This window comes from Bos indicus x Bos taurus, chromosome 18 (genome assembly GCF_003369695.1).
Source record: "Bos indicus x Bos taurus breed Angus x Brahman F1 hybrid chromosome 18, Bos_hybrid_MaternalHap_v2.0, whole genome shotgun sequence".
Classification (NCBI taxonomy): Eukaryota; Metazoa; Chordata; class Mammalia; order Artiodactyla; family Bovidae; genus Bos; species Bos indicus x Bos taurus.
In genome coordinates, this window is record NC_040093.1 from 12,400,290 (window position 1) to 12,535,714 (window position 135,425).

The 135,425-nt window shown below is 54.2% G+C and overlaps 10 protein-coding genes and 1 long non-coding RNA gene across 29 annotated transcripts in view; 8 read left to right on the forward strand and 3 right to left on the reverse strand.

Annotated features, from left to right (window-relative positions):
- Positions 1-4,805: 4,805 nt before the first annotated feature.
- On the forward strand, positions 4,806-7,816 carry NANOS2 (nanos C2HC-type zinc finger 2). The gene has a single exon (XM_027514457.1). It carries the CDS (start codon positions 6,357-6,359, stop codon positions 6,771-6,773), a length of 417 nt encoding a protein of 138 aa, XP_027370258.1. The 5' UTR covers positions 4,806-6,356; the 3' UTR covers positions 6,774-7,816.
- A 7,484-nt stretch (positions 7,817-15,300) lies between these two features.
- Positions 15,301-22,610, forward strand: MYPOP (Myb related transcription factor, partner of profilin). Its single transcript, XM_027515407.1, has 2 exons — positions 15,301-15,860; positions 21,293-22,610. Exons 1-2 carry the CDS (start codon positions 15,362-15,364, stop codon positions 22,000-22,002), a joined length of 1,209 nt encoding a protein of 402 aa, XP_027371208.1. The 5' UTR covers positions 15,301-15,361; the 3' UTR covers positions 22,003-22,610.
- Positions 22,611-25,287: 2,677 nt separating this feature from the next.
- On the forward strand, positions 25,288-32,591 carry IRF2BP1 (interferon regulatory factor 2 binding protein 1). The gene has a single exon (XM_027515405.1). It carries the CDS (start codon positions 25,624-25,626, stop codon positions 27,376-27,378), a length of 1,755 nt encoding a protein of 584 aa, XP_027371206.1. The 5' UTR covers positions 25,288-25,623; the 3' UTR covers positions 27,379-32,591.
- A 2,637-nt stretch (positions 32,592-35,228) lies between these two features.
- FOXA3 (forkhead box A3) lies at positions 35,229-41,871 on the reverse strand. Its single transcript, XM_027515408.1, has 2 exons — positions 41,661-41,871; positions 35,229-36,921 (listed from the first exon to the last, which is right to left on the reverse strand). The coding sequence occupies exons 1-2, from the start codon at positions 41,727-41,729 to the stop codon at positions 35,935-35,937; spliced, it is 1,056 nt and encodes a 351-aa protein (XP_027371209.1). The 5' UTR covers positions 41,730-41,871; the 3' UTR covers positions 35,229-35,934.
- Positions 41,872-42,605: 734 nt separating this feature from the next.
- Positions 42,606-75,919, forward strand: SYMPK (symplekin). Of its 7 annotated transcripts, none has more exons than XM_027515409.1 (28): positions 42,606-42,779; positions 46,377-46,534; positions 46,670-46,793; positions 46,918-46,983; positions 48,250-48,303; positions 48,403-48,476; positions 50,340-50,466; positions 51,074-51,323; positions 52,643-52,813; positions 54,004-54,243; positions 55,970-56,124; positions 58,448-58,598; positions 59,764-59,968; positions 60,808-60,958; positions 61,891-62,126; positions 63,185-63,266; positions 63,417-63,530; positions 64,739-64,886; positions 65,951-66,111; positions 67,595-67,703; positions 68,031-68,131; positions 68,746-68,836; positions 69,886-69,987; positions 73,414-73,601; positions 74,512-74,688; positions 74,893-74,988; positions 75,174-75,500; positions 75,668-75,919. In XM_027515409.1, the coding sequence occupies exons 3-28, from the start codon at positions 46,689-46,691 to the stop codon at positions 75,803-75,805; spliced, it is 3,819 nt and encodes a 1,272-aa protein (XP_027371210.1). In that variant the 5' UTR covers positions 42,606-42,779; positions 46,377-46,534; positions 46,670-46,688; the 3' UTR covers positions 75,806-75,919. The 7 variants fall into 7 exon arrangements, with proteins under 7 accessions (XP_027371210.1, XP_027371213.1, XP_027371216.1 ...); XM_027515412.1 differs by having other exon boundaries at positions 42,622-42,838; XM_027515415.1 differs by having other exon boundaries at positions 42,622-42,838; positions 46,673-46,793.
- A 199-nt stretch (positions 75,920-76,118) lies between these two features.
- On the forward strand, positions 76,119-96,544 carry RSPH6A (radial spoke head 6 homolog A). Its single transcript, XM_027515417.1, has 6 exons — positions 76,119-76,884; positions 83,788-84,022; positions 89,313-90,077; positions 91,524-91,668; positions 92,437-92,554; positions 96,157-96,544. Exons 1-6 carry the CDS (start codon positions 76,238-76,240, stop codon positions 96,392-96,394), a joined length of 2,148 nt encoding a protein of 715 aa, XP_027371218.1. The 5' UTR covers positions 76,119-76,237; the 3' UTR covers positions 96,395-96,544.
- A 1,846-nt stretch (positions 96,545-98,390) lies between these two features.
- DMWD (DM1 locus, WD repeat containing) lies at positions 98,391-105,414 on the forward strand. 3 transcript variants are annotated; one of them, XM_027515419.1, is made up of 5 exons: positions 98,391-98,905; positions 100,154-100,336; positions 102,353-103,621; positions 104,408-104,482; positions 104,843-105,414. In XM_027515419.1, exons 1-5 carry the CDS (start codon positions 98,465-98,467, stop codon positions 104,888-104,890), a joined length of 2,016 nt encoding a protein of 671 aa, XP_027371220.1. In that variant the 5' UTR covers positions 98,391-98,464; the 3' UTR covers positions 104,891-105,414. The 3 variants fall into 3 exon arrangements, with proteins under 3 accessions (XP_027371220.1, XP_027371221.1, XP_027371222.1); XM_027515421.1 differs by having other exon boundaries at positions 98,825-98,905; positions 100,115-100,336; XM_027515420.1 differs by lacking the exon at positions 104,408-104,482.
- Positions 105,415-105,769: 355 nt separating this feature from the next.
- Positions 105,770-116,322, forward strand: DMPK (DM1 protein kinase). Of its 11 annotated transcripts, none has more exons than XM_027515424.1 (15): positions 105,770-106,901; positions 109,003-109,127; positions 109,381-109,464; positions 109,555-109,650; positions 109,944-110,092; positions 110,220-110,313; positions 110,611-110,817; positions 110,899-111,162; positions 111,855-111,940; positions 113,260-113,368; positions 114,113-114,270; positions 114,371-114,468; positions 114,629-114,675; positions 114,994-115,083; positions 115,421-116,322. In XM_027515424.1, exons 1-15 carry the CDS (start codon positions 106,742-106,744, stop codon positions 115,541-115,543), a joined length of 1,890 nt encoding a protein of 629 aa, XP_027371225.1. In that variant the 5' UTR covers positions 105,770-106,741; the 3' UTR covers positions 115,544-116,322. The 11 variants fall into 11 exon arrangements, with proteins under 11 accessions (XP_027371225.1, XP_027371223.1, XP_027371224.1 ...); XM_027515422.1 differs by having other exon boundaries at positions 114,998-115,083; XM_027515423.1 differs by having other exon boundaries at positions 110,899-111,147; positions 114,998-115,083; positions 115,421-116,164.
- LOC113876330 lies at positions 116,231-117,312 on the reverse strand. The gene is made up of 2 exons (XR_003506456.1): positions 117,220-117,312; positions 116,231-116,954 (listed from the first exon to the last, which is right to left on the reverse strand). It is a non-coding gene; the product is annotated as an uncharacterized LOC113876330 (long non-coding RNA).
- Positions 117,176-121,297, forward strand: SIX5 (SIX homeobox 5). Its single transcript, XM_027515418.1, has 3 exons — positions 117,176-118,014; positions 118,976-119,772; positions 120,031-121,297. The coding sequence occupies exons 1-3, from the start codon at positions 117,212-117,214 to the stop codon at positions 120,645-120,647; spliced, it is 2,217 nt and encodes a 738-aa protein (XP_027371219.1). The 5' UTR covers positions 117,176-117,211; the 3' UTR covers positions 120,648-121,297.
- A 619-nt stretch (positions 121,298-121,916) lies between these two features.
- BHMG1 (basic helix-loop-helix and HMG-box containing 1) overlaps positions 121,917-135,425 on the reverse strand; it is a 21,216-nt gene continuing 7,707 nt past the window's right edge. Inside the window, exons 4-14 of the mRNA XM_027513636.1 lie at positions 131,752-131,863; positions 130,385-130,519; positions 129,116-129,361; positions 127,358-127,466; positions 126,399-126,499; positions 125,537-125,692; positions 125,054-125,127; positions 123,961-124,125; positions 123,627-123,868; positions 122,687-122,776; positions 121,917-122,082 (exon numbers count right to left, since the gene is read on the reverse strand). Of these exons, the coding sequence (XP_027369437.1) occupies positions 121,917-122,082; positions 122,687-122,776; positions 123,627-123,868; positions 123,961-124,125; positions 125,054-125,127; positions 125,537-125,692; positions 126,399-126,499; positions 127,358-127,466; positions 129,116-129,361; positions 130,385-130,519; positions 131,752-131,863 (1,596 nt within the window). The remainder of the gene's footprint in view (positions 122,083-122,686; positions 122,777-123,626; positions 123,869-123,960; positions 124,126-125,053; positions 125,128-125,536; positions 125,693-126,398; positions 126,500-127,357; positions 127,467-129,115; positions 129,362-130,384; positions 130,520-131,751; positions 131,864-135,425) is intronic.

Here is a 135,425-nt window from a genome sequence, read left to right on the forward strand (position 1 = left end):
GAGAGGGAGTGTACACAGAGGTGAGATCTAGGACATCACCAGTGACAGACACCCTGATGTCCTGTGTCCCCCCCCCCCCATGTGACAGCCCTCCTAGCACAGAAGGACAGGCTAGCACTATGTACTATGATTGCTCCAAATGCCTATATATAATTATGAGGAAGTTATCAGACAAACCCAAATTAAACGACATTCTACCAACTACTTAGCTGTCTTAAAAAAAAAAATCATGAAAGAAAAAAAGGGGAATTGTTGTCAATTAAAAGAGACTGAAGAGATACAACTAAATGAATTCTAAATTGGATCCTGGATATAAAGGAAAAAATCAAACATTGCTATAAGACATTATTGGAAAGTTGGGATGATTAGGACATTTTAAACATGTATACTTTTAAACGTAATTTTTATTACTTATTTATTTCATTTTTGGCTGCACAATGTGGCATTCGAGGTCTTAGTTCCCTGACCAAGGGTGGAACCCACACCCCCAGCAGTGGAAGTGTGCAGTCTTAACCACTGGACCACCGGGGAAGTCCCCATTGACCACTCTCTGTGTCCCTACCCCTCTATTTTTTTTTTTTTCTATAGCACACAGCCTTACCTGAGATATATTTCACTTGTCTATCTTATTCATTTTCTCTAGAACATTCCAGCTCCCTAAAGGCAACGATTTTTGTATTTCTTGTTTGTTGCTTTATCTTTGGCACCTGGAACAGGGCCAGACATGAGTTAGGTAGTGAGTAAATATTCATTGAATGAATGAGCAAATATTCCTCCATCTCTCAGTGCCTGCACAATCTCTTCTGCTCTGCCCAGAACTCTTCTACAAATCTTTAGCAAGGGAATAAAATTTGAAATGATGGCTAAAACTGTGTACCTGTTCTAATAACTTCACCTGTGTTGTCGGCCATCCTCCACAAAACAGCCTCAGAGTAGGGGGTCTTCAATGCTCTTCCTTTTTGTGAAATGCAGGAAACGGAAATCCAGAGGGGTGACATCACTTGCTAAAAGCCACACATCTGGAAGCAGCCATGCCAAGATTTAACTCAAGCCCTCTAGCCACAGGGGCCACACACCCAACCACTTTATTTTCCTTTCCTGCCTCTTATTTCCATCTCTCTCTCCTGGAACCTCTGTCCCTCTCAATCCCTGTGAGGGTGAATATGTGCCTTTTTCTGCACACCTGGATTCAAGTCCAGGCTAACTGGATAACATTGATGAGAGATGTCACTTCCCTGGGCCTCAGTTTCCTGCTCTGTAAAATGGGAATACTACAACACCACTTGACAGGGTTGTGTTGAGGGTTTCCTGAACTGCACAGGCCATCACCCAGTAAGTGGAGACCATGAGGACGATGGCCGTGACCTCCTTGGTCTCTGGGCATCTCACTCAGGTCTTCATCTCCCCCATCTTGGTCTCTGCACAGGTGTGTCCTTCTGTCCCTTTGAGATTCTTTGCTGCCCCTCTGTGTCTCTCCCCCTCTTTCTCAGGGTTTCTCTTCTCCTGACTTACCCTTGTTCCTGCCCACCCCTCTCTGGAACCTCCCTCCACCCACTCCATGAGCTGTTTCTGGCAGACATGAGCCTGAGATGGAAACTCACAAGTAAACAGGGCAGCTGTGGAGTCTGGTCTGTTGAGAGTGGTGAGGTGGAGCTGTGGGGGTGGAGGTTAGATCAAGTAAACACCAGGCTGATGAATTTCTCATCAGTATCATCTTTGACTTTCTCTCAATACACAACAGCAACCTCACCCAAAGCGACTTGTCTGAAGAGCCATGTCCTTCAGTTACTTATCCCATAAAACATGGCAGGGTCGGGGGTAGGGGTTGGAGAAGGGATGGGGGTGGGGTGGGGTGGGGGTGGAGGAAGGATAGTCATAGCCCCAGTAACAAAGTCCTAGAAGAAAACAATCTGGGCAAAGATAAATAATAAAGAAAAAATACTGGGAATTCCCTGGCTGTCCAGTCGTTAGAACTCTGTGCTTCCACAGCAGCAGGCAAGAGTTCGATCTCTGGTTGAGGAACGAAGATCCTGCTTGCCCACCTGGGGCAGCCAAAAAAAAAAAAACAAAAAACAGAATATGAAGAGTTTCCAAACAATAGGTGAGGTTGTTGGGGGAGTCACAAAACTGCTGCCCCAAGGCAGTTCTTATAATCAATAAGAATCCTTACTGATTCTCAGACTTCCTCCAGATGCCACAGCTGCAGCGACCAGAGTGACTGGGTCCCTGGGTCCGGCCCTGATGGACACAGGGAACTTACGCCTCTAGAGCTGGAGATCTCGGCTGTAACTTTATGGAGAACGCTTATTGTAGAGGACCCCTACACCTGTGATGGTTCCTTCCTCCAGGAGCCTCCTCGTTCTTCCACAAGGCAGAGCCGGGGCTCTTCTGCCTTGGGGTAGTCCATCAATGATTGACAGTTCATTGTCATTCCAATGGCCCCATCCCTTCTAGTTTCCTACCTTATTCTGACCCTGGGCCTGGCAAGTCCCTCTTGCTCAATTTGCTTTTCGAGCCCTGGGTTTGTGTTCCAGCCTACCACTCACCAGCCTTGGACAAGCCCTGAGCCTGTCCGAGCCTCTCTTTGCTTATCTGTAAAATGGGGCCATTGCTAGACCCTACTTCACAGGATTTGGGGAGGAAGCAAGGAAAGCACCCAGGTAGAGTCCTGAGCATGGTCCAGGGCCTAAGAAGATGCTCAGTAAATAAGTGCCCTTGAGATTATTAGCTCAGGGACGTCCCTGGAGGTCCAGTGGTTAAGTCTCTGCACTTCAAATGCAGGGGTTGCAGGTTCAATCCCTGGTCAGGGAACGAAGATTCTACATGCCCTGTGTGGCATGCCCTCCTCAAAAAAAGAGAGAGATTATTACTTTAATTGTGTCTTAATTATCATGGCTAACATTGAATAGGACTTACCATATGGCTCAGTGGTAAAGAATCCACCTGCCAATGCAAGAGACACAGGTTCGATCCCTGTCTAGAAGACCTCCTGGAGAAGGAAATGGCAACCCACTCCAGTATTCTTGCCTGGGAAACCTCGTGGACAGAGGAGCCTGGTGGGCAACAGCCAAGGGGTCACAAAAGAGTTGGACAGAACTTAAGCAAGTAAACAGCAGCAACAACACTGAATATCCATACCCCACAGCCAAACTGTGCTATTTACAAACAGTCGCAGTCTGTGCCCTGGGGAGGCAGATTCTTACCCACTGGACCACCGAGGGGAGTCATAAGCTCTTTCTAAAGGTAAGATATAATGTCTGCCAAAAGGAAGTCCTCAGCAGACTTTGTTCGGACTTGGCTCTCTGACTAGACCGATATGATACGAGCTAATGAGAACAACCCCACTGCCTTTATTCAACTGACAACAACCAGAGGAACATCTTAAAACGTATTTCTCATATGTCCTTCCCCTGCCTGTACCCTTCAGAGGTTCCCTATTGCTCTGCAGGCAAAGACCAATGGGATGGTCTCAGTCCTTATAACAGGTTCATTATTTTTGTAATTTTTTTACATGTACACACTACTCTATTTATTTTTTGCCTGCACTGGGTCTTCATTGCTGCACACAAGCTTTCTCTAGTTGCCAAGAGTGGGGGCTACTCTCTAGTTGCGGCGCACAGGCGTCTCATGTCGTGGCTTCTCTTGTTGCAGAGCACAGGCTCTAGACACATGGGCTTCAGTAGTTGTGGCTCAGAGACACATTAGCTGTGGCTCGCCGGCCCTAGAGGGTGTAGGCTTCAGTAGTTGTGGCACAAGGGCTTAGTTGCTCTGCAGCATGTGGAATCTTCCCGGACCAGGTATCGAACCTGTGTCCCTGCATTGGCAGGCAGATTCCCAATCACCGTGCCTTCAGGGAAGTCCCACAGGTTCTTAACTAGGTGAGATCTGACATCCACTATATCTAACATTTTAAGATGTCCCTTTGGTATTCTGAAATTAAACTCATAGATAATATAGCCCACCAACATAAATTTTATTTTCCAAAATTAATATCTAAATTAATACCAAAATTAATATTTTCCAAAATAGTCCTAAGTGAGTAAGTGAAGTCGCTCAGTCATGTCTGACTTTGCGACCCCGTGGACTGTAGCCCACCAGGCTATTAATAAAAAGGGAACAATTTATAATCAAATAAATGTCTATTTTGGTCTAGAGATGCTCAGGCATGGCCACTCTAAAAAGCAGCTCTTCAGGCAGATAGCATCTCTGTGTAGACTCACCACGAATGAGACAGGAATGATCTGCGTGTTGTTTGGACAGTCACCACAGTTAACAGCACGTGGGGTGATGTGGCTTCTAGAAAGAGTGAACAACTCTGGGTCAGTTTCTCAGCAAATCAAGAACAGGCAGGCCATGATGGACACAGACGTTGCATTCCAGGAAAGGTCAGTGTACCTTAAAATATTCCAGAAGCACTTAGTGTTTATATGTAAAATATATAGCTGAAATATATATATATATATAAAAAATATATATGTAAAAATGTAAATAGCTGAGCTCTAGACTCAGTTCATCATAAATGGGTTTTCCTACACATATGGGTGTCCAGTGGAATGTAATTGTTCTTTAGTTACTCAGTTATGTCCAACTCTTTGTGACCCCATGGACTGCAGCCCACCAGGCTCCTCTGTGTCCATGGGATTCCCCAGGCAAGAATACTGGAATGGGTTGCCATTTCCTTCTCCAGGGGATCTTCCTGACCCCAGGATCAAACCCTCGTCTCCTGCATTGGCAGGCAGGTTCTTTACCCCTGAGCCAGTGGGACAGAGGAAAGTTAAATGGAGTCTGAGACAGACCTTGTTGAACGGATGGTTGAGACATTCAGCATTCCTGGTCCCTGGGTCTTACATCTAATCACACCTCCAATCACTGTATCAAACTCCCAAACACCCCCGTCAATTCCAAAACATCTCCTAGGGGAGATCACAGTCTGATAGCGGCCCCTGCACACTGAGCTGGCCTCATCTGGGACCCTCACTCCATTCTAGCCACCCCTTCCCCCTTGCTGTCCCCAAACTTCATGCCTTCAGAGCTTGTGTTCCTTTTCCTGGAAGATTGTTCCGTGTGGTCTCAGCTTCCAGGCCCCCTCTCCCAGTCCAGGCTATCTATTAATAGTTGACTCTTTATGGTCTATTGATTCTCATTTGCTGGCTGTTCCCCTATTGGACTGCTTGTTCATGACACAGGCACAAAGTAGCTGTGGTCGCTGCTGAGTTTTTAGAGCCCAGTATAAGGGGCCTCAATGATTTATGTGTTGAGTGATCAAGGGGACCAACTGGGAACCACAGATGGAGGAAATACTCCTGGAGGTGACATGGGCCGGAGACATGAAGGTCAGGAAGGATCTGGGACAATATACCAGCCCAAGGGGGAAAGGTGGGCATTCTAAGGGAGACTGTGCCATACCAAGGTTCTCTGCTGCTTCTCAGATCAACTCCCAGTGTCATTCTCTGGGGGCAGACCTGGGTGCAAATCCCTACTCTGCAATATTCCTGCTGTGTGGCCTTGAGTACTCTCCATAACCTTTCTGAGCCTCATGTCCTTCTCTATAAAATAGAAATGATGGTATCCACCTCCTTGAGTGGTTACAAGGTTCAAAGAGATCATTTTTGTAAAACATTGAACACTCTAGTGTGCACTTAGTAGATATTTGGTGAGTAAGTAGCTCCTAGTTCCAGATGTGATAAAAAATGAAATTTTAACCCCAAATAGGTAGGAAGAGCATTTAGCTTTGGAGTCACATGGCCTTGAGTTAAAGTTCCAGCTCTGTCACATACCTGTTATCTGGGCCACTGAGTTTTCCTCTCTGAGCTTTAGTGACTTGTCAATAAAATGGGATCATAAGTGTGTTACCCGCCTGGCATTGCTGTGAAAATGAGATCAGATTGTGAATGTAACTGTGCAGCACAGTGTCTGGCTCCTCGTAAGGGGTTATGTTGTTATGATTAGGAATGGCTCTGGGGTGTATGGAGGGAGCAGGCCCCCAGCCCTGGAACAAGGAAGGATGGGGGTGGGGGCGTTTGCAGACATGAAGTTTTGTTGAAAGGACAGAAAAACTGAGGCCCAGGGAGACGGGTCTTTCCAGAGGTCACAGAGCACCTTGCAGGCCAAGCAAGCACCAGAGACAACAGGAAAGACCCCCTTCCACATCTCCATGGGGAATTAAAGTCAGAAGGAATCAAAGGTGAGGAGTGGGCCCTTTAAATCCTAAGCTCCACCTTTGCTTAGAAGGGTCTTTGGGAATATAAAAGGGGGTGCAGTTCCTCTCTGCTCCTGAAAACCATCAGCTGCTCCTGTCTGCGGGCCCCCAGCCCACTTCTCTCCAGCCACCCACCACCAACACTCCCCCGGGTGCCATGCAGCTGCCACCCTTTGACATGTGGAAGGACTACTTCAACCTGAGCCAAGTGGTGCTGGCACTGATCCAGAGTCGGGGGCAAGGGTTGGAGACCCAAGGGACTGGGGAGCCGAGACCCGGGCCCCATGTGGAGCAGGATCAGGGGCAGGGCGGACGCGGGGCTGGCGGGGGCCTGGCCACCCTGTGCAACTTTTGCAAACACAATGGAGAGTCTCGCCACGTGTACTCCTCACACCAGCTGAAGACCCCGGAGGGCGTGGTGGTGTGTCCCATTCTGCGGCATTATGTATGTCCCCTGTGCGGGGCCACCGGGGACCAGGCCCACACACTCAAGTACTGCCCACTCAACGGAGGACAGCAGTCTCTCTACCGCCGCAGTGGGCGCAACTCAGCCGGCCGCAAGGTCAAGCGCTGAAGACCGTCAGGTACCCACCCGCTGCAGCCCCAACCCTCCCTGGTTCAGCCCTCCCAAGCCCCTGGACTCTCCCCATCTCTGGACTCGTCCGGCCCTTTGGAATGTCTGACTCTCAGTACTTGATCCCTGCTGGATCCTGGAACAACGGAGGCAGTGGGAAGCCAGGCCAACTCCGCGGCCCCTTAGAACTCTCAGCTCTCCGGACTCTTGTCTGCGAGTGTCTGTGGATTCTCCGGTGCAGCGGGATCTCCTACGCCTTGGACCACACAGCCCTGTGGCTCCTCCTGGGCCACAGTCCATGGATCTTTAGTTCTTCTGGGACACTTGCCCTGCCTCTTTGACTTCTCAGCCCTCAGGGTCCTATTCCTTGGGGAATTCTTGGACCGTTGGGCTTGCAGGACTCCGCTGTGCTCTCCCAGGGACACCCCTGAGAATCTGAAGAGAGTAAACAGGCTGGCGTGGACCTTCCAGCACAAGAACTTCAACATGGGATTCTGACTTAAATCAGCCTTCTCCGCCTCCTTGGGGCCACCGGCAGACCCACCGTTTCATCGTGGATGGCACCGGATGGGTCCCGCCCTCAGCATCGTATCCATCAAGAGCTGGGGGAAGGAGGGGTCACGTCAGAGCGGCACCACGTCTTCGCAAGCTTGTCTGGGGCTGGAAAACCTTGGGGTGAGCCAGTACCCTTGAACTCCCCCCCCCCACCCCCTCGTTGTTCTTCCCATCGTTCATTCCGTTTTACTGCGCTCCTGCCCCCACGGTGATGGCAAATCACCGATGGGTCTTTTCTGTAGCGAGAGGGCATCTCTCCGCCACCTCCCACCCGCCCCCACAAATGCCCACAGTTTGTAAAATGGCCCTTTCTGTCCTCCCGTGTTTTTTTCAACCTCCAACAGTTTAGTAAACGAAGCTCCCAAAGAAAAGGGGTTTTAATACCCGGAGGGGAATGGCAACCGCCTAGATTTTATTTTAGGGGCAAAGAAAAGCCCCAGTCAGATTTTTAAGTTGTTTGGTTTTTAGCTCAGGGCTGGGCCCGGGTGTTGAGCTTTAGTGAATAAATAAAACGCGTTTCTGGTTGTCTTTGAAATCGCTACGTCTGTTTCCTCCGAGGCTGGGGGTAGGGGGAGGGTGGGGAGACCCGAGTTTGTCCTAAAACGTGGGAAGCAGGAGGCGGGGCAGGAAGGAGACCCGGGTCCCTCCCACGAACGTGCCTCCCCATACATCTTCCGACACAGGTCACCTGTGGACTGTTCCCTAAATCCCAGCCTCTACCTCGACCCTAGAATCCCTTTCTTCGTCTTTTTTTTTTTTTCTGGGCTCTGTCCAGGGTCCCCTCCCACCCCTGCTAGAACCCAGATCATCCAGGACCTATTTTGTGGTGGTTTCAAACTCGGCTCCCAGAGCCCATCGGAGAGGTGACCAAAAGGACTGCTCCCTGCTCTGGGGGAATACACATAACCACAAAACGTTGCATATGATACCAGCGCTTTTTTTCTTCCCACCAGCGCTTTTTTTCTTCCCATCATTCCACACCTATTTATTGAGCCCCTACTTTGTGCCAGGCGCTGTTTTGGACATTGCTGGTTACAGCAATGAGCAAAGCAGACAAGGCTCCTGCCCTCATGGAGGTGACATTCTAGTGGAGAAGGGGGTGAGGTGACAATCAAAAGTTCGTCCGGGTTCTAAAGATCTTCGGAAAACCGGAATGAACATTTTAGCCAACATAATATCAAGTGGGTGATAAGCACAGTGAAGGATAAGAGACAGGGCAAAGGGGTGGAGAGTGAAGGAGGGGCTGTTTTGTATGGAAGGTGGTCAGGGGAGGTCTTTCTGTGGAAGTGACACTTCAGCAGAGTCCAGATAAATTGAGGAAACCAGAAAGGCATTCCATGCATCGGTGACAGTGAGTTCAAAGGCCCTAAGGTCGAACTGAATCTTTGCAGAAGCAGCAGAAGCCCAGCCGAGTAAGATCAGAGAGGCATAAAGGGTAGGCAAAGAGTTGAGAATCTTGCAGACTTTGGTGAGAATCTGACCTTCATTGTGCATTTGCATTCTGAAATTCATCTTGGGCTCCGCTCTCACATACTCTGCTGCTAAGCTGCTAAGTCACTTCAGTCGTGTCCAACTCTGTGCGACCCCATAGACAGCAGCCCACCAGGCTCCCCCGTCCCTGGGATTCTCCAGGCAAGAACACTGGAGTGGGTTGCCATTTCCTTCTCCAATGCATGAAAGTGAAAAGTGTAAGTGAAGTCACTCAGTCGTGTCCGATTCTTAGCGACCCCATGGACTGCAGCCTACCAGGCTCCTCCACCCATGGGATTTTCCAGGCAAGAGTACTGGAGTGGGGTGCCATTGCCTTCTCCGCTCACATACTCTAGTTACATAGAAAAAACTAGAGACCTCTGCTCACAGGTCCTTTCAAAAAATGCAGATCTGCCAACAACAGAGATCCCCAAATCCCTCAAACAACAGCCAGAAGGGATGCCCTAACCCCAGAGCTGTAGTGTGCCTGCACGGGCAGGTTGAGCCTTGGAGGAAGTGGGGCACTCTGGCAAAGGGTGGGCAAGAGTTATGGAAAGCAACAAGGGGGTATAGTACTCAGAGCAATGATGACAGGTGGAGGGCCACACTTTAGAGCAGAGAAGTGAGAGGAGGAAGATGTTCAGGTCAGTCTGGGATGGAGGATAGATACAAAGTGCCTGGGGACATCCAAGATGAAAGCGTCCAGGAGACCTGATCTGGGGCTCCGAGGAGAGGATGGAGACAGACAATTAGTGACCAAAGTTTGGTTTTGTTTCTTTATGAATTTTCATTTATTCAGCAGATAATTAAGTGGCAGGGGAGCTCTGACAAGAGCTGAGGACACAAGGAGCCAGAGGAATAATGTCCCCTGACCTTAACCTCCCCCAGCACCTCACTGTTGAAGAGCTCCGTACTGCTCTGCTGATGGCTCTCTACCAGCAGCCTCTGCACAAGCTCCAGACCAGATTGAGACCCAACTCGCCGCTCAGCCCACACACTCATGGAGCCCCAGCATCCTGGGTGCCTGCTGTGGATGCGCAGTGTATTCACTTCCAAGGGCTGCCATAACAAAGGACCATAAACTGGGGGGCTTGAAACACTGGAAATGCATTCTCTCACAGTTCTGGAGGCTAGGAATCTGAAATCAAGCTGTTGGCAGTGTTGCATTCTCTTCCAAGGCTCTAGGGCAGGATCCTTGCCTCTTCCAGCTTCTGGTAGCCCCAGGCCTTCCTTGTTTCTGACAGCTTCACTCCCATCTCTGCCTCTCTCTTCACAGGGCTGTCTTCTTCCCTCTGTGTGTCTCTCTCTTCTTATAAGGACAATGTCATGTTGGCTTAAGGACCCACCCTAATCCAGTATGACCTCACCTTAAGTAATTACATCTGCAGGGACCCCTTTTCCAAATAAGGTCACATTCTGAAGAAGGGGTTCAGATCAGATCAGATCAGATCAGTAGCTCAGTTGTGTTCGACTCTGCGATCCCATGAATCGCAGCACGCCAGGCCTCCCTGTCCATCACCAACTCCTGGAGTTCACTGAGACTCATGTCCATCGAGTCAGTGATGCCATCCAGCCATCTCATCCTCTGTCGTCCCCTTCTCCTCCTGCCCCCAATCCCTCCCAGCATCAGAGTCTTTTCCAATGAGTCAACTCTTCGCATGAGGTGGCCAAAGTACTGGAGTTTCAGCTTTAGCATCATTCCCTCCAAAGAAATCCCAGGGCTGATCTCCTTCAGAATGGACTCGTTGGATCTCCTTGCAGTCCAAGGGACTCTCAAGAGTCTTCTCCAACACCACAGTTCAAAAGCATCAATTCTTCGGCGCTCAGCCTTCTTCACAGTCCAACTCTCACATCCATACATGACCACAGGAAAAACCATAGCCTTGACTAGACGAACCTTTGTTGGCAAAGTAATGTCTCTGCTTTTGAATATGCTATCTAGGTTGGTCATAACTTTCCTTCCAAGGAGTAAGCATCTTTTCATTTCATGGCTGCAGTCACCATCTGCAGTGATTTTGGAGCCCAGAAAAATAAAGTCTGACACTGTTTCCACTGTTGCCCCATCTATTTCCCATGAAGTGATGGGACCGGATGCCATGATCTTTGTTTTCTGAATGTTGAGCTTTAAGCCAACTTTTTCACTCTCCACTTTCACCTTCATCAAGAGGCTTTTTAGTTCCTTCACTTTCTGCCATAAGGGTGGTGTCATCTGCATATCTGAGGTTATTGATATTTCTCCTGGCAATCTTGATTCCAGCTTGTGTTTCTTCCAGTCCAGCGTTTCTCATGATGTACTCTGCATATAGGACCTCAATTTTTTTTTTCGGGGTGGGGGGAGCTGGGGACACAGTTCAAACCCACAGATCAACTTATACTCACCAGGTCCTAACTGACCTCATCCGCCCAACTGGGACCTGAGCTGGAGACCTGGGTGTCACCTGAGCTGGAGACCTGACTGTCCCCAACCTGACAGTCAGCACACTCTGCATATCCTGCCTCTCAAATGTCTCCCAATTCATTTCCCACCGTCCCTGCCCTGGCCCAGGCTCTCCCACCCCCTCTTTGCCCTCCCCCCACCGACTTCTCCCTTTACTCTGGCCAATAATCTCATCCTCTCCCACCCACCTTCCACACCACGGCGGGGTTCTTTCCAACGCACACATCACACCCTGCCCATCCTGACTCATTCAAGCTCCTTAATGTTGCTCATAAGGTCCTTGCATGGGCTGCCTCTGATTCATGGATCCTTCATGGGGCACATGGTGGGACCTCATCTAAACCCAGCCCTGGTGAAAGTCAGCTTGCCACCCCACTCTGCGCCTGTACCCCCTCAGAAAAAAATATGAACAGAGAAGAACACACAATCATGGGGACTCAACACTTTTATATCCAATGACCTCAAGTAACTGGTTCTATTTGTCTCCATTTCCCAGGCCATTCACTATTTCATGCTTTCTCCTCTCTCTCCGAGAACTTCAGCACCTCCTTTTCACCCCTGACCTTCCTTCCCACGCTACTGAGACAACAGAAGGAACCAGGAGAGAACATGTTCCCAACACTGTTGACACTACATCAACACCTGCCTGTCTCCGTGCCCATATAGCCCCTCCCCGTTTATTGTGGCCGCACAGCCCAGGCCCCTTAGACCAACCCCTACTTGTGGCCGGAGTCCCACCCATCGTGCACACTCAAGGACATGAGGCTGTGATTCTCTCCTCCAGAGCATCAATCTCCCCTTCTCTGGATCACCCCATAGGCACACAAACATACCGCGACATCTCCCATCTTAAATAAACCTCTTGAGATCCTGAGCCTCCTTCCAGATACCACTCCATTTCCTCTCTAGAAAGGATCATCTACACTGGCTCTCTCTATAACCTCTCTTTGAACTCACCCAATTAAGCTCCTGCCCCCACCACACCTCCAAAATTGCCCTTTCCAGGATTACTGATGAATTCTGTGTCACCAGCCCCAGCGATCGCTTCTCAGACTTCATTGAACTTGGCTTCTAGGCAGCATTTGGCCTCGTTAACCCTTCCCTCCTTGCTTGGACTTCCTAGGTGGCTCAGTGGTAAAGAATCTGCCTGCCTGCCAGTGCAGGAGACACAGGTTCGATCCCTGGGTCAGGAAGATACCCTGGAGAAGGAAATGGCAACCCACTCCAGTATTCTTGCCTAGGAAATTCCATGGACACAGGAGCGTGGTGGGCTACAGCCCCATCAGGTTGCAAAGAATTGGACAAGACTTAGCGACTGAACCATAAAACCCTCTATTTGCACTTCTCACTCGGCCTCCAGGACAGCAGACCACCCTGGATCTCCTTTCACTCCCTGACTGCTCTTCCTCAGTCTTCTTGGCTGATCCCAGCCCTCTACATCTGAGTGCCCAGCCTTAAGGCCATGGACTTCTTTTCTATCTACACTTGTTCCTTCGCCAACCTCTCCCAGTCTTAAATGTCATTATTCACTGACAACTCCTAAATTCCTGTCTCAAGACTGAACCTCTCCCCTGAAGTCCAGACTCAAATATTCAACTGCCAACCTGATATTCAACTTGGGCACACTTAAACTCTTAATCCTCTTGTAGCCCTTTGCCAGTCTTTGCTTCTGGTAGCTCCATCCTTCCGTTACTCAGGCCAAAGACACTAGAGTCATCCTCAACTCCTCTTTCACTTCCTCTACCCAATTCCACTTCTGCTCACCCTAGCAGCTACTGCCTTGGTTGGAGCCACTACTACCTCTCACCTGAGCCACTACCTCTTCATGGGGCCTCAGCTTCCACTCATGCTCCCTAAAGTCAGTTTCTACTATTAACACCAGTCAGATCATGTCCTTCCTCTGCTCATGGCTCTCACCTCCTGTAAAACCCAAAGTCGTTACAGTGACCCACAAGGCCCTGAAAACCTCTGTCTCCTCACCCTACCCTACCTGCTGGCTCTCTCCTCTCCAGTCCACTAGCCTCCTGCTATAGTCTTACCTCTGACTGCACTTGTCCCCTCACCTCCTTCATGTATCTACTCAAATGTCACCTTCTCAGAGAGGCCTCCCCCAACCACCTTATTTTAAAATTACAGACAGACACACACATGCACACCACACTGCCCAACCCCTTTGCCCACTTCTATTTATTTCATAGTACTTACCACTTTTTCACTTATATATTTTATTTTGCTAATTGTCTCACTCTCTCCAGTAAAAAGTGAACTCCATGAAGGTATAAAATTTGTCATTTGTATTCACTGCACCTAGAATTGTGCAGGCGCTCAATAAACATTTGTTTGAATGATCAATGAAACACTGTTTGTTGAATGACCTTGAGGACTCCAGCAGGATGTAAGCTACAAATTTCTCGGCGTGGACTTAACTCCAGCATCCTGCCTCCCAGCTAGAACCCGTGTTCTAGCTTCATTTCTGCCTCCACGCATGTACTTAAAGTCATGTCTGTGCCGGGATCACCCCTTACCAGCCAAGAAGCTCTCACTCTGATCTCCCTCCCCGCGTGTCAGTCGTGACGTAAGTGGACAGGGTCCCCCCAGGCAGGGCTTGAAGGTAGATGAGTTACTATGGTTACTGCACCCGCCTGCGGCGGAATATCCCCTGGGTGCCCCGCCCCTACGGGTAATAGATGGTTTGCAGATTTTTAGCAGCCCCGCGCACGGACGGGTATATGAGGCTCCAAACCTAGTTTTCTGACGCTCCCCACCCCACCCACGCAGTTGTCATGGAAACGAAGCGCTACCAGCACCATCTCCCTCCCCTTTCTCTAAGAGACACACAGACAAAGTCAGAGGGTTGAGTGGGCTGGAAGATTGTCCGAGAAGCTGTGCAGTCCCATCGCTCTCCACGGTCCCTCCCTGATCCTCCAAAGATTGCTACGCCTGCGCAGGAGACAGAGTCTGGGTACCAAGGCGAGCGTGGAGAGAGGCACGCATGCGTACGAGGGTTTTGCGCGTGCGCTCTGGTGGTATCAGGGAGCTAGGGAAAGGAGCGCCGCGCTAACCTTGCGCCTGCGCAACTGCAGCCCGCTGACGGAGGCCGGTGGAGGGCAATTCTGCGCTTGCGCTAGGGCGGGGGGAGAGAAACCCAACTAAGGGCGTTGGGGGACCGACCGGCGCTAGGTGCGCCTGCGCCTTGGCTCGCGGGGCGGCCGGGGGCGGGGCCCAGAAGGGGAGGGAGAGAGCCGGCAGGGGGAGGGAAGAGGCCGCAGAAGCCCGAGCCTTGACCGACGGGCAGGCGGGGGCTGCGGCGGCGCCGGTGAGTGATCCGCGGCTCGACTCGGTCCCCACCCTCCGTGACCCTCACTCTTCCTGGAGTCTCCCCTAGCCCCCGTTGCCCCGCGAGCCAATCCCGCACCCCCATAACCCTCAGGGCTCCCCTTGATTCGTGGCAATCCCCAGAGCCCCCACAATCCCCGCAGACCCTAATCCCTAAGAGTTTATATTCCCGGCTCCTCCACTGTTTTAGGAGCCCCCAACTCACTATTATTTCTGGACTGCCCTTCTAAGGACCACTTCTATTACTGGTCTTGCAGACGTCCGATTGCCCCCGAACCCCCAGAGCGCTCCACTGATCCAGTTCTCCCCCTTCTTGCTGCATCTCCTTTTGAGGATCTTCTAATCCCCATCACTCTCGTGTTTCATCGACCTCCGAGACACTCCCATTCTCCTTGCATTTCCCACTCTTCTATGTACCCAGTTCTCCTCTAACTGCCGCAGACACCCCCTCTTCTTCCGCTCTTCCTCATTTCCCTCCACTCCTCCAGACCCTCCCCCCATTTTCATCAACTCCCTGGCCTGGCACTTTGCGCCGCGCCTGGCACGAGACGAGCGCTCAGTCGGTGTCATCTATTCTTAGGCACTCTGACGGCCCCCCGCGGCCCGTCTCCTCCGTCTGCCCTCCGCCCCCAACCCTGTCCCCAGGGACCCGGGAGCCGGTGTCGGGGCGGCAGGGGTGGGGCGGGAGGCGCGGGGCCGCTGAACCCCTTGCCAGCCCCATGCGCCCTGTGCCCGCAGCGCCGGCGCCCCCCATGCGCCAGGCGGCCGGACGGCGGCGTCGGGGGGCGCCATGGCCTCGGCGGCGGCGGGCGAAGCGGAAGAGACCACCCGGCTGCGCAAGCCGCGCTTCTCGTTCGAAGAGAACCAGATCCTGATCCGCGAGGTGCGCGCCCACTACCCGCAGCTCTACGGCGCTCAGAGCCGTCGGGTGAGCGTGGCCGAGCGGCGGCGAGTGTGGGACGGCATCGCCGCCAAGATCAACGGCATCACCAGCTGGAAGCGCACGGGCCAGGAGGTGCAGAAGCGCTGGAACGACTTCAAGCGCCGCACCAAAGAGAAGCTGGCCCGCGTGCCGCACTCCACGCAGGGCGCCGGGCCTGCCGCCGAGGACGCTTTCTCCGCTGAGGAGGAGACCATTTTTGCCATCCTGGGACCGGGTGTGGCGGGATCAGGAGCTAGTGCGGGGGCCGAACAGCCCCCCGCGGCTGCCTCCTCACAGCCGCCAGCCCCGAGTGCCTGCGCCCAACGCTATGTGCTGTCTGAGGATCGCAGGGAGGATCGACGCGCGGGTGAGTTCCTTCAGCATCACCTTAGCAAAAGCAACCAAATTCTACTTTGTGTCTGGCGCTGTTCCGAGCCCTTTCTATGGCGCTTCAGATCCTCACTACAACCATGTAAAGGGCATGCTGCTATAATCCCCATTTTACACCTGTAGAGACTGAGGTTCAGAAAGGTGTAGCGACTGTCAGAGACAAGAATGGAACCCAGACCTAGGAGATCTGGCTCCAGAAATCCACAGCTGGGATCATCAGCTCGCCCACGATTTTCACTATAATTGTAGTGTAGGGAGTGACTCCGGAGGCAGACAGTTTGGGCTCCACTTACTACTTCGCCACTCAGCCGTGTCATTTGGGATAAGTTACTGCTCATCAGTTTCTGCATCTGTGAAATGGGAATAAAAGATTGTCCCCACCTCACAGGGCTGCTGGGCAAATTAAATGGGCTAATATGTGTAAATTGCTTAGCACATTGCCTCCTTGTTAGTTCCTGATACAATTACCAACACTGTTAAGTAGGAACTGTTTTACCATTTTGTAAATCAAAAACTCAGGGAGGTTTGCTAATTTTCCCAAGGTCATGCCCAGAGTAGAGGAACCCAGGAGAGTGGAGTACAAAACTTCCCATGCAGCCTTGACTCTGGATAATTATTTCTTCTACAGCTATTCCCCAGGCAACTGCCCCCAAGGGTTGGGGACAGAGGTGTGACTGAGACATCCTCGGGTCTGCCCTTCTGGACTCACAGTTCAGTGGGGGAGACAGATCCATGCATAGACCGTGATGACTCAGAGCAGGCAGGGCTGGGTGGTGGGAGTTCTAATGGGGGCACCTGATCCAGCCTGGGCAGTCAGGGAGGGCTTCCCGGAGTAGGAGGCATCAGACTTGCGATACAGAGTGAGAATGAAGAAGAGCTGGAAAAGTGTTCCAGAAGAAGGAAGAGCATGTACAATAGTTTGGAGGCAAGAGAGTTTGGCCACTTTAGGAAACAGAGATGTTGCCTTCTGAGAGGAGAGGAAGGAAGAAAGAACATATTTTTGAGATGAGGCCAGAGAAGTCAGCAAAGGTCAAACCATGCAGTTCTTTTAAGCTGAAATAAGGAGTTCAGTTTTATCTTAAGTACTGTGGGGAGCCACTGAAGGGTTTAGAGAAAGAGGGGACGTGTGATCCAACAAGGCATCTCAGGATCATGTATTATAATTTCAAGAGGTGCATTCACTCACCCAAGATCAGACAGCAAGTAAGCAGTAAGAACTTGAATACAGGTTGTGTCCAACTCAAGTTAAGTCCGTGAACTTAACTTATGCACTGGACTAGACGGCCTGATATAATATATACCGTGTGTGTGTGTGTATATATATATATATATACACACACACATGTTGTTTATGCATATTGTTTTTTTTTTCTTTGTTGCTAATTCAAGTCCAACTCTTTGGCAACTCCATGGACTATAGCCTGCCAGGCTCCTCTGTCCATGAGATTTCCCAGGCAAGAACACTGGAGTGGGTTGCCATTTCCTTCTCCAGGGAATCTTCCTGACCCAGGGATCAAACCCATGGCTCCTGCATTGCAGGCAGATTCTTTACTGCTGAGCCACCTGGGAAGCCCACAACAACAACACACAAAATGACAATTAATATTGACTGAGAGTTAATGAGTGTGCAGGAACTGGATCACACATGGTTTGTACATAAAGGTCAGGACTTTGGATTTTATCTTGACGGCATCTGGGAGGCAGACAGTGTCTTAAGCAGGAGAAAGACACCATCACTTGGGACCCTCGTCCTCAGTATGAAGCAAACGTCAGTGTTTCTATGAAATGGCCCCATTGAACCAGCACAAAGATGGCAAACTTATTACGTCAAAAGCTGTGCAACCCCTCCATTCATTCATTCATTCAACAGGCACCATGGTAGGTGCTGCGAACACTAGGGAGAAAAAGACAATTTTCCTTTCCATATGAAACTGACATTCTAGCTATAGTAGACAAACCACAGACAAGTAACCCTCAAAGCAAACCCTCAGATTACACGAAGAAGTGGTAAAAGAGGCAAAACAAAGCATGTTAGGAGGATAGTGAGTAATGGGAGGGGGGTGGCTGCTGTAGACAGGAGTCAGGAAGGGCTTCTCTGGAGGTGAAATTTGAGCAGAGACCTGAATAGAGACTGGACCAAGTGGCTATCTGGAGGAAGAGTACTCCAGCTGGAGGGAACAGCAGGTGCAAAGGCCCTGAGGCAGGTATGTGCCTAAAGTATCCTTGATTAGAATCTCACACAGAGATTACCCACTGTGTGAAACTCTGAAAAGAGGAACTGCTCTGACTAAAGGACAGGAGCAGGGCCTGGGGCAGCCTGAGGAATCTTTTCTGACACTGGAAGGTCAGATAAGGATCGTTTATCTTGTGACCTAATATTTGAATGGAAGAGCAGTAACAGTAACAACATTGAGACCTTAACTGTGCCAGGCACTGGCCTACGCCATGTACCCATGGTGATTCACTTAACATCTGTAACCACCCTTGGGGAGATGTTCTGTTATAGGATTACTTGGTCCTGTGTTCACAGGCATCCATTTACAGGTGGGGAAACTGAGGCCCAAAGGTTGCAAATAACTCTGATTTTTAACTCTCCTAGTGGTCCTCCCATAACCCCTGTGAGCGTGAAGGCTGGGCCCCTTTCTGTTATTTTTGTGCTTGTGCTCAGTCACTTCAGTCGTGTCTGACTCTGTGTGACCCTATGGACTGTAACCTGCCAGGCTCCTCTGTCCATGGGCTTCTCCAGCCAAGAATAGTGAGTGGGTTGCCATGCCCTCCTCCAGGGGATCTTTCTAGACTAGAAAAGTCTAGGAAGCTCTTCCTTTACTAGACTAAAAAAGTCATATATTATTTCCAAGTGGCTGCAATTCCCATGTGCTTTATGAAGAAGACTTGCCATCATGGATCCCGTAGCGCCGGCCCAAGGAATGGTTAAAAGCATAGGCTCTGAAACCTACCTAGGTTCAAAGCCCTCTTTTCCCAGCTCTGTGACACCTCTCTGGGCCTCAAGTCAGCTCATCTGTAAAATGGGCTAATAATGATAGCACCTACCCCAGTGACTGGCTGGAAGGACTCAGTGAAATAACATAAGAGGAGAACTTAGCCACTTTACTCAGGGCTGGCCAGGAAGATGTCCAACCACCTTTAGCTCTGGTTATTGGTGCTCTGCCAGCCTCTCCCACCTGTCCAGGCTGCCTGACCTAAGAGGATGGAGGGGGTGGTGATCCTGGTGGAGGGAACAGTATGTACACTGGGGTTGAGGCAAAGAAGAGGAATAGAAAGGGGCAAAAGCTGAGACCTTATAGCCCTAGAGCAAGTCTTGGACTGTCCCCCTTGGGTGCTGGGAGCTGTGGGAGGGTTGCTACCAGGACTTGGGGCCTGGTGCCCAGTCAGTGCTGACTCCTAGGAAGCCCCGGTACTTTTCTCATTAAAGACAAAATTTTGTGCTGGACATTGTTCTAGGCGCTGGGTAAACAGCAGTGAACAAAACAAAGCCCTGCCTGATGGAGCTGACATAAGGAGGAGGAGACAGACCACAAACACAGAGCGATCCCATGCCAGGTGGAGATAAGTGCTATAAAACAAATCAGGGAGGGTTAGGAGAGAGAAAAGGACAGAGCTGCTTCAGACAGAGGGTTGTGATGTTCTTCCCAAGAAGACCAAGTTTGAGCAGAAGCCTAAGGAGGTGAGGGAGGGAGCCTGGCAGGTGACTGGGGAAAGATCTTTTCCAGGCTGACTGAGAAGCAAGTGCAAAGGCCCTGGGGCAGGAGTGGGTCTACAGTGTATAAGGATCTGGGACTTAGCTGGCGGTCCAGCAGTTGGGACTCCACACTTCCACTGCAGGGAGCACGGGTTTGATCCCTAGTTGGGATACTAAGATCCCACATGCCACCCAGTGTGGCCAAAATTTAAACAAACAAACAAAAAGTGTATGAGGACCTACACGGAGGTCAATGTGGCTGGAACCAAATGAACGAGAGAGAGAAGGAGTGAGACGTGAGGTTAGGGAGGCAACGGAGGCAGATTGTGGGGACCTAAGAACTTTGCTTTTACTGTGAAAAATAGCCACAGGAGGGTTTTGAGCAGACAAAAGACAGATCTCACTTGTACCTTTATTGAGGGAGAATTTTCAGACCATAAACCCACTGATTTAATAAGTGTACAATTCAGGGGCTTTTAGTATATTCACAGACTTGCACAACCATCCCTACAGTCCATTTTAGAAACTTTCATCACTCCAAAAAGGAACCCTATACCTCTTAGCCATCAACCCCGCTATGTCCCTCCATCTCTGCCCAGCCCTGGGCAACCACTAATCCACTTTCTGTGTCTATAAGATTGTCCATTTTGGACATTCCATGTCAATGAATGATAATGAGGTCCTTTGTGAGTAGCTACTTTCCTGTAGCATAACTGTCCTGTATTTTAGTTGGACCCTTGAGGGCTTCTGGTAGAGAAACAGACTCTTCAGGGGTGGAGGTGGGGCTGGGAGCCCAGTGAATAGTCCCAGGTCAGGAGATGATGGCAGTTGGACCAGGATGGGCATCATGGAGCTAGACAGATGTTGAACAAATGGTTATTTGTACACGAGTGGTGTCTTGGGAAAGAGAAAGAGTGACCTTTTGACTTCGTCCCAAGCAGCTAGAAGGATGGAGCTGCCATCATCTGAGATGGGGGTGGCTGAGGGAGGAGCAGGTATAGGGGAGAACCAGGAGCTCAGATCCGGCAAGTGAGTTGGAGACATTATTGGATGAGATTATTGGAGGGGATATGCGAGTACACAGCTGGAGAGAGAGGTTCGGGAAATCTGGGAGCCTGTGCATGCAGACTCTTATGTCCACGAGCGTGAATGACATCCCAGGTGGGAAGAGGTGGAGGAAGCCCCGCAGGCTTGCAGCTGACCTGGCACAGGCCAGAGTTAAGACTGCCATCCTGCCATCCTGGTTGGAGAGACCCCCTATTCCTCCAGAAGTCCCCCTCTCCTGCTCCAGCCACCTCTCCTTTCTTCCAGGCCCTCCTACCCACTCCCTTCTCCCCAGGATCCAGGGATGTGGCCAGAGATGGTTCTGTCTGGATAGCTCAGAGCCTTCTAGAATGTTGGTTCTTACTCTGAATGACCCAGGGGGGAGAAACACTGTATTTAACAATAACCTGGTGGCCGATGCCAGCCTTAATGGAAACTGAGTCTTGGAGGTCTCCTGTTGAGTCATTAAGGCTGGTATCGGCCACCAGGTTATTGTTAAATATATTGTTTCTCCCCCCTGGGTCATGGGGCTTCTGCTCCAAGGCATGATCCAACTTAGGTTTTCAAAAGCTGACTTTGGGGCCAGGCTGGGTGGGAGGTGGAAAGGGGAAATCATGACAGCGTTACAGGTCCCGCCCATCTTACCTACATCTCTCTCTCCACAGACACACCAGCCCACAGCAAAGGGGGCTCCAGCAGCCCAGAGCCTTGGGCCAGAGCCTCCTGCAATCCCCAGGAAGGGGGCTGCCAGCCACCCAAGGAGCGTGAGTCCTCGCCCCCTCCAGCCCTGCAGACCGTCCAGTTGCCCCGCCTGGCCTTGTCTCCACCGCCCCCAGCCCCTCCACCACCGCCGCCACCACCCCCACCCCCCCAGCCACCGCAGCAAGCCCAAGTGGCACTCTCGCCCCCCAGCCCCCCACCCCCTCCGCTGCCTCCGCCCTCGGCCCCAGACCCCTCCCTGGACTTCCTGCGGGCTCAGCAGGAGACTGCCAATGCCATCCGGGAGCTGGCGGGCACCCTGCGCCAGGGACTGGCCAAACTGAGCGAGGCCCTCAGTGCCCTGCTGCCCCTTCTGCCAGGAACCCCCGCTGACCCACTGCCCCCACCTCTGCCCCCGCCCCCGCCCCCACCCCCCAGGCCCATCTTGCCCCCACCCTCCCCTAAGGTGGAGGTCACCCCAGAGCCGGTGTCTGTGGTGACGGCCGTGGTGGATGGGGCGGTGGTGGCAGCCAGGGGGGTGATCATTGCCCCGAGGAGCGAGGAGGGGGCCCCCCGGCCGCCCCCTGCCCCTCTCCCACCCCATGACTCCCCCCCACACAAAAGGAGGAAAAGTTTCCCTACACGGAAGAGGCGGGGGCGATGGAAATCTCCCTGAAATCTGCCATGGGGTTTGAGCTTGTCTACGCACCTTTTGCCTGCACCTCCTCCCCAACCTTAGCCCTGTGGAGGAGGGCAATGCACCTTCCCTTCCCAGCTGCACCCCGGCTCCCTGCTGCAGGGGCACGAGCACCCCACCCCTGTACTAGTTAGTGCCTGATTCTATGGCAGGGAGGCCTCCTGGATGGGCCCCCCAGCCCTTTCTCCAGTACAGCGCTGTCTGCCTGGCTGCTTCCCCCAACCCCGACTTCTAAGCCATGGATTTTATGTTATTTATTATATAACATAATAATATGGTGGGTTGCGGAGGGAAACCTGCACTACCCCACACCCCCGCCCCCCGCCCCTAACAACTCCTGGCCTTGACTTGAAGAGAACTGACCCACCTCCCCAACCCAGACTTTGGAGGGGGTGGGGGCTGCAAGACAAATCAGGATGAAGAGGAGACTGCAGTTTATACCCTAGGGAGGAGGGGGTGGAGTTCTCACTGGGGAGATGGAGGTTGAGCCTTCTGCCTCCCACTGCAGGTCTCTGACCTCCAGAGCTTAACCCGCTCTGTTCTCCGCAGTGGTGACTAGATATCAATAAACTTATTTTTTAATACAATTACTTGGGGCTCTGCCTGAGACAGGCCTGGAATTGCACCACCTATACAAGCAGCAGCATACCAGCCCCATCTTTCTGTGGGCAGGTGACACCCCCTTGAAGCTGGAGGCTGGTAGTTTTCTGGACTTTTTTTTTTTTTCCTTAAAGTCATCAAGTCCTGTGTTGAAATCTTACCCTATTTTTTCATCCTTCAGACACCCCCTGCTAAATGTGACCTCTAGGAGGACATCTTGGATTCCTTTTTCTGGGCTAGGATGGGTCTGCTGCTTAGATTTTCCCTCAGCATCCTGTGGTCCCTAAATGAACACATACCTTTATCTATTTAAAGCCTGCTTCCCCTATAGTTTAATGAAGTCGAGGAGCTGGTTCTCTTTTCTACTCCCAGACTGGCTGCAGAACCTGGTAGCTAAGTAGGTAATAGCCATCACCCTGGACTCAGACCTGGTTCAAGCCCTGCTGCTGCCCAGCCAGCTGTGTAACTACAGGCCTTTATTGTCCTCATCTGTAATGTGGGCATAAAGATTTAGCTGTCTTTACCGGCTACAACTACATCCTATTCATCCTTCAGGTCACAGCTCAAATATTACCCCCTCAAGGAAAGCCTTTCCTGACACCTCCTTTCTTCCCCCAGCAGTTATAAAAGAAAGGGAGTTAAATAATCATTTGAGTACATTTAAATTGAATGTCTGCCTCCAGGTGAGCCTTGTCAGGGCAAGGCCTGAGCTATCTGACTCAGTGTCCTCAGCATTGCCCATCACAGGTTGTCTTTGAAGTAACAAGAAGCTTAAAAACAACTTATGCCAGGCTCCATGTTCAGCATTAATATGAATGTGCATTTTAACCTGAAGGTACCCAATGAAAAGTAGGAGTCTCCATTTTCTCCTGAGAAGGTTTAGAGGCTTGCCCTAAATTTGTCAGGGCCCAATGCAGTTCACCGGTCTGGCTGGAACTCTTGAATCCTACTCTCTTTAATATTTAGTAAAGAATAACCCAAATATGATTTTACATGATACATAGATGGCCTTTTTAATGGCTCTATATGCATGTAGTTTTATTTTGTAAAAATGAACCTAGTACTTGAAACCTGTAATTATGCACATACTGCTTAGGATAAGGCAGAAGTAAATAGCCTTTTTTCATAGGAGTTTACTTCAAGAAAAATGTTAATGATAACAGTGGTAAACAAAATTGTGCAGCTGAGACTGAAGTTTGGGTAACAGAAACAGACCTGCTGTGGCTGCAACGGGATGAAGGGGAGGGGAAGCAGGCACTCCCTGATTAGTTTGAAAACTGCTAATGAATGCAACCCTGGCAAGTCATTAAGATACTTGGAGCACAACAGAGACCCGGTGGCTTCCCTGATGGCTCAGTGGTAAAGAAATCTGCCTGCCAATGAAGGAGATGTAGGTTCGATGCCTGTCTGGGTCAGGAAGGTTCCCTAGAGAAGGAAATGGCAACCCACTCCAGTCTTCGTGCCTACTTCGAGTAGCCTGGCGGCCTACAATCCATGAGGTAGCCAAAGAATCAAACAAGGCTTAGCGACTGAACAACAACAGACCCAGGCCTAGAGAAAAGAGGCTGATGTAGGTTAGAATCTGGAAACCTGTCTCTCCTCCACACGCCCCTTCTCCAAGCATGCCCTGCAGCGTTCCTTCGCCGGGAAGCACGAGGGTCCCAAAAGCCTGCTTTTGCCTATCAGGTAGTAAGCACTCAAGGTTGGAAAAACGAGGTCTGGTTCTCGCGCTCCCCAGAAACTATGCCCCACATCCAACTCTTGCTATCTGGCCTCATTTTCTCCTTCCAAATTAGTGAGCCGTAGAGGTCGAGAGCTCCTCTCAACCCGGCGCTCAGAAACCCCAGAAATTGAGGTGGGGGGGTGGGTTGTGGACAGACAGCGGGAATCGTGAAGGCCTCGATCAACCTCTCAGGCGGCGGAAGTGCGTCGGTTTGTCCACCCCGCGGAGCATTTCGGGAATTGTAGTGAAGTTCGGCGGGGTGCGCAGAAACTGACAGTGTAACCCTTTGGAGACCAGAGCGCGCCGGCGGAACTGGAACAGTTAGGGGCGTTCGACCACTCCCTTTGGCAGATAAAGCAACTGACGCGGAGACCTTCAGTCCTCTCCTCTCCGGCTTTCGCTTGTCCCAGTTAAGAGTCTGATATCCAAGATACGGGCAAGACGAAGTGCCAAGTGGACAGCCCTACCCAACACTTGAGTCGCCAGCTTTCTGTCCCCCCCTACCCTGACCTTCCAGTTAAGGCCCCTCCGCCCCCGTCCCAAGAGCTACTGCCTTCAGTAACTGGTAGCCGGCCCACCTTTTGAAGGGCGGGGAACTGAATCTCAGAGAAGGCAAGACTTGCCTGAAGTTGCACAGCAAGTCGGAGTAAGAAACCGGATGCCTGTCCACTTCCCGAAATTTCTGAATCCCCAGTGGCTCTCACTACTCGTATCACATCCCCGCCCCCAACCTTTGTCTCCAGCTGCTTGGAGCGACCAAACTCCCTGCCCCGCGGCGAGGAGTAATCACGGTTGCGCCACGGAGAGGTGGCGAGCCCCAACCCTCCTGCAGCCTGCGGTCCCCTTTAAGAACAGGCCCCGGCGGGACTACGTTTCCCAGAAGGCTTTGCCGGTGCGTTATGTAACTTTCCCTGCGAAGCGGCCTCTGGGGCAGAAAGAGGCGGCGGCGGCGGCGGCGGGAGAGGCGGGAGCCCGAGGCGGCGGCGCCCGCGGCCCATCGCGGGGCCCGAGCTGTGCGCCGCGGCCCGGAGCCTGGACCCGGCGGGGGCGCCGACGTGCCTCTGCCAGTCTTTTCGAGGAGGCGGGAGTGAGGAAAAAGGCTTAGGGCCCAGGGGGCGGGGAAGGGGGGCCGGGCCTGGATCCGCGGGGAGGCCGAGCGAAAGGCCTGGCCGTGGCTCGCGCGGTCCCGGGGACGCGAATCAAACGGCGGCGGCGCGGATCGAACGGCGGCGGCGGCGGGTGGAAGGCGAGAGCCCGAACGGGCGCGTGCGGGGGCTATGGCGTCCGTGCAGGCGTCCCGCCGCCAGTGGTGCTACCTGTGCGACCTGCCCAAGATGCCGTGGGCCATGGTGTGGGACTTCAGTGAAGCCGTGTGCCGCGGATGCGTGAACTTCGAGGGTGCGGATCGCATCGAGCTGCTCATTGATGCCGCCCGCCAGCTCAAGCGCAGCCACGTGCTCCCCGAGGGCCGTTCGCCTGGGCCCCCGGCCCTCAAGCACCCGGCCACTAAGGACCTGGCTGCCGCCGCCGCACAGGGCCCTCAGTTGCCGCCTCCACAGGCCCAGCCCCAGCCGTCGGGGACAGGCGGCGCTGTCTCCGGCCAGGACCGCTATGACAGGGCCACATCGTCGGGCCGCCTCCCCCTGCCCTCGCCCGCCCTGGAGTACACCCTGGGGTCCCGCCTGGCCAATGGGCTGGGCCGTGAAGAGGCTGTGGCGGAGGGGGCGCGAAGGGCCCTGCTTGGCTCCATGCCCGGCTTGGTGCCCCCCGGGCTGCTAGCAGCTGCAGTGTCTGGCCTGGGAAGCCGAGGCCTGACGCTGGCACCCGGCTTGAGTCCTGCCCGTCCAGCTTTCGGCTCCGATTTCGAGAAGGAGAAGCAACAGAGGAATGCGGACTGTCTTGCAGAACTGAACGAGGCCATGAGGGGCCGGGCAGAGGAATGGCACGGGCGCCCCAAAGCCGTCCGGGAACAACTGCTGGCGCTGTCCGCCTGCGCCCCTTTCAATGTCCGTTTCAAGAAGGATCATGGGCTGGTGGGACGTGTGTTCGCCTTCGATGCTACTGCCCGCCCGCCAGGATACGAGTTCGAGCTGAAGCTCTTCACCGAATACCCCTGTGGTTCTGGCAACGTGTACGCGGGAGTCCTGGCCGTCGCTCGCCAGATGTTTCATGATGCTCTGCGCGAGCCGGGCAAGGCGCTGGCCTCATCAGGCTTCAAGTACCTCGAATATGAACGCCGGCACGGCTCTGGGGAATGGCGCCAGCTGGGGGAGCTGCTAACGGATGGGGTCCGCAGCTTCCGCGAGCCAGCTCCCGCGGAGGCCCTGCCCCAGCAGTATCCAGAGCCGGCCCCTGCAGCCCTCTGCGGCCCTCCCCCACGAGCCCCATCCCGGAATCTGGCTCCCACTCCACGCCGTCGCAAGGCCTCCCCTGAGCCTGAGGGCGAGGCAGCTGGGAAGATGACCACAGAGGAGCAGCAGCAGCGACACTGGGTGGCACCCGGTGGCCCATTCTCCGCTGATACCCCTGGTGTGCCCTCCCCCATTGCTGCCCTGAAGAACGTGGCCGAGGCCCTGGGCCACTCCCCCAAGGACCCTGCCGGGAGTGGGGGCCCTGTGCGCGCCGGGGGTGCCAGCCCCGCCGCCTCCTCCACGGCCCCGCCTCCAGCCCAGCATCGTCTAGTGGCCCGCAACGGTGAGGCAGAAGTGAGCCCCACAGCAGGGGCGGAAGCTGTTAGCGGGGGTGGTAGTGGCGCCGGGGCGACCCCTGGGGCCCCCCTGTGCTGCACTCTCTGCCGGGAACGTCTGGAAGACACCCACTTCGTCCAGTGCCCCTCAGTGCCCGGACATAAGTTTTGTTTTCCCTGCTCCCGCGAATTCATCAAGGCTCAGGGCCCTGCTGGAGAGGTTTACTGCCCCAGCGGAGACAAGTGCCCGCTAGTGGGCTCCTCTGTCCCCTGGGCCTTCATGCAGGGAGAGATCGCCACCATCCTTGCTGGAGACATCAAGGTTAAGAAAGAACGGGACCCCTAGGCCACCACTGCCACCAGTCTACTGCCCATCCACCCCCGCCCCCCTCCACCCCTTGCCACCCACCGCTGCTGCGGATAAATTATTCCCTCCCCTACCCAGGCCTGTGCCTCCCTCACCTGTGTACATACCCACTTCCTTATCCCAGATGGGTCCCCTGGGGTAGATGCATTGAGGGTGGGGGGAGAAAGCTTCTGTCCGAGGGGGTGTTTGGGGTCCCCTGACCCCTCTGGTTTCCCTCTCCCCTCCTTGGCTTGGCTTTGCTGCTGCTTGTAGTTGAGGGAGAGGTGGGCCCCTCCTCCTTGAGAAGGGGCCTCCTGAAATCTCGCTCTTTATAAATGAAGCAAAAGCATTTTATTGCCCCCCCCCCCCCCCCCCCCCCCCCCATCTTACCCCCTTTTCCTCCTTCAATAAACCGAAAGATGGGTTTTTTCCTTCTTGGTCCCTTAGTTGTGTGCGATGCTGCGCCCCCTTTGGGACTAAACTGAACCTGCAAGGGAGAGGACGTCGCGTTGTAGCCTCCAGGTGGCGCCCTTCACTCAGGTGGGCTCACCGGCTGTTTTCACAAAGGCTGGCCGAGCCTTCTAGTCATCAGCCCGTTTTCCAGATGCCAGAACTAAGGCTTACGCGGGGAGCGGGGCGGGGGAAGGGGATGGCTCTTGCATGGTAGCCACAGCCAAGCTCGGGAATTAGGTTTCCCGTCTGGCCCATCCCCGGAAGGTAGAGGACACAGTGCCCCCGAGGCGGGGTGGAAAGAGGCTTCCCAGAAGGGACCGACCAGCTGTGAGTTCTTGCTGGGTAGGGAGAAAATTAGGCCAGATTGCTAGGGGGAACTGCGCGAGGACATTTACCTCCTGAAGTGCACTAAACAGGGTCCCTGGGAAGACGGTGACTGCTGCTCGCCTGCTGGTGCCCTGAACTGCGCGCCCATCTCAGATCAGCCTCAAGGGCGGCCTCCCTGAGACACCGTGACTGGCCGGGTGGAAGGCACTCCCCCCGCGGTCACCTCTGATGTGTGCGGCCTTGTCCCGCACCTGTCCCGGCCGGCTGATTATTAACCAGGACTTCCTGCTCGCTGGCGTCAGGGGGCGGGGCCTGAGCGAGCTGCGGCAAAGCAGGGGTTAAGGGGAGGGGGCGGCCCCAAGAGCCCAGCCCCCACCCCAGCGGCCTTCCCCACCCCACCCCCCGCCCCTCGCGCGACCCTGACGTGGAGATTCCGGGAAGGGGGAAAGCGGGGTGCAAAGGCCAGCAGGTGGCCAGAGAGATGGGGAGTGACTGTCAGACGGCTGTGCGGCCCTAGGTTGCCCCAGGTGTCAGGAACCCAGCTGTTGTATCACCCAACTCTGGAAGGCCTTAACGTCCAGACCCATGTTGGTTACCCAGGTGTCCCACCCGCAAGTCCCAGCTCCCAAATATTAGGGACCCTAGGGCCTGGTCCTCCGTAGCTGGAGCACCCTCAGTTCTTGGTCTGGGGGGTCCCCTCCCTCCCCCCAGCCACCAGGTCTCAGGTGTTCTGTCACCCCTGGCACTGCCAGCCTGGGCTCTGGGCAGGGCTGGGAAAACCACCCCTGATTAAATACACCAAGGCGATAAGTGTGGGGCAAGGGAGACGCTGGATGGAGCTCCAAGCCTGAGCACTCCTTCTGGGCAATCTTGTGGCCTCCCCTGACCCAGCTCTGCAGACCCAAGTATTGAGTAGCTCCCCCTGCCCCCATCCTGAGTTAAGAGGACTTCAGACGCCAGGGCACTATGCCCCAGGAGGCTAAAGACCTGTGGAGGACACCTGGTCCTTTAAGAACAGCTGGTGGGTGGGTGGGGGGCAGGGGAGTCACCCCCAGCCTGGCCAGTGTGTATTCTAGATAGAGGTTGGGTTAACTATTAACAGAGCAGACAGCCTGAACTGCGTGGGTGTGGGGGGCTGGATCAGCCCCTCTTCATTCAGGGCCAGGGTGGGGCCAGAGCCAAGAGGCTCTGGAGTGATTTGGGGATCAGTGAGTGGATGAAGAGGCTTCATGAAAGAGAGACAGGGACACAGAGAGAGACTGAGGGAAAGATGGAGGCCACAGAGGTGATGAAGGAGCTGTAGAGACTGACTCATTGAGAGAAGATAGAAACCCAGAGAGAAAAAAGGAGAGATCAATGAAAGACCCTCAGAGATGAGGGAGATGTAGAAACAGAGACAAATATTCAAAAAAGAGAAATATCCCAACTGGTTAAGAGAGGCTGAGATACACTGAGGAAATGCCAACAATAGAGAAAGGAGAGAGAAGAGAGAGTCAAAAAGAGGATGATAAAGAGGAGAGAGGGAGGGGGCAGGCTGTGAAGTCAGGGAAAGGTACAGGTTTGAACTAAAGAGTTAATACATAAGAAGGGCAGGGCTGGGTCTGTTAGTCACTTGGTCCCTATATTAAGACCTGGCTCAGTCCTCACCTTCCAGGTCTTAACTCTGCTGACACGTCCTCCAGGAAGCCCTCCTTGACCCTCAGTCTGTGTTAGGTGCTATTTCTGGGTTCCTGCTCCCCTATCCCAGCCCTGAGCATTCTACATCTTAATAGAACTGCACTGCAAGTCCCATAAAGGCAGAATCAAGGCTGTCTCAGTCCCACCGAATCCCCAGTCTTGCCCAGCACTGGCTGTTTAAAGGATGGATAGATTAATGGATTTCTTTCCTTCAAGAAATGTTTATTCAGCACCCACTGTGTGACCAGCCCTGCTGTAGGTGCTGGGGATACAGCGGGGAACAGAATGCCATCTCTGTTCTCATGCAGCTGACGTTCAGGTGGGAGATACTGACCCATAAAATGTGGATCTCAGCTCCCGACCAGGGATCGAACTCACGCCCCCTGTAATGGAGGTGCAGAGTCCTAACCACTGGACCTCCAGGGAAGCGCCAGAGATTGGTATTTTAAAAAGGGAGGCAGGGCTTTCTAAGATGACACTAAAAACTAAAGGAGGTGAGGGAGCAAGCCAGGAACACTCTGGGAGAATAGCTTGTGCAGAGGCCCTGAGGTGGGCACCTGCATGGTTCGCTCCAGAAGTAGCCAGGCAGTCAGTGCAGCTCTGGCAACAGGGAGAGACATACAACTGAGGTCAGCAGGATCATAAGGGCACATGGAGGGTCCTGTGATCCACAGGAAGGACTTTGGATTTTCTTTTAATGGGAACAAGTAGAGGGTTTCAAGCCCTGAGAGAAGAGATGAAACGAAAAAGCAAGGAATCAGCTGAGATGGACAGCATCCTGTTCAGCTCTGTGTCCAGGGCTCAACAGAGGGCCTAGTATAGACGCCCAGTGACAGTGTGTGCAGGAGGGAATAAGAGGCAGATTGACAGAGAAAAGAGTCAGAATGACATTAGCTGGATGGACAAACTCCCAGGGAGAAGCCAGGTTAAGGACCCAGGACGCCCAGGGACAGCAGACAGACAGACACAGACAGACAGACGGCAGCCCAGCTGAGAAGTCCCATTCCTTCCAGAGGCCTCCCCACCCGGAAACCTTCCCAGGAGCTGGAAAAATCCCCCAGTCCCCCCTGCCCGCCTTGCCCTGTGGCGTGCCCACTCACACCTCAGGCAGAGGAAGCTGGCAGGCCCCACAGGAACCTTTCTGTGCGGGGGGAGTAAGGGCGGGCGGGCGCAGGGACGAAGAGAGAGGAGTGGCGGGCAGGCAGGCAGCGGGCAGCGGCTACACAAAGGCTCCAGTGTCTGCCCCTCCTGCCCCTGGGTACAGATATAAATAATATGTACATATACCTTTATATATATATATATATATCTACCAGTGAGCTGGGGTGGAAGGCTAGGGGCCACACAGTCCCCCCCTAAGGACCCTGGTAGAGCAGAGGTTTGCTCCTGTGGGGTCTGGGGCGTCAGAGACAGTGACCAAGACTGAGCGGTTCCGGGTGAGAGGGACTTACAAGGTTCGAGAGGGACTTACAAGGTTCGAGAGAAACAGGAAGAGACTGGCAGATCGTGGCCCCGAGTTAAAAACCAGGTGCCAGAGAGAGTCGGTGGGCTCAATCAGAGACAGATCAGGAAAGGAGAGAGATCAGATTTCCCTGAGAAAAGACAGAAAAAGTCCAAGGTAGATGGGACAGAATGAAGACAAAGGTCATTCCAGAGAATGAACCACAGAGAAATGCAGGTGAGAGGAAGTAGGGACAGAAAGAAGCAGAGAGGCCAGCAGACAGCCAGGGGTTGACAAAGAGAAGCAAGCAGGCAAAGGCCAAGGCTGGGGGCTTGGGAAGGTGGGGGACCGTGGGTGGGGGAAGGGTCAGGGCACATCTCCAGTTTAGGGGCACCGCCTGTGGGGCTCTGGGCCAGCCCAGTCCAGGGCAGGCTAAGGGGCAGGGAGCGGAGGTGAGGGAGGTGGCCCTTGCGTTCCGGATCTTGGTGTTTACCTGGGGCAGGCATTGCAAACAGGCGCCCAGCCTGGCCCATGGCAGGGCGAGGGTGGGATGGGCTGGGCTGCAGCTCTGGGCACCAGTGGGCCTGACACGCCCACCTGTGGCCTGGGTGGTGAGTAAAACCCACGGGACACCTGGGTAGATGGTGACACATAGGGGGACAGACACAGTGACACACAGGGACAGATATAGGCAGACCCAGAGCGTCCGAGACATAAACAGACCCACAGAAGCCAGTGACAGAGACACGCTGTAATAGACATGGTGACAGGCACCAGGACACAGCAGTGGGCAAACACAGTGAGCTCAGAGACGCGGCGACAAAACACAGAGACTGAGAACACAGGCAGACACACTGCAGACGAAGGCAGCACAGGGACACACATGCAGACACCGCGACACAAACACCCACGGAAACCCAGCAACAAGCCCCTGACGCCGAGACACACGGGCGCACGCAGCACTCGCTCACACACTGACCACACAGATCACGGAGTAACACGGAGGCCTGCAGACGCCATGACAGTGACACGCTGACACCAAGGTACACGCTGACATCGACTCCCGGACTGCTGGCTTCTGGGGTGCCCCCTCGGCCTCTGGTTGCGGGGTGTGAGCGGGGCTGAGCATGGGGGAGGGCTTGGGACCCCAGGGCCCCGCTGTGCTGCTCTTACCCCTCTAGAACAGCGCCCTGATTTAGGGCCCCAGCTCTGGGCCCGGGTTCAAGTTCTAGCTCCCCACTCACCACCTGTGTGACCTTGGACAAGTTACTTCTTCATGCCTCAGTTTTCCCAGTAATAAAATGGGTGGTGGGAAGGACTGGCTCCACTAACTGTCAGGTGCTTCCACGATGCCAGACACGTGGTGCGCCTGAGTAACTGTTGTTATCTTCTTCTTCGTTTCTCTTCTTCGCCATCATCGTCTCACATTTTCTGAGGCAGGTAGCTCTCTGCTCACAGCAGGGACCCTGCCTTGCCCTCTGTTTCCCCACCCACGGGCTCCTCCCTTGGACCACGTCACCCAAAGCCACAAGCTGTGCCCAGGTCCGTCTGTCCCAGCCCAGGCTTCTCCGCGTCCCCGTGCTGTCCCTCCGTCCCTGACCCCCAGCGTCTTCATGTCTGTCCGTGCGTCCCATGTGTGACCGTGGTACTTTTCCATGCTGGCCGCCCGCCGGCTGTCCCTGGGGTGGGGGTCACACCTGCCCACGCCGGCCGAGCCAGTGGCCACCAGACACCCTGACGGATGGCCCCACCCTCCCCCCCAGGACCCTACAACAACACCCGCCCCTCCGGCCACCTGAGGTCCCCACTGGGGCGGCCTGAGGCCTGAGCCTGGGGACAGGAAGCCCCAGGCCTGGCCGCCCTGAAAGCCTCTTTCAGCCTGGGCCTCCTCCGGCCGCCACCGACTCCTCCTGCGGAATAATATTTGGGCTGTTGGCCGGGGGGCGGGGGCCAGATCCGGAGGCCGCCTGGGAGAAGCCAGAAACCGCAGGGCTTCCTGCCTCGGGCCGGCCGACTCCGGGAGAGACCCCCAGGCCCGAGGGAGGGGGGCGGGCACCCGGGGAGACTGAGGGCCTTTCTCTCGGCACCAGTTGTTTTTTCCAGGAACCGGGAGGAATTCCCCAGCCTGCCCAGGACAGCGAGGCTGGTGGGACGGCTGACGGGGAGCCAGCGCGGCAGGGGGCGGGGGGTGACACGCAGCCGGTGGGGCGGGCACGGTGACAGAAATAGAGGGCCTGGCCCGCGAGGTGGCAGGTAGAGGCGGAAACTCAGGGAGCCGGGAGAGGGAGGCCAAAGGAGGAGGAGAGAGGCCGGAGAACCAAGGGAGTGGGGGGAGGCAGACCCCAAGAGGGGAAGACTTAGAGCCCCCAGGGAAGGAGGGAGCATTCAGAGAGGGAGGGAGGGACAGACTCAGAGGAATGGAGAGGATGAGAGAGAGAGAGAGCAAGGCAGAACATTCGAGAGACAGATGCACAGAGGATGTGCGAGCTGCCCACAAACCAAAGGACAGAGATTAAGACACAGAGACAAGTAGGGACACAGATGACACTAGGGGACAGACAGATGGACACACAGGAAGTGGGAGAAACATCCCTCTCCCTTCTGTCCTCCGTCTGTCTGTCACTTTCTCATACACACACACACACACACGTAAAGAAACAGCTTTTGGTCTTTGAATGGACTGACTAAATGAATGAGTGGCTATAGAGCCAACAGCCATGAAAGGCAAATACAAACTAAGGAAAAAACACCTGCTCCAGCCAGCCTGGCGGCATGACCTCGGCCCCGGCCTTTCCCATTCTGGGCCTCAGTTTCCACCCTGTGAAATAAGGGCCGTGAAAAACACACCTATGTTTCTCAGAGAGCCATGCCCTCAGGGACATTGGAGCCACAGATACCAGACTCAGAGCCTAGGCAGAGACCTGGACGAATAGAAGCCCCTAGACCCCAAACCCAGAGGCCCCCAGAGGCCCCTAGCGCCCAAAGGAAGAGTCAGCTCCTTTTCCCCACACCTGCATGTGAAAGAGACAGAGACACACTAGAGCCAGCCAATATACACTCACACACAGCCACAGCAGTGACAGGGAGGTAGCAAAGCCAGGCATAAGTTACAGAGACATAACTTTTTAGAAGACATACAGACAGATGCTGACTCACAGAAATACACATGAAACACACAATGACCCACACCACTGATGTAGGCACAGGCAGACTCTTTGAGGCAGCAGGCAAGTAGACAAAGGGACGTACAGACACACACATCCAACAGTGTGAGACCCAGAGGGTCCCAGGGATAGGTGTGTCAGAGAACCACACACAAAAAAAACAAGACAGACGCACAGCAGTCTGGTATCCTGAGACATCTACAGTAAGCACACAGAGGATGGACATAGAAACTAACACAATTAAGGGATACAAGCCATAGATAACACCCACAGCAGACCACGGGGACCTCAATGGCTGTAGCGATATCCTATGATCCACAGAGGCACAGGCGCACAAACGTGCGCACGCGCGTGCACACACACACACACACACACACACACACACACACACACACACAGTCTCCTTCAGTTGGCACCTCGTTTGTCCCTCCTCCTCCTCCTCCTCCTCCTCCCCTCCAGCTTAACCAAAAATTGAGCGGTCCCAGGGCTCTCTAAACCTCAGTGCTAGAGGCATGTGTCGAGAGAGTGGGGGTGGGGAGATGGCCTTGGTCACTTCAGAGCCACCTCCGCCTGCTGCCCCGGCCCCATGGCTGCGGGGGCTGCTATCTGTGAGCAAACTGTCCTTGGGGTCAGGGACAGCAAAGAGCCAAAGGTCAGGTCGATGCCTCCCCCAGCCCTTCCCCCAGAGGCAAATGGCTCTTGGGGGCAGGAAGGAGAGGGGACAGGACACAGCAATTCAGTTGTTTCAGCCTCGAAGGGCCCACTGGCTAAGGAAAAGATACATTCAATAAGAGGCAGAAATGGTGCCTTTAATGGTCAAACACAGCCAGTATCCCCCTTCCCCGGCAAGAACCAGACTTTAGTAGAAATCCACCACACCCTAACCAGTCCTTTCTGGTTTCTCCTGGATCAGAGGGAGAATGGGCTCCAGGAAAAAACAACAACAACAACAACAAACAAGGAGTATCCTCATCTCTACCCCTCACTCAGCTCACACCAGAGACAGGGATGACATGGCCAACACCGGGGCTGTGGTGGCCATTATGTTGCACAGCGGTACACGGGTGATGGCAGACCGTCAATATGGTGGCCATCGTAGCACCAATGGGCCAAAGACATAACCAAAATGGTGCCACCATCACATCCAGAGGCTCAGCCAAGAGGCTGGGCATCACAGCACCCAAGGGGCCAACCAAGAAGTCATCCCAGAGGGTGGCCATCTGAAGACCCAACAGGTCAACCTCATCACATCAATCAGTATGGCAGTCTTCACAGTACTCAGTGGGCCCACCATGATGTCAGTGGCAGCTATCATAGTACTCAGTGGATCAACACGATGCCCACAGTGATGGCAGTCACCACGGTGAGCAGTAGACCAACCAAGATGTTGACAGACTGGGTGAGCAAGGTGTCTCCGGGGAAGGTCAGGCCCCAAGAGCCCGATGATATGAGGTACAGCCATATCCCACCCAGCACGCTCCCACCCCACCCCTGCTAGGATGCGTTAAGCAGAGAGCGGGAATAGAGGCCCTGGTAGTAGACCCCAGGCTCCCCACCCTCTGCCCCGTAGCCCCCAAATCCCACGTCCAGTTTGGGGGGTGCTGGCGACTGTTCCGACATCAGGTTGTTGATGGAGAAAGGGTGATTGAAGTTGTAGGGCGCATCCAGCTTTAGCTCCCCTGGGAGCTCCAGGCCAGTGAAGTAGGGTGTGGAGGGAGCAGCGGGTGAGCCACAGTCCAGAGCCCCCACCTCGTCCCCACCCTGGGCCTCCGGCTCAGGGGGCGGGGGCTGCGGCTGCGGCGTGGAGGCCACAGTGGCGGCAGGGGCGGTGGCCGTGGAGGCCGACCCCGCACTGTTCCTGGAGGCCGAGCTCCCGCCGCCCCCTTTCTTCACCTTCTCCTCCAGCTTGAAGCGCTTCTGGCGGCGTAGGTAGCAGCCGTTCTCAAACATGTTACCTGAGCTGGGGTGCAGAGCCCAGTAGGAACCCTTGCCCGGCTTGTCCGGGGAGCGCGCCACCTTGACGAAGCAGTCGTTGAAAGACAGCGAGTGGCGGATGGAGTTCTGCCAGCGCTGCTGGTTCTCGCGATAGTACGGGAAGAGGTCCATGATCCACTGGTAGATCTCGCTCAGGGTAAGCATCTTGCCCGGCGCCTGCTGGATGGCCATGGTGATGAGCGAGATGTAGGAGTAGGGCGGCTTGGCGTGGGCCAGGGGCCGCCGGTACCCTTTCGGCATCTCCTTCCCGTGGACCAGCCCCGGGCCCGGGCCCCCGTACCCTGAGCTGCTGCCTCCACCAGTGCTGGCACCCAGCCCTGGGAAGGTGGGCCCCAGGGGCGCTGTGGGGGCTGGGGGCGCCAGGGGTCCAGTGGGCAGCGGAGAGGCAGGCAGCCCCCCTGGGGGGTAGGGAGAGCTCAGCGGGTTCAGGGTCATGTAGGAGTTGAGGGGGGCCATGGTGGGTACTGGGGTCACTGGAGAATAGACCTACAGGGAGAGAAGGAGAGATGGCAGGTGGTGAGTCTCTACTCTGTTAGTAAGTAAAGCGTGGCTGGACCCATTCTGGGTCCCTCTATCTGTGCCTCTTGCTCTTCCATGTTTACCTGCCTCTGTAAATGGCTGTCTCTTCAAGTCTCTCTCTGCCCCCTCTTCACGCACCCCTCTCCCCATCTCCCACATCTCATGTCCTGGAGTGCACAGGCTTTAAGTGGTTCTCAAAGTGTGGTCCAGGACACCCTGGGGAGTTGTCTGAGACTCTTTTGGGGGGACCAGCGAGGTCAAACCATTTTCATATAATGCTAAGATATGACTAACCTTTTTCACTTGGTTACTCTCACGAGCGTACAGTGGAGTTTTCCAGCGTCCACATGACATGGAATATTGCAACAGACCAAAGGTAGGAGCAGCTAGGAAAATCGAGCTGGCTTCTACTGAACCAGACACTAAAGAGACAGGCAAAAATGTCACTGTGCCCCTCCTCTCCTTCAGTGTTCTGAAATACAGTTATTTTAATAAAAATACACACTGCTTACACTAACACATTGTTGCTATTTGTAAATGAATGAATGCCTATTTTTAAAATGTCTCAGTTTTCACTTTGAATGTGGTAACAACCAATATAACCCTGATCAATAAAAACTGTTTGGGGTCCTCAATAATTTTAAGAGTGTGACGAGGTCCTGAGACCAAAAAGAAAAAAAATTGATAACTGCTGATTTATCTAATAATGGAATCTACGTGTGTACTTTCTATCCATCTTTTAGGTTATAAAATTATAGCTTTATAAGTCAAAGCACCTGAAAATCAGAAATCACATATTTCCACCTAATATACATCATCTGTTTATTAAATGTCATCAAATCTAAGCTTCAGTAGTATTTTAAGTGTCAATAAGAATGGAAAAAAACATTGTCAGTTATAATCTCCAGACACCACTGACTGTAAAACCCATTCCATTTTCAGAAAGGTTCAAATGGGGGGAAAATGCGCATCTTAGCTCAGTGAAATAAGGTAGACGTTGCTATGTCTTTGTAAGTAACTATCTCATCTCTCAAATATTCAACTGACCACCTACTGTGTGCCAGGCACTACTCCAGGCACTTCCCAGGAAAGTTCTGCTCTCATCCTTGTGACCACACTATGGGGGAAGTGCTATCATGACACCCATTTTTCAGCTGAGCAAGCTGAGGCCCCAGAGAGATTGTCCAGGAGTCGCACAGCAAGGAAGGAGGAGAACTGGGATCCTGAATCCAGGCAGTCTGGCTCCACACGGGTGTTCTGGATCCAGCTATAAAAGCAGTGACCAAGACTCGGAAACACCTGCTCTCAGGGAGCTGTCAGTCTAGCAGGAAGTGAACAAGATAAGTAAGGAAAGTACAAAGCTTGGTGGATGGGGACTTCTCATTCTGTGAGCATTTCATCCAGCCTTCCATTCATTCTCTGGCAATATTCCATCTGTCTGTCCTGCTTCCTGTCCCGGGGGGTGGGGTGGGTCTCATGGCACTGGGGGTGCTGCTCTAGCTCTGATGGGAACCACCACTGAGTCAGTGTGTCCCATCTCACCCACCCTGTCACTTAAGTGTCTGCACAGACCAAGGCCCAGAGAGAAGAAGGAACTGCCAGGATCACTCAAGGAGCCAGAGAGGTGGTAACCAACCCCAGGTCTGCATTCCAGTAGAGAAACTCTCCCTTGTCTTTTTTCACGTGTCTATCCAAGTAGCTCTTTCTTTTTTTTTTTTTTAGCTCTTTCTTCTTATGTCTCTTTGACTGTCCCTGTTGGCATTATATGTGTCTGTTCATCTCCTTCCCTGTCTCGGTACCTCTACACTCCTTCCCTCTCTTCCCTCCCTCCTCTCTCTCCCCCTGCCCCCACACTCTCTCCCTTTATCTTCCTCTCTCTCCTCCATCTCTTTCTCTCCCTCCCTGCCTTTCTTTTCGCACAAAAAGACACTCACAGCTCCCATCTCTCTCTTCCTCTACCCCTGCCCATCTCTCTCACACCTCTTTCTCCAGTCCTTGGAACTCTGTCTCTGATTACCCCTCTCCTTTCCCACCCACCCCTCTCTTTCTTCCTCCTTCAGTACATCTTTGCATCTCTCTGCCCCTTCCCTGGGCACCACCATCTCTCTAGAAGTCTCACATTGAAATTGGAGCCACAGCTATTCCCCTCCCCCATGCACTGGTCTCCCCTGTGGTTGGCTGGCTCTGGTCCGTCCCCAAAAGTAAGGGAAGAGGGTCCTTCAGAGAGAGGGGAGGTGTTGGAACTCAGGGGGATCCACAGAGAGTTCCTGAATCCCTCTATGACCCCTGACGCTTCTCCAGCTCAGTCAGACTCTTGTATCACAGAGGAAGACAGACTGGGACCCCAGAGCCCTTCTTTTCTGGCTCCCCACCCACACGGAAGTCCTCCTTGAGGTCTGACCTCAAGCCTCCAGCTGCCCTAATCCACCGTCAGCTTTCACACGCCTCGGGGCTGGGATGAACCCCCAGTGTCCGGGTCTGAACCGGATCTCCCCTGCGAGGGCGGGGCTGAGACTGGGGGGGAAGCCCTGAGGGGACCTGCACCCCCACCCCAGGAGGCTGGAATTTCTCCCCTTTCATTTCCTTATTGTCTCTGGAGGAGGGTGTGACAGGGAGCGCAGGGAGGCGGTGTGAAGCCAGAAGCTAGTTTCTGATCCTGGTCCCAGCCTAGGACCTCAGGTGGCCCCTACACTCCGAGAGGCTTTAGGTTCTCCATCTAGAAAATGGGGGGAGGGGGAGCAGTTGGACCAGCTGATTTGTGAGAACTGGGGGTCTGGGGGTGATGCCTGAGGACTATAACTTTCCAATTTCCCTCCAGACAAAGAGTCAGCCTGGTGGAGGGGGGTGCCATCACCCCAGCAGAAGGGTGCGGTGGGCAAGAAGGAGTGTGGGGTTCCCCCCAGTGCTCAGTTGCTGAGTGAGTGCAGAAGTTTCTCCTCTCATTGTTCTGACCCAGGTGGAGGAGGTGGTTTTGTTGATGGGAAGGTTGAGGAGACCCTCACACAGTACGTCCATTTCCAGCCCCCTACATGTCATCTCTTCCAAAATATGCCCCCAAATGCTGACTATCTCTAGACTGTCCCTCAATTTCAGAGACAATTTCCACACACCTTGTCCCCTAAGCTTCAGGCTGTGCCCCAAATAATGACTCCTTCCGCCTAGAGCCCCACAATTTACTTTTTAAGATATACCTCCAAAACACTGATTTGTAGTTGGTATCCAGGCGTTCGTTCAGCTGAGATTCTCCTACCACCTGGGAGCCTCCACCACCAACCTGGTCTCTGCCTTCCCCACCCTAGAACCGACATTGCCTCCACCTCTCAACACTCCCAACCCCTTCCCTGCCCCACCCCACGTGCACATCACACCTCCACAGCCCCAGGACTGGCCCCTCCTGGGCACCTTGCCAAGCCTCGCAGGCCTGGGTATCCAGGAGTCCCACCCTACAGCTCAAACCCCAGACCCAGAACTCAGGCACGCTGGGGCCCATGAAAACCCCAGATCTTAGTGTCTTTGGAGAACTTAATCCTTGCAGTCCCACATCCCACCTCAGGCCCACAGTCCCCATACAGGTTAGAAACCCAAGTATCCAGATCCCCATAACCTTCTGGCTAGGACCCTGTCCCGCCTCCACTTCATAATGTTGACTAGAGAGCAAGCAGGCTAAGACGGAGTCCTTGCAGCAAGAGGAATGCAAGTTAGACCTGGGGGAGGACTCTCCATCAGCTAGGGCAAGCGAATTATTGTTCTCTGCCCCCTATTCCAGGGAAGTCTTGTCCTGTCCGAGATGGGACTGGTGAGTACATTAGCAGTTTGTGATCAGTGGAAGGTGGGGTGGGTCGGGGGTGGGCGAAATCTGAAACTCTCCAGACTCCAGCAAGGAGAATCCCTGCTGAGGGTTTCTCTAATAACACTTAGACCCGTGAAGTTCAGCTGGGAGGGGTGAGGGTCAATAGTAGGGACCTGCTAGGTGGAGACTGACCCCCTCTGCTGCCAATGCTGTTGCCCCTACCCCCTGCTCTCAGGATCCCGACTCTGACTGCATCTGGCTCCTTATCTATCTGAGCCCCAGCTCTTAAATCACCTGTTATTTCACACTCCCCAAACCAAGCTTCATCTCTGACCACCTTCATCTCTTATCCTTGAGCACCTACCCCTATTTCTAACTTTAAAATAGAACTCAACCCCAATCCTTATCCCAGAACCCCAATTCTTACATCTACCCCAGACCCCCATCTTTAACACTAAATTCTAACCCTGAGCTCTCAGCTCAGACTTCTCTTAATGGTGACCTCCCTCTCCCATCTCTCATTCACTATATTTCCCCCTAATTTTGAACTCCGTTGCCTAATCCCTCAGCTCTGATTCCTATCTTTGGTTTATTCATTTTAATTCCTTTTACTTTGAGTCCCTGACACTCAGCCCTCACGTATGAGCTATGACTTGACCCTTGGCAGAATCTTCCTTACTCCCATTTAAGCCCTCACTCCGACAAGTCTGCCTAAACCGCGCTCCCATGCATTGTCCCCCGTCTCTGACTCCTTACACCTGGTCTCCGTGTGTCCAGTTTCCCCGCTCCCAGGTCTATTTGGGGCCACCGTTTGAGTCCACACCCAGGTCCTTACCCCCATTTAACCCCGCACCCTGATTCCTGCCCGCCCCCGCCTCCCCCGCCAATTCCCGCTCCGCCATCCCCGAGGACACACCTCGCCCGCCTCCGGGTAGTAGCTCCACTCGGCCAGGTCGTGGGCCTCCATCTTCACCGAGCCCAGCATCCCCCGGGCCTGCGCCCCCACCCACCCCCTCTCCGGCCCGGGGAGAACCGAGAGTTTCGGATCTCTCGGCCGGCACTGCCCGAGTTCCGACCCGCGCCCGTCCGTCCGATCGCCCAGGGTCCCAGTCGTCCCGGGCGCCGCGGGAGGCGGCCACGCTTTATAGCCGGGACACCCCCGCCCTCGCCCGCCCTAGGCTCCCCTCCCGCCTCCCCGAGGGCGGTGCGCCCGGATTGGGGCGCCCCCTGCGGGATTGCGAGGAGAGAGACCTCAGGCGCCGGGATCCGCAGCCCGGGGACGAGAGAGCTGGGGACGGCTGAAGAGTGAGGGAGCTATAACTGGGAAACAATTGCTCATTCTAAAAGCCTCGAGGGCAGAACTCTAGGTCCCTTCTACTTAGGGTTTTCATCATCTCAACTGGAGCAGGCGAACAGCCAGCAAGACTTGTTGGAGTGGAAAGGGGGCTCAGAGCCGAGTGGTCTCCAGAGGTCCCGTTGTGTTACTATTACTATAAGGACCGGTAGGAGACCCTCGAAACCACATTTCCCTTTGGACGGACTGGAAGACTGAGCGTCTGATAACTGGAAGTGCTCCAGATTGTGTAAATGGCCAGGACAAAAGGTGGAGGGGATCGGGGCCTCTGCTCATATCCCGCTGAGACTGGAGATAACCTGCAAGACCTAGGAGCTTCGCCTATCCGACTCTGTTCAATCTAACATCAGCCGTCCAGGGAACCAGAGTCTTCGTGAACTCCATTTCCCAGAAGCCTCCAGCCCCCCTTCCGTCCCGCCCCCCTGTCACAGGACTACATTTCCCAAGAGCATGGCGCCCGAAAGACGGAAATGAAGGGCTGCCCGGGCTTCGCAGAAGGAGAGGGCGGAAGGCCGCTCGCGCGGCAGGGGCGGAGGCGCTGGTACAGAGTGGACTCCATTTCCCAGCGACCCGCCGAATGCAGTGATTGCGTAGTGTCACGGCGGCGAGCGGAAGATGGCGGCGGCGTCTGTGAAGAGGCGCTGCTGAGGGGGCGCGAGGGGGACGGAAGCCGGAGCCGCGGTGAGCGGGGGGCGAGCAGCGTGGGAGTCAGGGACGAAGGGAGGAAGGACTCTGAAAGGGTAGGGGCGCTGTCGGGGCCAGTGAGGACACTGAGAGGAGAAGGGAGCAGTGACGCTCGGGACCCCACTTTCTTCCCAGCTTTTGGACCCTTCCTTGGCTCCTCAGTACCCTCAGGGCAAACTTCCAACGTGGCCGCCGAGGCGCGTCCGCGCTCCCCGGCCTCAGCTCTGCCAATTTGCTGTCCCTCTTTTCGCGCAGCTGCACTGGCCTTTCGATTTCCTCAAACTCGCCATACGCTTTCCCGCCTCAGGCTTTTTGCACATGCCGTCCCCTCTGTCTGCAACATCCTTTTACTCATTCCGCCTGGCTGACTCCCATTCATCTTTCGGATCTTGGCACCAACGTCACTTCCTCTGCGAAGCCCTCTTTTCCCGCCCTCCGTCCCGAAATCCGCCTGTTGGAGGATCTCATAGGTCGCTGTTCCTTTCCTTCATGCCACTGGGCGGGGGGGGGGGGGGTCTCACTTGTTATTGAACCTTTATTTGTGTGGCTTGTTAGTCCTGTCTGTGGCCATGAGCCACATGGTGGGTAGGGACTGGGTGTGTGTCGGTCTCCGCTGTGTTCCCAGCACTGCGGAATCGCGCTGAAAACTCCAGTTAAGGTTCGTTGAATCAATGAAAGATTCTCAGGGGGCCACTCTGTGAATGTAAGGGAAGTCGTCGTACTCCAGGTGGGAGTGGGGCGGCAGGACTCTATAAGGAGCACAGCGAGACGGAAGGGGAAACGATGATTATTGGTGATAGCAAAAGACTGCAAGGCACCCCCAGATGTTCTTTAGTAGGGAGACTGGCAGGAAAAAACCAGATAGCCTTCAGAAAATAAAATATCATGGAATTGTAAAAAGGAATGAGGAAAGGGGGTAAAAAAGGAACCAGAGACAAAGAATGGACTGCAGCATATATAAGGGAAAAGCAGAATGGAAAACTGTTTATCGTATGCTTCCTTTTGACAAAAGTAAAGGAAATACTTGAAAGTGAAAGTCGCTTAGTTGTGTCCGACTCTTTGCGACAGTCCATGGAATTCTCCAGACCAGAATACTGGAGTGGGTAGCCTTTCCCTTCTCCAGGGGATCTTCCTAACCCAGGGATCGAACCCAGGTCTCCCGCGTTGCAGGTGGACTCTTTACCAGCTGAGCCACAACGGAAGCCCAAAGGACATACGGATATACATTTAAAAAAAAAATGTGGAAGAGGAAGGACACCAAGTAAAAAGTTTGGGTGACTCAGTGTATTCTCATCATGAAAAGAGAAGAAAAGTTCATCATGAAAGCATTCATTGTGTTCTGGGAAACAGCAGTATACTGAATTGTTGGGTGGCCATGACCTTTAATTTGCATGAACAGAGCTGGGGGGCAGGGGAAGCAGTTCTTTTTAGAGAGGCAGTCCCGCGTGGGACTGAGAAGGCTAGGTTCTGCAGTCAGGCTGCTGGGTCTGCATCTTAATCGTTGTGAGCCTTTGATCAAGTGGTTTTACATCCTTGGACTTCAAACATCCACATCTGTAACATGAGAACTGGGGCTTCTGTTGGGGCTCGGTGGCAAAGAGTCTGCCTGCAGTGCAAGAAACTCGGCTTTAATCCCTGGGTTGGGAAGATCCCCTGGATGAGGAAATGGCAACCCACTCTAGGATTCTTGCCTGGGAAATCCCCTGGACAGAGGCGCTTGATGGGCTACAGGGTGTTGTGAGGTTTAAATAAGTTACTGTGTGAGAATTGTGCCCAGGACATACTAAATGTTCAATAAATATTTAGCTGTTATTTTTCAAGCATTCCCAGAGCCAAAGGGCATACTGAGGGATACTAAGCCCAGTGATGGTTGAAGCCCTTTGACATTTACTCAAAAGATTTTTTTTTTTAATCTTTTGGTCACACTGCGTGGCATGTACGATCTTATTTTCCTACCAGGGATCAAACCTGTGTCCTCTGCATTGGAAGTTCAGAGTCTTAACTGTGGACCACCAGGGAAGTCACACTCAGCAGATTTTTACTGAATACTTACTAGATGACTTCCCTGGTGGCTCAGACGGTAAAGTGTCTGCCTACAATGCTGGAGACCTGGGTTCAATCCCTGGGTCGGGAAGATCTCTGAAGAAGGAAATGGCAACCCACTCCAGTATTCTTGCCTGGAAAATCCCATGGATGGAGGAACCTGGTCCATGGGGTTGCAAAGAGTTGGACACGACTGAGTGACTTCACTTCTTCTCCTTCTTCACTTGGTGCCAAGCGCTGTTCCATGCTGGGGATAAAGTGAACACACACACCTCTTCCCTCGTGGAGCTTATAACTATGTAGTGTGTTTATAATGATCCACGCCATGGAGAAAAACAAAGCGACACAGATGGTGAGGGAGAGTAAATGGAAATTTGAAATCAGATGGTCAGAGAAGACCTCGCTGCTGGGATATCTGAGTTGAGACCTGAAGGAGATGAGGAGGAAGAGAGCTGTGGCAGTATCTGAAGGGAGCGGTAATCCAGGTAGCAGGAAGAGAAGCACAGAGGCTTAGAGGAAGGGGTATGTTGGTGCGAGGACGAGGAGGCCAGAGTGACTGGAGCAGAAAGAGCCAAGAGAAAGATCAGAGACAGCAGAGCCGGATCATGTAAGGTCTGCCCGGCCTTGGTGAGGACTTACTTGGCTTTGACTCTAAGCAAGATATGGGGGTGACAGGCAGCAGGGAGGCTAGGAAGGAGGCTGTTGGACATTCATTCATTCAGCAGATACCTGTTGAGTATAAACTGCTATGTACGGTATATTATGATTCTTTCAAAAGATGCATCTTTTTCACCTCCTCAAATTATTAACAGTTTATGCAATAGCCTTCAGATCTCTTTCCCCGCACGTGAAATAGCTATACTTATGTTTACTATGTCTGTTAACTCATCTAATCCTCAGAATAGTTCTGGGAGATCACCACTGTTGCCATCCCTGCTTTACAGAAGAGACAGCTGAGCCCCAGCTGTTTCTTGCCTCAGGTCATTCTGTGTACACACACACACAAACTTGACAAAACTCAGTTGAATCGTATACCTTCCTCTGTGAGGCAGCAGACTGTCACTGTCATCTTTTCATGATGATAATTCTTTGAGACCCATCCTTTTTTTTCCTATTTGCTCCCTTTCCTACTTTTTGGTTTTTCCTTCCATTCGTTTTTGATGTTTTTAACAAATACATATATTTTTCCTTTCTTTTGTGAAAAGGGAACATACAGTAAACATTGCCTTCACTTTGCTTGTTTTTAATTTAATATGTGCTGGAGCCCACTGTTTATCAGCACACAGAGAGATTGGCCTCATTCCTTTTTACAGTTGCGAAGTATTTTATTTTGTGGATGTATCACAGTTCTACAGCCCGTTTCCCTATTTGAGAAGACTCGGGTTGACAGCAGTCTTTTGCTACTAGGAATAGTGCTGTAATTGATATCCTTCTTATTTCTTGATTTTTGCCAGTGTGCCTTTGGGAGAGATGTCCAGAAATATCCCCCACTTCTTTTGAAACACAATGTCATAATCCAGAAAATGACAGAAGTATAATTTATTTGATTAGGCCTTCTCTGATGTACTGAGTACTTACCTACTGTGTGGAGGACCCAACTGGAGAGACGAGGGGCACTGAGACCAGAGAGAGGCGGCTGGCTCTGCGTGCATCTGTTCAGTCCTCCAGCAGGTGTTTGTGGTCAGCCTGCTCTCTGTAAAGTACTGGAGGTGAGGCTTGGTTCTCCACGGGGTACAGCCTCTTAGCCAGGAGACATCAGTCTCCCCCAGATTACAACCCCACGAATACAGAGCCCTTCAGAGATAGTGGAGTAATGGCCGAGCTTGCTCCATCCTCCTCTGCAGCAGGTACCGGGCCACAGCCATGGCAGCCAGCAGTGGGGACAGCGTCACACGCCGGAGCGTGGCATCACAGTTCTTCACTCAAGAGGAGGGGCCGGGCATCGATGGCATGACCACATCAGAGAGAGTGAGTACAGAGAGAGGTGTGGAGTGGGGAGGCCTGGGCCCTCTCCAGGGTGACCCACCCCTAGCTGGAAGATCTCAGGAGTGCTGTAGGAGCTGGCCTGACCTGCCTTTCACCCTCCTTCCAGGTGGTAGATCTCTTGAACCAGGCAGCACTGATCACCAACGACTCAAAGATCACAGTGCTCAAACAGGTGAGGGGAAGAGGGTGACGCCGGGCTAAGCAGGATGAGAGGAGCTGGGATGGGAGCCTCGGAAAAGAGGGCACTGGTACTAACACTAGCATCCACGTCTAAGCGCTTGGGATACGGCACGCAGCGCTGCTCGGCCACACCATCGTTTAATTCTCACAAAAGCTCTCTGAGGCAGGGTAATTTCTTCTCTGTTTTACAGAGAAAGAAGTAGAGTCTCAGAGCTTAAATTAGCCCAAGGTCACTCTGCTAGGACCTGACAGAATTAGGACCTGAATGCTGGATTCAGACTCCAAATGCTATGCTCTTGATCCTCAAGTTTCTTCTCCGCCAGAGTCCTGTCCAGTGGGGAAGACGTACAGGTGACCCAACAGTGGGGACCCAGAGTGGGCAGGGCTGAGATGGAGGCGCCTAGGGGGATGTGGAACCCAGAGGAGACTTCTGACCCAGCCTAATGGCGGGCAGTTAAGGAGGACTTCCTAGAAGAGGGATGTCTGAGCTGAGACCTGGAGGAGAAGGAGAGAACCAGGCCAAGGGAGAGAGGGAGAGTGTCTTGAGCAGAGGGCACAATAGCTGGTACAGAAGCAAAAGAGGATGGGGATTTAGGGAGTGCTGAGTGTGGTTCAGAACAGGAGGCAGATGGAGTTCAGGGGACCCTAGTTCTGCTTGTTCTGCACATGGCCTTGGGTAGCCAACGCCACCTCAGCAGTGAGTGGGGTTCTGACAGGGCCTCCCTCATGGGGTGGTTGTCAGGGCTGTTCACCAATAGTGCCTTGGCTCGTAGGCACTGAGCTTCTGTGAGAGTGTCTTTGGGAAGGGCTTATTCCAAAGAGCCTGGCAGGTATTACACAAGGGCCTCAGGAAGTGGGCTCTCACTGGGATAAAATGCTTGCTGAATTATGGCAGTTGAATGGGGAGTAGAAACAGAAGGAGCGTGGAGAGAATTGCTGGATGCGCCTCAGGAAGGTAGGAGTCCCATGGCACCTCTCACATACTCACTGGTCCACCAGGACCTGCGCCTTGTAGCATCTTCTTATTGAAGCCTCACAGTAGCCCTACAAGCTGTTGTTTCTGGTTCCCATTTTACAGAAGAGTAGACTGAGACTCAGGGGAAGCCGCTTCCCTAGGCCATGCTGGGAGTTGAGCTGAATCTGAACTGAACGTATCTGCTGCTCCCCCATGCTGGTTTCTCCTTCGCACGCCTGTCTGTACTGACCAGCCCCTGGTTTCATAAGTGTGTCCTCCTCCTCTTTCCCGATCTGCTTCCAGGTGCAGGAACTGATCATCAACAAAGATCCCACACTACTGGACAACTTCCTGGATGTGAGTGGCCAACAGGAGAGAAAGGGTATGGGTGTGGGGATAAGGGAGGTGATCCTGGTACAACTCTGACCCCACCCCACTTCTTCTTGACCCTGGCAGGAGATCATCGCTTTCCAGGCAGACAAGTCCATCGAAGTGCGCAAATTTGTCATCGGCTTCATCGAGGAGGCTTGGTACGGGGTGTTGCATGGCATCCGTGGGGGCACCCCTACTGGAGTCAGCCTCTCGGGCTCCTGGCCTGGCCCTGCCCTGAGAGTCTTGCCCTCTGCTGCCCACACCCATTCTCCCCCTCTGATTCCCCAGCAAATATTTAATAAGGTCCAAATCTTGGATCGTCCACTATTCCTCTACTTCTTCCACACTTCACATCTACATCATCAGTAAGGACTGTCGACACTGCCTTCAAGCTGTAAACAACATCTGACCATTTTTCAACCACTTCCCTTGCTGTACCAAATACTTTTTTATTCGATCCTCGTACATGGGATTATTTGTTAGGCCCCTTTAACTGAAGAGAAAACTGTGAATCAGAGAGGTGAAGTGAGTTTCTTAAGGTCACACAGCCAGTATATGGCAGTGCTGGGATTTTAACCCATGTCCATAACACCATTGCCCAGATTCTCAGTCTCCCATCTTTTACTGGTAGAGTTTTTTTTTCCAATTGAGGTATACTTGATTTATAATAATATATTAGTTTCAGATATACAACATAGTGATTCAAATTTTTTATAGATTATATTCCACTCAACTATTATAAAATATTGACTATATTCTCTGAGCTGTACAATATATCCTTGAAGTTTATCCATTTTTTATGTAGTAGCTTGTACCTCTTAATCCCCCTACCCCATCTTGCCCCTCCCCCATTCCCTCTCCACACTGATAAATGTTAGTTTTGTCTTTTTTTAACATGTTAGCATATACAGAGAAGCATATGGAGAAGGCAATGGCACCCCACTCCAGTGTTCTTGCCTGGAGAATCCCAGGGACAGGGGAGCCTGGTGGGCTGCCGTCTGTGGGGTCGCACAGAGTCGGACACGACTGAAGTGACTTAGCAGCAGCAGCAGCATATATAGCACTTTTGATTTTAAAATTTTAACTGTTTTTCCAAACAAGCAAAAAAGAAGAGTGATATTTTTTTGAGGTATAGTTGATTTATAATATATTAATTTCAGATAAGTAACATAGTGATTCAGAATTTTCATAGATCACTGGGACAATCAATGGTACATTTTCTGAGTTTGCCAAAACACTTTTTGTTCCAGATATGTATCACATGACTGCTGTGTGCCAGGCATTTGTGTCAGGCTGTAGAAATAGAACTGGATAAAAACAGATATTGTTTCTGCCTTCATGTAGCTGATAGATGAGTTTCATATTTTTCAACGGATTAGCTTAATATTTAACTTGAGATTGTAACATGATGTGAAAATTCACATTCTGAGCTCTAGGTGTAGCCTTGAATTTATTCATTCACGGAACAAATATTTATTGAAGGCCTTTTCATTCTTTCCTTCAAAAAAAAATGAGACTCTGCTAGTACTTAGATGGTGAAGAATCCCCTACTTTCAGAGCCCTCCATCTTAGGTAAAAAAAATTAGTAAATAAGACTCATGATTACGTAAGGCAGAGTGCTTTAAAATATTAATGACTAATATTTGTTGAATGTTTTCTTATACCCTTCTAAGAGCTTTACATGTATTGTTGCAGTTTTCACAACAAGCCTCCAGGTAGGAGCTATTCAAAATGAGACAAAGGTGCTTGTTCAGATTCACACCAGTGGTCTGGCACTGCTGCCTCTTAGGTGAACTGTGAGGCCCTAACAGTACGAGAGAGTGGGCGTCGTAGGACCCACCTAGACCGTGTTCGAGCGCACCTATGTCCAAAGGTACCAGATGCTGGCAAACACGACAGGTGCCCACCTGCATTCCAGTCTTTTGACACATCGGCCCTGATTTCCCTTTCCTTGGAGGCTGCAGGCTCCCATCACCTGCGCAAAGGCCACCTTGACCTTGCCTTTCTTCTTCCATCCCCAGCAAGCGAGACATTGAGCTGCTGCTGAAACTGATCGCGAACCTCAACATGCTCTTGAGAGACGAGAATGTGAATGTGGTGAAGAAGGCCATCCTCACCATGACCCAGCTCTACAAGGTGGCCCTGCAGGTAGGAGCTCCCTTCCCAGCCTGATAGGTCTCATTCGTCTCTTAGAGTTCAAAACCAGCGTCAGATCACATCTTTCAAGGTCAAGATGTGCTGTTGATCTTTAGGAACAGACAACGAGGGGCTCTAAATTCTAACAGCCCAGGAGTTGCCATTAACCCCTCTTTCCCTGCATCCATCCATCCATTTATGCGTTCAGCAGACGTTCCCCAAGAACCAGGTCTTGTGATCAAATGGGCCATCTGGGTCCACACTGTGGTGTGATGTACATTAACATTATCGAAAGGAAGAAATCCGTTTGCTCTCTGCCACCACCTTGTGAGGTCGGCATTGTTGTTCCTTTGGCTTCTTTAAGATCTGAGCCTTCAACACTCAGCCTTGTCACTACCTCTGAACCTTATGAGGGCAGGGCCAGGCCTGGCTTGGTCACCCTGGGTCCTGTCCCCCGCATCACCTAGCCCAGGGCCAGGGACGGAGTTGTAACTCGGTGAACGTGTCCCCAGTGAACGTATGTATCATCGTTGATGGATCTCTGAGCTGTGGTGGAGTCAGTGATTGGCGTCTTGTCCCCATTCGCCTGTCTGTCCACCCCTCCCCGGCCCACACACAGTGGATGGTGAAGTCACGGGTGATCAGTGAGCTCCAGGAGGCCTGCTGGGATATGGTGTCGGCCATGGCTGGGGACATCATCCTGCTGCTGGACTCTGACAATGACGGCATCCGTACCCATGCCATCAAGTTCGTGGAGGGCCTCATCGTCACCCTTTCGCCCCGCATGGCTGACTCGGAGGTGCCCCGACGCCAGGAGCACGACATCAGCCTGGACCGCATCCCTCGTGACCACCCCTACATCCAGTACAGTGAGTGCCCCTTCAGCTGGTGCCATTGGTCTGCCACTGCACCGGCTCCCTTCTCCTCCTTCCCCCTTTCCCCCTTTCTTCATAGTTTTTCATTTCTGGAATCAGTTTGATACAGTGCTTAAGAGCCCTGATGCCACATTCAAATCTCAGTGTTACCTCTTCCTCACGTGAGCCTGGGCAAATTACTTCTTTCTGAACCTTATCTTCCTTCTGTAAAATGAAATGGCAGTAGTGCCCTTCCAGGTTGGTAGTGCTGTTCCATGGGAATGTGAGCACCCAGTAGTAAATACCAGCTAGTTCTGCAGCTTTTCTGATTGCAAATTATAAAAGTAGTACATGCCCGTTTTAGTGTCAAGCAATAAATATGGAGGAGTAGGAAAGGAAATTCCGTCCTTCCCCAGTCCTGCTTCTCAGAGATGAATACTGCCAAGAGTATTGTTTCCTCTCAGGTCTTTTCTATGCAAAGATAGGTATTTATATGTGTATGTTCATAGTTTTGTGTTTGTTGGGTTTGTTTATAGAAAACAGGGCCATGCTTAATACTTCCAGCTGAGAGGCATGAAAGTGTAATGACTTGTGTTTGAATCTCTGCTCTGCCATTGAGCACCCGACCTATTCTCTCTGAGCCTGTTTCTTCATTGGTAAATCCGGAGTCATTACTATGGCATCTACTTTAGGGTGTTAGTATGAGCTTTTGGTGAGTTTATATGGCTGGCATTGTAAGCATTCCACAGATATTAGCTGTTCTTCTATATTGTTTGACCACGTTTTGAACTCAACAAAAATTAAGTTGCATCTTTCCCAAACAATATCATGTTCAGATGTTACAAAATATTCCATTAGAATGGCTACATTACATTCTGTATTTTATTCACTGTTTTGTATAATGTCGCATCCAGTAGGTTTTTGCACAAGAAATGTCAGGAAAGATATTTGCCACAGTTTCAGAGTTCACTTTTGGTGAATGGATCAAGGACACTGGTGGTTCAGAGAATTTTGAGTCCTCTGTCTGTGTGTTGTCACGTGTGTACATATTCAAAGTTTTACGTTAGTGTAGTTCAGACAGATTCCTTATAGTTGGATATTTTAAATTATTTCTACTTGGTCAGGATTGCAAGCCCATGCTTTGAGCGTCATCTCTAGATTTTTATTAATAGTATTATAGTCAGACTCATCACAAACTAAATCTCCTGAGTTTTTTTAGCCAGTCACAGCCATCCATGTACGAGGATCTTTCTCCTTTTGGTCCCAAAGACTGCTCTCTCTGGAGGCCAGGGAGAAAGCCGCCTACTAACTGGTCCTTTTCTCTCCCTTGTTAGATGTGCTGTGGGAAGAAGGCAAGGCAGCCTTGGAGCAGCTGCTCAAGTTCATGGTGCACCCCGCTATCTCCTCCATCAACCTGACCACAGCCCTGGGCTCCCTGGCCAATATTGCCCGCCAGAGGCCCATGTTCATGTCAGAGGTGATTCAGGCCTACGAAACCCTCCACGGTAGGTTGGTGCCCTCCCCCACTTCCCCTGTCCACAGACCAATCTCCTCTTATGTGGGCTAAACAGCAGGCCCCGAAAGCTTTCAGCATCATCAGTCTAGTAGGTTATGGCCATAAGGAAGGCTTCTCTAGATGAGACACATATCTTTCAGTGATTGCACATGACAGACACGTGGTTCAGAGCTGCTTTAACATTGAGGTATGTGTGGGTGAAGTGACCTGGTGTCTAAGTACTTTACAATACTCCAGCTCTTCCCCTGTCTCCCCTAAAAAAGCAGGGAGGATAGACGTGCCAAGATCAGCGAAATGTTGATGGCTACATGGTGATTCATTACCCTGGTCTCTCTACTTCTGTGCATGTATGAAACTGAAAGGTGTGGAGCAGAGGCATGAGTGTGTGAAGATCAGGAGTCCCTCTCCCTCTCCTGGCTCTTATGTGTCTCTTCCTTAGGGTAGCAAAGATGGCCCCCAGTTGTTCCAGACTTCCATCCCATCTACTTGGCAACCCCATGGGAAAGAGAATGACTCCTTCCCAGCCATTCCAACAGAGGTCCAAGGGCTCATTGTTTCTGATTGGCCAAGAAGACATTGTGAGCCTATCTCCCAACCAATCACAATGGCCAAAGGATTGCAGTGTTCTTACTTGCTCTGAGACTCTTGCCCCCTTGGACTGAGAATGGAGCTGGGATGGTTCCCTCAAAGGAAAATGGGAGTGTTGTTGGCTGAGGAAGTGGGAAAGGATGCTGGGCAGACCCAGTTGCAGGCATCCTCTTTTGCTGTGGAACAGGGGAGACTCACCTCTCAAGGTGATAAGACGTTTGAAGGTCACTCTGGTGTGAGGGACCAACAATGCACTGCTGTGGCAGCTCAGTTGAAACATTCTGCAGGTGATTATTGCTTTCCGCAGGACAAGTGTGTTGGAATTTCCAGACCACAGGTAGAGGGAGATGAGACTTAATGTTTAATAAAAGGAGGCTGGGTTTTCTGTTTTAAGGTTGACTAATACTGAGGGAGACCTCTCAAGGGAATATCAGCTTGTACAGGGGGAAGGCCATACAGTAGATCTGAGAGTGAAGGAGCTCTGCTAGGAGATGCCCGCCACCACTGCCCAAGGTGGGGCTTAGGAAGTCAGGTGGGCAGGGCCCCATGAGCTCTGTCCACAGCATAAAGCTCTTGCTACTTTTCTCGCAGCCAATCTGCCCCCAACGCTGGCCAAATCTCAGGTGAGCAGCGTGCGTAAGAATCTCAAGTTGCACCTGTTGAATGTGCTAAAGCACCCAGCGTCCTTGGAGTTCCAGGCTCAGATCACCACCCTCCTGGTGGACCTGGGCACGCCTCAGGTGGAGATCGCCCGAAACATGCCCAGTGGCAAGGATGCCCGCAAGCGGCCCCGAGACGACTCGGATTCCACACTCAAGAAGATGAAGCTGGGTGAGCTGAGGAGCTGGGTCAGGCCTGGCAGGAGGTGGTGGCAGGGACTGACCATGTCCAAAATGTCTAATTATTTACAGGAAACTGTAAGCTTAATTTACATGATAGATTATATTGTATAAATATGATGACATATAATAAGTGATGTCAAAGTAAAATTATTAAAGAATATAACATACGCAAAAGTAATTACTTAAGTTATACAGAAAGGAGTAAAATGAAAATAGTCTCCCTTTCATCCCTCTCCCCAAAAGTAACAAAACCAAAGTATTAACACTTAGGTTTTCTTTCAGAAATGCCTTTGATGCGTAGAGTTCTCCTTTCCTGTGAAGTAATTTGCTGGGGGGTGGGGGGCGGCCGTGCTGCAATACACAGATCCCATGATGCTCCCCCACCCCGCAAAAAAAAAAAGAAAGGATGGAATTTTATTTTTGTTTTTTTCATTTTGAAAAATAACTTATTGGGTATGAAGATTGAGGTAGAGATCTGTTTTTCTCCACCTATCCACCTAATTTTTTTTTTCTTTATTTTGGCCGCTCCTTGTGGCATGTGGAATCTTAGCTCCCTGACCAGGGATTGAACCCACAATCCCTGCAGTGGAAGCAGGAAGTCCTAACCACTGGATCTCCAGGGAATTCTGTAAATTTCTGATAGCATTTTTCCAAAAAAACTCACATCAGTGTATGCCACCCCAGCAGTGTGTGAGTGCCAGATACCCCACTGGGTAAACCCTGGGTATGAATGGTAGCCTTGGTTTAAATTTGCTTTCTTGCCTGTTTTGGAGTTAGGCTGTGCATTGTTTTATTAGCTGTTTGCATTTATGTGAAGTACCCGTTCTATTGGGCTGTTCAGCCTTTTGTAATTGAACTGGAGATGCCCTTGGTTAATGCAGGGTATCAGCTCTTTGTTACATGTGTTCCAGACTTGACAAAATTGTGTAACATGTCATATTTTTGCCTTAATCTACTTAAATCATCATTCTATTGAACATTCCAGCTTTTCCACTTTTATAACTACAGCTTCAGGGAACATCTTTGCACACAAAGCCTTTTCTCTAAGGTTCATACTAAATTAGTTTTTTCCCTTGAGCTAGAACCTCTGTACTTGTATTCACCCAGCCTGTTCTTGATAGAAGTTGTATGCTGTATCTCTGTCCCGTCAGTGTTGCTGTGAATTTGCTGTACGTTTTACTTTGGCTGTATCTGTAAGTTTTTAGAGTAGATCCTATAAGTGGAACTGCTGTGTTGAAGAGGTATACACGTTTAAAATTGTGACCTGCTATCAAACTGCCCTTCCCGAAGGCCATGTCAGTTTACACTTCCGCAGTTCACACCCCCACAACAACTGTCACTACTTTTTTTTTTTTGTCCATCATATAGGCAAATTTGTTGTCTTATTAGGATGTTTTACATTTTCTTGATTCCCTGTGAGGCTGAAGACTATTTCAAAGATAGGTGTTTTTAAACAATAAAGCTCTGTGAGCTTATTAGTTAACCTTTTCGTCTTCTTGGAGCTTAGTGTGATCAGCCAGGCTGGTGTTTCCATTTCTCAGGTGAAGAGAACTGAGGCCTAGAGAGAGGTGGGTAGTTCCCCAGGGTCACGTGGCCACACTGCTCCTGTTTGCTGAAGCTGCTTCGGGGCAGGGACCGCCAGGGGTACCTGAGAGGAGAGAAGGGACTGGTGCTCCCTCCAGAGAGCCAGAATCTTGTTGTCTCCTCCATCCCAGAGCCCAACCTGGGGGAAGACGATGAGGACAAGGACTTGGAGCCAGGCCCCTCGGGAACCTCGAAGGCCTCAGCCCAGATCTCAGGCCAATCAGACACAGACATCACAGCCGAATTCCTCCAGCCTCTGCTGACACCCGACAACGTGGCCAATCTGGTAAGGACGCATAGGGGCCTTCTCCCACAAGGCAGGGAGGAAGGGTCTCCAGTCTTTCCCTGCCTTTCCGCTCCATGCTGCCCACCTTTTGCACGTAACATCAGACCTGAAACACTTCTCTTTTCAGGGTTGGGAGGGTGTGGTCCACGGGGCCTTCCTCACCTTGGATGGACCTCTTCTTAGATGATCTTTATTCCTTCAAGAGGTCACTTGTCATACCGCCCACCCCCCAGTCATAGTTCCCCTTCAGGTTTTCTAAGTCTCAATCTAAGACCCACCCACTCTCTCTCCTTTCCTTTGCAGGGAGGGCCTATTAGGTCTATTAACTGGAGCATCAGCCCCATGACTTGTTCATTATGTGGTGTGGGATTGGCATTGGTGGGGTGGGATGACCAGTGTTATTTTTAGATTTTCAAAGATGTCCTGCTCCAAAGTAACAGAACCATTGGTTTGAGTTGATGAGGCAGTTGGAATGGGGGAGGGGCGAGGAGGTGGGAGGGTGGTGGTCCTCACATCAGTCTTCAGGCTGTAGCAGCACTGAGACCTTTTTGTTGGACCCTCCTGGAGAATATCTCTTCCCATGCTCGACGGCAGTCACCATCAGCTTTCCCTCCTGTCTCCCTAGAGGCTCCAAGGGGGTTAGTTGCTGGGCAGTTGGGGCAGCGAGGAGTTTACTCTCCAGCTCACATCTCTTTGGTGAGCTCCAGGCCTGGGTGTCTGGCCACCTGCATCTTTCTCTCCTTGAGTGAAAGGAGACTTAACATGTCAAAACTCAACTTGTGAAATTTCTCCTCCCACTCCAGTATAGGCCCATGGCCCCTCCTGTGTTCTTGGCACACATGCCTCTCGTCCCCACACCAGAAACTTGGAAGTTCAACTCTTTGCCTCCGCCTCCCCCCAGCCCTTCCCCTCTTCCCCAGCCCTGTGACTGACCCCTGCCCTGTCCAGGCCCCGCCCTCTTCCCACAGAGGACCACTTCTTCTGGCTCTGCCTTCTACCCTCCCTGCGGCAGCCAGAGGCATCTTTGTCAAGTACAAGTCATAAAGCTCCCCTGCTCAGATCCCTGCCAGGGCTCTCTGCTTCCTTCCAGATAAAACTTAAATTCAGCTTGCCTTAGGCCCTGTCTGATTTGGCTTCCATCAACTTGTTGTATCTTATCTATCCCCGTCACACTTCAGGAAATTGTCTTTTTCAAATTATTAGCATGTAGTTGTTCACAGGATTCTTTTGCTCTCGTAATACCTGCTGTCTCTGTAGTAACGTGCCATTTTTTTGTCCCTGATACTGTGTCCTTCCTCTTTATTTTGTATATTCTTGCCATAGATTTGCTTGTTTTAAGCCATTTCAAAGAGCTGGCTCTTAAGTTTTTGATCATCTTTCGTAATCTTTTGTTTTATTTCTGCTGTCTTTTTTTCTTTTTTGTTTCTGCTGGCTTTCTTTCTTTCATGTTACTTTCTTTCAATGTTTTTCCCCAAAGGTAAACGCTTGGCTTATTAGTGTTCAGTCTCTGATAGCTCAGTTGGTAAAGAATCCGCCTGCAATGCAGGAGACCCCAGTTCGATTCCTGGGTGGGGAAGCTCCCCTGGAGAAGGGAAAGGTCACCCACTCCAGTATTCTGGCCTGGAACAAAAGAGTCAGCCACGACTGAGTGACTGTCACTTCCACTTTTCTTCCAATGGAAGCATTTGAGGGTCCGATTTTCCATTTAAGTACCATTGTAGCTGTATCTTCCATGTTTTATTTCATTATCTTTCTCTTGTCGTTACTTAAGAGCATGCATTCAAACTTCCAAGCCTGTAGGGGTTGAAGTTCTCTTTTGTTACCGATTCCTGACAGACGTGGATATGTTGTGCTGTTAGGGTACTGATTTTGTGTGTGTTTGTTTTAAATCAATTTCTATCTCATATTACACTCTGTCGCTGAACCTCCTTCCACTCTCTGGGCAGAGTACCAGCTCTGGTGCCTCTTAGCCTTCTCCCATGCTGTTCCCACACCTAGAATTTCCCCACCCACCTGCCCCCTCTCTGCTGCAAGGCCTCATTCTCTGTCAGTCTGCTTCCGGCCTACCTCTCAGTTCCCAGCCTACATGCCACCGCCCGGAGGAGCCAGAGCGGTCCTTGGCCTTCCTGGGGTGACGCCCCCTTTGCCTCTCTCATATGCCACCCACACTGCATCAGGACTCGTTTTCTCTCTCACTTGCACAAGAATCTGTGCTCCATGAGAGGCGGCCCAGGCCTGTCTGCATCACTGCCATTCTGCCAGCAGTGTGTGGAACCAGTGTCCATTGGGTCAGTAAGTAAGGAAGGTTCCTGGCATCTTGCAGGTCCTCATCAGCATGGTGTACCTGCCCGAGGCCATGCCCGCCTCCTTCCAAGCGATCTACACCCCAGTGGAGTCAGCAGGCACCGAAGCCCAGATCAAGCACCTGGCTCGGCTCATGGCCACGCAGATGACGGCCGCAGGACTGGGGCCAGGTGAGTGCCGCAGGGAGCTGACCAGGGCCGGGGTTGGCACTGTGGCCACTGGGCTCTCCTTACTGGGAGAGCGCCTCTTTGTCAAAGTGCAAATGGAAAACCATGTGAAATCTTAGGTGTCAGTAGTCACAGGTCCCATAGATAGAGTGAGTGCTCAATATTTTCAGGCCCTGGGCTTTGAAGTCCAGCAGACCTGGGTTTGAGGTCTGAGAGGACCCAGACTACCTCAGCCACTTAGTAACTGTGTCTTTGATCAAGTTACTTAACCTCTCCAAGCCTCGTGTGGGTTCCCATTCTCAAAGTGCTGCTGAGGTATAAATTATGTACAGTGAAACTCATGGCTCAAAGTGTAGAGCGTAGTGGATTTTCACAAAGTGAACACGCCAGTGTAAGCACTACCCAGGTGGAGAAGGACTGTCACCAGCATTCTGGAAAGTTCCTTCTTGCTCCTTTCCAGTAGAGACTCAGTGCATCCCCTGTCCCCACTCTTGTCTTCATAGGTGAGTTGTTTTAGTTTTGAACTTCATATCAGTGGGATCATAGCCTCTGGCTTACTATAAACTCAGCATCTTTTTGAAGTTCATCCATGCTGCTGTATAAACCAAGTGTTTATTTTTTATTGCTCATTAGCCTTCCTTTATGTGAACAGGCCCCCATTTGTTTATCCACACTCCTCTGTTGACAGACCTGTGGGCTCTTTATACAGTTTTTGGCTGTTATGAGTAAAGCTGCTGTGCCCTCATTTGTGTTGAGTTTATACGAAGCAGTGGAATTGTTGGGTCTTGATTTGGGGCATGTTCGTGCTGTTTGAAACTGCTCATCAGCTTTCTAAAGTGGCGATACCTGGTATCACTCCAACCAAAAGACAATGACATTTCTTGTTTGAACCTCAGTCGTTTTATTGCAAAGTAGGGATGAAAAATATTCCTGCTCCAGAAAAGCATTTTGCAGAATTTTTTTTTTTTCCCTAATTTTTTGCTTTTTTGGCCATGCCACAGAGCTTGCAGGATCCTCATTCCCCAACCAGGGATCCAACCCACGCTTTACAGATTGAAATGAATTTCGGGTATGCAAGGCTTAGAGTGGAACCTGGCCCACAGGAGGTCCTTGGGTGGGAGCAGGTGGTTCTGACACACCAAGAGCCCGTTTGCTGCCTTCCCCTCAGGCGTGGAGCAGACCAAGCAGTGCAAGGAGGAGCCCAAGGAGGAGAAGGTGGTGAAGCCAGAGAGCGTTCTGATCAAGCGGCGCCTGCCAGCCCAGGGCCAGGCCATCTCGGTAGTGGGCTCCCTGAGCTCCATGTCCTCCCTGGAGGAGGAGGCGCCCCAGGCCAAGAGGAGGCCGGAGCCCATTATCCCCGTCACGCAGCCCCGGTGAGTCCCCTGACAGGTGCTGGTGCAGGAAACTGGGGCCTGGTTTTGGTGTGTATGTGACAGACGAAGGCAGATAAACAGAGATCGGTCTGGGCCAGGATCTCAGATTCCAGAGTCAGTGCCGTAACCACTGAACCTTATCTGCTGTTTTCTTGTATATAAAACTACTGTCTTATATCTAAAATGGGGCTGATCGTATCTCTCTGTCTTTGAAGATAAGAGAGAATTAAATGAGTCCACAGTGCTGGTTAGAGGATTAAATCAGATGGCTCTTGGGTGGACAGTGATGATGAGGTAAAAAGCACTTAGCGTGGTTTCTAGCACGTAGGAAGTGCTCCTGGTTGTTCCCATCATTGTCCCCATCATCACCTGTCTTACAGACCACAGAATCCAGCCTCTCCCTGCCCTGTCCCCAACCCAGGCTCGCCAGCAGGCCCTGACCTGCTGCCCCTCCAGGCTCTCTGTTCGCCTTGCTCCCTCCTCCTGTCACACCAACCTCTTGGTCGGCCAAGCATGTCCCCACTTGGAGGCCTTTGCACTCCCTGTTCCCTCTGCCTAGAGAGCTCATCCCCAGACACTTGTGGGTCTGATTCCCTCACTTCATTCAGGTCTCACATTGTTATCCGTTGCCTGCTCCTTATAGCAGCCTCCCCTCAGATATCATGTACCAAACCAGAACAGCATCCTCTGCCTTCTCATTGCCCTGCAGTGCCTCGGGGTCACGGGGGAGTTGGAGGGACAGTGTGGGGTTGTCTCTGTCTGTATGGCCTGGGGTGGGGCCCGGGTTCCAGAAAGGACGTTCGGAGTCACCAAGTCCCTGTCCCTACTCTCGCACATAGGCTGGCGGGTGCTGGCGGGCGCAAGAAAATCTTCCGCCTAAGTGACGTGCTGAAGCCCCTGACGGACGCGCAGGTTGAGGCCATGAAGCTGGGCGCTGTGAAGCGGATCCTGCGGGCCGAGAAGGCCGTGGCCTGCAGCGGGGCCGCCCAGGTGTGCCCCCGTCCTCCCAGCGCCTCCTCCCAGCCCCTCTCTCCAAGAGCCTGCCGCACGTCCCAGCGGAGAGACGGACCTCCGGGTTAACCCTCCCTGGCTCCAGACCCCAGCACTGCCGCTCACCGGCCACTTCTCCCAGCCTCACTCTGACCTCCCATAAGGCAGATACGATAGCAGCAGCTCCTCACAGGCAACGTGGAAGAAGACGTGTGGACACGCGTGCTCTGTCCCTCAGCACGGTGGCTGCAAGGAAGAGCCGCCTGCACGTGGGCTCTCAGGATGCTTGCTCTTGCTGCGGTTCACAGCATTCTTGTTCTTTCGCCGCAGACACACTCACACACCCACACCTGCTTTAATTCTGATTCTGCTGTTTGCTGGGATTGCAGCCTCAGTCAAGTGGCTGTTTCCCCAATTTTTGAAGTTTAGTTTTAGTTAACCAAATAGTATATGAACATATGCTTTCTGTTCAAATTATTTCCAGGCCATAAAGGGACCATAAGTCTTCTTTGGCCCCTATCTGCGAGCCATCCCCCTAACAGAAGCAACCAACAAACACACTCGGGGAGTCCTTCAGGATCATTTTCTGTAAACTCAAGATAATACTCCTAAAAATTTAGATATTTATATTTTAGATGCACTTTAGATACAGTGTAGCTATTTGTAATTTTATGTATCTATGATTTAGATATTACTCCTAGAAATTCTAGCTATTACTCCTAGTTTTATTGTTATTGTTTTCTCCCTTTGCAGTTTTTTTCTTCATATAAAGGAGACCTCCTGAAAATATGGTTCTTAGGCTTTCCTTCGTCACTTAATACCGGGTCTGCGCTGGCTCCCTGAGGCTGGGCGAGAGCAGAAGCAGGACACAGTGAGGGGTGCCCGGCGTTGCCCGCCCCCCACGCCGACACAGATCCTCACTCCCATTTCAGGTGCGCATAAAGATCCTGGCCAGCCTGGTGACGCAGTTCGACTCGGGCCTGAAGGCCGAGGTCCTGTCCTTCATCCTGGAGGACGTCCGGGCCCGCCTGGACCTGGCCTTCGCCTGGCTCTACCAGGAGTACAACGCCTACCTCGCAGCTGGCGTCAAGGGCGCCCTGGACAAGTATGAGGACTGCCTCATCCGCCTGCTCTCCGGCCTGCAGGAGAAGCCGGACCAGAAGGACGGGTGAGGGGGCAGCCCTGCACCCGCCGTCCTCAGGGGTCCCCTGTCCGTGTCCTGCCTTTGCTTTCTGGGCTCTGAGCAGCTCTTCTCAGCACCGAGTGGGTCCTCCACGCGCCCGCCCCGAGCCGCCGCCTCTCCCCGCCCTCCCCACGCACAGAACAGGTCTCTGCAGTGTCACTTTGTCCCCGGCTCTGCTGCTTGCCCTCTGACCGAGCTGCGTCACTCACCTCTGGGCCTCCGTTTTCTCCCGTGATGTGTGATGACAGTGCCTGCTTCAGAGGCCTGTTCTGGGGGTCAACTTCTTGCCATCCCCATCTCTTGCCTGAATTGGTTCTGTAGCTTCCTCCTTGCTCTTGACCTCTAGCGCATCCACTCTCCAGCAGCACAGGTGACGTTTGATAACGTAAAGCCTCTTATTTCCCCACTAAAAACCTTCTACTGTCCTCAAGATAAAATGTGACGTCCTAAAAAAAAAAAAGTGACGTCCTTAATAGGCCTTGTGAGGTCTTGTATAATCTAGTCGCCACCAACCCTCTCGAGCCTCTTTTTGGCCTCTCTGCTTTTCCCTGCCCACCCCCCACCCCCTGCCCCGACTTCAGCCGCGCCAGCCTTCAGTCCTGTGTTCTCACACATGCCAAGCTTGGCACTTCTCTGTTCTCTACCTGGGATCCTCTCCTACTCCTTGCATGGCCAGCTCTTTCTTATCTACCAGCATTGACTAAACCATCTCAAAGCAGCCTTTGATGGTCACCATGTCTGAAATACAACACCCTTCCCAACTCCCCTCCATCATTCCCTCCCATTGCTGTTTTGAACAAGCTAGGAATCCCCATTGGACAAAACTGAGTTTCAGAGAGGCAGTCTCTGCCCATGTCGCCAGTCCATCCCCAGGCAGCATTTGAACCCTACTCTGTTGCTTCCAGAGCTCTGTAGCTCTGTCCGCAGGGGGTTGAGCGAGTGCTCTGTGAGGGGTCCTGCCAGCTCTGAGCTACAGTCAGCAGGAGGGGGAAGCCCAGGGGCCTCTCCTTTGCAGCTGTACCCCGTCCCCCCCACCCCGGCAGGATCTTCACCAAGGTTGTGCTGGAGGCGCCGCTGATCACCGAGAGCGCCCTGGAGGTGATCCGCAAGTATTGCGAGGACGAGGTGAGGATGGGCGCGGCTGGGGCCATGCTCGCTGCAGCCTGGGGTGGGGTCGGGGGTTCTGTGAGGGACGTGATCTGACTGAGACAAGGGAGACACCCCAGAGACACACTGCGGTGCCCTGAGCTCTGGCTCCCTTCCTTCTTGCCGCAGAGTCGCACCTACCTGGGCATGTCCACTCTCCGAGACCTGATCTTCAAGCGCCCATCCCGCCAGTTCCAGTACCTGCATGTCCTGCTAGACCTCAGCTCTCACGAGAAGGACAAGGTGACCCCTCACCCCTGCTCTGTACTGGGCTACACTTAGCCCATCCTCTGTCCCGAGTAACCAGCCCCGTCTTTTCCACATGGCCCTGAAGGTTTTTGGGCCAGCTGCCCTTCTTGTGACAACTTGGTGGTGGTGGCTTTTCCACTTTTGATGGCACGAGGCTGCTTAGAATGTACATAGACAACCCCGCCCCCGCTCCCCCCGCCCAGGAATGGCAGTCCATTTCGCTCTTACTCCGCCCATGTTGGTGCACCCCCTCTTAAGGCCTGGTGCTGTGCTGGGACCTGGGGGGGGCACTGACCAGGAGGGGAGCCATTGTGACCACACAGCGTGTTCAGTGCCTGGAGTAGAGTTGGGTGTGCAGCCAGGGAAGGGAAGCGGTCTAAGGAAGACTTCTGGAGGAGGAGTGGTGTGAGCCAAGACCTGCACTGAGTGGACGAGTGTGCCCTGCACAGAGGGTCAGCCTGTGATTGAGAGGCTCTCGGTCCGTCCCTGTTCCTGCCTGCCGCCAGCTCCTTCCTGACATCTCATGGCCATTCACTCAGCAAGCCTTCCCTGCTGGCTTGGCTCAGTGGTGCTGTTGGGGACAAAGCGGTGCCCAAGACCGAGCCCTGTTCACAAGGCCCCCAGCAGGGGATGTCTGAGTGAAACAGGATCTAGCCAGTGACAGGCATGCCAGCAGTGGGAACCTTTTGTGCCAAGTCTTAGAGCTGGGGAGAATGTGGTCACTTTAAAAAAAAGTGAGGGCTTCCTTGGTGGCTCAGACAGTAAAGTGTCTGCCTGCAATGAGGGAGACCTGAGTTTGATCCCTGGGTCGAGAAGATCCCCTGGAGAAGGAAATGGCAACCCACTCCAGTACTCTTGCTTGGAAGATCCCATGGACGGAGGAGCCTGGTAGGCTGTAGCCCATGAGGTCGCAAAGAGTCGGACACAACTGAGCGACTTCACTTTTTCGAGCGACTAAGGAAAGCTGCTTCCAGTTGGAGTGTAGCAAGCAAGACAAGAATGAACGATAAGAGACGGGATGGGGCAGGTAGACGGTGGGGTGGTACAGGGCCTTGGGTTGGGCCAGAAGCCTCTCTCCCAAGCTGGTAACCAGCCTTGGGCACGGCAACTCAGCCCCGCCGGGCCTCTCTCAGACCTCGGCTTGTTTCACACCAATGCCGCCAAGCTCAGAGCGGCCGTCCTCCCCCGACCCCACTCCTCAGGTGCGTTCCCAGGCCTTGCTGTTCATCAAGCGCATGTACGAAAAGGAGCAGCTGCGAGAGTACGTGGAGAAGTTTGCCCTCAACTACCTGCAGCTCTTGGTCCACCCCAACCCGCCATCGGTGCTGTTTGGAGCTGACAAGGACACAGGTTTGGCGCAGGTTCTCCAGAGGTGCAGTGAGCTGGGGGATGGCCCACTGGGGGAGACAGCCAGACAGCAAGAGCTGGAACGCGCTCAGGTGGCGAAAGCAGGAGCCTGTGGGAACCCAGAACGGGTGCCTGGCCCAGCCTGAGGGGTCAGGGAGAGTGTCCTGAAAGAGGGCGCAGCTGGGCTGGAAGCCGAGGACCAGGAGAATGAGCCAGTGATGGGACTCCAGGAAGGGCCAGGCAGGTTCTTTGCAGACCATTCCCTTAGCAGAGCTCCGGGTCCTCCGGCATTGCAGACCGGGAGACCCAGGCCCCCAGGGAAGGGCCCATTAACCTGGAAGGTTCTGGCTGTGGCAGAAAGCAAGGGGCTTCTAGGAGCACAGGAGCCCCAGTGCAGCTTGGGTGCCGGGCCAGCTTCCCAGGAGGTGTGCTGGCTCTGTGACCCTGAGGTGGTGCAGAAAGAGGAACTGGAGGGCTTCCCTAGTGGTCTAGTAGTTACGACTGCATGCTGCCAATGCAGGGATCAGAGGTTCGATCCCTAGTTGGGGAACTAAGATCCTGCCACACAGTGAGGTTAAAAATAAAAAAGAGTTGGGCGCTGGGTTCCAGGCAACAGAGTAGCACGTGCACAGGCTCCAAAGTGGGGGCCCCAAGGGACCGTCAGAAGGAGGCTGTGAGCCCAGCACACACCCCCAGAGGCAGGGCAGCCCTGAACAGGAGCTGTCAGGGAGAGCAAGGCCAGGCGTCCCCTGAGGGTCCCGGATGGTGGTGAGAGCGCTGAGGAGGGGAGGGGCAGGGCCAGATGTGCTCTTGGGAAGATCCGTCTGGGTTGGTGGTCAGAGGAGACCAGATGGGAATGTAGGGCAGAGACTTCTAGAAGGGGAGCAGGTCTGGTTGCACCTCATTTCCCAAAGGACTGGCTTCCTTCCCTGGGACAGTTTGCTTCCCAGGCCCAGCTCCCAGTCCCTTCTGTGCCTACTGCTCCCCAAGAAGAGCCAGGTGCTGGGCAGGGGCGAGGGGGAGTGGGGCCCATCTGATCTTCACCCCCTGCACCCCTGCCCTCTTAGAGGTGGCCGCACCCTGGACCGAGGAGACGGTGAAGCAGTGCCTGTACCTCTACCTGGCTCTCCTACCTCAGAACCACAAGCTGATCCACGAGCTGGCGGCCGTGTACACGGAGGCCATCGCTGACATCAAGAGGACAGTGCTGAGGGTCATCGAGCAGCCGGTGAGGCCCCTGGCCCGTCAGGCTCCGCCCACTGGTGGGCGGAGCCGAATACCAACTCCAGCCCCGCCCCTGCCCCCCCCCCCATGTCCTTCCCCTGCTGAGTGCTGAGGCTATGGGTCATCACCCCCCGACCCCCCACTTCCATCCACTCCTGAGAAGACAACAGGGTAGCCCTGTAGTTAAGAGCTTCCAGTCGGACAGACCTCAGTTCACATTCCATCTCTCCCCTTCTCACCCTTCAGTTAAAAACAAGCAAATAATTCAGACCAGCAAGCTTGTTGGAGTGATTGATTCTGTGACCTCTTGCCTGTGAATACCTGTATCCCTGTTGTCATGTATGAGCCATCCCTCCCCTGCCTTGCTGACAGGAATCTTTACTTGTCGTGGCCCGAGTCCCTCCTGCTCCTCTCTGGAGCCACAGGGTCACACACAAGAGAAGCAACGCAGTTACAGGCTGGCCTGTGAAATTCAGAATGTCTGTTCTTCCCTTCTGTCGCCAGATTTGAAACTGCTCTTCTCTATCTCTGTTCCTGACATTTTATTACTGAGAATCCCACCATAAACCAAAGGAGAAAATGTGGCAGGTTAATTCCCACATACCTGCCTCCCAGAGTCAGTGGGGTCCTTACCTGTAACGTGGGGGTAGTGATCTGGTTGTGAGGAGGAAGCAGATTCTTCTCCCCATTGTCACGGTGAGCCCAAGGGACTGTGAGCTCCTTGAGGGCAACGACTGTCAGCTCCACTTGCAGTTGGGCAGAGGAAGGGACGAGCCCTTGATGCCTGGCCCTCCTCCGCTCCCTGTGTTCGGTGCCCGTGGAGGGGTTAGGGGGAGGCTGCAGACGCAGCAACAGGTCGAGCCCTGATCTGAGCCAGCAGCAAAGCTGGCACCTGGGTGGTCACAGGGAGGTGGGCAGGGGTCACTTGTGCCTGCAAAAGCAAAAAAAGTCTTCACCAAGGAATTGAAGAATAGCTTGGGCATCAAAGGTCAGGTTGAGTCCCAGAGGCCAGGCCTGGCCTGCCTGGTGGGAGGGCAGCATGATAAGAGTGCAGGAAGGCGCTGCAGGAGCCTGTGTGTGTATGAGGTCGGGTAGAAGAGACCTGGACACTTCTGGCAGCCCTGCCCACCTTCCCCAGATTTCCCCACTTCTCTGAAGCCTAACACCCATTCTTTTCTCTCTGCTTTATTGAGATACCACTGATCACAACATTATCTTAGCTTAAGGTCTACAAGATAGTGATTTGATACATGTATATATTGTGAAATGATTATGATCATAAGTTTAATTAACATCCATTACCTCAAAGAATTATTGCTTTTCTTCTAACGATGAGAATATTTGAGATCTGCCCTCTCTTGCCAGTTCCTCCTCCAGAGTCCCAGTGTCCCGCCAGCTGCCTGGTCTCTGATGCCTCCCCAGCTCTGCCCCTGGGCCCCCATCCCCTCACACCGCCCAACATCTCCTCTCTCATCTCTCGCCTGTAGATCCGGGGGATGGGCATGAACTCACCAGAGCTGCTCCTGCTGGTGGAGAACTGTCCAAAGGGGGCGGAGACACTGGTCACCCGTTGTCTGCACAGCCTCACTGACAAAGGTGCCTCCCGGGACCCCATCTTTCTTCCTTCTCTCCTGTCCAGGCCCTCCCCATTTGCCTTCTCAGGACCTGGGGATCAGAGCCATTGGGTCCCTAGACGCTTGGCCCTCTTGTGAGTCTCTCCCCATCCTTGGGCCTCAATTTCTCCGTGCGCAAGGGTGCACTGCTAAAATGCATTTGAGAAACCGAGGGCCAGGGATTTCTGCTCTGAAGTGCAGCAGTCCCTCTCCGCCCCTGCCACACACCCACCACCATTCGTTTCTCCTCCTCAATGTCCACCCCACCACCCCAAGCCCCTGAGCCTCCTGCTTATTCCTCCGCCTGCAGTGCCCCCGTCCCCAGAGCTGGTGAAGCGGGTCAGGGATCTCTACCACAAGCGACTGCCAGACGTCCGCTTCCTCATCCCAGTGCTCAATGGGCTGGAGAAGGTACGGAGCTGCACGCCTGGATGCCCCCACCCACGGGGACACGCCTGGCAGGGCGGGGAGGAGGGAGGCTCCCGGGCACCCTCATCAGATGCTGTGAGCACAGTCTGGGTCTTGTCTGGGTCAGTCTCAATTTGGCAAGCCCCGCCCCTCTCTGAGCCTCAGCTTCTTCCTGTTGTGAGTGAATATCCCAGTTATCCACCACCACTCGCCCTCCTCCCCTCCCGCCCCACCCTGTGCTCACGATCCTCCTGAGAACAGAGTGGAGCCACAGAAGCAGGGCAGGGGACACCTCCCCTTGAGCGTGTGCTTCCCCTGCCCCGGTCTTGTTCCTCCCAGGCTATGGGACCTCGCGTGAACCTCCATCTTCTCTTGTAGGAGGAGCCATCAAGCCGGCCCAGGGGCTCACCTGGGGGTGATGAGGCTGGGGCTAGGTTAGACCAGTGAGCTGGGAAAGCTAAACCTTGAGGGACCAAAGAGAGGAGAGAGGGAAGGCACTGGGGGGCTAGGTGAGGCCAGAGCTTGCCCCTCACCGCCCCAGGGTGAGCAGTGGGCAGGCTTCTCTGGAGTCGGCAGGGGGTGCATCTGACCTGCCCTCCTCTGCCTTGCCCTTGTAGAAGGAAGTGATCCAGGCCCTGCCAAAGCTCATCAAGCTTAACCCCATCGTGGTGAAAGAGGTCTTCAATCGCCTGCTGGGGACCCAGCACGGTAGGTGATGTGCTCGCCTCCCCACCAGGGGCCAGCTCAACCCTGGCCCTCGTTTCCCTCCCCAGCAGCTCCCCCAGGAGACCCCACCTCAGGTGCAGGAAGGAGGAAGAGGTCCCAGAGGTGAGAGCTGGGGGAGGGATGCCACCACCTTTTGGTGGGGGGTGTTCATCTTGCTCTCTGAGGCTGCCATTCAGGCTTGGTGACATCTCGACATCTGTCCCAAAGCTCCTGGGCCACCCTCCCATGATACTTGGGTGATGGTTTCATCCACATTGGGGACAAAACTGTGGGACTGAGGGCTGACTCTCTATAAGCATTTTCCCTTCCAGGACCTCAAACACGGGGCCCATCCCTGCCCTACCTCAGGTCTTGCCTGAACCCCTCTGGCTGTGGGTGAGGGGCCTTTTGTTCGAGTTTGGACTCGCCCTGGTCCAAAAGAAAGAAAACTTTCAACCTAGACAGACTACCAGATGGCATAGGGTAGATTCCTCAGCCCTCACCCCAGGGGCTGGAGCTAGGAAAGGTGGAAGCTCTCTCTTCCACACGTGACTTGGCGACTCAAAACACGCGCGCAAGTGTCTGGGACCCTCGACACCCCACCAGAAGAGTGCCGTCTCCCCCAGCCTCGTGCCCGTGGCGTTTAGCCCGAGCGCTGTGTGCAAGTCTGTTGCCTGGCCCCCTCTTGTCCCGTCTAGCAGGCGCCCCTGCGCCTTTCTGCTGTGCTGGGGACCTGGGATGAGCTCGTCCGCTCCCTGCCCTTGTAGGTGCACAGCCTGGGCTGGGATGGGAGAGTGGTTGAGTCACAGGCGAGGTGCTGGGGGCCCAGTGCAGGCCTGAAGGCCTCTGGTTGGAATGGTCACCAGCCGCGGCCTCACTGGGGCGCCTCCTGGTGCTCTCAGTCTCTCCTCCCGCCACTCCAGCCCTCTCTACCCCTAATCCCAGAGGGCGCCTTGTCTTCCTCTGCCGCTCCCCCAGTCTAGGGGGGCTTGGACCTGTCTCTCAGGCCTCCATACTGTCTCCTCCTCCTCCCCCCATTCCCCATGCTGCAGGTGAAGGGAACTCAGCCCTGTCCCCCCTGAACCCTGGAGAGCTGCTCATCGCCTTACACAACATTGACTCGGCAAAGTGTGACATGAAGTCCATCATCAAAGGTGAGGCACACCCCCCGCCCCGCCCCGACCCCCTCTTCAGTGGCCTGGCCATTGCGGACCCGGGGAAGAACCTTGGACTGGAGTCGGCCCCCTGTGGAATCAGCCAAGTCGGAGACTGTGCCCACCGCAGCCCCGTCTCAGAGCTCCGGACGCCAGCCTCGCTCCTTTCCATCCCTCCTCCTCTCCTCCTCTCCTTCCTTCCTCCCCTGCCCCATCTAAGGAACTGATGCACCCCCTGTACACCAGCACAGAGCGTTCCTCAGGAAGGGTGGGGAGCCCTCCTCCCCAGCCCCCAGGGGCCTGAGGAGTGACCAACGGGAGAGCTGAGCCTGGAGAGTGGCCCGAGGCAGTAGGTGACAACCTGGCCGGCCCCCCACAGTGAGCAGTTCCCTAATGACAGCCTGTCTGTTCACCTAGCACTTAGTCTGGGCTGCGCTTTCCCAAGCGCCTCAGAGGCCCACCCGCCCAGCCACACCACTCTGTTCCTGGTAAGTATGCTGACTTCCGTTTTGTAGTCGGAGTGGAGGTTCCAGAGAGGTTAAGTAACTTGCTCAGGGCCACCCAGAAGCTAAGTGGTGTAGTGGACAAAACAGAATCGGAAGTTGGGAGACCCGAGTCCGAAACCGGTTCTGCCTGCAGATGGCCTCCTGGGTCCCAGGGGGACGCTCCCCTCCCTCCCTCGGCGCGCCCTTCCCTCCCTCCGCTCCCCTCCCCTCCCTCCATGCTCCCCTCCACGTCCTCCATGGCTGCTGGTCCAGAAACCATGCTTTCCCACGGAGGCAGGAGCCCTTCCTGTTCCCTGCTCTTCTCAGAAGACAGCTGGCCTTGCTTCCTCCTCTCTCCTTTAAAAGCAGGGAGGGGGGTTTTCCCTCCTTGCTAGTGTCTTGTCCTGCCTGAAATAGCTTCAGTGACATATTTCCTAGTCTTCCTCAGCAGATTCTCTCAGAAACCTTTAGGTCAAGAGAGGAGCTTCTGAAAATACTAAACATACACTACAACTGAGAGGGAACTCAGGCCTCTAGTGCACGCGGTGGAGTGTCTCAAAGCTGAGGCTCAGGAGTGGTCGTCTTACACGCCCTGGCCCCTTAGGTGACCTCTGGAAGTTATGAGCCCATTCCCAAGGACCGTACCCACACGTGACCTTGTGTACCATTTGAGGGAACTCAGATCGTGCTAGCATGGCCTGGTTCTGGAACTGTAGAGCGGCCCCTGGCTGGATCTGGTGGTTTGGGGGCAGGGGTCTGGTCAAGAAAGGAGGTCAGGCTGTAACCGTCGGGCCCCGCCCACCGCTCCAGTGATGCCCGTTCACAGACCCGGGTTTGGTCCTTGATCTCACACAAGGGAGCTGGGGCCCAGGGGGAAAGGGCTTGACCACAGGTCACCCGCGCAGCCAGCAGCCAGGCCCTGGAGATGTTGGCGACGCCCTGAGTGGTTTCTCCCTAAACCCACGCCCAAGCGGAGCCTCTGTATTGCTGCGCTCTCAGCAGCCCTTCAGCCGGTCTCCCTACTGGCTGTTCATCCCAGAGCACGCTTCTCCGCTCCACTCGTGCTTTTCTCCATTGCACCAGTAACCCTGCCTGCCTGTTAGCTCCAGGTCCTGTTTTGTGCCCCATTGGACTCCCCACTGTCTGTCAGTATAAGCAGTCATCACTGGCATTCACTTCCCTTAAACCACCCTCTCTGATGAGTTTTTCTATAGCCAGACCTGTCCAGTGGACTGGCCCAGCGATTAAGACTCACTACACACCTCTGCTCAGCCCTGTGCTGGGCCCTGCTGAGGACATGGCAGGGATGGGGACTGTCCTGGCCCTGCCCTCCCCGGGCTCACAGTCCATCCCTCCAGTAACAGTCCAGAGTGAGCAGGATTGGGGCAGGGGGCCCAAAGGGGCCCCCGACTCTCCCTTGGGTGGGATGTTAGGAAAGGCTTCCTGGAGGAGGGGACACCTGAGCTGAGACCGCAGGATGAACAGGGGTGAGGAAGCAGGAGAGATGATCCCTGCTAGCAAGGCCTGGTTCTGGAACTGCAGAGCAGACCCAGCTGGATCTGGTCGAGGATGGTGGTGGGGGATGGAGTCGGGCTGTAATGGTGTAGGCCCTGCCCACAGCTGGTCTCTCATAGACCCGAGTTCACGTTCAGACTTGCTCTCTTGAGGGCCTGTGGCAGGTACAGGGTCAGGGTGAGCTTTTGAAAGACCCTCTCAGGCTGCTGTATGGAGGGTGGATTAGAGGGTGGGTGGGAGGCCCAGGAGGAGGCTGGGGTGGAGCTGAAGGAGAGGAGAGGGAAGAAGGCTGATTTTGGAGGCTTTCTGGCAGAGCAGGCAGAAGCCAACAGCTACCTAGATGGGAGGAGGAAGAACAGCCTCTGTTTCGGGCGGGTCCTCTTGCACTGTGTTCACCTTCTGCGCTCCCTGCAGCCTAGGTGCCCTCCCTACCCCGCCTCCAGCCTCCTCCCTGCCTGTCTGCCTGCAATGCCTCCAGCCTCCCTCTCTTCCTTACAGGAGCTCCCCAGCCCCCATTCTTTATAGGCATCTACCTCTGTTCTCCATTAGCCTCTCAAGGATTGGGGGGCCTCTCTTCTAGCTCAATAAAGACTTCCTGGTTGACAGACTCACCTGGCAAGTGGTGTTTGGGGCAGAAGGGGTTCAGAGGCAATTCCCGGAGTCTCCCCACTAACAGTGGATCCGAGCACCACTGATCTCACTGATTTGGAGTCCCACAGCGTGCTCCTGAGGGGCCTGTCCTTGTGGGTGCTTTTGCTGCACCAGCCCCCCTCAGGCCCTTCCTGGTGCTCATCTTTCGCCCAGACTTCCTCCTCTTGCCCCTCCTTCATGACTCTGTGAACTATGACCTCCATATCCCCCCAGGCCTGGTAGCGCCCGAGCACCAGCACGAGCCTCGTGCACCAGCACGAGCCTCGTGCACTGGGTTCAGAGCAGGCAGTCTCTTGACCAGTCTGCTCGTGGAGACCATGAGCAGCATGTCCCCTGAGGGGACATGTCGTGTCCCCTGAGGGACTGCTTATGGAAGTCACAGCTGCTTCCTTCCAGTAGAGGTGGAGGTGCCACGCCATCCCAGTCCAGCCACAATGGGTCCCCAGGGGTAGGCAACATATCTTTCTCCCCTCACCCTTTCTGGACGTTGTTCTCCAAGAGAAAGGACCAATGTCTTCCCACGGCCCAGTGGGGCTTCCAGGAGATGGACGTGTCCTCTCCCTTACCCCAGCTCCCAGGCTTTCCAAGGATCAGACCACAGTGTCCACTTCTGGGTGGGAGGGAATCTGTCTTGCCTGGAGCTTCAGGGAGTTGGGGCTGGATCTCACCTCTTGCAGGCAGATCACAGGGCTGAGGCTTTCTAAGGGATGTGGGGCTCCCACTTCCCAGGGGCTGCTGGGCAAAGGGGACAGGTCCCCTCTCCGCCTCCTCACAGCCACCAACCTGTGCTTTGCGGAGCGGAACGTGTACACGTCGGAGGTGCTGGCCGTGGTGATGCAGCAACTGATGGAGCAGAGCCCCCTGCCCATGCTGCTCATGAGGACCGTCATCCAGTCCTTGACTATGTACCCCCGCCTGGGGGGCTTCGTCATGAACATCCTGTCCCGGCTCATCATGAAGCAGGTAACCCGCCCCGACCACCCTGGTCTCCCAGGCAGGGGACTGCCGCAGGATGTGCTGCCAACAGACTTGAGGCAGAACTGCAGGCTTTTCCAGCCGGTTTGGCCAGTGTCCCAAGGGAGCCCTCGTGCAGAGACCTGCTCTATGACTGGCAGACTGCTGAGACAATACAGCCCTCTCGGGGTCACTGTGTCGGACAGCAGCAGGGCGGCAGGGTGGCGAGTGAGGCTGCTGGGTGGTAGGAGCAGACTTCGAGAGGTGCACGTCCAGGAGGTGTGGCTGCCCCGTCAGAGTGTTCGTCACTTAGTTGTGTGCAGCTCTTTGCAGCTGCTTAGACTGTAGCCCACCAGGCTCCTCTGTCCATGGGATTTCCCAGGCAAGAATACTGGAGCGGGTAGCCATTCCCTTTTCCAAGGGATCTTCCTGACCCAGGGGTCAAACCTGGGTCTCCCACACTGCAGGCAGATTCTTTACCATTTGAGCCACCAGAGCTGCCTCTTGCCCCCCATCATTTGGCACTCAGTCAGACAAGAGGCATCTTGAGCTGAAAGATGGCACCAGTTTTCAAGAGAAGCTAGAAATGTTTTATGAAACTTCAACAAAAAACCCCTCTATCCACAAGCCTTCAGACTGGATTCAGACCACAGGTTGCCACTTTGCAACGTCTGGCTTAGAGGTTAAGTGCAGATGCGGGCAGATCTGGGGGTTGGCTCTGCCCTTGGCACCTGTGTGACCCTGGACGGGTCCCGCACCTCCCTGGGCCTCCTAGCTTTAGCAGGGCTAACGTCGCCCTCTAGAGGTGGCGCTGAGAATGCAGCGAGGCATGGCCTTCTTGCTAAGGTCTTTCCCAACTTCTGGTGCGGCTGGCTGCCTGCAGGCCCCCTCACGACTGCTCCCTCCCTGCCTGGTCCAGGTGTGGAAGTATCCCAAGGTGTGGGAGGGCTTCATCAAGTGCTGTCAGCGCACCAAGCCTCAGAGCTTCCAGGTCATCCTGCAGCTCCCACCGCAGCAGCTGGGGGCCGTCTTTGACAAGTGCCCAGAGCTCCGGGAGCCCCTGCTGGCCCACGTCCGCTCCTTCACCCCCCACCAGGTACCCCCGGGTGTGGGGTGGGTGGCCCCATGGGTCCAGCCCTGGGGGACTGAGGCGGGGGTGCGGGCAGGGGCACCCTGGCAGTGTCACGAAGGTCCTGGGGTCTGGAGAGTCAAGGACACCTAGGGTCTGAGTGGGACTTGGGGGAGGGGGTTGTCTCCGGATCGGAGCTCTCCACAGCGCCCCCATCTGCTTTTCCCCTAGCAAGCGCACATCCCCAACTCCATCATGGCCATCCTGGAGGCCAGCGGCAAGCAGGAGCCAGAGACTAAGGAAGCACCTGCCGGGCCCCTGGAAGAGGTGAGGGTCTGCAGCCCCCTCCCCAAGCCAGAAGTGCCCTGCGCCCCTCCTCCTACCCACACCAGCCCTCTTTGCTGTCTGCCTCAGGGTGGTTTCCATCTTTTCCCCCACCATCCCCTTGAGAGCAGCCTGGGTCTTGGGTCCCAGCCGTCCCTGAGGTTTTGTGTGTCACCCCGCACCTCCAGGATGACTTAGAGCCTCTGGCCCTGGCACCACCTCCGGCCCCCCGACCCCCTCAAGATCTCATCGGCCTGCGGCTGGCCCAGGAGAAGGCCTTAAAGCGGCAACTGGAGGAAGAACAGAAGCTGAAGCCTGGGGGACTGGGAGGCCCCTCCTCTTCCTCGTCCTCTTCCTCGGCGCGGCCAGGCCCCCCCCAGCCAGAGGAAGCCATTGATTTCCGGGAGGAGGGGCCTGAGTGTGAGACCCCGGCCATCTTCATCAGCATGGACGATGACTCGGGGCTGACTGAGGCCGCACTGCTGGACTCTAGTCTTGAGGGACCCCTACCTAAGGTAGGGATGACCACCCCAGAGCAACAGAGGACGAGAGAAACCAGGGGCCGGGGTTAAGTGTGTGTGCCTAGTGTCCAAGGCGGGGAGGGGGCGGGAAGGGTAGGGCCTGAAGAAGTACTGGAGGTGCGACCACGCTGTCTTTGACCTGCCCCCGCTTCTGTCACCAGGAAACTGCAGCAGGTGGATTGCTTTCAAAGGAGGAGCGGAGCCCCCAGCCCCTCACAGCTGCTGGAGAAGACACAGTGCAGACTCCCAGCCCCGCCACTGAGGAAGTGGGCGAACCGGAGACCAAGGGGAATAGCTGACGGAGCTTGTTGGGGGGCCAGGGAGTGGGACTGGGAGCTCAGGGAGGCCGGGGAGGGGCTTGGCCGACGGTGCTTTGCCTTTAAAAAGTAAAAAAGTAAAAAAGATCGCCGGTCTGGGGTATGCGTGTCGTCTCTGATGCCTGCCTCCGTGTCAGCTGTGGGATTGTGCAGAGGCTGGTGGGCGTGCCCGGGAGGCCCTCCAACCCGCCGGGGAAGACTGCAAGCCCCTCTGGCATGGGGCTGCGCCTGCGCGAAAAGCCGCTTCTTGGTCGCGCATCCCCGCGTGCCCTGTCCTGGTAACGGCCCGCCCCCTCCGTCCCTAGCAACCGGCGCAGCTAGCCCAGCGGCTGCTGGGTGCACACAAAACGGGCGACTGATCTGGCCTGCCTATCTGCAAGCCTTCTTCCTGGAAGTCTGCGATCCCTTTGAACTATGGGGGACCCTCCACCTGACCCTGAGCCCCCTTCTCAGCCGACCTCCAGCAGTAGAAACTCACAGGTCTCCGAGCGGCGGCGCAGTCGGGAACGCACCAGGCCCCTGGTCCCCGAGGAGCTGCAGCAGATACCGCTTGACCCCCAGATCCTGCGCGGCAGTCAGGAGGTGCTGTCGAATCAGAGCAACCTCCGTGGCTGGCCACAGAGGGCCAGCCTGACCCCAAACGAGAACCTGGTTTTCCAGGCCCAGGACCCTTATGTGAACCCAGGCTTTTCCGCAGAGGTGCAGCCCCAAGCTTACCTGAGCGAGGGCAGGCTCCAGGCCAGCCACAACGCCAGCCTAATGCTGCCCCAGCTACAGCAGGGTGAAGGCAACCTATTCCAGCAACTGGAGTCTGCCTACCAGGGGCCGCCGGCAGACCTCCCAGGCCAGTTCACCATGTACCAGAGAGAAGACCTGCCATTCAGCCAGGGTACCCAGCATGGGCCCTACATGAGGGATGACCCCACTCTTCAGTTCTCGCCCTCTGAGCTGGGTTTCATGTCCTTCAATATGGAGTTGCCCGAGCCAGAACCTCGCGAGCTGGCCGTGCAGAACGCCAAGGCCTACCTGCTGCAGACCAGCGTCAACAGCGACCTCAGCTTGTGAGAGAGGGCCCTGGAAGTGGGGCGAGGGAGGGACCCAGGCAGGGAGAGACCTCAGCCAAGGCCCCACCTCCTCGTATAGACGAGATTGCTCTTCGCTGAGAACCAGCGACCACTCTGGGGGCATCTAACTCAGACTGAGAGTTAGGGAATAAATAGCAACACTAGCTAGCATTTACTTAACCAGACTGTGCCAGCAATTCACAGGTTAACAGCTGGTTCTCATGGCTGAGCTTAGCACATCTGTTTCAATTTTGAAAGAAAAGTGAAAGTCGCTCAGTCCAATTGGAGGCTTTACGACCCCATGGATTGTAGCCTGCCAGGCTCCTCTGTCTATGGAATTCTCTAGGCAAGAATATTGAAGTAGCTAGCCATTCCCTTCTCCAGGGGATCTTCCCAATCCAGGGATTGAACCCAGGTCTCCCGCATCGCAGGCGAATTCTTTACTGTCTAAGCCAGTACTTAGTTAGTTACTGCCTAACCCAGGGAGGGAAACAGACACAGAGGAATTAGGTCCCACGTGCAAAATAACACAGCTTAGCTATGGTAGATCCAGGATTTCAACACAAGTGATTTGGCTCCTGAGGCCCTGTTATCCACTAACATTTCCTGCCTGAGAAAGGCATTTGCCAAGGCCATGTAGATGCAGTCATAGGCCCCCATCACAGCCTCATGAAGCTTACACTCTAGTGGGGGAATGGACAATAAGTATAAGGTGATAACAGCTAAGGTGAGCGATAGAGCAGAGTAAGGGGGATGGGAGTGGATGTTAAATCATACGAGGTCAGGGAAGGCCTCTCTGAGGAAGTTACATTTGATCAGGAACCTGAAAGAGGTGAGAGAGAGAGCACCATGTGGGTAAACTGGAGGAAGAATTGTCCAGACATAGGACACAGAGTAAACTCCGGGAGTTGGTGATGGACAGGGAGGCCTGGCGTGCTGTGATTCATGGGGTTGCAAAGAGTCAGATACGACTGAGCAACTGAACTGAACTGAACTGAACTGAGGCCACAGTGAGCTTAAAGGCTTGGGAGCTTGCTGTGTTTGAGGAACAGCAAGGAGGCTGGTGTAACTGGAACCAAGGGAGGAAGCAGGAGAATGAGAAAAGAGTTGGGAGGAGTAGCAGGTCTTGCTCAAGCACAAAGCTGACCCCCATTCCTCCCATGCTCAGAGCCTGCCATGGCTCACCAGTGCCTTCAGAAGAAGGTTCCTACTTCTCAGAACAGCCTTCAAGGTCCTATGTAATTCAACCCCTCCTCCCTCTCCAAATGTCATCTCTAGTCAGCTCCTACCTCAGATCCTAGAATCTAGTCAAAATTAACCTCAAAATAAAACCCACAGCTCTGCCCCAACAGCACGCAGCCCTTGGGAGTTTCAAGGTCCCTTAATGGGTCTTTTCTCTTTCTTTTTTTTTTGGTCATGCCGCATGGCTTGCAGAATATCAGTCCCCTGACTGGGGATTGAGCCTGGGCCATAGCAATGAAAGCCTGAATTCTAACCAGTAGGTTAGAGTGAGCTCCAGTGAGTTCCCTCAAGTCCCCTGTTGAAAAACTCTCTCTCCTTCTTGCCCTTCCCAAGTCAATGATGGCTCTCAACCACACCCAGCACTGCTGCCAAATGGTTGCACACTGAAGAGGCTTAGACATACATGATTTGAAATTAGGCAAAGTGAAAGTGAAAGTGGAGTTGCTCAGTCATGTCTGACTGTTTGTGACTCAATGAACTGTAGCCACCCTCCAGGCTCCTCTGTCCGTGGGATTTTCCAGGCAAGAATACTGGAGTGGGTTGCCATTTCCTTCTCCAGGGGATCTTCCCAACCCAGGGATTGAACTTGGGTCTCCTGCATTGCAGACAGACTTTACCGTCTGAGCCACCAGGTGGCTCAGAAATTAAGTCAACTTGGTTTTCAATCCTGGCTGTGCTACCCCTGGGTAACCTCATGACCTCAACTTTTCTAAGCTTCAGTTTCCTCATCCGGAAAGTGAGGATCATAATTTTCTCTCAGGTGTCTGTGGTGAGAATTCAACATTGCTTTCAAGGGCCCAGCATGGTGCCTGACTCAGGTGAATGGAAGTCATGCTGGTACTGTTAACTCTCCAGCCTCCTTTTCCTATCTCAACCCGTCTTCCTCACTCTGCTCCAGCCACAATGACCTCAATATTCCTCCAACATGCCAGGCACATCCTCAGCTCAAGGTCTTTACACTCCATTCTCAATCATGTCATCTGCAAACCATGGTAGTTTTGCTTCTTCCTTTCTAAAATTTTACATTTTCTTTTTCATGTCATATTTCATTGGCTGGGATCTCCAGTGCATTTTATAGAAATGGTAAAAGAAGGCTTCTACCTTTCCAATCTCATAGAATTATTCAGTCTTTCACCATTACATTTGGTGTGTGCTGCAGCTTACACATGTCTCCTCTTTATGAGATTATAGAATATTATTCTATTCCTAGTATCCTAGGTTTTTAAACATCATGAGTGGATACTGAATGTTAGTTTCTCTGCACCTATTGAGGTGATCTCCCATAATCTCTTTTAACATGTTAATGTGATTAATTAATTTTTTTCTGTATTTTTCTAATATAGGTCCAGTCTAGCATTCTTGTTAGCCCTATTTAATCATGGTGTGCCACCCTTTAGGGGCTTCCATGGTGGCTCAATAGTAAAGAATCTGCCTGCCAATGTAGGAGACGCAGGTTGCATCCCTGGGTTGGGAAGATCCCCTGGAGAAGGAAATGGCAACCCACAGTATTCTTTTTTAATTTATTTTTTATTGAAGGATAATTGCTTTACAGAATTTTGTTGTTTTCTGTCAAACCTGAACATGAATCAGCCATAGGTGTACATATATCCCTTCCCTTTTGAAGCTCCCTCCCATCTCCCACCCCATCCCACCCCTCTAGATTGATACAGAGCCCCTGTTTGAGTTTTCTGAGCCATATAGCAAATTCCCATTGGCTATCTATTTCACATGTGGTAATGTAAGTTTCCATGTTACTTTTTCCATACATCTCACCTGCTCCTCCCCTCTCCCCATGTCCATAAGCCTCTTCTCTGTGTCTGCTTCTCCACTGCTGTCCTATGAATAAATTCTTCAGTACCATTTTTCTAGATTCTGTATATACACATTAGAATATGATATTTAACTTTTTCTTTCTGACTCACTTCACTCTGTATAATAGATTCTAGGTTCATCCACCTCATCAGAACGGACTCAAATGCATTCATTTTTAATGGCTGAGTAATATTCCATTATGTATATGTACCACAATTTCTTTATCCATTCATCTGTCAATAGAAAGCTAGGTTGCTTCCATGTTCTAGCTATTGTAAATAGTGCAGCAATGAACAATGGGATACATGTGTCTTTTTTAATTTTAGTTTTCTAAGGGTATATGCCTAGAAGTGGGATTGCTGGGTCATATGGGGTTTTATCCCTAGTTTTTTTTAAGGAATCTCCATACATCTTAGTGGCTATATCAATTTACATTCCCACCAACAGTGCAAGAGCATTCCCTTTTCTCCACATCTGCTCCAGCATTTGTTTGTAGGCTTTTTGATGATGGCCATTCTGACCAGTATGAGATGATATCTCATTGTAGTTTTGATTTGCATTTCTCTAATAATGAGCAATACTGAGCATATTTTCATGTGTTTGTTAGCCATCTGTATGTCTTCTTTGGAGAAATGTCTAAGTCTTTCCCCCACTTTTTAATTGGGCTGTTTCTTTTTCTGGCATTGAGTTGTATGAACCGCTTGTATATTTTGGAAATTAATTCTTTGTCAGTTGTTTCATTTGCTATTATTTTCTCCCATTCTGAGGGTTGTCTTTTCACCTTGCTTATAGTTTCCTTTGCTGTGCAAAAATTTTTAAGTTTAATCAGGTCCCATCTGTTTACTTTTGTTTTTATTTCCATTACTCTAGGAGGTGGGTCCTAGAGGATCTTGCTTTGATTTATGTCATCGAGTGTTCTGCCTATGTTTTCCTCTAAGAGTTTAATAGTTTCTGGTCGTACATTTAGGTCTTGAATCCATTGTGAGTTTATCTTTGTGTATGGTGTTAGGAAGTGTTCTAATTTCATTCATTTACATTCAGCTGTCCAGTTTTCCCAGCACCATTTATTGAAGAGGCTGTCTTTGCCCCATTGTATGTGCTTGCCTCCTTTGTCAAAAATAAGGTACCCATCGGTGCGTGGGTTTATTTCTGCACTTTCTGTCTTGTTTGATTGGTCTATGTTCTGTTTTTGTGCCAGTACCATACTGTCTTGATGACTGTAGCTTTGTAGTATAATCTGAAGTCAGGAAGGTTGATTCCTCCAGCTCCATTCTTCTTTTTCAGGACTGCTTTGGCTATTTGGGATCTTTGTGTTTCCATATGAATTGTGAAATTTTTTGTTCTAGTTCTATGAAAAATGCCTTTGGTAATTTGACATGGATTGCATTGAATCTGTAGACTGCATTTGGTAGTACAGTCATTTTCACAATATTGATTCTTCCTACCCAGGAACATGGAATATCTCCCCCTCTGTTTATGTCACCTTTTGATCTCTTTCATTCAGTTCAGTTCAGTCACTCAGTCATGTCTGACTCTTTGTGACCCCATGGGCTGCAGCATGCCAAGCCTCCTGTCCATCACCAACTCCCAGGGTTTACTCAAACTCATGTCCATTGTGTCGGTGAAGCCATCCAACCACCTCATCCTCTGTTATCCCCTTCTCCTCCCACCTCAATCTTTCCCAGCATCAGGGTCTTTTCCAGTGAGTCAGTTCTTTGCATCAGGTAGCCAAAGTATTGGAGTTTCAGCTTCAACATCAGTCCTTCCAATGAATATTCAGGACTGATTTCCTTTAGGATGGACTGGTTGGATCTCCTTGCAGTCCAAGGGACTCTCAAGAGTCTTCTCCAACACCACAGTTCAAAAGCATCAATTCTTCAGCGCTCAGCTTTCTTTATAGTCCAACTCTCACATCCATACATGACCACTGGCAAAACCATAGCCTTGACTAGACGGACCTTTGTTGACAAAGTAATGTCTCTGCTTTTGAATATGCTGTCTAGGTTGGTCATAACTTTTCTTTCAAGGAGTAAGTGTCTTAATTTCATGGCTGCAGTCACCATCTGCAGTGATTTTGGAGCCCAAAAAAATAGTCTGTCACTGTTTCTACTGTTTCTCCATCTATTTCCCATGAAGTGATGGGACCAGATGCCATGATCTTAGTTTTCTGAATGTTGAGCTTTAAGCCAACTTTTTCACTCTCCTCTTTCACTTTCATCAAGAGGCTTTTTAGTCCCTCTTCACTTTCTGCCATAAGGGTGGTGTCATCTGCATATCTGAGGTTATTGATATTTCTCCTGGCAATCTTGATTCCAGCTTGTGCTTCTTCCAGCCCAGCATTTCTCATGATGTACTCTGCATAGAAATTAAATAAGCAGGGTGACAATATACAGCCTTGAGGTACTTCTTCTCCTATTTGGAACCAGTCTGTTGTTCCATGTCCAGTTCTAACTGTTGCTTCCTGACCTGCATACAGGTTTCTCAAGAGGCAGGTCAGGTGGTCTGGTATTCCCATCTCTTTCAGAATTTTCCACAGTTTATTGTGATCCACACAGTCAAAGGCTTTGGCATAGTCAATAAAGCAGAAATCGATGTTTTTTCTGGAACACTCTTGTTTTTTCAGTGATCCAGCGGATGTTGGCAATTTGATCTCTGGTTCCTCTGCCTTTTCTAAAACCAGCTTGAACATCTGGAAGTTCACAGTTCACGTATTGTTGAAGCCTGGCTTGGAGAATTTTGAGCATTACTTTACTAGCGTGTGAGATGAGTGCAATTGTGCGGTAGTTTGAGCAATCTTTGGCATTGCCTTTCTTTATTAGTGTCTTATAATTTTCTGTGTTCAGTTCTTTTGTCTCCTTAGGCAAATTTATTCCTAGATATTTAATTCTTTTTGTTGCAGTGGTGAATGGGATTGATTGCTTAATTTCTCTTTCTGATTTTTCATTGTTAGTATATAGGAATGCAAGTGATTTCTGTGTATTGATTTTGTATCCTGCAACTTTGCTAAATTCACTGATTAGCTCTAGTAATTTTCTGATACTATCTTTGGGGTTTTCTATGTACAGTATCATGTCATCTGCAAACAGGGAGATCTTTACTTCTTCTTTTCCAACGTGGATTATTTTTATTTCTTTTTCTTCTCTGATTGCTGTAGCTAGGACTTCCGGAACTGTTTGAATAATCCCACAGTATTCTTGACTAGATAATCCCATGGAGACAGAGGAGCCTGGCGCCCTACAGGCTTTCCATAGGGTTGCAAAGATTCGGACAGGACTGAGCAACTAAACAGCAACAACAACATCCTTTTAAGAATGCCAGGTACCACTCGCTTAGGATTTCAGCATATGTAGTTCTAAATGAGACTGGCATGGACTTTCCCTTTCTCCTACTTTCCCTGAGTTCTGATATCAAGATTATGTTAGACTCATGAAATGTCTTAGGACCTATGCGTATGCTGTTCCCTGCAACTGCAACACTCTTCCTTCTAATATTTGCACAGTACGCCCCCTCAGTGAATAAGATCATTCAGATCTCAGCTTAAAGGTCACCTTAGTGAGGCTCCCCCTGGCCTCCCTATTTAAAACTGCAAACCATTTCCTATCCCTAGCATTCCCAATCCCCATTCCCTGCTTTGTTTACCTCCCTATAATTACACACTTTTGTATATTTTGCCCATTTGGTTAATATCTGTCTCTATCGCCAGACTGTCAGGTCCATCAGGGCAGGGACCTTTTCTGTTATCTATGGTGTCCCTAGTGCCAGGGACAGGGCCACATACACAACAGCGAGCTCAGCAAGCTGAGTGATCAGTGTCCCCCACCTCCTACTCCCCTCTCCCTGAGGCAGGTATGAGCACCTGGCGAACATGCTGACCAAGATCCTGAACCAGAGGCCGGAGGACCCCTTGTTCCTCCTGGAGTCGCTGAACCGCACCACTCAGTGGGAATGGTTCCACCCCAAGTTGGATACGCTTCGGGACGACCCGGAGATGCAGCCCACTTACGAGATGGCCGAGAGGCAGAAGGCGTTGTTCGGCCGGAGCGGCAGTGGCGAGGGCGAGCAGGAGATGGAGGAGGAGACGGTGAGCGAGCCAGTGGGGAGGCGTGAGTGGCAGAAAGAGCCGGAGTGGCGGGACCGGCCACTGAGGGCCTTGAACTCCAGGCTAAGGGGTTTAGGCTTTCTCCCGAGGCCACTGGGGCACCACCAGAAGGTTTGAAGCAGAGGGAAAGTTGTAGAAACCTGACTCCAGTGCCACATGGAGGTAGAGGCTGGTTTCTCCTGCCATCCTTTCCTCCTTTCTGCAAAATAACTGCTTTGTGGATATTTTCTGTGAAACCTGCTACCTTCTGGAGTTTTTCAACACTGAAGGTGTCTTCTATCCCCTGGACTCAGTTTCCTCTTTTGCAAATTGAGACCTGCTAACAAGTCTTCCACCCACGACTCATGAACATTCTACTATCCTCGGAATATTTAATTCCATGATTTTCTTTCCAGCATTGTGTTCAGTCGCTCAGTCGTGTCTGACTCTTTGTCACCCTATGGACTGTAGCCCGCCGGGCCCCTCTGTCCATGGTATTTTCCCAGCAAGAGTACTGGAGTGGGTTGCCATTTCCTTCTCCAGGGGCTCTTCCCAACCCTTGGACTGAACCTGCGTCTCCTGCATTGGATGGTATCTCCTGCATTGGATACAGCATTGGACGATGGCTTAAAATTTGGCTGAAATGTTCTTTCACTGGTTTAAGAAACATTTTGGGGGGACTTCCCTTGTGGATTTTCCTTGGAGAAGGAAATGGCAATCCACTCTGGCACTCTTGCCTGGAAAATCCCATGGACGGAGAAGCCTGATAGACTACATCCATGGGGTCGCAAAGAGTCGGACACGACTGAGCGACTTCACTTTCACTTTCCCTTGTGGTCCAGTGGTTAAGACCTCACTCTTCCAATGCAGGGGGCACAAGTTCCTTTCCTGGTCAGGGAACTAAGATCCCACAAGCCCTGTGGTGCAGCCAAAAAGAAAGAAATATAAAGAAACATTTGCTGAGAACTCTCTGTTTACGATAATTCTGACATCTCCTAGGCTTAGGAGTGTAGGCTCATTTCATCCCTGAAGCAACCTTAAGGCAAGTGCCATTTATTATTCCTATTCATGGAGGGAGGACTTAGAGGGCTCAAAACTAGAAAAGCCGGGACGAAGAAGGCAGTGAAAGATTGTTGTTGAATCACGCGAATACACCGGGATTCTTGGCCCCCGGAGGAGAAGAATTCAATCCGGGGCCAGAGACGAGGCTTGATTGCTCAGAGCTTTTGTGTAATAAAGTTTTATTAAAGTATAAAGGAGATAGAGAAAGCTTCTGACATAGGCATCAGAAGGGGGCAGAAAGGGTACCCGCTTGCTAGTGTTAACAATGAAGTTATATAATCCAAAGAATATCTGGAGGTTGTAAAGACCTCATCAGTCCTACTCCCATAATTTACATTTTAAGATAACACTGTCCTCAGGCAAGATACATCCATGTAAAGACCAGGTCTACTCCCATAATTAACATTTTAAGATAGCAGAAGGTTGAATCCAAAGACTGTCTTTAGGCAGGATACATTATTGTTATATAATCCTAAGGAATGTGGAGAAAGAAAAAAAGTTTGTCCTTTCTTCCTCCTTGAGAATTCCAGACCCCTCTCTCCTTGGGGACCCCTAGACTCCTTATTAACCTGCCTAGGAACTGACTCTCTCAGCAGGGCTGTGTCCTCCAAAGCCTGGGCTATCATCTCGGCCATCTCTGCAGATGCTGTTGGTCTGTGCTCACGTCTCATGCTTCTGAAATTCTAGGGTTCTGGCCACAATGGGGTGAGATGCTGAGAGAACCGGGAACGACCATCTGACCAAGGAATGAATGAGCCCTTGGGTGAGCAGAGCGCAGGTGGGAATCCAAGTCTTAGACACGAACAGTTTTTACCTGAAAATACGGTTTTAAATTTTAGATCAGCAGTCTCGAAGTCTCTAAGGAGGCCGCATCGCCTTAGAACTGCACTCTTCCTCCCCGACTTCTCCAAGTCGCACCCCATCTCTCGCCAGTCCCTGATGGCCCCGCCTCCTTAGAACGCTGTGCCTTTGGAGGCTCCACCCTCGGCTCCGCCCCCTGAAGTATAATCCTGAGGGAGGCTCTGCCCTCTTCGAAGCCAAGTCACTAGAGGCCCCACCCCTTAGAACTTGGAGGCGGGGTTTCTTTGGTCGCTGTATTTTTGATGATTGCTTTTGGAGCTGGAGTTTTTAACATGAGGTTTGTAAAAGGGCAAAACTAGTGCGGGTATCTGTGGCCTGTGCATGATTCTAGGAAGAAAATCGAATTTGTTACTGAGCACTTTGTATTTATTTTTTCTGTATGAGGGGCTCTCATTCCTCTCATTTTCTATTTCTTTCAAATGGAAAGAATTTCTGTTTCTTTTATGATCCCCAACAGCATTTATGGGAAAACTGTCCTTTCCCCGCTTTGAAAATGCCACCCCTACCCTTCGCTTACACCCGTGTGGACTCCAGTCTGTTTCTGGAGTCCCTGCTTTGCGCCTTGCTCTGTAGATGGTTTTCTGTTCTGGGACTCTCCTGCTTGTTGTTTACAATCGCTGCATAGCATATCTGGCTCCCCATCACGGCACCTCTGTTTTGAAAAGTTCCTCACTAGTCTCAAGTTTATAGTTTTAAAGAAACTTTAGTATTATTCTTGTACTTGTTTGTCAACAGAGCTCACTTTAAGACAGGAAATAGATGTCACAGAAATGAAGACGAGTGGCTTAGACAAGATAGTTTTTCTCACACACAACAGTCAGGTGCAAGCAGTCTGTGGCTGGCAAGGTGGCTCCCCAGAGAAGGGATACTGAGGGCTATCTTCTCCCCCTCTCTCCCCCTCATCCCTTGCCCTTACTCCATCCAAACCAAGAAAGCACCTTTCAGGATCATAAGAATTTGGGCGTAAACCCTATCTCTGACCAAGGCAGTCAGTAAAGCTCACTTTGGGCTGCAGGGACTTGGTCCAAGCAGTGCAGCAGAACATTTCATTGCTTCACTGGGCTGAGAGTGGGTACAGTTGGGGCAGCATTTCCATGAGATCATGGAGAGGCCCAGCGCTTCCCTCCCTTCTGTTGGGTTATCATCATGTTGACGCTTGGTACCTTGAGTTTATCACTTTATGTTTGAACAATGACTACTACAGCCTCAGACATCATATTTCCACACCAGTGCCCTGAAAGGGGAGTGGGGAGCTCTTCTCAGTATGCCCCCCACCTTTTTTTTTCGGTTGAGCCATGCGGCTTGTGGGATATTCATTCCCTGCCCAGGGACTGAACCCAGGCCACAACAGTGAAAGTGTTGAGTCCTAAGCACTAGGCCACCAATAAACTCCCCCCCACCCACTGACTCCCTTTTTTTAAAAATCCAGAAAGCAAGGGAATTCCCCAGCAGTCTAGCGGTTAGGACTTGGCCCTTTCACTGCTGAGGGTGCTGGTTCAATCTCTGGTTGGGAAACTAATATCCCACAAGCTGGGCAGCATGGTCCAGTAAATCAGTCAGTCAATCAGGAGCCCCTCAGAAAATATCTGCTTGCATCTTATTGGCCAGATGGGGTCACATGACCATCCCTGGCTGCAAGGGAGGCTGGGAAAGTGACTGTGGAACTTCTCCACTTCTCCAGTCTGGAGAAAGCAAGCAATGGAGAAGGGGGTTGAGAATGGTCCTGATTTGGTGGACTGAACCCAACAAACCCAAGGGCAGGAATGTAGCTGGACCCTAGGCCAAGCTGGCATTCAGAGATGCCCCTCTGCTCCTAATTTTTTAAATTCCATCCAGTTGCCAGTAGGAAATCTTTTCCTTCAGGTCATAGATAGGATCTTTCTGGAAACTGGGAGAAAGAAAGAGGAAGCTTCCACAGTTAATAGAAGAGTTACAGAGTAGGGGCTAAGACTATGGCCTCTGGAGCCAGACCAACCCGGGTTCAAACCCAGCCAACCCACAGAAGTCATTTCTAAGCTGGAGGGCACCAGCTGTAGTTTCTCTCCACCCAGTTACAAATTGCAGAGGGACAGAAAGGAGAGCCTGAACTGCCATTTTGTCCTCACTTGCTCCAATCAACAGTGACCAGAGGGCAGGGTGACATAATCTGATCATGGTTGGTGAGGCCACTCCATTGCCAAGTGGGTGGAAGACATTCCCAGAAAGAGGGTGATGGCCACTGGCTCATGGGCCAGGCACACACTCCAAAGAGGGTTTCCTTTGCTCATTCACTTAGCTTCCCTGCCGGCAGCACAGTGAGTCTGGGGATTCAGTTTTGACTCTGTCCCACCGAGCTGCTGGTGTAAATGTCGATTAGGCAAAGAAGCTTTTGCCCTGTGTTTTAGATTGCGGGAAACTGCCAGAATCACTTTCAAAATCATGGTGTTCCTCCTATAGAGTATTAGTCAGGGTGTGCCATGTCAAGCTGAGATAACAAACAGCGGCTTAACGTCACACAGTTTATTTCTCGCTCACACTTCCTACCCATCCAGGCTGGGCTAGGAGGCTCGGCTCATCAGCCATTTGAGATGAACGGTGATGGAGATGCCGCCGTGACTCAGGCTCCCACAGTTGCAGAGCAGGAAAAACAAGGCATAACAAACCCCACACGGGTTCTTATTGCTCCTGCCTGGGTGTGACCTGTGTCCCTTTCACTCCCATTTCAAGTGGTCAGAGCAAGTGACATGACCGCTCCTAATGCACAGGGGTGGGGGTGGGAATGTATAATCCCCCTGTGGAGAGGGACTTCTGATATTTGTGAATAAGGAACCAGTCTAGTGTTCACAGAAAGCAAATGCAGTACTTGTTCCTTTTATTAATAACACTGAGCTCACAAATGGAGCTTTAAAGAAAATGGAAATGCACTATACAACTTTAAGGAAAAAAATGCAATACATTTGTCCCCAAATCTTTTACATCAACTATACAATTTAAGGGCTTCCCAGGTGGCTCAGTGGTAAAGAATCTGCCTGCCAGTGCAGGAAATGCAGGTTGGATCCCTGGCTTGGAGAGATCACCTGGAGGAGGAAATGTCAACCCCACTCCAGTATTTTGCTTGGAGAATCCCATGGACAGAGGAGCCTGGCGGGCTACAGTCCATGGGGGTTGCAAAAGAGTCAGACACAACTGAGCAACTGAGTACTCACGCAGGTACAATTTAAGTAAGCATCATAGTTCCTTGGCACACATACCCCTCCATCAGTGGCCAGAAATGGTTGCTTGAGCAACTGGATTACCGAGTAGTTTAAGTCTCTGGACTCTAGGAGAGTCAGCATGGGGAGCAGGGCTTCAACCTGGTTCCCTCTGCCATCCGCCCCCTACCCCGCTGCAGGCTGAGACCGCGGTGCCAAACATAATGGAGAAGGCCTTCTACTTCGAGCAGGCCGGCGTGGGCCTGAGCTCCGATGAGAGTTTCCGCGTCTTCATGGCCCTGAAGCAGCTGGTGGAGCAGCAGCCCATCCACACCTGCCGCTTCTGGGGCAAGATCCTGGGGCTCAGTCGCAGCTACCTGGTGGCCGAGGTGGAATTCCGGGAGGGCGAAGAGGAGGCGGAGGAGGAGGAGGTGGAGGAGATGACGGAGGGCGGCGAGGGGATGGAGGCGCACGGAGAGGAGGAGGGCGACGAGGACGAGGATAAGGCCACGGACGTCATCCCCAAGCCCACGTGGAAGCCGCCGCCCGTCATCCCCAAGGAAGACAGCCGAACCGGCACCAACAGGTACCTGTATTTCGTGTGCAACGAGCCGGGCAGGCCGTGGATGCGGCTGCCCCACGTCACACCGATCCAGATCGTGCAGGCCCGCAAGATCAGGAAGTTCTTCACGGGTTACCTGGACGCGCCAGTCATCAGCTACCCGCCCTTCCCGGGCAACGAGGCCAACTACCTGCGGGCCCAGATCGCCCGCATCTCGGCCGCCACGCACATCAGTCCCCTCGGCTTCTACCAGTTTGGCGAGGAGGAGGGCGACGAAGAGGAGGAAGGTGGAGCCGGGCGCGACTCCTACGAGGAGAACCCCGATTTTGAGGGCATCCCGGTCCTCGAGCTGGTGGATTCCATGGCCAACTGGGTGCACCACACGCAGCACATCCTGCCGCAGGTGAGGGCGGGGCTCCAGCCGCCCAGGCCGGGGCGGGGGTGGGGTGGGATGTAGGACCAGGTGTGACCCCGGAACTAGCTATGCCAAGCACCTGCTGGCAGCGAGGCATCTGTGCTCCATAATAGTCCTCCATGCATCCATCCATCCATTCATTCAACAGATATTGGTTGACAGTCCCCAGTCAGAAACCTTTGGGACCAGATGCCTCTTGGAATCCCGAATTTTTCAGATTTAAAAATGGTGATATTGGAATTCCCTGGTGGTCCAGTGGTTAGGAGGGGCTTTCCCCGGTCACTCAGCGGTGAAGAATCTGCCTGCAATGCAGGAAACCTGGGTTTGATCCCTGCGTGGGGAAGATCCTCTGGAGGAGGAAATGGCAACCCACTCCAGTATTCTTGCTGACTCCAGGCTTCTGGGGGCCAGGGTTTGATCCCTGGTCAGGGAACTAAGATCTGACAAGACAAGTGGCATGGCAAAAAAAGTACTTATAAAAATAAGAGCACTTTAAAAATACACAAAAATAAAAAGATGACACAGTGCACATACCATATATTACATAACATGTCAAGGAGGCACTGGGGCTGCAGCCCATTTTTAAAGGTGTCACTTTCTGCAGCAACACTGAAAAGCCTCTCATCTGTCAGTCAGGATTGCAGCCAAATGACTCATGAAAAAAACTTGGTTTTCAAAGCTTTCCAAATTTTGAAAGTGTGGGTAAGAGGTGGTGGACCTGTATTTACTGAATGCCTAGTTTGTCTAAACTTTACATACATTTATTTGTCCATTCAAGGACGCATCTGTTGTGTGCTAGGAACTTTCTTATTCATTCATTTATTCGATAAACATTGATTATGGACTCCGAATAACCGCTTTTGAGATTGCTATAATGGCCATTCCCATTCAGTTGCTGAAACTGAGTTCTGCTATATGGTCTGCACTTAGGTTCACTCATTCATTCAACAGACGTTTACTAACTCTTCAGTACTTCCTTCAACCCAACAATAATCCAATGAGAGAGGCATCCATGATACCCCCATTTCACAGATGAGCAAACAGAGTGCCATATGGGCTGTTGAATGTCAACTCCACAAGGGCAGAGATGTGGGGGGTCTCTTTTTCTCAAGGACGTAACTCCAGCACCAGGAGCACTGCATGTATATAGTAAGTGCTCCTTAAATATACAATAAATGAATGGATGGATGGCTCCCTAAACGGAGCCCACAGAGGCTGAGAGAGGAGGGGTTCCCGTCTCACCACAGCAGCTCTCTCGGCCCGTTCTCCCCCGCCCTCCTGCCTGTGCAACTCACCCTGACCTTTACCCACACCTGGGTCCCTGGGAATAGGACTGGGCCCCAGCATCCTGCCTGGCCCTTCACCACTTCCCTGGGAACAGAGCCTGGGCTGTTCCCTGGGGCTACCAGCTGACCTCCTCCTCCCCACCTGCAGGGCCGCTGCACTTGGGTGAACCCTTTGCAGAAGACAGAAGAGGAGGAAGAGTTGGGGGAGGAGGAAGAGAAGGCAGATGAAGGCGTAGAGGAAGTGGAGCAGGAGGTCGGGCCCCCGCTGCTGACCCCGCTCTCAGAAGACGCAGGTAACAGCCCCACACACAGGCCAGTGGAGGCTGGGAGAAAGGGAGGGGAAGCAGTTCTCTGAGCCTCTGTTACATTCTCATCTATAAAATGGGCAGCCCATGGGGTTATAGGAGCATGTCCATCTTGTGAGCCGTATCTGGCCCATGCAACGGCCCAGATGGTGACACATGATCTTTTGGGTCCCATGTGGGCTTGGAAAAAGGGAGCGAGAGCTAGGGCGGCCTCCCCAGAGGAGGCAGGACTTGAGCTGGATATTGGAAGATTGGACAGGAATTTCCTGAGGTTGGGACCTCAGGTAACTGATGGGAGGAAGGAGGAGAGGCTGAGAGTGGGTGAGCAGAGTGAGGATGTGAACGCAGATTTCCATGAGTCTGGAGCCTGTAGGCCGTCCTCTGAGCCCTGGTTCAAACTGATGGCCAACGTAGAAGGGGAATCACAGCGGCACCCCTGTCAGGGGCCCTCGGGACTCATGCCACTCCGCACAGGAGGTGAGATAAGTGTCTCCATTGCCTGGGTGTGATCACTGAGGCTCAGAGAGGTGGAGTGGCTTCCTCGGGCCACACAGAAAGAGTGGTCAGAGCCAGGGTTCAAACAGGGAAGCCAGAGCTGTTGGTTCCCACAGTTCCCTTCATGCCCTTCCGCTTCCTCCCTCTTTGCTCCCTCCCATCCTTCTCGCCGCCTTCCCTTCTCGGGGGCTGTGCATTGCAGCGGGGCAGGGGGCTGCAGGCCAGTCTCTGACCTCCCTGGTGCTCTCTGCTCCCCTACAGAAATCATGCACATGGCACCGTGGACCGCCCGCCTGTCCTGCACTCTCAGCCCGCAGTATTCCGTGGCTGTCGTGCGCTCCAATCTCTGGCCAGGGGCCTATGCCTACGCCAGTGGCAAGTAGGTCTTCTTCTAGTTTTCCCCAGCAGAGGGCGCTCCTACAACTTCCTCAGAGTCTGACGTGCTGGGGCAACCCACTAGGGTGGGCAAAGATCGGATAGGCTCCCTTAAGGAAGCCCCTAGGGGCTAATGTCTTCACTCAGAATCCAGGAGTCCCACGAGGATTAAAATCCCAGACCAAGAAATCCCAAACCAAGAGGGTGTGAGCCTCTGGGATGACAGAATGGAAGATCAGAATGGGAAAGGAATTGACTCAGGGTCACACAGCACCTGCAGGATTCAAACCTGGATATCTGACCCCCCTGGCCCAGGGTTCCGTGCTGTATGAGGCATGGAGCCAGAGAGCACTCAGATGTCCCCTTTGGGGTGGCCATTAGAGGGACAGAGTCTCATCTCTGGGGAAGCTAACTGCTTCCCTAAGTCTCCTGGAGGGTCTTCTCTCTATGGGCAGAAATCTTCCCCACCAGGATTCCCTCACCGGTCATTTCCAAAAGATCTGCAAGCCAAAATCACTTCCATATCCTCTCACCTCAGTTACACACTCCAGGCGGTCCCTCCGCCTCTCTCCAGCTTTTCTGCTCCCCGGGCATGCACTTACCAGCGCTGTCCACCAGATGGCACGACGACTTTTCATAGCTTTTCCTTTTCCGTCTCAATGATGAACCTGCACGGGATTCGCTACTGGGATTCACAAGGAAAGGTGGGATTTGATGTAATCTTTATAATTTATCCACATTCTTCGCAATTTCTTTTTCGCCTCCAGAAGCGTGGAAGAGACATACTCGCTTTTACCAATGCCCCTCTGGCCACACCCTGATTTGCCAACATTCCTCTGAAAGCAAAAGATCCAAACTTGGTCTCACCCACCCATCCTCCACCCCCGAGTCCCCAACCACCCATCATCCACCCTCCCATCCACCACCCAATCAGGCATCCGTCTATCCCCACTTTGTTCTTTATAAAAGACTCTGGAATGTCACTGTTTGCCAGCTGTATGCTGGGCCCCAAGCACTTTGTTGAAAAAGCAGATATGAATCTGGGAGCAGGCAGAGGAGGCATAGCTGCCAACGGCACATGGAGCCTCACCCTCCCTCACCCCCATCCCCACCCCAGTCAAATATCTAGTTCCAAATGGAGAGAAGTACCACTAGGGAAAGTGGAGGGACAGATGACAGCTCGCAACTGTCATGTCTAGGGATCAAGGAAGGATTCCTGGGAAAAGCAACCTTGATCTGAAACCTTTGAGGGAAAGAGAAAAGTAACTAGGGGACATTCCCCTTCTTCTTCTTCTTCTTTTTTTTTTTTTAACAATTCAAATCAGACTTATTCATTTATTTTGGCCGAGAGACTTGCAGGATCTTAGTTCCCTGACTAGGGACTGAACCAGGTCCTGGCAGTGAAAGCACTGTGTCCTATCCACTGGACCTCCAGGGGGCTCCCCAGGAGGACATTCTAGACTGGAGCTTCCTAAACTTCGAGGGGCTAGGACTCACCAGGGGCTCTGGTTAAAGCGCAGTTTCTGGTCCCCTAGGTCTGGGTTGGAGCCCAAGACTCTGCCTTCCTAGCAAGTGCAGCCTCCTGAGTGAGGTGCTGGTTCCTGGACCCCAGGAACCAGGGCTGGCAGAGGTCAAGGGTTTCCAAGGAAGCAGTGATTTTTGAAGCCTCCGACAAAGCGATCTGGAGGAAAAGGATTCTCGAGGGGACAGCAAGGCTGTGAAAATAAGGTCAAATCCAAACTGCTCCCCAGGGCAAACTCTCTGGCTCTCTCCCTGTCTCTCAGTCTCTTCCCCTTTCTCCCACTTACTCCTCTTTGTTTCACCCATTAAAAATCTGGGGAGAGGTGAGTTGGTGGGGCTGCTGCTGCTGCTGCTAAGTCGCTTCAGTTGTGTCCGACTCTGTGTGACCCCATAGACGGCAGCCCACCAGGCTCCCCCGTCCCTGGGATTCTCCAGGCAAGGACACTGGAGTGGGTTGCCATTTCCTTCTCCAATGCATGAAAGGGAAAAGTGAAAGGGAAGTCGCTCAGTCGTGTCTGACTCTTCGCAACCCCATGGACTGCAGCCAGCAGGCTCCTCCATCCATAGGATTTTCCAGGCAAGAGTACCGGAGTGGGGTGCCATTGACCCAACCAATTACATCCTTGTTTATTATTAGTCTCCTCCCTCTAGAATGTAGGCACCATGGCAGCAATTCTAATTCTTTTGCTTTTTTTAACATTGATTTGTTTTTAATTGAAGGATAATCGCTTTACAATATTGCTTTGGTTTCTGCCAGCAATTCTAATTCTTGTCTAATTTGTTCACTGCTAGGCTCCCACAGTTAGACCAGTGCTGGCCAATGTATATAAAATATGAGCCACATATGTCATTTAAAATTTTCTAGTAGCCACATTCAAGAAATAAAAATAGACAGGCAAAATTCATTTAATAATGTATTCAACTCCAAATATCCTAAATATTCTTATTACAACATGAAATCAATAATGTAAAAATTGTTAATGAGCTACTTTGTATTTTGTTCATACTGTCTTCAAAATCTGGAGTGAAGGTTACACCTTTAGTAGATCTCAATTCGAGTGCTGCATTTTTTTTTCCACACCTTGCGACCAGTGGGATCTTAGTTCCCCAACCAGAGATCAAACCCACACCCCACTGCATTGGAAATGCAGAGTCTTAACCACTGGATTGCCAGGGAAGTCCCTTAGGTACTAAATTTTCATCAGAAATACTTGACCTGTATCCAGATTTCACAACATTTACAGTTGAAAAAGTAGATTTACGTGCCCAAGTTGTCCCAGACATATTTGGATGTCTTCCAATAAATGAAGTATTGGTTTTATAATTTAGATTAATTAAAATTAAATAAAATCCACACCATCCAACAACAGCAGAACACACATTCTTTTCAAGTGCATATGGAACATTCCCCAGGATAGACCAAATGATAAATTTAGAAAGATTAATCATATAAAATATCTTCTCTTACCACACTGGAATAAAATTAGAAATCAATTAAAGAAGCAAATCTGAGGTGGCACAGTGGTTAAGACACTGAGCTTCCAATAGAGGGGGTGCAGGTTTGATCCCTTCGGGAGGCTAAGATCCCACAGGCCTTGAAGACAAAAAAACCAAAACATAAAATAGGAGCAATATTGTAACAAATTAAATCAAGATTAAAAAAAAAAAATTAGTCCACAACAACAACAAAATATCTCTTAAAAAAGGAAATTTGGGAAATTCATAAGTATGTAGGAATTAAACAGCATAATCCTGAACAATCAACAGGTCAAAGAAGAAACCACAAGTGAAATCTGAAAATTAAATAAAATTCAAAATTCAGTTCCTCCGTCTGGCCAGCCCCGTTTCAGGTGCTCACCAGCTATGTGTGCTGTTAGACATTGCAGCTCTGGACACAATCTGGCAGTTAGGAAGATGCCCAGGAAATAGTGAAAGAACAGTCGAACAGGGAAACCTGGTGGGCACATTGCACTCTACCGCCCACAACTCTGCAGCATGCTGTGCCTAAATTGGGTCCCACCTTTAACAAAAGTCCAGGCTGGGGTCTTTGAGGGAGGACTTGCCAGCACCTCTCCACCCCTCCAGGAAATTTGAGAACATCTACATCGGCTGGGGTCACAAGTACAGTCCTGAGAACTTCAACCCATCCCTGCCAGCCCCCATTCAGCACGAGTACCCCAGCGGCCCGGACACTATAGAGATGAGCGACCCCACGGTGGAGGAGGAGCAGGCCCTGAAGGCTGCCCAGGAGCAGGCCCTGGCGGCTGCGGAGGAAGAGGAAGAAGACGAAGAGGAAGATGAGGATGAGGACCAGGATGACTGAGGCCCCCTAGCCCCCTCCTCAAGCAGGTAGCCAGCAGGTTTTCCCTTATACAGACTTATAGGTTGATTTTTTTTTTTCATAGTAGGTTTGCTTTCTGACCCTAAAGGACAGGGGTAGAAGAGGAAGACAGCTGCTCTAAATAAAATTTCCCCAAGGCATTTGGGTGAGTCACTCAATCATTTGTTCACCACGTCTGTTGACAGGACCTCAGAGTCAGGACTATAGCACTTTGCTGTGAACCCAGACATTGCCTGGCATAGTCTCTCCCATCTGTTCATTTATTCATTCATCTGGCCATCAAACAACTCTTGAAGTGCCGCCCCTGGTCAGGCCAGCCCTGTGCTGGGGACACAGCAGCGACCAAGTGACCCAAGATTTATTCTCCCAGGGCTGGATACTCTACAGGAGAGACAGATGCCTTCCTCAGGGAATGACAACCCAGAAGGGGGAGCCCAGAGCACTGACAGAGCTGCTGAGCTCTGGCTCATAAACGGCCAAGAACAGAGTAGGAAGGCATTCCAAGCAGAGGGAACAGGGTGTGAAAAGATCCAAGATCAAGAGCGAGTGTGATGTGTTGGGGTAGATGCTCAAACCTCATTTTTGAGACATGGTGTGAGGAGTCAGTGGCAACAGATAAGGCTGGAAAGTTTGCAGGAACAGATTACCCAGGGTTGAACTCTGTCCTGAGAGCCCTAGGGAGGCCATGGATGGGCTTTGAACAGCGGTGGGCCGGGCCTGATCGTATTTATGCTTTAAAAAGACCTCTCTAGATCCCAGGTGGAGTGTAGATAGGGGAGACATGGGTCTGGGAGAGCAGAGACAAGGCTGATACAGGGAGAGTCCAAGCAGGAGAGGAGTTTCGACCGAGGCTGCAAAGAGGAATGGACTGGAATAGAGGAATTCAGGTGACAGAATGCAAAAGACTTGGGGATTGTAATCAGGGAGTGAAGAGAAATGGCAGAAGTCTAGGGAAACACCGAAATCTGCATCCTGGTGACTGGAAGGAATGGCAGTGCTGCCTCTAAAATGACACAGGAGAGGAGTGGGGTTTGAAGTAAGATTGTCAGTTTCATTTAAGATCTGTGATGGGAGCAGGAAGGGAGGGACACTGACTATTAGGGAGCTGTTGGGATCAGGAAGAAATTTTGGATTACCAGTGGATTACTGGGACACCTAGAGTATTGCAGGGATCAATCAAATTTTGGTGGGTGTTGGAGGAGTGAGTGAGGTTGTGGAAACATATAGGAGTTTGGTGGAAAATGTGGAGCTGTTCAATTCAGTTCAATCACTCAGTCATGTCCGACTCTTTGCAACCCCATGGACTGCAGCACTCCAGGCCTCCCTTGTCCATCACCAACTCCCGGAGCTTACTCAAACTCACGTCCATTGAGTTGGTGATGCCATCCAGCCATCTCATCCTCTGTCGTCCCCTTCTCCTCCTACATTCAACCTTTCCCAGCATCAGGGTCTTTTTGCTGTTAATCAATTAATCAGTATTGGGTCAGATGAAGTCACTGGAGTTTTATGGAGACGTTGGAAATCAATGAGATTTGCAGGATCATCAAGGGTGGGAAGGGTTGGAGATGCTGTGGCTAGTCGGGGACTTTAAGATGTAAGTGGAAAATACTGGAGGGTGTATGTTGGGAGTCTTCAGGAGACATTAGGGTCACCTGAAGTCATTTCTGTGACGTCATGGGAAAGACAAGTTGTGGACGAGGCCTCCTCTTGAGGGTACTCCCGTTGCTAGGAAAACGGTTCCCAGGGCGCCGTTGCTAGGGACTAGGGCTCTTTTAATGGCCACGCCCCTTTCCCTGAGGGCCCCGCCCCCACAGCCAACCATTAGACGGTCGCAGGCACGAAGGCCGCGCCCACCTTGTAGCCCCGCCTTCAGACCCCGAACCGTTACCGGAGCGACGGCTGGCTCCCTACCGTGTTGCCAATCGAAAAGGCGTTGCCCGGGCGACGACCCCACCTCTTCCGGTGCGGACCCCGGCTTCCGGCAGGGGGCCCGGCGGCGGGCGGCGGTCCGGCAGCAGCGGGGTCCGGGGTTGGGGTGGGGGGGCGCCCAAGATGGCGGCGGGCGGAGCGGAGGGCGGCTCGGGCCCCGGCGCCGCCATGGGGGATTGCGCGGAAATCAAGTCGCAGTTCCGCACCCGCGAGGGCTTCTACAAGCTGCTCCCCGGCGACGGCGCCGCCCGCAGATCGGGTCCGGCTTCCGCCCAGACCCCGGCGCCGCCCCAGCCGCCGCAGCCCCCGCCCGGCCCTGCCTCTGCCTCGGGCCCAGGCGCCGCGGGCCCCGCTCCGTCCCCTCCGCCTGCAGGCCCCGGGCCCGGGCCCGCGCTGCCTGCGGTGCGCCTAAGCCTCGTGCGTCTCGGGGAGCCCGACAGCGCCGGGGCCGGGGAGCCGCCTGCCACGCCCGCGGGACTGGGCGCCGGGGGAGACCGCGTCTGCTTCAACTTGGGCCGCGAACTCTATTTCTACCCGGGCTGCTGTCGCCGTGGGAGCCAACGGGTGAGCGGCCTGCATCTTGGGGCCCTGGGTGCAGGCTGAGGATGGGGACCCCTGAGGTGATTCACAAGTGACAGGAGGGTACCTGAATGACAGAGGGCCTGGAGACAAGCCTCCTGGATGTGATGGACGTCCTAGGGGAAAGGGTTCTTGTAGGTGATGCAGGGTTCTAAAAGGTGATGGGAGGCCCCCTGAGTGCTGGCCATCCTGGAGGTGGTGGGAGGCCTTGAGATCACGTCAGATCCCCAGGTTATGCGTGGGGCTTCTGGGATGGTGACTATTGTGGAGATGATGGAGAATCCGAGATGGTTGTGGGGTCCTCCAGGGTTCTGGCTGGCAGGCATTTTGCAGGTGTTGGGAATTGCAGGCTCGTAAGTGATACCCAGGGATATTGCATTCTGGGGGTGTCCGGGGGACTTAGGGAGCCCAGAGGTAAGGAGGATTCTAGAATGACGGGGGCTTAGAGGTAATAGGGATCATGAAGGTGAATGGGATTCTAGAGAAAATTGGGGTTCTGGAGATTAATGACAGTGCTGGAGGAAAGGAGAATCTCGGAGCTGATGGGAGATACAGAGGTGATATCCTCAGATATGACAGGTGTCTCTGAAGTGATGTCCATCCCAGAGGACGTGAGACCCTTGGAGTAAGTGGTGGCCGCTGGAAGTGTTGGGGATCCTGAGAGCTCAGAGGTGATGAAGGCACCTAAAATTTGGGGGGACTGTGAGATTTAATGGGTTCCTGAACTGTGTGATGGGAATTCTGAGATTTAGGAACTCCAGAGTGAAGAGACTCCTGGGACATTGGGCTTTAGCGTTCTAGGGATTGGGTGATCCTGAGTTTTGGTGGTCTTGGAATATTGTGGTGCTAAGACCTAGGGGAGTTGCTGAAATTATGGGGGAGGACAAGAAAGGTATAGAAGCTCAGGGACTGTGGGGACCTTGCACTGATACTCTAGGCAAGAGTCCCTGAAGTTGGGCTGGGAGGGGCGTCCAACCTGGGGAAGGAGGCACTTAGTGGTCTTATGTGGTGGCAGCGGGGGAACCTTCCTGCCTGGTGTTCTCCTCTGTTTGTGTTTTGGGTCGTCCTTCCTGTCTGTGGTTGCCCCTTCCCTCCTCATTTACCCATCCACCTACCCACTTCCCTCAGGGCTTTAGCCCTGCTTCCTCTTTGTGGTTTTCCCCCCAACCTCAACACCCTCTTCCTTCCTCTCAGTGGTAGAAGCCATTAACTCGTTTTCTCCCACCACTCAAGTCCATTGACCTCAACAAGCCAATTGACAAGCGGATCTATAAGGGCACTCAGCCCACCTGCCATGACTTCAACCAGTTCACTGCTGCCACGGAGACCATCTCCCTGCTGGTGGGCTTCTCAGCCGGTCAAGTCCAGTACCTGGATCTCATCAAGAAGGACACCAGCAAACTATTCAATGAGGAGGTGATTATGGGTCCCCATGGCTCAGAACTCCTTCCCCATCCCACCCACCCGCACGCTGTTTGCCATGAGACTACAGCTGCCTGGGGAGCAGTGTCAGCCTGAGTGGGGGCAGGGTGAGGTAGAGACTGGGGATGGACTGACAGATACGTCGAGGGGGGTGACAGCAGTTACTCTGATGACAGCCAACGACGACGGGTGCACCTCTGGTGCCCAGGCCCTGTGCTATGTTAGCTCTATGCTGAACACATCACTCCTGGCATTTTCATCAACCAATGGGTTAGGATTGTGAGACCCATTTTGCAGATTAGAAAACTGAGGCTGGTCACTGGTTGGGATTTGTTTGAAGCCAGAGCCCTTGCTCTTCACATTCTGGACTACATCATCTACTCACTGTGTGGCTTTGGGAAGGTGCCTGTTCCTGAGCCTCAGTTTTCCTCCACTGCAAAATGGGATTCCTGTCCCTACCTCACAGGACTGTTGTAAAATCACATGTGGAGATTGCTCAGTCATGGCATAAAGGGAAATGCCAGTGGAAGAGCTTATCTGTGTCCAGAATTACTCTTGTCCTCTTTCTCCTGTGTTCAGAGAGGGTGTCCCAAATGCACAGAAAGCATGAATGGCAGAGAAAAGTGAGTCGAAAAGGGAAGGGATTAAAAATGGACTAGCTCATCCATTCACAAAATATTAGCTGAGCATTCGCATTTGTTGCCAGACTTTGCTGTAAGCACTAGGAGTATTATATGTCAGTGAACAAAACAGAGGGCCGTCTCTTTGTGGAGCTTTCATCTCGCTGGCAGAGACAGTTATCAAATACCTAAGTATGCTGTGTGTCAGCAAGTTGTGGGCGAAAATCCAGCAGGGGAGGCGAATGGGGAGTGCTTGGCGAGGTTAGGAAAGGTCTCGCTAGAAAGTGACAGGGAAATAAAGGACCTGAAGGAGGCAGGAGAAGTTACTAGGGAGAAGGATGTTCTGCATAGAGGGAACAGCTAGCACAGGTGCCCAAAGCAGGAGAGCAGAAAGGCTGGGTGGCCAGAGCAGCGTTGAGGGGGAGGGTAATAGAGGAGTTCTCAGAAACCCGGCACGGAAGGGAGTGGAGATGTAGGGTCTGGAAGGTCATGGACGCTTGCCACCTGAGCCATAGAACGCAGAAACGATTTGATTGATTTCTAAATTCTCTAGAGAATGCAGAAAGGGAATCCACTTAGATACCTGGGAAAGAAGTTAATTTGTTACAGACACTGGATGCCTAAGGGCTTCAAGGCTTGGTTCTCTCCGGAGCCCTGCCTGATAGAGGCTGCCCTGTGTGTTCAGAGTGGGAGAGAGTGCTAGGCTGCTGGCTTAGGTTTTAATCGCATCTCTCTGGCAATGGTATAGAGAAGAGACCTGGGCGGTGGTGGCCGGGAGGTGGGTTAGGCCATCAGAAGCCTGATGACGGCTGAGACCAGGGTGGTTGGATTCAATGTGGGGAGGTGAGGACAGGTCCGTTTCTGGGCGAATTTTGAAGCTCCAGCCCACAGGATTTCTTGCAGGCGTGGAAGAGGGTGCTGAGGACAAAAAGGAGCAAAGATGCTTAGCTGACAGGACGGAGGTTGTCGTTCATGAGTCCAGGAACTACTTTCCAGGACTCCTATCTGCACAGCTCTGTGCTGTGGGGCCAGAACAATGAACCAAATAAGCAAAGGTCCCTTCCTCAGGGGAGCTGATAGTCTGTGAATCAATTTCTTGCCTTAAGCACGACACGGTAAAGATGGTGGAGGGGGTTAGACAGAAGACATTGCTCTGGAACGCAGGACTGCCCTCCTGCCGAAAAAGGGACGTTGAGACTCTACGGAGTGCCCTTCACGCAGCCCTTCTCCCCCTGCCTTCCCGTGACCTGTTGTCTGTCCTTTTCCCTCAGCCCCTCCTCTCCCGGGAGATCCAGGCTGGGGATGATGACTTTATGTGAGGAACCAGGCTGGGGGGGAGGTGGGCCAGGGGAGGGTGGCCTTCTCCCAACGGTGCTCTCTCCCCTGGTAGCGGCTCATTGACAAGACCAAGGTGACATATCTGAAGTGGCTGCCCGAGTCAGAGAGCCTGTTCCTGGCGTCCCACGCCAGCGGCCACCTGTACCTGTACAACGTCGGCCACCCGTGCGCCTCGGCGCCGCCCCAGTATAGCCTGCTGAAGCAGGGCGAGGGCTTCGCCGTCTACGCCGCCAAGAGCAAGGCGCCCCGCAACCCGCTGGCCAAGTGGGCGGTGGGCGAGGGGCCCCTCAACGAGTTCGCCTTCTCGCCCGACGGCCGGCACCTGGCCTGCGTCAGCCAGGATGGCTGCCTGCGCGTCTTCCACTTCGATTCCATGCTCCTGCGGGGGCTCATGAAGAGCTACTTTGGGGGCCTGCTCTGTGTGTGCTGGAGCCCCGACGGGCGCTACGTCGTGACGGGGGGCGAAGACGACCTGGTCACCGTGTGGTCCTTCACCGAGGGCCGCGTGGTGGCCCGGGGCCACGGCCACAAGTCCTGGGTCAACGCCGTGGCCTTCGACCCCTACACCACGAGGGCGGAGGAGGCAGCGGCCGCGGGCGCTGACGAGGAGCGGAGTGGCGAGGAGGAGGAGGAGCCGGAGGCGGGGAGCACAGGCTCGGGCGGGGGCGCCCCCCTCTCCCCGCTGCCCAAGGCCGGCTCCATCACGTACCGCTTCGGCTCAGCCGGCCAGGACACGCAGTTCTGCCTGTGGGACCTCACGGAAGACGTGCTCTACCCACACCCTCCCCTGGCCCGCACGCGCACCCTCCCAGGCACGCCTGGCACCACGCCGCCTACCGCCAGCGGCTCGCGGGGCGGCGAGCCTGGCCCCGGGCCCCTGCCCCGTTCACTGTCCCGCTCCAACAGCCTTCCGCACCCCGCGGGCAGCGGCAAGGCGGGTGGCCCGGGCACGGCAGCAGAGCCTGGCACGCCCTTCAGCATCGGCCGCTTTGCCACGCTCACGCTGCAGGAGCGGCGGGACCGGGGGGCCGAGAAAGAGCACAAGCGCTACCACAGTCTGGGCAACATCAGCCGGGGTGGCAGCGGGGGCGGGGGCGGCGGGGACAAGCCCAGCGGTGCCGCCCCCCGAAGCCGGCTGGACCCCGCCAAGGTGCTGGGCACCGCGCTTTGCCCGCGCATCCACGAGGTACCGCTGCTGGAGCCACTGGTATGCAAGAAGATCGCCCAGGAGCGGCTCACGGTCCTCCTCTTCCTGGAGGACTGCATCATCACCGCCTGCCAGGAGGGCCTCATCTGCACCTGGGCCCGGCCGGGCAAGGCGGTGAGTCTCCCCTTGCCCGCCCACCGGGACCCAGGCGGAGGTGGGCCTTGGCAGAGGGCTTCGTTAGCGCACAGCTTCCAGCCCCTGGGGTATGGGGAAGCCATGGAAATCTTGTCCCAGAAAAAGGCTCCCCAGGTCTTAGAGTGGCTTCTAGAACGCTTGCCAGGCAACACCAGCAGCAGGTCAGGTAGGAGAAGCCTCTGGGAGTGGTGGAGACGGGGGCCGGCTGTCTGAAGGGCAGTCAGTGGGCTCCTCATGGCCAGGTCTTACCGGAATGGTGAGATGTTTCTACGCTGCAGGTCCAGCTCTATGGGCAAGACTAAGCCTGTGGGCCCCAGCTTAGCAGCCTGGGTGTCAGACTCCTGGGATGCAAGCCCACTGCCGGAGGCATGGGCTGTGGGATCCAGGCTTGGGCTTCCAGCTTGCACTTTGGCTCCCTGTGTGACCTAGTTCAAGGCACTGCCTCTTTCTAACCTTTCTCACCTCTGAGGACAGGGACATGGATGTGCCCACCTCCTGGGTTGGCTCTGGGGCTCAGAGAGGCCCCAGTGAGTGAAGTGGGGGCCTGGTGCTGTGTGACTTGGGAGCTGGGGTGTCAGGAGTCTCCTTGGGCTTCAGGCTTGGGGGCTAGGAGGCCAGATGGGAGGGCTGTGCCTTGGTTCCCTGGAAGAGTCTTAGAGTCGTAGGTTCCTGAATCCCTAGAACTTAAAGCATAGTCTCTGAGGCAGGGGCATCGGGATCTGGGGAAGCTGGTGAGCCCTGAAAGAGACCCCTCTATCTCCCTAGTTCACAGATGAGGAGACCGAGGCCCAGACAGGGGAAGGAAGTTGGCCCAGGTCACCCAGCAAGTCAGTGGTAGAGGTAGGACTGTCCCTAAGTCCTTCCCCACCAGAATCTCAGGTCCCCCCCCAGTCAGAAGGGGACCCCAGTTCCCCCCTCTCCTCCCTCTCCCCTACCCCTTCCCCATCGTCTCTGCTCAGGCTCAAACGAGGACTTTAATTATTGTATAAAAGTGCCGCTTGCTGGGACTGGGAAGCTAGCTGAGATTTAAGTTCCTGAGCCCAGAGCAGCGGCCTCTCTGGGGGTGTTGGGGGTGGGTTCAAGGGCAAGGCCAGGGTAGCAGCAGCCTGGCAGACGCCGGGCTGGCTCCCTCCCCGCGGGACTGGTGAGAACCCCAGGTGGTCTCTAACCCTTGCCTGTCTCCCCTCTCCTCTTCCCCAGGGCATCTCCTCCCAGCCAGGCAACTCCCCAAGCGGCACAGTGGTGTGAAGCCGTGGATGTCGGGGTCCCCACACACCACACCCCCAGCCTCCTAGTGTAACCCTTCCCGCTGAACTCCCGGATCGACGTATTAACAAGACTAACCATGACAGATGGACTGCTCCGGTCCCTCGCCCTGCACAGATTTGGGGGTAGATGGTCCCTCAGACTGGCCCAGACACTGGGGGGATGTAGTGGCCTGTGTGGCCTCCACCTCGTCCCCACCCACTGCCAAATACAATGACCCCTTCCTCCGAGACATCAGTGTTAGCCTCCCTGTCCCCAGCATGTGACTGGTCACTCCTGGGGGAGAAACCGCCCCCTACAAGAGCCCCAGCTCTGCAGTGTGCCCCTCCGTCCTGTGCGCAGGGCAGGGGGCGGCCCACCCCTCCCCTGGCCCCAGCCCTGCCCTTGCCGTTCCTTGTGCTTTTGAAGAGTGTTAAATTATGGAAGCCCCTTGGGGGGCGGGGGGGGGGGGGGGGCCCTCCCTGTCCCCTGGGACCTCTTATTTATACTAAAGTTCCCTGTTTTCACCACGTCTCTGTTCCCTTCCGCGGAGGTGTGGAGGGAGTGTGTGTGTGTTCAGTGCAGTCCTAGAATCAGTCCACTTTATGCAGAGCAAGAGCTAGGCCCAGTCTCCCCCCAAACCCCCTTTCGATGGCAGGAAAAATAAGACTGGAGGAGGGCGGTGCCAGGGGCACAAAGCTGGTGGGTCAGTTGCTGGCCGGCCGGGGGCAGGGCCCTTCAGATGGGGAGGATCCCTCACACTGTCCCCACCCCCAAACTCTCAGAGGGAAGGGAGCCGCCAGTACCCCTTCAAGGTCTTCAGTGGGCGTTTTTAAAGTTGCCTTTTCAAAGTGTCCAAATCATAAGTGATGGGTCCCCAGAGAGCCCCCGAGGTCCCCTGAGTGACCTGCTGCCAGCACAAGCCTTGGCCTGCTCACTCGGCCAGGGGGGCCCTGGCATCCAGGGCCGACCAGAGACCACGGTTTCCTCTGGGAGGACTGTCCACCCTGGAAAGAACAACGAAAATCCCTCCTGGCGGCTCTCTGAAGCCACAGGGAGTAGTGTCTTCCCGCTCCGCCCTTCACCCCCCGAAATGTTTCTGTTTCTAATCCTAGCCTGGGCAGGAATGTGGCTGTGCAGCCAGGGTCCAGGGAGCTATTTTGGGGGCTCCTTTGGCTCCCCTAGCTTTGGCCAGTGGGTCACCCCTGGTCCTGGCTGCTGAGGGCCTCCATTCCCGATTCTCTCACCGCCCCTTCCCCACCTCCTGCCCAAAAAAAAAAAAAAGGGGGCAGTGTAAAACAGAGGGCCTGAGGGCTAAATTTAAACCGTCCCAAAGTCTGAATCCTTGGCTGAGTCACCCGCAAAGCTGCCCTGGCCTCCAGCCCCCCCTTCCCAGGCCTCACCCCTTTTTCTCCCCTCCCAGCTCCAGAGCTTGGGAGGGGTGTTACCAGATCACTCTGAACCTCAATTGGTCCCCTCCGGGGAATGGGAGGGCTCATCTCTGCCATCGGTCACACCTGTGCCGGGCCTTTTCAGTGGGGGAGGGGGAGAGTTTGAGGGTTGAGATTCTCCACTGCCCCCCACCTCATGCTGAAGCTTTCTGAGGGGCCCGGGGAGGTGGGAGTGGGGGGGCCCTGGCTTGTGAGGGGTTAAGGCCAGGAGGCTGGAGGGGGCCGGCCCGAGGGGTGGGGAGAAAGGGAGCAGCCAGCGGAGAGAAGTGGCCAGAGAGGCCCAGGGGACAGCCAGGGACAGGCAGACATGCGGCCGGGGCCCTCACAGGGCCCTTCAGGCCCCGTGACGGGAGGACCCTGAGCCCTGGGCCCGGGGAGGGGGCCATGGTGCTGCCTGCCCGACATGTCAGCCGAGGTGCGGCTGAGGCGGCTCCAGCAGCTGGTCCTGGACCCCGGCTTCCTGGGGCTGGAGCCCCTGCTCGACCTTCTCCTGGGCGTCCACCAGGAGCTGGGCGCCTCCGACTTGGCCCAGGACAAGTATGTGGCCGACTTCTTGGAGTGGGGTGAGTGCCCACCTTTCTGCAGGGGCTTCTCCACCCTCCACCCCCTCCCCCCGGCCCAGGTTTGGGGATGGGGGCAGGGCAGAGGGAGGAGGTGGGTCTGGGCTGGTTGCTGGGGGCAGGATGGACATAGGGCGAGCTTCCCATTCAGGAGCCCAGAACTTGGGGCGACGTGTGCCTCCCCCTGTGCCCCACTGGGCAGGGCAGAGCGGGGTCAGCAGAGGCCAGGGTAGCCATGACTCAGAACCAAGACTTGGGCGCCATGGTCAGCTGGGCTGGGCGCTGCCTCTTGTGGCCCCCCTGTACCCCCTCCCCGAGTCTAGGCCTAGGGACCTGCTGGGGAGCCCTGTCTCCTAGGGAACTCCCCACCACCACCAAAATGGGCTCCATGGCCCTCCACCCTGCCAGAGTGCAGGGGGAGTGGGAGAGACAGAACAGGGCAGCTGCCAGGGGCGCGGCCGACTGGCAGGTGTTCGGCGCCAGCCTCTCCAGCTGCCCCAACAGGTGCCCAGGCCCTGGGAGGGCGCGATGACTCAGGCCCCAGGGAGAACCAGCTCTGTAGACAGGCATCACCCAGCACCCCCTGGTTGGAGGAGGAACAACCAGGGTTCTTCTGGGAGGGCCCACTTTCTCTGCAGGTTCCGTGCTGCATGCCTCCCCCGCCACTCAAGTCCCTTCTGGCTGAGTGTTCCCCTGGAGACAGGTCCACAGGGAAGATGGTTTAGCCTCAGCCTCCTGCTTCGTCTGCCTTCAGCCCTTCCTGGCCAGGGCTCTGGTGCACTCAGGTTTCTGTCTCTCTCACATCTGCCATTCTGGCCCTCAGTAGCCTGCTCCTGGTCCTGGGACCCTGTGTGTCCCTGTCCCTGTCCCTGTGTCCTCTCTCTCTGCCTTCTGCTCCCTCTCGTGTCCATCTCTTTATGACCCAGGCCCTGCTTCTCTCCTTCTCATTTTGCAGACGGGAAGGTGGAGGCCAAGTACTTGGCCTCTGGGAGAACCTTCTCCCCACATCCCCCCAGCCCTTAGTAACTCTCTCAGCCCCCTTCTTGCTGCAGGATAAACTGAGACCTGAGGCGGGGACAGGAATCAGAACTCCTGTAAGGAGCGCTCCTTTTGTGGCCCGGGCAGCATCCTGCGGCCCCTCCCCTGCCAGGCTGCCGGGGCGGGGGAGGGGGCCTGGGTTCCCGCTGCCTTAAAAGGGCTCAATGTCTTGGCTCTCTCCTCCCTCCCCCATCCTGGGCCCTGGCTGCTGCCTCCCGGCCGGCCCACTCTCCCCAAACCCCAAACCCCAAACCCTCTCCGTAACCCACAGTATCTTCCCTCATCCTTAGCTGTACCCATCTCCCTCTCTCTCCTGCCTCGGAGGCTCCCAGCCTCTTCCAGGCCTCCCTGTCCCCCTGCCCCTGAGTCTCCTGCCTCCACCCTCTGCCCTCTCTCTCCCAAACTGCCCTCTACCACATTGCTGGCTCTAGAACCTTGGGCAGAGGACTTCACCTGTCTTGGGTCTTGGTTCCCTATCTGTAGATAAGGAGTGATAGTAAAACCTCCTCCTGGAGTTGAGAACACAGAGAGAACGCATTTGACCGCGTCTGCAGCTCTGGTGCCCAGGCTGTAGATCCATGCTGGCTTCATCTCCTTCTCCTGTTCCTTCTCCTGGCCCCAACCCTAAACTTGGGATTTCCCAAAGTGTGGGCCACAAGCCACCTGTATCTGAGCCTAAGGTGCTGGATTAAATTGCAGGCTCTGGGCCATAACGCAAGACAGACTGAATGAGAGAGTGCGCTGGGGGTGGGCCAGGTCACCGGGAGTAGGGACTGAAGCCCCAGGAGCTCTGTGAACTGGGCCTGTTTCTTCTCTCTCTGGTTATCACAGACTGCTTTCAGCAGACTTGTTAGCTCAACCCGTTCATCCTGCACCCCGGAGAGCCCTCTGGCCTAATGTCTGTCCCAGAAAGGGGTTCACAGACATCACACCTCTCTTCATAGGAGGGCAGTTTAGGGCCCCCCAAACCTCACAAAACGTTTATGTGAAGAAGGAGGCAGAGAGCCCTCAGGGGAGAGGCAAGGACAGGGGACGGAGGGTGGGACTGCCTCGTCTCCAATGTCAGTCCCTGTGATTCTGGTTCCCTCCACGCCTCCAGTGGAGCCCATCGCGGCGAGGCTTAAGGAGGTCCGGCTGCAGAGAGATGACTTCGAGATTTTGAAGGTGATCGGACGCGGGGCGTTCAGCGAGGTGAGCCTGGAGCAGCCAAGGCAGCTCAGTGGGGCTGGAACCTGCCTTTTCCTACAGTGGGAGGGGGACGTAGGAGACAGGCCTGAGAAAGTGATGAATGACTGAGTTTAGAGCCTAAGGCGAGGCTTGAGGCCAACGGGCGTGGCTTGTGGGGGCGGGGCCACTCCTGGGCCGGGTTACGGGCGGAGTCCTATCCCCGCGAGCCGGGTGTCTCCTGTCCACCTCCGCCCCGTTACCCTGTTTGGGCCTTCAGGTGGCGGTGGTGAAGATGAAGCAGACGGGCCAGGTGTATGCTATGAAGATCATGAATAAGTGGGACATGCTGAAGAGAGGCGAGGTGAGGGCCGGGCTGGGTGGGCAGGGTACTGAGGATCCCCCCCTTGCGTCGCCCCCTTCCCCGCCCGCTTCAGCTCCGGGTGTCCCGCAGGTGTCTTGCTTCCGCGAAGAGAGGGACGTATTGGTGAACGGGGACCAGCGCTGGATCACGCAGCTGCACTTCGCCTTCCAGGACGAGAACTACCTGGTGAGCCCCGGGCTGGGCGACTGTGGGTTCCATATTCTGGACATCGGGAAAGGTCTTTGGGTTATCTTTCTCCCTGACTCTCTTGGTGGGGAGTGAATTTCTGTCTAGTGACATCCTGGAGGAATGAGGATTGAGGGTGGTGGAGGGTGTCTGTTTTGGCCTGGGAAATCTCTGGTGGCTGCGCCTGCGGGGTCTCTGCCCAGGGATGGGGCGTCTCTGGGAGTCTTTGTCCTGGGATGTCAGAGATCGGTGCCCAGTCGGGGTACCGACCCCCATAACACGCCCCCTCCCAGTACCTTGTCATGGAGTACTACGTGGGCGGGGACCTGCTAACGCTGCTGAGCAAGTTTGGGGAGCGGATACCGGCCGAGATGGCGCGCTTCTACCTGGCCGAGATTGTCATGGCCATAGACTCGGTGCACCGGCTGGGCTACGTGCACAGGTGGGCGTTGCCGGGGCCCAGGGGCGCGGGAATCGGAGAGCTGTGATCCTTCAGAGGGTGGGGCCTGGTGAGACGACGAGAGAGAAGCTCGCGTATCCCCCTCCCCTTCCTTCTTCCCTCCGCACAGGGACATTAAGCCGGACAACATCCTGCTGGACCGCTGCGGCCACATCCGCTTGGCCGACTTCGGCTCCTGCCTCAAGTTGCGGGCGGATGGAACGGTGAGCCGTGTGTCGGTCCTGGGGCAGCTCCAGCGACCAATAAGGGGTGGGGTCGGGGTGGAGGACGGAACCGGAGGGGCAGGGTGTGGGGCGGGCCTGAGGCGTGCAGGCCGAGCCAGTGTGAGGGCAGGACCAGATATGGAGGGGAAAGAGGAGACCAGGACTAAGCCTGCTTGTGGGGGCTCGGTGTTAGAACAGGCAGAAGGAGGGACTAAGCTGCAGGGTCGAGGTTAGGAGGAGGCGGAGTCAGAGATTGGAGGAGCGGGGCCAAGCTCAGCTATGGTCCTGTTGGCTCAGGTGCGGTCGCTGGTGGCTGTGGGCACCCCGGACTACTTGTCTCCCGAGATCCTGCAGGCGGTGGGCGGCGGGCCGGGGACTGGCAGCTACGGGCCCGAGTGTGACTGGTGGGCGCTGGGCGTGTTCGCCTATGAAATGTTCTACGGGCAGACGCCCTTCTACGCGGACTCCACCGCCGAGACCTACGGCAAGATTGTGCACTACAGGGTGAGCACCGCCCGGGGAGCCTGTGACCTCTCCGCAAAGGCTCCCAGGTAACAGCCCCTCTTCCCTGCCCCTTCCGAGCAGGAGCACCTCTCTCTCCCGCTGGCCGACACAGGCGTCCCCGAGGAGGCTCGAGACCTCATCCAGCAGCTGCTGTGTCCCCCGGAGGTGCGCCTGGGCCGGAACGGAGCAGGGGATTTCCGGAAGCATCCTTTCTTCTTTGGTCTTGAATGGGACAGCCTCCGAGACAGCGTTCCCCCTTTCACGCCAGATTTCGAGGGTGCCACGGACACGTGCAACTTCGATATGGTGGAGGACGGGCTCACTGCCATGGTGAGCGGGGGCGGGGTAGGTACCTGCGACCCCAGCTCTGCAGAAGGTACCCCTCATACCTCCGTCATAACACTGAGGTTAGGAGAGTACCCTCCTCCTGGGGTCCTGAAATAAGTGCTTCCCCAGAACCCCTGCTCTGTGGGGGCCGAGTACTGGGAAGCCAGCAGTGACCTAGACTCACAGTCCAGTGGGAGACCCAGACTTGTCCCTGACAGTGACGCCCCAGAGAGATCAGGTCTGAGACAGGCGGGGAGGTGCAGGGGGCGCACCTCCTGATGCAGCATGAAAGGTCCTGGAGGGCTTCCTGGAGGAGGGGGCTACGTGACCTGGAAGGATGAGAGGTGAGAAAGCACCATAGAGGAACCCCCCTCCCTTCCTTAGGCCTTCTCTCCCTCAGCTGTTGGTACAAGCTCTCCCAGGCTTGCTCTGTCTGACTGCCCTTGTACTGGACACTACTGGGGACACTTATGGACCAAATCAGCCCTGGTCCCCACCCTCCTCTACTTACAGTTAGGAGAAGATATACCTTTACTGTGGCAAGTGCCCTGAAGGAAGCAGCAGGATGTAGTAAAATTACGTGGAGTCCACTTTGGATAGACCCCGGGCTGGGGTGGGGAGTGGTGGGCACTTCAGCCAACACTGGGAATGGGTGAGGGGCCAGTCCTGACAGCTGCTGCTCACCTCACATCTGTGTTTCTCTTGCCTAGGAGACGCTGTCAGACATGCAGGAAGGCATGCCGCTGGGCGTCCACCTGCCTTTCGTGGGCTACTCCTACTCCTGCATGGCCCTCAGGTAAGCATGGCCCCTTTGCAGCCTGAGAGGAGTGGATGGGGGAGGGGGAAAGTCCCTCCAAGAGGCCCTGGGGGCTGCTCCAGGTTATCACATCCTGCCTTGATGGCGCCCAGGAGACTTGCAGGGTCAATCTTGGAACCTTATCGTCTTGGGAAGTAAAGACTTGTAGGAGCCCAGAGTTGCAAGACCTTAAATTCTCAGACCATGAGAACTTTGAAATTTAGATTCAGTTGTAAAACCTCAGAGTCACAGACTTGGCCTTGCAGAATCTTCTCACTTTCCACTTTTCCATGTCTAGTGTACAGTCATGGGACCTCACAGTCTTAGAAAATAAGGAGTTTAGAATTGTTAAGTCAGTCTTAAAAGAACACAGACTCATTGAATTACATAACCACAAAGCCTTTTTAAAACATTGATTCTGCAAATAATACATTTGCCTATCACAATTATATCAGACAAAGCCCGCCAGCAGCAGCGGTCCCTGGCTCACACACACACACCTCCTTAACAACTGTGGGAACATGCTGTATTCTAACACGTTCTGTTATTGGACAATGTACTGCAAATGCCATTTCTTATCACGAACAAACTACCACACAATCCTGACCTGCTGGGGAGTGCTCTCCCCACTGGACCGGCAGGACTTAGTCAACCAGCCTTTCTGTCCTGACCTAAGCTGAATGAACAGCCACGAATTGGTCTTGGCAAAGGTCTTTATCCTCGTCCAGGGTCATTGGGTCCTTGAGGACCAGTTCCGTAAGAGGGACTGCTGAGTTGGAGGGAACATCACTTTTATTGCAATTTCATATTCCTTGGGAGGGTCTGTCTTCCTCCCAGCACCTGGGTCTGAGGGGGTAGGCTGCTCTCTACTGTCAGTCTTGGGATCCCACACCCAATCTGAAGACCACCTCTTTGGAGGTTGCCAGAGCTGGGCAGTGTGCCCCTCACTTCCTTAGTCCCTAAGGAGAGGGGCCTGAGAAAGGGACATGGAGACGGAGGGGAAAGGAAGATCTTAGAACATGGGTGTCTTGACTCCAGGTTCCCAAAGAAGGGAAGCTCGGCTTCCAGGGGCCTGAGGCCATGCCAGGGGCTGGCCTTTTCCTAACAAGAGGAGGACCTGTCCCTGCCCCACCCCCAACCCCCAGCCTGGCAATTTGTCCCCTTCACTCTGCCTCTCCCCCTCCTTAAACCACAGAGACTTCAGGTCTGGCTGCCCCAGGGCATAGGCTAGGTTGTCCTGCCTCTAAACCCAGGGGATAAGCAGCCTCTGGGGTGAGGCCAGTTCACCCTCCCACCCCTTGGCCACCTCCTCTCCTCAGGGATGATGAGATCCTAGGCTCCACGCCCATGGAACTGGAGGCCGAGCCATTGCCTGAGCCATTGCAAGAGCCCAGCCTGGAACCCACAGTGCCCCCACTAGAGGAAACGGTGAGTCCCTGGAGGAGAGTCAGTGAGGGATGAGAAGGGAAGGCCTTTGGGGATACCGTGTGCCGTGGAATGCTGGACCTCCTGGGAACTTCCTCAATAGAAAGGGGTGGAAGACCAAGTGGAGACAAGGCTACTTTGGTCAGATGTGACCCTCACAAAGAAATTAGAACAGGTCACTGAGTTCTAATTTCTAATGCATGGAGGGGGACTCTCAAGGGAGGGGAAGCCCCGGAGAAGGAGGAAAAGCAAAGAGAACCTTAAGAGTAAGGGCTCTGAGGTGGGAACCAGCTGATTTTGCTCTTAAATGTGAAAGGAGTGTAGCAAGGCTGCACTGTTCCAGGAGAAAGGACAGTGAAGAATGAGGAGTGGGGTGGCTGAGGCCAGCCCAGGCACACCAGACAGGGCCTTTCAGTGTGGTGTGCCTCCTCCTGAGGGCTCTGAGGGGCTGGAGACAATCTGAGCAGAGGAGGGACCTGGTCAAGTTGGGCAGTGTTGTAGGAACAGACCTTTGGTTTTGGTGTGGATGGGAGGAGACCAGAGTAAAGGCTGGAGATGAGTAGGACTGGGCTGGCATTACCCCTCCAAAGAAGGGAGTCTGGATCACTGTGGAGCTGTGGAGATTCCAGAAGGATCTAGGGGGTGCAGGAATAGAGGTCAAGGGAGGACCCCAGTCCTGCAATCTATGCTCAAGCCTTGAATGCTCCCCAGGCCTCAGGCCACCCTAAGCCTCGTTTCCATACCCAGGCTGAAGCGGCAGTTCCGGAGACCATTCCGGAGGCGGTGGCAGAGCCGGAGGTGACGCTGCGGGAGCTCCAGGAGGCCCTGGAGGAGGAGGTGCTGACCCGGCAGAGCCTGAGCCAGGAGCTAGCGGCCATCCATAAGGCCAACCAGAACTTCGCCAGGTCGGGGTCGGGGTCGGGGTCGGGGCCCGGGGGCAGTCACCACCTTTAGCAGCCTCTCAAGCCAGAGCCTCAAGGGCTCACGGTCCTCACCTCCCCGCAGTCAACTCCGCGAGGCCCAGGCTCGGAACCGCGACCTGGAGGCGCACGTCCGGCAGCTGCAGGAGAGGATGGAGTTGCTTCAGGCCGGGGGAGCCGCAGGCGAGTCCCTCACCCGCCCCCTTCCCTGAGGTGCCCGGGGGAGGTGGGCCCTCGGCAGGTGTACACACCTGGGGGAGGGCGAGGGGCCAGGCTGGGGCACGCCGCGCCACCGCCCTCGTCGTCCCTCCACGCGCCCTACGCCTCTCTCTTCTCCTTCCAGCTGTCACGGGGGTCCCCAGTCCCCGGGCTACGGATCCACCTTCCCATGTAAGACCCCTCTTTTTCCCCTGCGTCAAGCCTGCTGCCCCTGTCTGCTGCCCCTGTCTCTGTCACCCCGTACCCCCATCCAGATTTAGGGCTCCCCTCTCTTTGTGGTTGCAGCCAGTAGATATTCTCTATTCACCCCACATCGACCAGATCTCCCTCGTTTAGGCTTCTCACCATATCCCCATTCGGGATATCCCATTTGGGGTCTCCCTAGATAACCTCTCTGACCTCGACTCCCCTCGCTGTCTCTCTCCCACCGCCGAGGGCGGCCGGGCCGAGCTGGGCTCAGATCGGGTCACCTGTCCCTTCTCTCTCCAGCTAGATGGCCCCCCGGCCGTGGCTCTGGGCCAATGCCCGCTGGTGGGGCCAGGCCCCATGCACCGCCGCCACCTGCTGCTCCCTGCCAGGGTACGTCCGGCTGCTCACGCCCGCCCGCCGCGCGCCCCCGCCCAGCTCCACGTACCCGAAGTCGCCTCTGCTTAGCAGCGCCTCTGCGGGGCTCGGCCATTGGTGGGGAGGGGAGGGGTCTCGGGCAGCCAATCAACACAGGTCTCTAGGAAGCAGCCAATAATGAGTTCGGACAAGACTTAGGTTTGCGAGCCGGCCAACCAGAGCTACCCGCCCTGTGAGGGGGGCGGGGCGGGTGCCGGGGGTTGTGGACCCTCTTAGGCGTAGGCGGGGCAAGTCCCGGGAGCCAATCAGAGGCTCGCGTCGCTGGGTGCTGACCCTCGCCCTCTCCCTGCAGGTCCCTAGGCCTGACCTATCGGAGGCGCGTTCCTTGCTCCTGTTCGCCGCTGCTCTGGCTGTTGCCGCCGCCCTGGGCTGCATTGGGTTGGTGGCCTGCGCCGGCCATCTCACCGCAGTCTGACCCCGCCCGGGAGCCGCCTTCTCCGCCTGAACCCTAGAACCCGAGCCTGTTCTACACTCGGGCTCTGCTGGAGGGTTGGGTGACCAAGGCAGGGCCCAGAAGCCCCTCCCATCTCCTCCCAGTTCACAACACTCTGAGCGTGGGTCTCCGCTCCAGCTTCAGCCCCGTGATCCGGGCCCGCCCCCTGGCGGCCGGGGAGGGAGGAGCTGGGGCTGCGGCTCCAGGGAGGCTTGTAGCGGGGAATGCTGCTGCTGCTGCTGCTGCTGCTGCTGGGGGGATCGCGGACCTCTTCCGCCTGCCTAGCTGAGGCCCCCGACGTGGATGGGCAAGCTGCGACCTACAGAAGGCAGCAGGGCCAGGGCCCATCTGTTTCTCACCCTCCAGGCACCCCCACCCACATTGGCTCGCAAACCACAAATCTTCCTTGTGCATGAGGCCCCGCCCCCTCAGGAAGGCTCTCTTTCCGCAGCGAAAGTCTAGCGCGAGCTCCGCCTGCTTTCTTGGGAATCGTTGTTTTTGACAGCCCCGCTTTTTCCGGGATTCTCGCGCCCTCCTTCTCACATGCGCTGCTCTCGGAGCCCGCCGGCTCCATCCGCCTCGGCAGTTTGGGTATTTATTGACCTTTCCTCTGACCCGCTGACAGGCTCCAGGACCCCAGCACCCTAATCCACGTTTTGGATGCACTGAGACCCCGACATTCCTCGATATTTATTGTCTTTCCCCACCTAGGACCCCCACCCCCGATCCTCGCGAATAAAAGGCCCTTCCGTCTGCCCAAACTTCTGAAATTCCTTGGGGTCCGCAGCTTGAGTCGAGGGCAAGACGCTGCTCAGCGGGCCAATCGGAAGGCGAGCGGAGGCGGCCAATGGCCTGGCAGGAAGCTAGCGGGAGGCGAAGCGGACGAATCGGGTGGGGGGTAGGGCTGGGGGCGTGGCCTAGGAAGCCGGCCAATAGGAGAAGACGAGCAGGCCCCTCGGAGGCACCGCCCATTGTCCAGCTGTGGCCCAGCTGTGCCGTTCGACAGCGTTGAAGAGGCGGGCTGGACTGGCAGCTAGCGCAGCCATCCTCCTACCACTGCGCCTGCGCGGGCCACGCTCATCCGTTCCAGAGACTTGGGCTCGAGAAAAGTTGCTGCAAACTTTCCAGCCCGTTTCCCCCGCCCTTTCTCCCAACCAGACCCGCCCCCCTGCGGAGCCGGGAATTCCGAGGGGCGGAGCGTGGGCCGAGATGGGGAGTGAGGGGGGCCTTCGGAGGACCCTGGAGACGGCGGCGTGCAGAAGCTTAGTCTCGGGGCAGAGGTGGCTTCGCGCCCTTAACCCTCCCGGACGGCCCGTTACCTTCTCCGTTGTCCCGATGGGGAAACTGAGGCCCTGAGCCAGAGGCACACGCGGGGGGAGGCAAAAAGCGCGGCCTGAGGCGGAGGGAAAACAAAGGGAGAATCACGGACAGACAGGGAGGGGGACGGGCACACACACAGACACTGGGACAGAGACCCTAGTAGAGAGCTGGGCCTGGCATCGGTGTTGAGGAGGGGAGACGCGGGTCCGCGGGAGAAGATCGGGAAGCACGAAGTGGGGGGTGGGGTGGGGAGGGGAGACGGGCGGGGGAGGGGGCTGGGGAAAGCCCGAGGGAGGAGAAGGAGGGAGGAACTTCCCAAAGTTGCAAAACATGGCTACCTTGCCTGCGGAGCCGAGCGCGAGGCCGGCGGCCGGGGGGGAGGCAGTGGTAGCGGCGGCGGCGACCGAAGAAGAGGAGGAGGAAGCGCGCCAGCTCCTGCAGACTTTGCAGGCGGCCGAGGGTGAGGCGGCGGCGGCGGCCGGGGCCGGGGCGGGCGAAACGGCGGTGAAAGTGGAGGGCCCCGGATCCCCAGGCGTCCCCGGGTCGCCCCCCGAGGCCACTGCCGAGCCGCCCACGGGGCTCCGCTTCTCGCCGGAGCAGGTGGCGTGCGTGTGCGAGGCGCTGCTACAGGCGGGTCACGCCGGCCGCTTGAGCCGCTTCCTGGGCGCACTGCCCCCGGCCGAGCGCCTACGTGGCAGCGATCCTGTGCTGCGCGCTCGGGCCCTGGTTGCCTTCCAGCGAGGCGAGTACGCCGAGCTCTACCGGCTGCTCGAGAGCCGCCCCTTCCCCGCCGCCCACCACGCCTTCCTTCAGGACCTCTACCTGCGCGCGCGCTACCACGAGGCCGAGCGGGCCCGCGGCCGCGCGCTGGGCGCGGTGGACAAGTACCGTCTGCGCAAGAAATTCCCGCTGCCCAAGACCATCTGGGACGGCGAGGAGACCGTCTACTGCTTCAAGGAGCGCTCCCGCGCCGCGCTGAAGGCCTGCTATCGCGGCAACCGCTACCCCACGCCGGACGAGAAGCGCCGCCTGGCCACGCTCACCGGCCTCTCGCTCACGCAAGTCAGCAACTGGTTCAAGAACCGACGACAGCGCGACCGGACCGGGGGCAGCGGCGGCGCGCCCTGCAAGAGGTGAGGGGCCCGGGGCGGCGCTAGTCCGGCTTTCCCGGGGACGTACCCCCTCTCCCAGACCCGTTGTCCTCGGACACCCCCCCGCTCACACCCTCAGGCGCCCGCCGAGCGCGAGGAATCCGCGTGGATTAACTAGGCACTCGCCCAGCCCTCCACCCTGACACCGCTGCTCCTCTCGCAGAGGCTGGGGAGACCGCCTCCCTCTACTCCACTCAAGGCTCCGTCCCAGATCCCATCCGCGCCCGCGGCTAGACGTGGGGGCGGCAGTGAGAAAAAGGGGCTGCGGGAAAGGAGTGGCCTTTGTCCTCGCTCCCGGGCGTAGGGGCTTCTTCAGGCCCCTTCGCGGCCAGTCCCTCCCTGACCGCGGCTGTCTCTTCGTCTCTCCCGCCCCACCCCCCAGGGCCCAAACAGCGTGGTCCGTCGTCTGTCTTTGTTGTGAAACGTGAACCTTCCCCAGCTCCGGTTTCCCTGTAACCCAAGCCCTTCCCCTCCCACCCTGCGCGCCGGCCTCTTGCTCCTTCTCCGACGCCCGGGGGGAAGGGAAAGGGGGGGTTGGGCACCGGGAACTGAGCTGGCGAATCCCTCCTTAGTGTCTCCAAAGCCACTCGGCTGTTTTCAGGCGGACTCTGGAGACTTCGGGCAACCCGGTTGCTCAGCCTCCCGGATCCTAAAGCCGAGGAGTTGGGAGAGGAGGGTCCCCTCTCACCCTCAGCGTTCAGCTTGAACCTTTGGGCAGTGGTATCAGGACCAGGCTTGCAGGGACTCCTCCCTGGGGTCTCAGAGAGGAGGTTTCATTAACTCTCTGAAATTGCTCACAAAATGTTGGGCTGGGGAACATGGGGAGGCAGTGGGTGGCTTGTGCTTCCTCGGAGCACTTTGCCGCTGGCTCCAGGCAGGAATGGGGCTGGCCCGAGGGGAAACACAGCATGAGTCCACCACTCACAATCCTCTCTCTGGCCAGCGAGTCTGATGGAAACCCCACTACTGAGGACGAGTCCAGCCGCAGTCCTGAGGACCTGGAGAGGGGGGCGGCTCCGGCGGCTGCCGAGGGCCCAGCGCCAGGCTCCATATTCCTGGCCGGGGCCTCCCCTCCCGCACCGTGCCCTGCCTCCTCCTCCATCCTGGTGAATGGGAGCTTCCTGGCGGCCGGCAGCTCTCCAGCAGTGCTCCTCAATGGGAGCCCCGTCATCATCAACAGCCTGGCCCTGGGCGAGGCCTCCGGCCTGGGCCCCCTGCTGCTCACTGGGGGTGCCCCTGCTCCACAGCCTAGCCCCCAAGGGGCCAGCGAGGGCAAGACCTCCCTGGTCCTGGACCCTCAGACCGGGGAGGTTCGACTGGAGGAGGCTCAGCCTGAAGCCCCGGAGACCAAGGGGGCTCAGGTGACTGCTTCAGGGCCCTCTGGAGAGGAGGTCCCTACGCCTCTGCCCCAAGTGGTGCCTGGCCCCTCTACGGCAGCCACATTTCCACTGCCCCCAGGACCAGTGACTTCCATGGCTGCTCCCCAAGTGGTGCCACTTTCCCCACCCCCTGGCTACCCTGCTGGCCTGGGCCCCACCTCCCCGCTGTTGAATCTGCCCCAGGTGGTGCCCACCTCACAGGTGGTGACCCTGCCCCAGGCTGTGGGGCCGCTGCAGCTGTTGGCAGCTGGGCCAGGCAGCCCAGTGAAGGTGGCTGGTGCCTCGGGCCCTGCCAACGTGCACCTGATCAACTCCAGCGTGGGCGTGACTGCGCTGCAGCTGCCTTCGGCCACTACCCCAGGTAACCCCTTCTGGTGGCTGGGTGGGGGGGTGCACTTGTTTTGGGGAGGAGGGTGCTGCTGGTGCGCCTCCTGGGACTGCAGTGGGGGGAAGGGAGCTCTTCCCTGGCGGGTCCCAGATGCTCCTGAGGCTCAGGCCAGAAAGACTTGGCCTCACCCTGACCCTGAAGGGGCTCCTTCTGCCTCTGGTTAATCCCTGTGCCTGCCCTCCATAGGCTTCATCCTCACTTGGGCGCCTTGGCTCCCCCCTCTCCCCACAGGAAACTTCCTGCTGGCCAACCCTGTGTCTGGCAGTCCCATTGTGACAGGTGTGGCCGTGCAGCAGGGCAAGATCATCCTCACCGCCACTTTCCCCACCAGCATGCTGGTCTCCCAGGTCCTGCCACCCGCCCCTAGCCTGGCCCTGCCCCTGAAGCCGGACACAGCCATCTCTGTGCCTGAAGGAGCCCTCCCGGTGGCCACCAGCCCCGCTCTTCCGGAGGCCCACGCCTTAGGCGCACTTCCTGCACAGCAGCAACCCCAGCCGCCCCCTACCCCCACTGCCTCCGCGCCTAGCCTGCCCTTCTCCCCAGACTCCTCTGGCCTCCTGCCCAGTTTCCCGGCACCCCCGCCCGAGGGGCTGCTGCTGTCGCCCGCAGCCGTGCCCATCTGGCCAGCTGGGCTGGAACTGAGCGCCGGCACCGAGGGGCTGCTAGAGGAAGAGAAGGGGCTGGGAACACAGGCCCCCCACACCGTGCTGAGGCTGCCAGACCCTGACCCCGAGGGGCTGCTCCTGGGGGCCACCGCGGGGGGCGAGGTGGACGAGGGGCTGGAAGCTGAGACCAAGGTCCTGACGCAGCTACAGTCAGTGCCTGTGGAAGAGCCCTTGGAACTGTGACCCGCTGGCCCCCAGGCCTCCCCTGACAATGGTGCTCAAAATCCAGGCGGGGAGGAGGGACCCTCACAGCGGCTGCTGTCTACCCACACACACTACACCCTCCCAGGCCGGGCACTCAACCTCTCTGTGCCCTGGAGGTCCACTCCTCGGACAGGATGCTGCCTCTGTTACAGCCCTCTCCTTGGTCTATATGGGGAGATTTGGGGATCCTGACTCGGGGGCTCTGCCCCCCCTTGACCTGGTACTAGCTGTGAGCTGAAAGCCCTGCCGAACGGCTGAATTTCCCCTGCCCCCTACCCCCAGCCCTCTCCCTATCACTCCCTGAAACACTATTAATAGCTCCACTGATGTTCAGCGTTCTCAGAACTGCTTGGAATCCAGGGTGGAGGACGGGCAGTCCTGTGCCCAGAGACTCATGGACCCTCCCAACTGGGCCCTTCCTGCCCACAGGTGTAGGGGGTGTGGGCCGGGGTCCTCAGTTAGCACCTCCTGGACTAGAGTCCCCGGTACCTTGTCCAGCCCCAGACCAAAGATCCCCGACCACCGGGGCAACCCTGACCCCTGTGTCTAGTTTGTATCCTAAATCTTTATTTTTCTAGGACATGTTATGCCTTCATTTCCATTAAAATAAACAGACAACTAGAACCTCCGGGGGTGTGGGTTACCTTCCAACAACTTGCCCAAAGAAAAGCTAAAGTACAGAGAGCACACCTTGAGTTTCTGGCTTTGTGATCCATGCTCCCTGAGCGGGGACAGGCCTGAAGGTCAGATTGGAGGAGCTGTTTGGGGAGGTGTCTGCGGAGAATAGAGCTGAGGAAGAGGGCCCAGGGCAGCTGGCCTTGTCTCTTGCTGGTAACAAAGTTTTATTTCATTGAAAACAATAAATAATCTATAAATAGAATAGGGTAAGAGGAGGAAAGTGAGGTGAGATTGAACAGGGTGGAAAGCATTGGATTCTGGGCTGGGCAGTGGACAGGCAGAGGGAACCTTCGCCTCCCTGCATTTCATTTGGGTGGGAGGGGGGCTCCTTCCAACCTCTCTGTAGCTTCTCTGATTCCCCTGCCCAGAGTAGAAGGGGGCTGTGAGAGGCTTGCCAACCTTGGGGCAGAAGTTCAGACTGCCCCATACAAGGCAAACACAAAGCATCGGGATCAATAAATAACGCCACCTGCCAACCTGGGGGGCCTGCACTAGCGGGGGTGAGGCCCAGGAAACCATCACCGGCTCCTGGTTTCAACAACAGCAGGGCCCAAGGGAGGATGCGCACCCTCACCCTTGCTGAGACTCCGGAGAGACTGGGTCTGGGAAGCCTCGGGCCTTCTCAGCCAGCAGCTGGTAGAAGGGTTTGGGGGTCTCCCAGTCCTCGTCCTCACTGCTGGAGCTGTCCTGCTTCACGATCCGGTTGTGCTGGCGGCTGAACCTGCGCGCCTTGGTGCTGGGGGAGAGGTGGCAGGATGGGTGGGTTTCCTCCATCTCACCTCTGCCCCACCCCCGGTGCTCTGAGCTCGGTAGTGACCAGGGCCTGGGCTGGGGATGGCCAGGGCTTTATTCGGCTCCACCAGGAAAGCGCTAGCTCCTTGAAGACCTGTTAAGATCTGCGCACACGCTTGTTTTTCCGGAGAGGGGTGCAACTGAGGACTGGGCAGGTGGCAGCAATTTGAAGTTGGTGGAGAAGAGGGGTTTCAGGAGGGAGGGGGTGTCGAGACGGGGAGAGGAGGAGGCCAAGCGACAGGGCGTTAAGACAGTTTCCTGCTCTGAGAAACTCCCTAAAGCAGAGAGCACAAAGGAAGTTCAGGGCCAAGAGGATCCAAATCGAGAATTCAGCTATTTGCCCTTCTAAGTTCCAGGCAGGCGTGGAGCACCCCTCTGCTTTTGTTCCCCCAACTCTTCCATAAACTTTGGAGACACCCAGATCTCCCATCTGAGGAGACTCCCACCCTGTTTCCAACATCATGAAGCTCAAGGCTCTTAATGATTTTCAGAGGAGCAGGGAGGGCCCTAGCGTCCACCACCCATGCCTCTGGGCAGGGGCTTCTCACCAGTATGGTTTTCGCTCCTGCAGGGTCATCACCCGCCAGAGTTGGGCCAGCTCCTTGGTGGCGGCCGTGGATGCGGTCCCAGGGCAGGCTCTGTGGCAGGAGCGGGGAGGAGGTAAGGAGGTGCCTGCAGCCCTGCCTGGCTTGGGCAAAGGGCCAACCATACAAGGGGCCCTGGCCCTCCCAGAGCCTTGACTTTCTCATCTGAGAACTCAGATCTTCCCATGTTGCCCAGAAAGGCTTCCCTTTCGTGCCTCCTGGAACGGAGGTGACAGAGGAGGGAGCTGGACTAAAGGGTGGCTGGAGAGGGGCCACCCGATGTTCTAGGGTCTGTGTCTGCGGCTCAGATAGGAGCACCAGCTCTTCCCCACTGAGGCTCGAGGGGCCTCCCCCACTCCCAGCTTCAGGCTGGCAATGATTGTTCAGGGTTGGGCGCTTGACAGATCCCATCAAGTTCAGCTTCAAGAACTTCTGCTTGAAACCTTAGAAATGAAGAGCTGTCTTCCCGTTGGGTTGCTGGGGTAGGAGACAGGACATGAGCCTGAAGCTCCTAGGTAGGGGTGAGCCCGCTCCCGACCCGGCCCAGCAGGGATGGAGCTTGAAGCCAAGAGGAACACAGAGTCCAGAAGGGGGTGAAGATCCAAGAGCATCACAGGAGTCTTAGGACCAGCCACGGCTGAAGGTGGAGCCTCTTTTTTCAGATTATAGTAATTAATTAATTATATTAATCAGCTATATCAATTATATAAGTTAATATTAGCCAATTAATTTCCTTTTTTTCATAAGTCTGAGGCGGGTTTCACTGCCTACAACGCACGGGGCCAAGGGAGGCGGGTGCAAGCGTGGTGGGGGAGCGTATCAGCAGCAGAGGGCGGCCTAGCCCTGGGAGTGGATGGACAGTGAGGCAGGGCCCCTTTCAGGGTCGAAGAGGATGCCCACTCACCGGATGTACTGCTTCCGGTTCATCCTGCAGAACATGATGAAGCCGTTGACACACTTCTTCTTCATCTGGGGGGTGCCAGGGGCTTTTTTGCTCTCCTTGGACTTGGGGGGACGCCGGCTGGCCCGGCCCTTCCTGGCCTTCCTCCCGGCCATGGGCAGGGGCGAGACCCGCCGGGTAGGGGTCCACGTGTAGTCCCCGTCGTCACTGGAGGACTGCAGGCCCTCGAGGTCAGCCTGAGTGTCCTGGTGGGGAGCATAGAGAGGTGAGGGGGCCGAAGGTGAGGGCCGGCAGGAGACCTGGACTGACCCGGCCAATGGCTGTCCGTCTCCCTCACCTCCTGCTGCCTCCACACCAAGTCTGTGTCCATGTCCTCCGAGCCGGGGCTGGACGGCACCTTGCTGTTTTCACTCAGCGAGAGGTAGCAGTGGTCCAGTGAGACCGAGGACTGGCCCAGGTCGTGGGAGTCAGGGGGGTCTTTGGGGATCTCAGGGGGCGTGTCCTGGGGCATGAAGGAGAAAGATGGGAGGAGAGGGACAGAGGTGGGCAGTGGTGTCCCTTCATGGCCCCCACCCGTGGCTTTCCTGGGATGTCACATGAGCATCGGAAACAGCTCAGGTTCAAAACAGCCTCATCTGGACACCACCTCACAAGTTCAAGCAAAGGTTCCCCAGTTCCCACAGCGGGTCAGGGAAGAGGTGGACTGGGGGCTTCTGCCTCCTATTCCAGGGCACTCCCTCTCAATTCCCCTGTGAGGGAGCTGGCACACCCTAGGCAAGTTTTAACTCTTCTAAGCGTCAGTTTCATCCACGATGGTGCCACCACACATCCCCTGCCAGGCCAGGCCAGTGTTTATAAGAGCTCCACTAAGGGTGTCTATCTTTGTTTCTACTGTGAAATCAGCTACTCGTTGAGGCAGGGCCACCTTCCCACACATGGAGGGAGAATCATTTGGGGACTAGAGCCAGGCTGCACCTCTTGTCAGTTGGAGGCTGAACTGCTGGAGCAAACGGTGCTGTGGAGGTCAGCTCTGGGGCCTGAGAGGGAGGCTCTTTTGAACCAAGGATCCCAGAGGTCACCTGCTGTTTTCAGTTTCCTCACTGGTTAAATGGGGCGCAAGAGAGCCTGCCTCACAGAGCAGCCCTAAGATTATGTGGGGTTTTTCTGGGCACCTGGCAGCTTTTAGCTTTTATTCTTTACAGGTGGTTTACTCCAAGGGCCCAGCACAGAGCAGGGCGTCTGGTGGCCAGCAGATAGGTTAGGGCAAAGATAGAAGGGTGAGTCTCTGGAAGGACCAGGAGAAGCATGATGGACAGACAGCTGAGTTGAGGGGTAGGGGTGACAGAAGGGTCAAGAGGACGGATGAGTGAATCGGCGGGTGGGAAGAAGGACGGACGGGTGTGTGGACAGGTGTGTGGGCAGACACCTACCTTCTTCTGTGGTTCCTTGAGGATGCAGGCAGAAGGTGAGGGTGCAGAATCTAACAGTATTTCCTCAAAGAGAGCTGTCGGGGACATAGAGGGAGACCAGAAGGGTGGCTGGGACAGAAACGCCTCTCCTGGGGCACCGGGCTGCTGTCCTGCCATCCCCATAGCTGGAGTGCCCTTCGCTGGCTTTGAGCTTTGGGATCTTCTGCCCAAGTCCAAGTCCAGCTCACAGTCCAGCTCCTGTGGGGGACCTCCAGAGTAGGTCCCTACTATATGGTCCTGGAGCCTTCCTTCCCCACACCAGGCTAGCCTGGAACAACTCCTCACCAGGCTGTGGGCTCCAGGGATGGGATGGGATTTGTCCTGGGAGGATTCACCCCTGGGTATCCAGTACTGCCCAGCAAAAGGCTACATACTTAGTGGGCATCACTGTGGGTTTTTTCCTTCTCAGTGAACCAAACCTCAGGTCCAGCCCTGGGTGCTCACCTTGGGTCAGGTATTCATTGCCGTCCTCCAAGATCTGTTCGGACAGCAGTTTCCCTGGGGAGCTGAAGAGGGAGGGGCTGAGCCCTAGGATCTCCTGCAGGGGGTCTGTCTCTATCCCGTTGGTAATCTGGGAAGGCCCCAAGGCCAGTGGGCTCTCTGAAAAGGAAATGTCAGGCTTGAGGGTGTGTCAGGTGTTGCCCTCTCCCAGAATACAGCGGCTGGCTTTGAGGAGATGGTGCCCCATACTGGGGAAAGGTGACTCTGTCAGTTCCTCAATGTGAGTGCTTAGAAGAGGAAGTTAAGAGGCGCGGTGCCTGGATTCATGGTGGTGGTGGTGGTGGTGGTTTAGTCCCTAAGTCGTGTCCGGCTCTTTGCGACCCCATGGACTGTAGCCTGCCAGGCTCCTCTGTCCATGGGATTTTCCAGGCAAGAATACTGGAACAGGTTGCCCATTTCCTTCTCAAGGGGAATCTTCCCAACACAGGGATCAAACCCACCTCTCCTGCTTGGCAGGCATGTTCTTTCCCACTGAGCCACCAGGGAAGCCCAGAATTATGTTAGGGATGGCATATATATACATATATATGTATGTATATGATGTTGTGCTAGATCCAATAGACTGATATGAGCTAGCTGGAGCTCTGCGTTAAGAAAGATTCGGAAGCAGTTTCTGGGATCAAGAGAAAGTTAGGATTGATTAGCAACGTCCGCCGTGGCAACCGATGGCTGGGGACAGCGAGTGCACTGTGTCCATGCCTAGTGGACACCCGTCCCTCTCCCGCTTCCCTGGCCATCCTCAGAAAGAAGGTACCAAGAAGGCCCCACACCCGCCTACAAGGGGGAGAGACAGAGCTTCAGTCACCTTGGGGGCTGCCCTCTGCAGTCCAGGCGGGAATCCAAGGGTCAGCATTTGGGGACTCCTTGCCCACCTCCTCGCCAGAATCATAGAACACCAGCTTCTGCCTGCAAGAGGTGGAATTCACAAGGCAGACCTGGAGCCCTGGCTGGAAATGCTGTGGCACACAGAGCGAGCCCTTCCCCTCTGGGTGTCCCAGTGTTGCCCACTGTGGAGTTAAGACGCGGATGGCTCTGTGTCCGCCGCTGGGGGGGTGCTGGGGGCAGAAACCTTAGTCAGCTGAGGTGCCTGCCCTTAGGGAGCTTCAGGGCTTGTGAGGAGAGGCCAGCTGTCATCAGAGCTGATGACACAGGGTGCAGATCTGTGAGGGGGGTTTGAGGAGGAAGAGAGAAGGCGGGCAGGGCAAGACAGAGAACCATGCTGAGCTAGAAGGATAGGTAGAAGGATGGGTAGTTCCTTCCAGGTAGACGAGGGGAACAGGCTTCCACGAAGAGGGAACCAAGGATGAGAAGCCCCGGGGGGACACAGGTGGGGCTCCTTCCAAAATGGTGAATATTTAGTGATAAGGATTAAGAGTCACGGGGGAGGGCCTGGCAAGATAAGTTGGGGCAAGAGAGGGTCTCAAATGCAAATTAAGATATCTGGGCTCTACCCAATAAGAGGGAGCAGCCTAAAGCCAAAACCCGACATGATCAAGGACTCTGTTAAAAAAGCCACACGGGTGACTGGTGTTGACAGGTTAGAAGGATAGGACAGGAGGCCAGGGAGGGGCTGCAGCCCTGGTCAGCACACAGGAAGCAGGGCTTTCCCTTGGGCTCCCAATGCCTGGTGCAAAGCTAGGCCCTCAGAGGTGGTCACCCCGGATACCAGCAGAGGGTGGAAATTGACCCCATTTCTCCCCAGGTCTTAGCCATTCCCCTGGAACATGTCAGCTCCCCAATTCATATCCCCTGGGCTTCCCTTACCTGGGACCGGGCTGGGTCTTGTTGAGAAAATGGATCATCTCGACCCCTTGCTGGGCCTCAAAAGCAGGATAAGACCCCAAATCCTGAGTATCATCTTTGACACAGCAGCCTACGGGGGCAAGTTGGGATGGTCAGTCCTGTGACTGGGCCAGATGCCAGGGCTCACAGGGACACAGATGGAGAGGTGCTGGGGTCTCCCACAGCCTTCTGCCTCCTCCCACTCCAGCCAAAACCTCAGGCTAGGGGCGGGGACTCCGAATGTGGTTTGAAAGTGAAGGTGTTAGTAGCTCAGTCGTGTCCAACTCTTTGTGACCCCATGGACTGTAGCCCACAAGGCTTCTCTGTCTATGGAATTCTCCAGGCAGGAATACTGGAGTGGGTTGCCATTCCCTCCTCCAGAGGATCTTCCCAATCTAGGGATCAAACTCTCCTGCATTGCAGGTAGATTCTTTACCATCTGAGCCACAGGGTACCCTGAATCACTCCCAGGTTTCTGGAATCCTACATCTCTATTAGAAGCTCTGCTGCTGCTGCTGCTGCTAAGTCACTTCAGTCGTGTCCAACTCTGTGCGACCCCATAGACGGCAGCCCACCAGGCTCCCCCGTCCCTGGGATTCTCCAGGCAAGAATACTGGAGTGGGTCGCCATTTCCTTCTCCAATGCATGAAAGGGAAAAGTGAAAGTGAAGTCGCTCAGTCGCGTCCGACTCTTAGCGACCCATGGACTGCAGCCCACCAGACTCCTCCATCCATAAGATTTTCCAGGCAAGAGTACTGGAGTGGGGTGCCATTGCCTTCTCCGATTAGAAGCTCTAAAGAAGATAAAATATTTAAGTGCAATAATGATGATGAAGATGATGGTAGCAAACAAGTGTATAGTACTTACCATGCCAGCACAGTTTTAATCATTTTACATACTACTCAGCACCCCTTTGCCAAAGGATATGGTTATTATAATAGCCATTTGAAAGTGAAAGTGAAGTCGCTCAGTCGTATCCGACTCTGCGACCCCACAGACTGTAGCCTACCAGGCTCCTCTGTCCATGGGATTTTCCAGGCAAGAATACTGGAGTGGGTTGCCATTTCCTTCTCCAGGGGATCTTCCCCACCCAGGGATTGAAACCGGGTCTCCCGCATTGTAGGCAGACGCTTTACTGTCTGAGCCACCAGAAGTCCAATGCCCATTTATAGTTCAGTAAATGGAGGCACTGAGCTCTAAAGAAACTTGCCCAAGGTCACAAGATTAACAAACGATCTGGAACACCCACCACTCATGGGTGACCCCAGGAAGTGAGCGTATGGGATCACCGGAGTGTCACTAGCACCATGCCCGTGGCCTGGCCCAGAGGATAGGCTCTGGGAGGAAGGGCTGAATGAATGGGCAGAGGAAGAGGATGCCCCGAGGCCTCGCCTTCCAGTCCTGCCTGTGTCTTCTGGGGGTGTCACACCTTTGAAGCTGGCTCACAGGAGCATTTGGCTGGCTGCTTCAAGGAAGGGAGGCTCAGGAGGAGGCCTGGCTCTTGCCCCCAGTTCTGTGAACTGCAGCCCTCGCGTGAGGGCCGCACTGATTCTGTCCCCTGCCTTACACCCACAGCCGAGACTAAAGGGAAGAGCAAACTGGGAAAGAGGCCAAGAGACGGCACCTCTCTTGTCCATGGTCCAATCCCCGGCTCCTAGGACTGTGTCCAGGACGCTGGGAGGCGCCTGATCAGTGGTGTGTAAATGACTGGCCAAGTTAGTGGAGAGGAAAGAGACCAACTTGAGATGTCACAGTGGATGCTGTTCTCAGCCACATCCAGCAATGTCAGCTGGCATCTTCCTCCCTTCCTGTCACCTTGAGATGAGGATGCCTCAGCCCTGGGGAGACTGCAGGAGTCCCAGCATCTTGGAGGGGTGGTGGTCCCCACCACATTTCCTCCTTTCTGGTCTGGAGATGGGGTTTCCAGCTTCTCAGGCTTCTCCAAGGCCAGACAACGACGAGGGTTCTGGGCCCGGGTCTGGCGTTCTGGGAGAGGAGAGAGATGGCATCAGACAGGGCTGGTCGGGGCAGGGGGGACTGTCTCCAGAAGGTGGTTGGGGTTGGGGTGGAGACATTCTGTTCTGGCCCCAGTGACCTGCTTCAAAGCTTTGCCTGGCTGGGTCACTCAGTCCTTCTCAGGTAAGCCCAGATCCTCAATTAAAGATCTAGTCGGATACCCCCTTCCTTTGCCCATGTTAGAATCACTTTGAGAACTCTGAAAAATACTGATGCCCAGGTTCCACCCAGATCACTGAAGCCCAGCGTTCTGGGTGTGAGGCACAGGCAGGGAAAGCATCCCAGTGATTCAGATGTGCAGCCAGGGCTGGAAATCATTGATTAGGTCCGACTCCCCCTCCACTTTTTTTTAAAGCTAGGTCATGTGGCATGCAGGATATTAGTTCCTCAACCAGGGATTGAACCAGTTCCCTCTGAATTGAAAGTGGAATCTTAACCTCTGGAACACCAGGGAAGTCCCCCAACTCCCTTTTTAAAGACATGGAAAATGGGGCTCAAAAAGGGGAAGAGACAGGTAGTGAGTCAGTAGCATGGCTGAGGTGGGACTTGGGACCCTCGCCTCCCACACAGGGGTCCTTCCATCACCCATGCGCCCTGCTGCCCCAGCCCAGGGATGGATGACAGGACAGAGGGATGATAAATGCTGACAGTGATTCCATTTGCTGGGCACTGGCCACATGCCCCGCCACTTAAGCACTGCTGAGAGGTGTGCATGTGGGCTCCTAATCCTGAGGCCCACCCTGTGGCAGGCACTCCAATATCCAGACCAGGAAACGGAGGCTCAGAGGATGAGAGTGACACCCCCCACCCCGACCCCAGGCCTCAGAGCTAGGAAGAGGAGGGCACCAGGAGTTGAACCGAGGCATATCTGAATCTAGAGCCTGGTCCAGGCTCAGGACTGCTGACTTGCCCTCCCTGGAGTGGTGACGAGCCTGGAGAAGGAGCCAGAATTCCTGTGGGACTCCTGCTTCCTGTTTTACTGCAGGCTTGTACCTGACGCTCGGGTAGGCTTTTTCTTCCGAGGTTTCTGGCATGCTCCCCAAAGACGGGACTTCTGAGAGTGTGGGGAGCTGGATGGGGTGGAGAGTCTCTGCTTTGGGGGGCCTGCAGCAGGGTTCCAATCCAACCCTGCAGAGGATGGAGAAGGAGGCAGGTCAGATGGCTTCACCCTCGTCCAGCCTGAGTCCTGCCTGTGGACAATGCTTCCCACTGGACGGTGGGGAGGGAGGCTGCTGCAGTCCCCAGATAAACTTTGTAAAAGTGGAAACTGAGGTCCTGGGAGGAGATGGGACTTGTCTGAAGTTCCACAGCCAGGTGGCAGTACAGGTGAAAACTCAGGTATCTGCAGGTCCATTCTGGGCCTTGGCCCAGACAGAAGACTGACTCAGTGCTTCCCAAATGCTTACCCGTCTTCCCCTCCCAAACCAATTCCTCTTCCTACCTCCTCAAGATGGTGGGTGGCCCGCAGCCTCTTCCCGAGGCCTCACAATTCTTCCTTGTGAACATCTCCCAAATTGACCCTCTTCAGCCCACACTCTCAGCCATGGTGCTGCATCTGCTTGCGGTCTCCTGCCCAGGTCCCTCCTAGAAGTGTCCCCGCTGGTCTCCCTGACTCCAGTTTCTTACTTAATGACCCCCACAGTAGATGTCAGGGACCTCTTCCTAAACAGCCACTCTGACTGTGGTTTTCCTCTGGCTTACAGTCCTTCAGTCGTTTTCATCCTCTCTATCTCCCTCCCGAGCCAGGCTCTCGAGGCCCTTCAGAATCTCATCTCTGCCTCATCTCCTACCCTTCTTGCCAGGGTATTTCTCACACCAGTAACAACACCACCCAGCGCACACAATGTGGGACGACTGGCATGTTCCGGGCACTGTGTGACAACACTCCTTGAGTGTATTAACTCATTTAATTCTCACAACAAACATAAAGGAAGTACTCTTACTGGTCCATTTTGCAGATGAGGGAACTGAGGCACAGAGCAGTTTAGGTCATGAGACGGATGTGTCTGAGTCAGGACCTGGCTCTGGAGTCTGTGCACGTCATCTGGGTGCTGCACAGCCCCTCCAGTCACACCTGATGACCTGCCTGTCCCCACGCCTTCCATTTGTGTCTTCTTGTGCCTGCGGGCTCCTGCTCACATTGTTTCTTGTTTGCCTGGCATGGTCCCCGCTGTCCTTGAAGGCCTGCTCCAAGGGCCCTCCCCTGACAGGCTTCCCAAGACGCACTCCTCTGGGGTCACAGCATCTTGGACCCACGCCAGGCTATGAGATCCAGGAGGATGGGAACCATTTAGGTCACTTCAGTGTCCCCTACAGCCTGGACATAGCAGGCACTGGGAACGTCGGCTGAGCTTACTTACCCTCGAGTTCGCCATGCCCATGGTTGGCGTGGAGTTGGAGCAAGGCCTTGGTCACATTGATGCTGCTCTGTAGGTAGTGAATGTACTGCAGGATGTGCAAGAGAACCTCCTTCTGCTCCCAAAAGAAAGACAGGGTTGAGCAGGCACTCAAGATCACATGAGGCTGCTGGGGACCAGGGACAGTCAGGCTCCAGGACCCCTGCGGCCCCACCCCAGCAATCCACCCACCATGGGCAGAGAGGTTCCTGTTGTGCTCTTCAGTCCTCACCGTGGCCCAGGGAGCCAACGGTTACAGCTCTGAAGACAAGCCCAGAGCGCTGAAGGGATCGCTGGGTTACAGAGAGGGCGTGGCCGAGCAGGGGTGTGAAGCTAGGCCTGCCTGCCTCCCAGTGCGGTTTTGGGGGCACATACTGGAGAAGGCAATGGCACCCCACTCCAGTACTCTTGCTTGGAAAATCCCAAGGACAGAGGAGCCTGGTAGGCTGCAGTCCATGGGGTTGCGAAGAGTCGTACACGACCGCGCGACTTCATTTCCACTTTTCACTTTCATGCATTGGAGAAGGAAATGGCAACCCACTCCAGTGGGAGTTGCCTGGAGAATCCCAGGGATGGGGGAGCCTGGTGGGCTGCCGTCTATGGGGTCACACAGAGTTGGACACGACTGAAGCGACTCAGCATCAGCAGCTGCTGGGCTTCTTGTCCCTGGCCCTTAGGCATGTGCACAGTCCCCCTCTCCTCCCTGGCTTCTTTCTTTGAGCCTCAGCACAGCGTTCCCCGCCATCCAGAAGCTTTTCTGACCTCCTGACCCCGCACCTAGGCTGCTCAGATGTCCCTCCTCAGCACTCCTGTGACACCCTGGGCCTGTTTCCACCAAGGCACTTGCCACACTGTTTTATAATTATCCGTTGATATGTCATTCTCTCCCATTGACCTTGAACCCGTTGAGAGTAAGAGAATGTAGCTGATGGATTTCTGGATCCTAAGCACATAGAACGGAGAGGTGACGAAGCCAGTTATCACTGAAGGAATGACTCTTCCCCCATAGCACCAGCAGGCATCCCCCATCCAGCCACTAAGTCGAAGCTGATTTGACACTGGAGATACTAAGCTAAAAAAGATACCAGCCACTAAGCCACAAAAAGGGTGAGCTACACAAACTTTTTTTTGCCTTCACAGAACTTACAATACAGGGAGGGCAACAGACCTTAATAAACTCATAATTCATATAAAATTATTGACTGTGTGATAAGCATTAGGAATAAAAGAGCATGATACAATTAGACTTGGGTATCCAAAAAGGTCTGTCTGAAGTGGCAGCATTGAAACTGAATAGTGGGGACTTCCCTGGCGGTCCAGTGGTTAACACTTTGTGCTTCCATTGCAGGGGGCTCAAGTTCAATCCCTGGTTGGGGAATTAAGATGCTATATGCCATGCGGTGTGGCCAAAAAATTAAAAATATTGAAATTAAAAAAAATAAACCGAAGAGTGTAAAGAGTTAGCCTGGTAAGGAGGTGAGGAAAGAATACCTATAACTATTTTTTTTTTTTGGATTGAAATAGATCCGTAGAATAACAACAAAACTGTCAGCAGTAATGTTCCAAACCCCAAATCAGGAAACATGGTCTCGGGAGTGGGGAATTAATTGAGAGACTGGGACTGACATATACACACTGCTATATATAAAATAGATAACTAACAAGGGAACTTAGCACCAGGAACTCTGCTTAATACTCTGTAATGACCTATATGGGAAAAGAATCTAAAAAAGAGTGGATATATGTATATGTATGACTGATTCACTTTGCTACACAGCAGAAACCAACATAACACTGTAAATCAACTATACTCCAATAAAAATTAATTTAAAAAGAGGAAGCATGGTCTCAAGAGGGACATACGTGAAACTTTTCCATAAAATATAATACAGATAGTCACTAAACATATTTAATCTGATTCATGGGAAAAAAACAGTCACTCAGTAGTGTCTGACTCTTTTCAAGTCCATGGATTGTAGCCCACCAGGCTCCTTTGCCCATGGATTTCTCCAGGCAAGAATATTGGAGTGGGTAGCCATTTCCTTCTCTAGGGAATCTTCCTGACCGAGGGATTGAACACAGGTCTCTTGCACTGCAGGTGGATTCTTTACCATCTGAGCCACCAGGGAACCTGATACGCAGAGGGAGTTATAATTTACTTAAGGATTAATGGCTATTGATGCTTGGCTTCCCAGGTGGCTCAGTGGTAAAGAATCCACCTGCCAATGCGGGTTCAATCCCTGGATCAGGAAGATTCCCTGGAGAAGGAAATGGCAACCCACTCCAGTATTCTTGCCTGAAGGAAATCCCAGGGACAGAGGAGCTTGGCAGCCTATAGTACATGGGATCGAAAAGAATCAGACACTGCTTAGCAACCGAGCACGCACACCACACAATGTAACACAGCCCAAAGACTATTAGCTTAGACCTGGCTCCAACCTGCCACTTACTGGCTGTGCACTGGGAGCAGGTCATTTTATCTCCTTAGAGCCTCAGTTTTCTCATCTGTGCAATGGGCACAAGGATATTCATTCAGGCTCAGAGAAGTATCATTAGGACGAAATAAATTTGAGTGTGTGAAAGTGCCCAGCATAGAGCCTGATACATTCGTTGACTAATAAATGCTTAGTTGATGATTAAGACTGAGGACTGACTGGGATGAAGGCCTTATGTAGAGCAGGAGGCCCAGGACTTAATTTAAGGGAGGATGAAAATGGGAAAGGAGTGGGATCCTTAAGACAGCTGAGGGAATTCCCTGGCAGTCCCGTGGTTAGGACTTTGTGCTTTCACTGCTGAGGGCCCAGGTTCAGTCCCTGGATAGAGAACTAAGATCTGGAAAGCTGCACAGTGCAGCCACGAGAAGAGGGGGGACAGTGGGCTGAGACCTGGGGAGGATTCTACCAAGGGAATGTGGTCCTCTGCTCATGATGAAATGCTGCTGCCTGTACCCTGACTTGACTGTCATTCCTCCAGCGCAGGGACTGTGTCTCAGCCATCTCCACCCTCCCTGCCAAGAGCTATAAGAGCCCATGCACACCAAATTCTCCAGTGGGCAAGAGGGCAAAATTTCTCAGCTATTTTTGAGCACTGTGGTGGCCTGTATAATGCCTCCCCAAAAGGTGTCCATGGCCTGGTCCCCGGAACCTGTGCATGTGTTGCCTTATATGACAAAGGAGCCTTTGCAGACGTGATTAAGGATCTTGAGATAGGGAGATGATTCTTGATTCTAGCTTATCTGAGTGTGCCCAATGCAATCACAAGCATCCTTATAAGCGGGAGGCAGGAGGGCCAAAGGCAGAGAGGGTAAACTGTTGACAAAAGCAGAGATAGAGGAGAGACCAGAAGCTGTTATGCTTCTGGCTTTGAAAAGGTCATGAACCAAGGACCATAAGTGGCCTCTAGAAACTGGCAAGGCTTCCCCAGTGTCTCAGGGGTAAAGAACTTGCCTGCAATGCAAGAGACTCAGGAGACTTGGGTTCAATCCCTGGGTCAGGAAGATCCCCTGGAGGAGGGCATGGCAACCCACTCCCATATTCTTGCCTGGAGAATCCCATGGACAGAGGAGCCTGGCGGGTTACAGTCCATGGGGTTGTAAAGAGTCGGATACGACTGAAGTGACTGAGCTGGCACATGTGCAG

What these genes read in the sequence shown, in the direction of transcription:
- DMWD (XM_027515419.1), top strand. Translation starts at nt 98,465, where the DNA reads ATGGCGGCGGGCGGAGCGGAGGGCGGCTCGGGCCCCGGCGCCGCCATG. An exon ending in GTCGCCGTGGGAGCCAACGG is followed by an intron (nt 98,906 to 100,153) that starts GTGAGCGGCCTG and finishes CCACCACTCAAG; the next exon opens with TCCATTGACCTCAACAAGCC. An exon ending in GCAAACTATTCAATGAGGAG is followed by an intron (nt 100,337 to 102,352) that starts GTGATTATGGGT and finishes CTCCCCTGGTAG; the next exon opens with CGGCTCATTGACAAGACCAA.
- DMPK (XM_027515422.1), top strand. Translation starts at nt 106,742, where the DNA reads ATGTCAGCCGAGGTGCGGCTGAGGCGGCTCCAGCAGCTGGTCCTGGAC. An exon ending in TGCCCCCACTAGAGGAAACG is followed by an intron (nt 113,369 to 114,112) that starts GTGAGTCCCTGG and finishes TTCCATACCCAG; the next exon opens with GCTGAAGCGGCAGTTCCGGA. An exon ending in CTACGGATCCACCTTCCCAT is followed by an intron (nt 114,676 to 114,997) that starts GTAAGACCCCTC and finishes CTCTCCAGCTAG; the next exon opens with ATGGCCCCCCGGCCGTGGCT.
- RSPH6A (XM_027515417.1), top strand. Translation starts at nt 76,238, where the DNA reads ATGGGGGACCCTCCACCTGACCCTGAGCCCCCTTCTCAGCCGACCTCC. An exon ending in GTCAACAGCGACCTCAGCTT is followed by an intron (nt 76,885 to 83,787) that starts GTGAGAGAGGGC and finishes TCCCTGAGGCAG; the next exon opens with GTATGAGCACCTGGCGAACA. An exon ending in CCCGCTCTCAGAAGACGCAG is followed by an intron (nt 91,669 to 92,436) that starts GTAACAGCCCCA and finishes GCTCCCCTACAG; the next exon opens with AAATCATGCACATGGCACCG.
- SIX5 (XM_027515418.1), top strand. Translation starts at nt 117,212, where the DNA reads ATGGCTACCTTGCCTGCGGAGCCGAGCGCGAGGCCGGCGGCCGGGGGG. An exon ending in GGCGGCGCGCCCTGCAAGAG is followed by an intron (nt 118,015 to 118,975) that starts GTGAGGGGCCCG and finishes CTCTCTGGCCAG; the next exon opens with CGAGTCTGATGGAAACCCCA. An exon ending in GCCTTCGGCCACTACCCCAG is followed by an intron (nt 119,773 to 120,030) that starts GTAACCCCTTCT and finishes CTCTCCCCACAG; the next exon opens with GAAACTTCCTGCTGGCCAAC.
- NANOS2 (XM_027514457.1), top strand. Translation starts at nt 6,357, where the DNA reads ATGCAGCTGCCACCCTTTGACATGTGGAAGGACTACTTCAACCTGAGC.
- FOXA3 (XM_027515408.1), bottom strand. Translation starts at nt 41,729, where the DNA reads ATGCTGGGCTCGGTGAAGATGGAGGCCCACGACCTGGCCGAGTGGAGC. An exon ending in ACTACCCGGAGGCGGGCGAG is followed by an intron (nt 36,922 to 41,660) that starts GTGTGTCCTCGG and finishes CTCTCCCTGTAG; the next exon opens with GTCTATTCTCCAGTGACCCC.
- SYMPK (XM_027515409.1), top strand. Translation starts at nt 46,689, where the DNA reads ATGGCAGCCAGCAGTGGGGACAGCGTCACACGCCGGAGCGTGGCATCA. An exon ending in CCGACAACGTGGCCAATCTG is followed by an intron (nt 56,125 to 58,447) that starts GTAAGGACGCAT and finishes GGCATCTTGCAG; the next exon opens with GTCCTCATCAGCATGGTGTA. An exon ending in GGCCGCAGGACTGGGGCCAG is followed by an intron (nt 58,599 to 59,763) that starts GTGAGTGCCGCA and finishes CCTTCCCCTCAG; the next exon opens with GCGTGGAGCAGACCAAGCAG.
- MYPOP (XM_027515407.1), top strand. Translation starts at nt 15,362, where the DNA reads ATGGCCTCGGCGGCGGCGGGCGAAGCGGAAGAGACCACCCGGCTGCGC. An exon ending in CAGGGAGGATCGACGCGCGG is followed by an intron (nt 15,861 to 21,292) that starts GTGAGTTCCTTC and finishes CTCTCTCCACAG; the next exon opens with ACACACCAGCCCACAGCAAA.
- IRF2BP1 (XM_027515405.1), top strand. Translation starts at nt 25,624, where the DNA reads ATGGCGTCCGTGCAGGCGTCCCGCCGCCAGTGGTGCTACCTGTGCGAC.